At 44.5% G+C, this 144179-nt stretch overlaps 1 protein-coding gene across 2 annotated transcripts; it reads right to left on the minus strand.

Moving 5' to 3' along the window:
• Nucleotides 1–923: 923 nt before the first annotated feature.
• Nucleotides 924–71686, minus strand: COL1A2 (collagen type I alpha 2 chain). Of its 2 annotated transcripts, none has more exons than XM_083405315.1 (50): nucleotides 70755–71686; nucleotides 59001–59036; nucleotides 55778–55861; nucleotides 55317–55373; nucleotides 49580–49624; nucleotides 48997–49050; nucleotides 48459–48512; nucleotides 47747–47800; nucleotides 46197–46250; nucleotides 44611–44664; nucleotides 42153–42197; nucleotides 41585–41638; nucleotides 41431–41475; nucleotides 39216–39269; nucleotides 37708–37806; nucleotides 37453–37497; nucleotides 37246–37344; nucleotides 35795–35848; nucleotides 35558–35665; nucleotides 33343–33396; nucleotides 33131–33229; nucleotides 32187–32240; nucleotides 30859–30957; nucleotides 29885–29938; nucleotides 29436–29489; nucleotides 29110–29163; nucleotides 27695–27748; nucleotides 26683–26727; nucleotides 25613–25711; nucleotides 23191–23298; nucleotides 22031–22084; nucleotides 21535–21588; nucleotides 18690–18743; nucleotides 18515–18568; nucleotides 18310–18417; nucleotides 16373–16426; nucleotides 16221–16274; nucleotides 15032–15193; nucleotides 13414–13521; nucleotides 11646–11753; nucleotides 10350–10403; nucleotides 9997–10104; nucleotides 8126–8179; nucleotides 7230–7337; nucleotides 6438–6491; nucleotides 6191–6298; nucleotides 4493–4739; nucleotides 3552–3742; nucleotides 2632–2874; nucleotides 924–1375 (listed from the first exon to the last, which is right to left on the minus strand). In XM_083405315.1, the coding sequence occupies exons 1-50, from the start codon at nucleotides 70851–70853 to the stop codon at nucleotides 1229–1231; spliced, it is 4092 nt and encodes a 1363-aa protein (XP_083261441.1). In that variant the 5' UTR covers nucleotides 70854–71686; the 3' UTR covers nucleotides 924–1228. The 2 variants fall into 2 exon arrangements, with proteins under 2 accessions (XP_083261441.1, XP_083261442.1); XM_083405316.1 differs by lacking the exon at nucleotides 70755–71686 and adding an exon at nucleotides 60083–60170.
• Nucleotides 71687–144179: the final 72493 nt, after the last annotated feature.

The following is a 144179-nucleotide window of genomic DNA, read 5'->3' on the forward strand; positions in this document are numbered from 1 at the left end:
CTCTTTCTAAAATAGATTGACGGACTTGATTGGGAAAGTGCTTTGTTTTACAGAATCAGAGCATATCAAAGATATATAAAAACAAGACAGACATTGGCTTATATGTATAGTTTGTTGGAAAGGGTATTAATTGGTGTTTAGTATATAGCAAGCAGTGGCCTATTCATTGTAATGAAGTTAGTAGTCTTTAGCATATTCAACCATCAGATGAACCAGAAAAACCAAAACACAGGGGGTTAGGTGTAGTCAAAACACATCAGAAGCACATCTGAATCTTGCTAACTTTGTACATTTTAATAGGGAAGAATCATGAGTTGGCAAGTAAACATTAGATGTGAAAATATCTCTTGAGGCATTTAAGCAAGGAACTTTACTCATTCAGTGGTTTCTTTTGGAACAGTGGACATGCTTTATTTCAATTTTTTTCACAATTTATTTAAACATCTCACATATACAAAATAGGTACAATTTGTTTTTGAGAAATGATGATTCCTTTTCTGCCCATTGTAGAGGATGAAAATGAGATTTAAAAGAACGGACACCTGATGTGGGAGAAGAGAATGGGGATGGGGTGGGAGAGAAACGACCCACATGCTTAGTCTGGGGGTGAGATGGGATAGTCTGACTTTATTCCGAGACAGATTCCAAAGAAACAATACAACTTAATACAGAAAAGTGGTGTGTTTTTTCTTTTCTTTTCTTATCCAAATGACTCTAGCACCATTAAAGTTCAAGTATTGGTTATATACTCTATAAGACTGAATCAGCACCTTTCACTTACGCACGGGACCAAAAGCACCTCAGATCATATGTATAAGAATGTGGATCACACTTGGCTTAGAAGTGTATGAGGTAGTTCAAACCTTTGGAAGTTGTGGTTTTAAACTTCCTCTGTGGAAGATAGTCAAAGGCCACAAGTGGTGCAGACTTTCAGGATTTTTTTATTTGGTTTTTGTTTTTTTGGTTTCGTTTTTTTACACAAAGGCTGACATTTTCCACAACAAGGTGACAAAATCTTGGGAAAAAAACACCTTCTGATTCCTTTTTGGGGCTGTATTAAATTGCATTGCACAACGTTCCAACAAATCCTTCTCCTCTTTCGCCCAGATTTTAAGCTAGTAGATGAACTGAAGAAATGGAAGGAGTCAGCTTTCAGTATAAAAGAAGAAATGGCAAAGAGAGAATACTTTTTTTTTTTTGGTTTTGTTTTAAGTTAGTTTTAGTTCATTCATTTGAAACAGACTGGGCCAATGTCGATACTGAATTCTTGATCAGGGCCACCAATGTCCAAAGGTGCAATGTCAAGGATGGGCAAGCGAGATGGCTTGTTTGTTCTGTATTCAATAATTGTTGAGCCCCATTTGTTCGTCTTTCTCTGCAAGATAGCAATAGCAAATAGTAGTCAGAACAGTTATTCAGGCACTGACTGATCACTGATTGATCAATAGGAGTTTTGCTTCACTTCCCTGCTACATACACCCACTAGTCCAACCCTCCGGCACATTTCACATCATCTAACATGCCAGGGGCCTCCTATCTCCATCCCATCACTTCTATTTCCCCTTCTCCTTTGCAGCACCACTGCCCAATTCTTGAACTAACACCACTCATACTCTCATGACATTTGCTTTTCAATCTGATGCCTGTACACTGGTGCTTTAGTAACAGCATTTTGTATGGGAGAGATGCACTCCAAACAGGCACTTTCAGCTTTTCTGTGAGTGCCTGCCATGTGTTCAAAGTTTTGCAAAAGACGTATTTCCTGTTCACATTTTGTGAAAAATTGCCTCTGTGTGTGCAGCAAGCACTACAGTCTAATGGGGGGTTTTATTGTAGAAAAGGCAGGGCAGGGACGAGATGGGTAGCACTGTACCAGTTAAACAGAGTTATTCCACAGGTCAACTAATTTATAGTCTTCGCTCTCCAGGAGTGCTAATTTTCCAAGGCCCATGTAACTGATACATGGTGGCTCTAAGTCAAGCTTTTCTTATAAATTATGTCTCTGACTACTGGGAATACACAGGTAGGGTGTGAAGCACCAATGGCAGTTTGCATGGATATTTGACTCCAGATATTTGACTCCTCTGTCACTAGCCAATGGCATAGCCAGCATGGCCCATGGTCAGGGTTGACATGGGTCGCAGAGCTTTACAGGCCGAGGAAGCCAGCGTTTGTCCACAGACAGTTTTTCCGGGTCATGTGGCCAACATGACTAAGCCGCTTCTGGCGAACCAGAGCAGCGCATGGAAACGCCATTTACCTTCCCACTGGAGCGGTACCTATTTATCTACTTGCACTTTGACGTGCTTTCGAACTGCTAGGTTGACAGGAGCAGGGACTGAGCAACGGGAGCCCACCCCGTTGCGGGGATTTGAACCGCCGACCTTCTGATAGGCAAGCCTTAGGCTCTGTGGTTTAACCCACAGCGCCACCCTTGTCCCTTGGTGTTACAATAGGGAGAGATTTTAGTAGTGCCTTTCACAGGTGCTTGAAAAAGCTGAAGACTTACCTTGCATAAACAAAAGAACCCTTAACGACTCCCTATTCTAACAAGTACATTAAGTGACCTGGCTCTGTAGGAGGGCAGTAATACTCAAAGATATTGATAAGCAGGAAGAAACTGGTACTTACAGAGCAGCCATCTTCAAGAACATCATACGTGAACCTGCTGTTGCCTTCAGCTCGGAGTTCGACATCGTTGGATCCCTGCACTAACAGAGCGCTCTTCCGGCTGCCTGTTTCTGCATCCATGTAAGCGATGCTGTTCTTGCAGTGGTAAGTGATGTTCTGGGAAGCATGGTTAGCCAGTAGTCGCATGAAGGCAAGTTGGGTGGCCATGTCCTTGGTGGTTACACCTTCCTCGTTGTACTCAAACTAAAAACGGAAGGGAGGGGGAAAGCTTCAGTCAAAAATCACACGCATATTATGAAATACATTTTGCACATAAGTTAACTTGGAACACCTTGGCCTCTGAAGGGCAAGGCAATTGGGGGGTGGGGCGGAGTACCACCAGCATTTGAGAAGAAATCGTCAAAACTAAGTTTTGTCCAAGGCCACTGGGAAGCTCACTGGCCAAAGAAGGAGCAGCAGCAGCAGCAGCAGCAGCAGCAGCAGCAGCAGCAGCAGGGCGTTTGTTTCCTCACCCCACTCAATCCCTATCCATGGCGATAATTCATAATGCTAAATGGAAGTTTGAGATTCAGAGGTGGTAGTCTTGGGGTGGGAAACCTGTGCAACTCCAGATGTCACTGGACTGAAACTTCCATAATCTCCAGATAGTCGCTATGGCTGGGGGACAATGAAGGATTGGAGTCCAGTGGGTCTGGAGGGTCACAAACTCCCTGTATCAAAATGCACCCTCTGTTGGAAGCAACATGTGGGAATAGATGGTTTGCTGGTCTGATCCAGCCGGGGAGCCCTTCTTATGAACAGGGTTAATGTATCTGTTGTGTGGATTAAAAAAGAATCAGCAGGGTTTTTGCCTTCCTTACTAGAATGTTTTTGGCCTTAGAGAACACATTTATCATAATGGATGCAGTATGGAAACTCACCTGAGTACCGCCATTCATCATTTCTCCAAACCAAACGTGTTTCTTTTCGGCAGGGTTCTTGCTGGTGTACCAGTTCTTAGCTGGGAAGCTTCCTGGATTGGCATGGATGCAAGTCTCACCAGTGGAGAAGTCACAATAAACTCTAATGGCATCCATGGTGCAGCCTTGGTTAGGATCGATCCAGTAGAAGCCTATCGTTTTAAAAAGCAACAGTAAGCCCATCTTCATGTTAAATACTCACACTGCTGCAGCCATAGGAACAGTACAAGTACGGACAATACAGAAACCTTAAATCCCCCCCTTTTAAAAATCACTTACATGTAACTAATGGTTATTGTTTAAATCTAGTTGTACCATTTATTAACTTGTTGATGTGAAGGGCTAAAAGTGGAGAGGAATTAGGTGTGGGTTTGGAACAGAAAGGAGGCGGAGATCCAGTAGTTTTAAATAAAAAGCCATAACCCCTGATATGGGCTTATTTGGGGGCTGGGGCTGGCTGTGTTGATAAATACAATTCCTGCAGTCTACAAGGAGAGATTTTATTATGCAGATGGAAAAGTTTGATCCTCCATCTGTTCTTAGCCCAACACAGCTGAGAGTTATGTGAGAGCAACAAAGACAGTCTAATGCAGGGGTAACCAACAGGATGCTCTGTAGATGCTGTCAGCCTACAACTCCCATCAGCCTCAGCCAGCACAGTCAATAGCTAGGGATGATGGGAATTGTTGTCCATCAACATCTGGAGGGCACAAACTTGGCTGTTCCTGGTCTAGTAGTTTGTCCACCTGCCTCTCCCTGCTACTACCAAAAGGTTTCCCAGACAAAAGGAAGAATGGCAGCTGCATGGACAAATGACACACACAGATTTCCATTGGCCACCCACCCACGAGTGCATTACATGGTCAGCAAGCCACTGGGTCAAGCATCTAGCACTAACATACCACTGGTCCATTCTGGGTGGCTGAGTCTTAAGTCACGGCAGGTGCGGGCTGGGTTCTTCCTGGAGCCTTCTGGGTTCAGGAGGGTCTCGACTTGGTTGTTCAATGATTTCAGGGTGACATCAACTTCAACGTCCTTGGGTCTAAGAGATGGCTGATCTGCCCGGTAGTATTCTGCATCATAGCCAATTTCGTATCCACCACCATTGGGACCAGGTGGGCCAGGGTGGCCAGGTGGGCCTGGTGGACCCTAAAAATGTTCAGAAATGAACATGCCTTTGTTTAAATCAAGTTCACTCGATTGTGCAGGAAGTCCAACCCCTTCTCCCCACGAAGAGCCTAAACACAGTGCAAGGTGCATCAAATGGTTCCTCTGGGGCCTATTATAAAAGTGGCCCATGTTCATTAACCCTAGTGATGAGGCAGTGGATGCTGGACACCAATCATGTAGTCTTAATGAAGCACTTACTAAGCAGAGAGTGTGGACTCTTTGCCTGGTTCAACATGACCGCTGTCTTGCAAGAATGAGGTCAAATGTAATATGAACACCAGACGATGGCCAAACAATGTTCCACATTAATTGAGTTTCTTCTACTTATGTTGCATTTTGAAAATTTAATGACTGGGAATGCAGCAGATAGTGGAGAAGAGGTTTGCTGCTGCCCCCCCCCCCCAAATCATAACTAAAAATCTGATCAGGCTTCTAACTTGTGCAAGGGACCTATGTGAGGACATCAGGGTCCCCTGATGCAGACATTTGCCCTCTAATATGTGAAGGGTGGCAGGGATTGGCCAAGTGACGTGACAGAGGGAGTGGAGATGGCAGGCACGTCCCTGCTCTTCCTCACATGTCTGGTAACTGTATAATGCCCAATTAGGGCTAGAAAGTAAAATAAAAGGGGAGCCATTTTATTTCAAGCATTTACAGGGCAATCTTACATCTGTTTACTCAGAAGCAAGTCCCATTGTGTTCAGTGGGGCTCACTCTCATGCAGCATGCGTCTGGAATTGTAGAACTTAAGAAAATAACATTTTCTTTTTTATTATTGGTTAAATTTCTATACCGCTTTTCATCTGAGGATCACAGGGCAGTTTGTAATAATAATAAATAATAATAATAATAATAAGAAGAAGAAGAAGAAGAAGAAGAAGAAGAAAATAAAAACAGCTTGGAAACAAACCCCCCCAATAAATTAAAAATAAAAACCCAATAAAGTTTCGCAAACTAAATGCACTAATAACACATTTGCTTGGAGGTTTTGGTTTGGGTTTTTTTAACATTAAAGTGGCATATACATTTTATGAAATAGAATAAAGAAACACTGTCCTATGCAGGTTTGGCCAGACGTAAGCTTGACTGCATTCTTTGGGGCTTCCTCCCAGGAAAACTGCATAGGGTTGCAACTCAAGCCTGTAATCCTGTGTCCCGGGGGTAGCCATTCAGTTGATGTGGGACTCCAGCTTGCATCAGCCTCAGCCCATGTGGCAATAATTGGGGGGGGGGGGGGGGAATGGAAGCTGTAGTTCAACATTATCCGGAGGGCCCCACATTGGCTACTCCTGCTATACACGCTTACCTGGGAGTTATCCCTACTGAATGCGGTGGGACTTCCTTCTGAGCAAACATGGAAAGCCGGGTGCCACTTGTGTTAAAATTGATGGTTTCAGCCCCATACCCTCAGCATCCAGTTTCATACTTACGGAAGGTCCTTGGCTACCCTGAGAGCCACGCACACCAGCAGGTCCAACAGGTCCAGGAAGACCGTTGCGGCCATCTTTGCCAGGAGGACCAGAAGGACCTGCAGGGCCCTGAAGGAAGCAAGCAAAGAAACACCCGCAGATTAGTACACCACCAAAGCAATGAAATGTAGAAATATATAATCACTTTTTACAAACAACAACAACAAGACTGTTCAATATCCCACACAAAGGGAGAGTGTTCACATACCCTTGGGCCAGCAGGTCCAGTAGCACCAGGTGAACCTTGGTCTCCATGATGACCCTGTTGAAAGGAGAGAGGTTTTTTAAAACATGATTTACTCCTGTATTAACCTGTTTCCATGCAGAATATTCATCCTTGCACAAATGGCAAATTCACGGTGGGGAGGGAATATAATGGAGGGCTTATTTTGATTCTCAAAATCTGTTTTTGTTTGAAACAAATAGGGCAGGGGTGCAGAAGGTAAGGAAACCTTGAGATGTTATTGAACCAACTCCCACCAGTCCCAGCCAGCCCAGGTTGTGGTCAGGGGGGATGGAAGTCGGAGGCTGAGGACTTCTGAAGGACGACTGGTTCGCTGTCCTTATAACAGGATGTCCAGTCCCATCCCTGAGAAACAGGAAGTGATAATGACGACAAACATGCCATTGAGCATATATGGTCTCTCGCCCCCCTCACTGAATAACCACCGCCTGCCCCCATGTATCTGGGCACTGGGGCAGGATTTCTAGATGGGCTTCAGTCATACACAACGTCTCTGCTTCTGAACATTAATTGCTGGCCTAATGGAAAGGAAATGCCAACAACTCTACAGAGAGCTGCTGCCAGTCTGAGTCGTCGATGTTGATCTCACTCCTTCTAGTGTGAAAAGGTAACACCACAGCTCCTTCACACAGACTAATCCCGAAGGGCCTTAGAACGTGCTACCAATGATGCAGGGACCTGTGAATGTGCTGATTATCAGGGAGGCTATATTATTTCTGTTGCTGTTTCGCCCCATTGTTCGGGCAACACACTTACAGCAATGCCAGGCAGACCCTGAAGTCCATTGTGTCCCTTGAAGCCAGGTGCGCCTCTGGGTCCCTTGTCACCAGGACCACCTTTCTCACCACGTGGACCTGCTGGGCCCTGTGGAGGGCACAAAAAGGCAAAAGTGAAAAACAGAATCTTTGCAGGGAGCTTTCTACCTGCAGAGTTTGCTTAGACACACACAAGTACGTTTGCTTTTGGAACATTTTCACATCTAGAAAGCAGATTTACCTCTGTTTAAAAACCATTCTGCTGAGCAAGGACTGCGGCTCAAAATGTCTCAGGGTCCCTCTCCTTTTTGCCAATCTGTTACTCTACCACTGATCTGGTCTAAGTAGGAACAGCCTGAGTCCTCGCTTGGGACCAGTGCTATTTTTCTAGAAAAAGAGGTGCTGGAACTCACCATGAATGCCTCCCTTGTTCTCTTAGAATGGTAATGGTGCCCACCTGAGAGGTGCTGGAACTGAGTTCTGGTGAGTTCCAGCTAAAGAAAAGCCCTGCTTGGGACTAGAAAGTTTCCTAAGCATTGGTTTTTGCTTATATCCAGCCTTAAGTCGTATAGCAGGTTGTGTCCATTTTGATGAGCCTGCATCTCAAAATTACTACACTCAACGCTTGCTTTCTCTTTGTCCTCAAAGGGCTCACAAGTCAATCACATAAGGAATGGGAGTTAGGCTAGGTACCCCACCATTGCAATCTTAAAACCTTTCAACCAAAGGGAAAGACTACTACCATATTCTAAACTTCCTACTCATGCCAAAATTTCCCCATGATCTATACAACCCTGTGACTTGATTTCCAGAACCCAGATCTCCATTCCTGTCCTCATCATGGGACTTCTTACCAAAAGGACATAATTACAGAAGCGAAACAAAATCCGAACTTACAGCAAGACCTCTTGCACCAGCAGGACCAGCAGGACCAGCAATTCCAGCGGGACCCTGAAATGGTGACAAAGCACAGTTAGAGAAACTGCTCACTGTAGATTGTGATGACAAAGCTCCCTTTCCTTGACCAACAAAGGAATGACCCAAGGGTGGCTCAATACATTCATAATACGGACAAGAACAGGAAGCACAAGTGATTCACACTTCATGTCCTCTATGTTTCTTTTGGCCACAATGCCCAAAGTGTGACTTTAGGTAGTTTTTGTCCCTTCCTTCATTGGAAGCACATGCTAAGGGAAGAGCTGGGATAGTTCAGTGCATTATCAAATGCACTGAACTGTAAGTTCAAGTCACTTGCACTTCATAGCAAATGGCTGCTGGAATGAAAGAGCATGCATGGCATTTTCAGAAGGCCCTGTTTTGGGAGGTCTGGTTACAAAGGGACTTCTGTTTCAAGGGAGCCAAAAAGTGTAACCGTACAGAGAACTAATGTCACAGCGAGGAGTGATGTGGCAGCTCACAGCCGCTTGACAACAGGTTGTCTTCATTCATTGGAGATGAAATGGGAAGCGCACTGGTACCACATCAATGAGAATCAAGAAGGAATACTGTGATCCCCGCTGCTTTCTTTTACAATGAATTGGCAGTAGTGGAATGTTCAGCAATACAGTGTAGGGCTTGGCCATAGTTTACAGGATGGTACTAGCCATTATGCCACGTTTTGGGTAGTGTAGGGCTCCCAAGCAAATAGTGGGCACCCACCATGCAGAAAACAGGGATGGAAGAACAGCACCACCCTACTATTCACTAAGCTTCAGGGTTAACACCTGTAATTCCCTTCCTCATCACAACACAGAAGTGCAAGGGCCAGATTTTAGGTCTGAGAAAAGCTGGAAGATGGAAGTCTTATTGATACAAGGAACAGAATACTCTTCTTATTGAACAGGATATAAGGGGAAAATACTAGATGGGATGAATGGTAGTTAGGGGAATTGTGCATGTGTAGACTGATGAGAGGGTGTGCTTTAGGGATCAGGCATTGAATGTAGACCAAAATATCATCATCATCAACGATAACGTTTCTCACGCTTTGGTAAGCCTTCAGGGCTCACAGCAGTAACAAAATTATCCCTCCATCTAATAGCAAACTCAGCTGGTGATCAACAACAGAACAGCAATCCAAATGGGGCCACTGAGAAAAGGAAGGTGCTGGTTTGTACAAAAATATTTAAGATGCACCCTCACTATAAAAACCCGGCTTAATAAGGACTGAGCATGCTCAGTGGCCACACAATTCTAAGTACCCACTGGAAGCAGGTGCAATGGAGTACCCTAGAAGACAGCATGGCTGGTCAACACTGGACAGGAGCAGTCCACACTGTGACGTTCTGCAGTAAATCCTACTTGCCTGGTATCTAACACCCAACCCATTCAATAAGCAGTTAAGTCTACTACAAAACTACAACAGGTCAACTAAATGCATAGAATCCCACCCCTTCCTAAAGGTTTTGGCCAAGCTTCTCAATGCCACCAGGTAGACTGCCTGTAGGGCTTCTCAGCGCGGGAGGCACCCATTGGTGGTGTAGCGGTTACAGTGTCAGACTAGGACATGTGAGACCAGGGTTCAAATCCTCACTAGGAAACGAAGCTCATTGACCTTGGGCCAGTCGCTGCCTCTCAGCCTTACCTACCTCACAGGGTTGCTGTGGGCATTAAACAAGGAAAAGGGGAAATCATGCATACTACCCTTGAGCACCTTGGAGGAAAAAGGTGCAATCAATAAACATGTCTTGGGGACCGAGCCTTTTGAATGCAGCCCTGATAGATTACACCTGACTTTTGATTTCATGAAATGGATAGAAGTCACATACAGGTTCGCCACGATTTCCAGGTTTGCCAGCAGGGCCAACAGAGCCATGGGGGCCAGGGGCACCGAGAGCACCAGCGGGGCCAGGGTTGCCAGGAGCACCACGTTCACCCTGGAAAGATGAAGGCAAAGGACAAATGGAAGACCTTCAATTTTTTTTATTTGCATTTTTAATACAGAGACAGAAAAGCAACACATCCCACCCGCCCTTCCGCCCACCCCCCAGTTGTACAACTTTCATATCAATCTCGACATACAACTAAATACCTGGAGACTTCCCTAAATGGAAGTCCAAAGGCATGAGCTTGTAGCAAGCACAGGCTCACTTCTGCCTAGAGAAGGGGGAAACGCGATTACCTTGTAACCAGGAGCACCATCACGGCCTGGAGCACCATCGTTCCCTGGATTTCCCTGTGAAGAAAAATATAATCTTAACATCACACACGACATGGAAAAAAAGCTTTACTGACAGGGGAATGACAGCGTGTTCTGTACCTCCCTCCTGCCCCCCAGCTCCAAACCACAGAACAGGTCCAAGTGGAATAATCTGCCACACTTTATTCTTCCATTGTGACCATTTCTCCCCTAATTACTCATTTCAGAGGGATGGATTTAGTTTATTTCTATATTTCTACACTTCTAGATTGATCCATTTTTTTGTACTCTACTTATGCATTTTATTTTATTACAGCTTTATTTCATCAGACCAAAAGTAATGGAATGTTCTGAGAACTGTGTGATTTTAATGGAAATATTATTCCCCCCCCCCTTCTTATCTTTTCATGTTATCATTTCTTCCTCACTGTGTACATGAAGGTAAAAAAAAAACCAAAAAACGGTAAAGGACCCCTGGACGGTTAAGTCCCATCAAAAGGAGACTACGGGGTGTGGTGCTCATCTCACTTTTCAGGCTGAGGGAGCCACATTCTCAATGGGCAAGTTTGGATAATCATATATTGGCTTAATAAACTACCTTATAAGTGAGCCTTTTGGCCACACATGAAGCCCATTCACTCTTCCCTTAGTGGCAAGAGGGGGAAAAAGATGATTATATATCACCCAGAAAACTTCATTCCTGATTGTACAGATCAGGAAATATGGCTAACATCTAAGGAACAAGACATCATATTAAGCCAATTTCAAACCATGGCTGAATATACTATCTTGCTCTAAAGCTGCTAACTGTAATTTTCAAGCCTACATGAAATGGGAAATTATAGTCAATGGAAGATTTCCTGGTTTGTTTTCTCACTCGCACAAAGGGAGGAACAAAATGGCCAAGTGTATAGTTCAGACCTCAGTTTATTAAGCTGAGACATGATTATCTGTATATGGTCACTGTGAGGTTTCCTACAATGGCAGCTAGTGGAGCCTGGGGATGCATCACTTTATAGGATCAAGTGCATTGCTGTCAACGACTTCCAAAGCACACTTCAACATGCAAAGTACATTACATCTGCTATCCTATTCATTGATCCCACTTCCATTTCACTGAATTAAAAAATTAATCACAAACAAACAAAAACCTTCATGTGAAAGAAAAGCAGCTGTGTTAAATAACCTTCAAATGTGATTTTAAATGCTGCTGAAAATTTAGAACTCCACCTTCCCCACCTCTATTTCCCCCACTTATGACCCAAAAGGTATACTTACATCACGTCCAGCTTCGCCCTGGGCACCATTCACACCAGGGGAACCCACGGGACCAGATGGGCCACGGGCACCTGGGGGACCAGCAATACCAAGGGGTCCAGGCTCACCCTAAAAACAATAGCAGGGATACATTTCATTGCTGTTCGTATACTTAACTAGCAAAATATTCAATACATCCTATTTGCCATTCATTATTTGACTACTATATATGCTTGATGCTCTACAGCAGGGGTGGAAGAATCTTTTTAGCCTATGGTTACCAGATGTCCCCGTTTCCTGGGGACAGTCCCCAGATTTACAAATCTGCCCTCGGACAAAATCCCCAGAATGTCCCCAGATTTCATTTAATGTCCCCGGATTTATATTTTAAGCATTGTAGATTTATTAGTAGGGAATGAATGTTGCGTGACTGGTTCAACAGCACAAGACACATCATATGGGGACTTCCGGCGAGGCAAAATGGCGGGTGCCACAGCAGCGAGCAGCTCCTAAAGCCAGCCAGGGCAACTGCGCCACCAGGCTGGCTCTGGGCTGCTGAGACTGCCACTGCTGCCACCACTGCCGAGGGGGAACTGGGGACGCCCCGTACGTCAACTGGGGGAACCGCTGACATCAAGTCGGGAGTGAGAGCACCCAGCCACCTGGCCGACTGCCCAGGGGCATCCCGGGGCCAGGAAAACCCTGGCGGCGACACGGGAGAAGGAGGAGAGGAGAAGAAGAAGGAAGAGAAAGAGGAAGGAGAAAAAAGAGGGGAGCCCCAACCTTGCCGCACTGCTGCCACCGCTGAGGAAGAGAGGTAGGAGAGCACCGGGAGGGCAAGGACAGGTGGCCGAGCCCAGGCCCAACCCGAGCCTACTCCATGGCTGCTAGAGCTCCAAGAGAGCAGGCCGGGGCCCAGAGGAGATCACAGAAGAGAAAATATTATTTCTTATTTTTTAAAAAACCAACTTTTTAAAAAATAACTTTTTGTCTGTCTTAAAAAAAAAGTGTCCCTAGATTCCTTGGAAAAAATCTGGTAACCTTATTTTATCCCAGAATGTTATCTCCTTACCCACCAGCCGCTGGTAAGCCAAGTTTGATGTCACAATGATGTTAGGTGAGGGGTTTTTTTTGCCTGTAGGGGTCTCCAAAAGCCCCTTTCAAAGTGCTATTTAGCACAGTACTTTGAAATGGGCTTTGCAGGTACTACTGGTCAGCAGTGCCTGCAAACTCCCTTTTCACCTGAGCCAGGTATTTACCTGCCCAACACCAGACATCCTATAGGATGTTCTACACCGCAGCTCAACAGAAAGCAGCTCTTGCTCATGATACATGTGCAGACTAAACTTCTGAGTCTGTTCCGGCTATGGCGGTGCAAGCAAGAGTTTCCACTGCCAAGGCAAAAACGTGATTGGTTGAACAGCTGACAGGGCAGGACCATATAACTGGTTCCCACTTGCCAAGCAGCAGCCAATCCCGGACCTTCCTTCAGGGAATTTCTGGTACATGTCCTGCCAGAATGGTACAGTCACCCTCAGGAGGCAGCTAGCTTGAGGGCATCAGGTGAACTCCCACACCAGCATTGGTACCCAATGGCACATCCTATGAAACAGTGCCACAACGCACTTGTAGGAGCAAGCCATGAGACAGAAGCACACAACTCCAAAGGAGCAACTTTACACTGTGTTTCTCCTCCAGGTTAAAAAAACTAAGAGTTCAGCATTGAATTCTAATTCCAGACAAAGCATATCTGCCACCTAGCTGAAGACTTGGCAAAGATGGTACTCACAAGTGATCCAGCAATGCCTGGGAGACCACGTTCTCCTCTGCTGCCAGGAATACCAAGGATACCAGGAGCTCCAAGAAGACCTTGAGGACCAGGGGAACCAGGGGCACCCTACACAAAGAAAAGAGCAGAATAAAATTTTCAGATCCTATTTGCAGACTAGCAAACTTCCAATTTGTAACATAAATGAAACTGGTTCTTCCCGTCTCCTTTGGAAACTTAATTTCATCTCAGATGTGCACGTATCTCTTCTGATGTACTCAGATTAAGGTTATCCAGCCTTCTTAAAGACAAATCAGGCAGCCTGTATCCTTGCCTTGAAATCCTTATTCTGTTTCAGATCATCTTGTTTAAGTTTGGGAATGGGACCGCATGGCAATGCCAGAATAAGCCTAATGGCCTCAACAGCAAATCAAATTAAAACATATTCATTATTTGCCACTTGCAGGGCCAATGAAAGCAGCAGAAAGTTGCCACACCTGGAGAATGCAGTTGCCACACCTGGAGAATGACTAGCAATTCTCAGTGGTGGTGTAGGCCAATGACATCATTGATCCATGGTGGATTATGCTAGCCATTCTCCAGGGGCAGCACCTAGAACCAGCAGCCCCCCCCCCCCCCCGTCTATCAAGTGATGCCCTTTGCTAACAGGCACTGATTCCTTCCTTAAATTGTCCAAATAAGGCTATTGACCTTATGGTTGTGAATTCAGCCAACGGCTACAAAGATTTAGCTTAGAATTTGCTGAGACCAATTTATATGCACATCAATACTTTTGTACTATTTGATGCAAGGACAGATATTTTCAAAGTATTCACTTAAATGCATTTTTTCTTTTTTTAGACTAGTCACAAGAGATTTGGGGGTGTGAGCCACATCATCATCCGGTGCAATGGGCAATCCATTGTGTCCAAACATTTTGTGGAATTCTTGCCCTGGCTACCATGGAAGGTTGAAAGTCCACACAATGCACAGAATTCTGGAGCCCTAAATATTGAAAATCAAGATTATATATATCCTTGACTTCATCCTGCTACTTAAGGATGGGCTCGTATAAATAAAACAACTTCAAATAAATAAAGGTTGAATAGGACCTTGCTGAAAGCAGTCCTACTGAGAGCAGCAAAGCTCATGAAGAAAGTGACATATTCCCCTGGAGTAAAAAAAAGAAGCAGAACTCAGAGAAGCCATGTCACTCCAATCCAGCAGAAGACCTGAATGGTACTGATGCATTGGTTTATGTCTGCATGTACTTAAAAGGGACATTCCTATATGCTTTGAAGAACACACACTCATGGGCTGTGTTGGCTGATGTCTGTATTTCTGAGAAATACAGCAAGAATGACTAACACAGCCTTGGCCAACCTGGTGCCTCTCTCCAGCTGTTATGGACTGAACTTCCATAAGCCCCAGGCAGCATCGCTGTGCTGGCTGAGGACTGATGGGAGTTGTAGTTCTGGAGGGCATCAGGTTGGTGAAGGCAGGCCTAAGAACTGGTATTCAGGCATGACTGATCTGAACCGTTTTTAATTCTGAATTTTACCTTGCTGAACAATGGGTAATAATGATGATAATGAAAATGATGAAAAGGAAGGAAAATGAATTATTTGTAATAACTTACAGCAGCACCACTTTCTCCACTTGGACCTTTCTCTCCACTGAATCCAGGTGGCCCAACAATACCAGGTTCACCAGCACGGCCAACTGGACCAGTGTCACCACGTTGGCCTCTGATACCTTCTTTGCCAGCTGGGCCAGGAGGGCCAGGGGGACCAGTGATACCCTAGGGATAAAGTAGACAGGTAAATAAATGCCCATGGTTACATTGCTGGTGTAACCAGTTCACAGAGAGCAAAATATTAAACCAGATAGCAAAGAACTGCCAAAAATTCTTGGTGATAAACAAGACAACAACAACACCACAACAACGACTAATCTTGGTGGTGGTGATTTTAACCATGCAGGATTACAACAAGCTTGCTCCTGAGGATCACATGGAATCAATGGACTCCTTTCGTAGAGGTTTCTATATACAGGGGACACTTTCCACAGCGACTTGTCCAGTTGAGGAATTCCAGGAGCTCTGCCATAGAAACTTTACACATGGTGCAGGATTCTGGAGCATGTTCTATCCAAGGATCAGTGGGATATGATATGCAAATGTGTACAAGAGAACTCCAGGAGCACACTTCAAATGAAAGCAAGTGTTAGGGAGGACAGGACGGGACAATATGGAGTAAAGAGTGAGGAGGGATGCTTACATCCCCCACCCCCGTAACTTTACAGGAAGCTGGTTAATCCAGCCTCTCTCCAGCCAAATGTTTAGGCAATATTTTTGTGAGAGAAAAGTAGTATGCAAATTTGTGGGTGGAAAAGCAATTTCAAGGAGGGGGATTTCAGATGAAAAGAGGCTGTTGGGGAAGGGTCAAGCAGCCTCCCACCCAAATTCCCTTCTTCTAGTGCTGCATTGAGTAAAGGAGAGAGGAGTTTTCTTAGTCACATTCATTCATATGCACTGTATAGATAACCCTTCTGTTAAACCAGGGTTTTGGGAAGGCCTGTTGAGCCTAATTGTCACCGTGTCATGTACTCAATGGCTGCATATTTGCTGGAGAAGGTTGGTAGTGATGGATAACTTTCACAGAAGCTTGCCCACTACTTCAGATCTTTTCGAACAACTGTTGACCAGGTTCCAAAGAACCCCAGTTATCCAGGCTCGTTCTTTACAAAGAGGAATTAGAAGCACCAGACCCTGTATGTCTTCTACCTTGTTTAAATTTACAGATGGAGTGTTCTCAATGGCTACTTACAGCGGGGCCAGGGGGTCCGGATCTTCCAGCAGCACCAGGGAAACCAGTGACACCCTGTTGGGGGGAAAAAGATCAATGAAGAGATCAGGACTTACAAGGACCAGTAGGAGGGTGGATGTAGGAGCATTAACATAATAAGTTTTTACACTTACAGGTGGACCAGAATCACCACGACCTCCAGTGGGACCAGCAGGGCCAACGGGACCCTATATACAAGAAGAAAGAGTAGGAAAAATGATGATAAGTAGAGTACTGCAAAGTTCTACCTGTCAAATATTGGCTTGATCATGATTGGAGTTAAAAATTAATGAAAGCTATGCTACTGACTTATTGAAAGGAGGATCAGACACTATTTCATACTCTAATGCAGGCATGGGGAACCCTGTGGCCCTCCCAGTGATGCTGGTGTTGGGACTCCAATGGCCAATGTGGTGGGATGATGATGGGATTTGTAGTCCAGCAACACACCACTACTTTGTAACAGTAGTCATAACGTGGACAAGACGCCATCCCAAAGTTGCTAACTTGGTTTTGAAGAGTGTTGACATTACCACTACCTCGTACATGAGATAATTTTTCTAAGAACAGTGGTGGTTCATATACTACCAACCACAGGCAGAAAAATTAACATACGAGTTACAGTGATCAATCAGTTGTTGTTGGCACCCATCTGTCTCGAGAGACAATGGAGGAGTGTGCCATTGGGGGTAAAGTCAAACTGTTGGGAAGTTACAGCGCCTGCTGTGGCTGTAGAAACCAATATGGGAGAGACATGTTTTGTTGCAGCTGGGACAGATGAAGGCAGCTGGTTTCGCTGCACCATGGCATTTCTTCTTTCTGCACTCCTCCCAGCGGTCATTTCAGTTCAGTCATTTCACTCATATACTCTTCAAAGTACTACTCTTCATTCAATGAATTGATAATGCTTATGATAATTGGATTATCAGTGATATACCAGGAGTGCTAGTACAGTGGTACCTCTGGTTACATACTTAATTTGTTCCGGAGGTCCGTTCTTAACCTGAAACTGTTCTTAACCTGAAGCACCACTTTAGCTAATGGGGCCTCCCGCTGCGGCCGTGCCACCGCCATGTGATTTCTGTTCTCATCCTGAAGCAAAGTTCTTAACCCGAGGTACTATTTCTGGGTTAGCGGAGTCTGTAACCTGAAGTATATGTAACCTGAAGCGTATGCAACCCTAAGTACCACTGTAAAGATAAAGGGACCCCTGACCATTAGGTCCAGTCATGGCCGACTCTGGGGTTGCGGCACTCATCTCGCTTTACTGGCCGAGGGAGCTGGCGTACAGCTTCCGGGTCATGTGGCCGGCATGACTAAGCCGCTTCTGTCGAACCAGAGCAGTGCACGGAAATGCCGTTTACCTTCCCGCCAGAGTGGTACCTATTTATCTACTTGCATTTTGACGTGCTTTCGAACTGCTAGGTTGGCAGGAGCAGGGACCGAGCAACAGGAGCTCACCCTGTCGTGGGGATTCGAACCGCCGACTTTCTGATCAGCAAGTCCTAGGCTCTGTGGTTTAACCCACAGCACCACCCGTGCATGTCAAAACTCCTCTGGAAATACTGTATATACACAATCTACCCAGAAAGATGGCCACTTGTATTGGTTCCTTACCACCAATCTATAGCATTTATATATTAACTCTTTGAAAATAGCTTATAGGGAAGGAGTAAGGACCAAGTAGTTGCTGCTGGAATACAAGTCCCACCATTCCTGACCACTGGCCATGCTGGCAGGAGTTGATTGGAGCTGGAGTTCATCAACATCTGGAAGGCCACAGATTCCACACCCCTGCAAGGTTTACCTAAATCTGAATTCCTCCAAATGTAGTGCAGAAGGCAATCCAGAATTTCATCCTTTTGGGAATGGCATGCTTTGTTCCTGCTCTTTGGGAAAGATCCTAGGCACTTCACAAATCAGCCTAACAGTAATTCTAGATTTGAACCATACAAGCATCTGCTTCACAGCTATGCAATGGGTTTATGGATGTAGCACTATGAAATCCAAAGAGACTACACAGTTTGATCAGAAGGTGAGGAGAGTTTAATATAAAATTCATTTGACTTACAGAGGGGCCAGAGTTGCCAACAGACCCGACAGCACCTTGTGGGCCTTGTTCTCCTTTAGGTCCTCTCTGTCCTCTTTCACCTTTAGCACCGGTCTGACCAGCTGCACCCTTAAAAAGTCAAGAGGGGAGAAATGTTACTCAAAATACATTATAGCCCCAAACTATTAAAAATCACGTGAAAGCCAATCTTTCCCTTCATACTTACAGGAGGGCCGGCAAATCCAGGAGGACCAGCAGGGCCAACCTCACCACGTTCACCCTATGGTAGGGGAGGAGAACCAAAACACATCCCAGTGAGAAAAGCTAATCACCATTTCATATCAAAGCTTCCGAGAACCTGTTCGTATCACACTTTTAAAAGAAATTATTCCACTACTTACAGAACTTCCACGAGGACCAGCAGGGCCAGCGGGGCCAGCGGAACCGGCTTCGCCCTAAAACAAACACACAAAGGATTCATGTTGCTAGGATATGCACCAGGCCGTCTTCTACTGCAACTCCATGGCTGAAGGAAGAAGCATCTACCCAACAGCCTCTTGGTGATCCACTGATGCAACTCAAACCATCAGGTGCCACAGGCAAGAGAGCAGGTGCATTGCAGCAGGGTGCCTTCAGAACAAATTGATCCCAATGGCTTGGGCATAAGAGCCACAAACAAGGGTTTAATCCATCCATCCATCCATCCATCCATCCATCCATCCATCCCAAGGCACTTTTGGCTAGTTTGCCATATTTCATTTGCCATATTTCATTTGCCATTTGGATATGAGGCAGAAAGGTAAGTTAAACTCATTGGTGTTCTATTTAGGCCCTGTAAAAATGTGTTCTGTCCCCTTAAATTACAGCCCAGACTCCTCATTGCCTCTAAGACAAAGATAGTGAGAAGGGTGTGTAAATAACAATAACAGAGTAGGCGCAATGCCATCTTTTAAAATGTAATCCTTTCCCTCCAACATTTTTTTAGCCATGCTTAACTTCTTTTCAATCAAATAATGGCCATGAATTCAAAGTGCCATGTTAAGGATGTGCAAGCGTTCTTTGCACTGAAGGCTCCTATGCCATGACAAAATGGTAGTTGTTTGCTTGTGATCTTGGTGTCGGGGGAAGCTGCTGTTTGAAAAATGTAAGCCAAATAAAATCTCTCTGGGGGCACCGTATGGAACCAGTTAGACCATTCATTTCCAGTCATTGGTCTTGACCCCAGATCTTAACAGATATAAAACCATACAGACACAGGTAAAAAGCCAGGTAGCCATGCAGCCTACAGTTATCACCCAAGAAGGGGAAAAAATAAAATAAAATCATGAAAAGTACAGTTCGAGCCTTAAATTTTAAGTGTGTTCAAGCAATTGTCCTTATAAGCCTCCGCCTGAAATGGCATGAGAGCAAGGAGCCCCAAATGGCCACCGTTGGGGGGGGGGGAGAGACAGGATGTCCTGTTTTTTTCCAGGGCAGTTGACACGTATATTTTACTAGGGATGTAGGGATGTTCCTTCAACCATTTCATTTCCTGGGGAATATTTACATTTTTAGGGTGTTTTCTGAATTATTCTTATTCTTATTCTTATTTAGTTATATCCTGCCTTTTCCCCAAACTGGGACTCAAGGCAGCTTACAGATGAAATAGAAAAAGCTAAAAACATAGAAAAGATAATCATTAAAAAGCAACTAAACACTAACAGAATTAAAACTAGATGGACAGATCTATTAAAAACATAGATAACAACAACAATAAAAACAGCACAGCACCAGCGCCTTCCTTAAAAACAGTCAGTTCCTAAAAGCCTGTTGGAATAGGAAGGTATTCACCTGCTGATGGAATGACAACAAGGAGGGAGCCAGTCTAATTTCTATAGAAAAGTCTGAGAGCATAAATAGGGATTAATCTAAAGCCAGGGTGTTCACCCTGTTGCCTTCAAGATGTTGCAGAACTGCAACTCCCATCAGCCTCAGCCAGCACAGCCAGGGATAGATAATAGGAGCTGTAGTTCAGCAATATCTGGAGGTTCCCCATCCCTGATCAATGATTTAGGCTGCAATCCTATACCCACTTATCTGGGAGCAAGACCCACTGAACTCGGTGTAGACGTGTGCAGGATTGCAGTGTTAGAGTTGAGTTAATTGGGCCTAGTGCAAGAATGGGGAACCAGTGGCCCTCCAGATATTTTTGGACTACAGATCCCATAATCTCTGACCATGATGGTTCAGGTTGATGGGAGTTGGAGTCCAAGAACATCTGGAGGGCCACAGGTTCTCCATCCCTGGCTTAGCAGATAGCATATTTGGCGGAGGCAAGGAAAAAATGGATTCAAATCTTCGCTCAACCTTCGGCTGACTGTGTTCTTATGGGCATGCCATTTATGCTCATTTCTCCATCTGTAAAATGGGACTATTAATAACCACAGATGGTGAATAAGATAATTACTAGGAGGCTCTTTGGACAGGAAGAAATGTTATAGGAATAAGCAGTGCTTTTTTCTGGGGGGTGCGTAGGGGTACATATACCCCTAAACATTTTGTGAATCTTTGTACTTTTGTCCATTTACTGTATTTATTTTTCCAGATTTGAACTATAAAGTGGTGATTTTCTTGAGTCAAAATGAGAGTACCCCTAAACATTTTTTTTTTAGAAAAAAAGCACAGGGAATAAGGAAAAAATAGGATAAGACCCAATGTGTAGGACTGCACTGTAGGTCTTGTTTTAACTTTCTCTGTTGTATGTAACTTTTCCCTACCACTAAGATATTTTAAAATATAAAGCGGATTATAAATGCTTTCACACAAACGAACATCTTGATATTTTCCCCATTGTGCTTTATTTGGATGCTGTAACATTGGAGGAGTGAATCTCAACCATGAGAAGCTGCCTTATACCACTAGCTCAATACTGTCCACATTGACAGCCAGGAGATAGTTCAGTCGGTAGAGCATGAGATTCTGGATCTCAGGGCCATGGGTTCGAGCCCCACATTGCCCAAAAGATCCCTGCACCGCAGGGGGTTGGACTGGATGACCCTCGTGGTCCCTTTCGACTCTACAATTGTATGATTCTGATCCAGGAATTCTGTGATCCAGGGTTTCAAGCAGGAGTCTTTCTCTAGCCCTACCTGGAGACGCATTGAACCTGGGACTTTTACATGCAAAACACATGCTATACCACTGAGCAATGGCTGCTTCCCATACTAAATGCAAGCCTGCTAAGCATCCGAAAAGTCTGCCACTTACTCTTTCGCCAGTACTTCCAGCAGGGCCAGGAGCACCAACTGCACCAGGAATACCCTGAAAAAAATCAAGCAGAATTACAGGTTTGAATCTAGGGTGCTTTTTCTCCCCATGTTAAACCCACACCAGAAGAAAATTATCCAAGCTATGGATAAATTGCACAAATGAAAAAACGACACATTTAGTTTTTGTTTTTTAAAAAGGTTTTGTATTGTTTTCAGGTTTTTTGGTTTTTTAATCCAGCATCAGAAATCAAAGTAATAGTTGTCCAGAAAAGTTGCATTAACTTCCTTAATAATACCAGTGACATATTTTCAAGATCTTCAGTGATCTAAACTTACTTCAGGCTAATATCACCGAAGGTTAAGGGTCTGGGTGCAGAATTAATGGGCTATGTATTGGGACCTAAATCCAATTATTTTTCTCTCCCCCTCTTGATTACTAAAAGGACTGAATGCTTGGCTCCTAGGAAATAAAGCAATTTAAGAAGTATACTTACCCGTGAACCATCTCTTCCTGAAGTTCCGGCTTCTCCTCTGAAGCCTGTTGGACCCTGAAATGAAGCAGGATGCAGCATGAATTCTGAGCCTCACTGTCTAATTCAGAGGCTTTCAACCTTTTTGAGTCCATGGCTCCCTTAACCAACTACATTCTTTCTGTGGCACCCCTCTGGGGCTCAGGATCCCAGTTATGTCACCCTTTGCCTGCAGAGCCGGCAGCCCCTCACCCTTTTTCAAACACTCTCTGTTGTGGAGTGTTCCCTTAGCCCTCTCCCCTCTCCTTGGGAGTCCTCTATTATTTCCTTATTTTCATTTTTCATGTCTGTTGCGTCTTTATTTTCTCCCCCTTTGCAACTACCAATGCTCTGGGTTGCCAGTGGAGATAAAAATCCTCTTAGTTGTGTCTTCTGCAGATGGGAAAAAACACCCCTATTTTCCTCCATTTTTACTGAATCCATAAACCAGACATTTCTAATATCAATGTCTGGAAAAGAAATGGGATCCATACTAACAAGAGAGTTGAAGGTTACAAACACCTCCCAAAACACCTCCCAGTGAACTCAGTTCATCAAATAATTATTGCTAGCTCCCTCAAGATCATCTAATATTTTTTATTTTAAAAATCATGAATAACATTATGAAATGAATTTTAAATGTAGTCAGCAGAAGGCATGCTTTTGTAGACAGGAATGGAAGTGTTTAGCACTTGCCATTACCATATTTCCCACTAAGCCAATTACTTGCAGATGCCTATGATGTAGCGTCCCTGGAAAACACAGTCTCACTCACATATGTACTCAGCTTTGAGTCTTGATAAACTAAACCAGAATAACAACAAATTAATTGACAGAATTAAACTTGCGGATCACTTATTACACAGAAGTTTTCCAAGTGACTTGCCGCATATGATTCTAAGCCAGGAAAACTGAGCCTAAGACTTCCTACTCCAGCACAAGTGCTTAAAATGGGGTCTCTTGATTACTCTAGCTACTCAGGGACCGAACCTGGGGTCATCAGCTTACAAAGCATGGGCAGTACCAGTGAGTAGCCACAGCCTTTCCCCACTGAGGAAGACCTTGCAATTAAACTACACCAGGGGCGACTTTGCGAATGTGATGAATTGTTGCTCAGCAATCAGCTTGCCTCTTATTGGCCTTACCTTTTCGCCTTTGCCTCCTGGGACGCCAGCAATACCTCTCTCGCCAGGCATTCCACTGGGACCAGCAGGGCCTGGGGTACCAGCAGCACCAGCGGCACCAGGTTCGCCCTAGGAGAGCAGGAAAAGAAAGATTCAATCTTCAAGAGCTCTAGGGGGAAATGAGCCACATGCTTCACTGTGTTGCTTGCAAATAGCTATTTGTTAGTATTCTGAAAGGTACTGCATTTCTGAATATCGCTGGGGGGAAAATACTCTCTGCAGTAGCTGCCCAGGTGTGGAGGTGATGTTTCTTATCACGTGACATTCAAATGATCCATTCTCCAAACATGCAGGTAAAAGCAGCTGAATACATCCTAAGCAAAAATGTCTGGTTTGGGATAGGTCTAATTAAAATGGATCGATTCGGAGGATGTCTTCTGGGTGTTCAAAATTAACCCGATATGAGATTGACTTCATTATCATCTTGGCAGCATCAAGGGATGCCAGGAACCATGTGAATTATATTTCCCAAGGGTTGTATCTAACTAAGCTATACTCACCATTGAAATTGATGGGCCTAAGCTGGTCATGCCCTTTGTTTTTATTGGGTCTTCTCTGAATAGGAATAACCCCAGAATAGCTCAGTCAGTAGAGCACGAGACTCTTCATCTCAAACCCCACATTGGGTGAAAGATTTCTGCATTGCAGAGGGTTGGACTAGATTACCCTCATGCTCCCTACCAACTATGATTCTAAGAAATCTATGAAACACTGGATACAGACATGTGCTTTCTGTCATCCCTGCAGCGACATCTAGGGCTTGAAACCTGATAGCCAACTAGCAATACTTTTCTAGAGACCCCTGTGTACTGCTACCACCCCTCAATTTGATTAAGGGGTAGAGAAACCAAAAATAGATCCATTACAGGTTGACCAGGACTCCAGATCCAGAATCAACGGGCAGGGTGGAAATTTGCAGAAATCAATCACAGAGCATCCCTGTACATGTCTGGACTCTGCCTCATCACGAATGCTGCAGTGAAAAGTATCATCCTAACAGGGGCGTAGGAAAGAGCGGGGGCGGGGGGGGGGGCGGTCCACCCCAGGTGCCATCATGGAGTGGGGTGATAAATTAGCAAGGAACAATTACTGCCCTACTAGGGCGGTTCATAAAAAACTTTTTTAAAAAAATGCCTGCTCCAAAGGTCATATCTTACTACACTAGGGATTATATACTACATATGAAATTTCATGCATATCAGTTAATATCTTGACCCTCCTCCACAAAAATAGCTGTTTACTTGGCCGTTTTCCTTTGTCATGAAGGCTGAACTTTCAACAAAGCCTTTGCTAGATTCTTTTCGGGCACCTGCTAAAAGCTTTCTTCTTTAGGCAAGCATACCTAGATGCTTAGGAAGTTGAAGTAATTTTCATCTTAATATTTTAGCTTGATTTTTTCTTGATTTTACTACTGTGGTTTTTTGTTTTGTTTTGGTAAACCACTTTGCAGGTTTTTAAAAATATTTTTTATTAAATAAATAAACAATAAATATGAATAAAATAACACAAGCCAAAACACAATCCATCCTGTAGATTTAAGTATCTGTCCATTGTTGCCTACTTGTTATCAGAGGCTCAGAATCCACATTCCTTTGTAAGAAAATATGAAATAACAAAACTATTTTTGCAGGCAAAACACACACACACAAAATGTGTGTGGGGGTGACAAGAATTTTCTGCACCTCTACATCCTAAAGCCAGAACTAGTAAGTATATATGAAGCTGCAACTATGCCACAAAAGTAGAAGAAAAGGAAGGCTCAATCTCTGATCTAGACAAAGCCACATGACTGACAAGCTCCAGATACATAATGAGGATTCCAGGCCATGTTCATCTAACAGCATCCTACACAACCCCTACGCAACAACCTCATTTGAAATTTAAGAGGGTGTTCTAAAGCACCTATTAATGCCAAATAAAAAGCTGCTACTTGGTCAACAGCAGGCTTGTTGACAAGCTCTTGAGTTTGCCTCTGGTGGGTTCTCTGTATCACAAATGCCCTTTCTAGAACAAGGGTGGTGAGCACCTAGCCCTTTAGATGTTGAATTACAACTCCCTTTATGCCTTGCTGGCTGGGACTGGTGGAAGCTGCAGTCCAGCAACATCTGGAGGCCTGCAAGGTTGTTCATTCCTCTTTTAACAGTTACACTTCTGACAACAATGACTTATACCTAAGCCAAAAATACCCCTATGTGACCACTGCACCCTTCACCGATAATGCAAAATCTTAAAGGCAGCAAAGCAGCAGACTGTTGACATGCTACACACACCAGGCACACATGTATATGGGAGGTTTCCATCAAGCTCCGGCTAAGCGCTTGCATCAAGGAGATGACACTGCCCTCCCCAGGATTTCAGAAAAATAGCACCCTTTTTGCCTTACCTTGTTACCATCAGTTCCTGGTGGGCCGGATGGGCCACGGCTTCCAATGGAGCCTACAGGACCTACAGCACCACTTTGACCTGGAAGACCACGCTCACCCTGGAGGAAGCAGATGGGCAAGAAGTTAATTGGAATCCGGAGGCCTTGAATTTTGTTAGCAAGCTTAGCATTTAGCACTGAAACCTGGAAGATGTTAGTGGTACCACTATTTTTTGCTTCTTCGCTCATACATAGCTGATGAATGGGATCTAGGCTTAAGGGCAGGCCTTGCTCTTCTGCAGGAGTCCTGCATCTAAACAAGAACTCAGAGTGCTGCTCTCTAGATGCAGACGCATTATTGACAGCCCAGTTCCAAAGACACCGGGACAGAAGGAAGTCCCATTGGTTTCCATGGGACTTACTTCTGAGCCAGAGTTCTTAGGAGACTATTCCTTTACTTGGCTTTATCTCTCAGTCCAGAATTCAGTTCCTCCCTGTCAATATAAGGACGTCAACTTGCAACTCTGCATATCCTATGCAGTTTATGTATGCATGCTATATTCATGCAATATTTTGCAATTTGATAATGCGCTATGCATGCCATACATGCATATATAAATTATACTGGACACTGAACACATTAACAACACTTAACAGATGCAGCATTAACCGTATTATCTCATTATGTGTGTTGCTGTCCTCTGTAAAAATCTTCAGAAGGTGAAAATGTGATTTAGTGTATTATAGGCAGAAGACTAGAAACGGCAGCCTTTCCCCTTGGGAAATCTTCCACAATGGAGATGAGGCATAGGAACCCAAGAAGCTGCCTTATACAGAGTTAAGCCATTTATCTCAGCAGTGTCTACTCCGACTGGGAGCAAACCTCCAGGGTTTCAGACATGGGTCTTCCCCAGCCCTATGTGGGATTGCACCTATGAAATTCTGCATGCAGAGCATGTGTGTTACCAAACAGAAACCCACCCCAATAGCAGTGGTTATTCAAGGGTATGCTGAACGAATCTTTCTTAGGTTCAAAGGCAGGTATTGCAGACTTTAGGAACAAAGCAAAGCACAGTGAAAAATAAACTTACTCTTGGACCAGCAGGACCAGCAGGACCGAAATCACCATGAAGACCCTATGCACAAAAGAGAGAAAGAGAGAGACAGGTTACGCTTAACTTTGAATGTATTTTCCTTACTGTCATTTTAAGAATTATTATAGCTACCGACTGAGGTTATTTCAATCCAGTGAGATAAAAAAGGAGACGCACATTTTGATCTCAAAACTGTGGTGCAGCAGAACGTAGGGCTCAAGCCACAAGAGAGAATTTGACTCTGTTGTTGTCTTCCTTCTCGTTCTCTCTCGCAGGCTGGCAGACAACCTCACAGGGTTGTTGTGAGGATGAAGAAGAGACCAGCCATGCACACCACCTTTGGAGTAATGGCGGGATAAAAAAACCCGACCGATGACCAATAAAGAAGACATATATTTTAAATCTGTGTGTATTCTCAGGAAGGGGAGGGGGAGGGAACCTACCAGTTTAACCGATTAAGTGGCCATATTTCTAAGGGTAAAATGTGGTTGTTGTTTGGTTTGTTTTTTTACAAGAGTGTTTTCCATGCTGCACACTGTGTTATCCATATTCACAAGCCAAAAACAAAGGAGCCAAGAATGTCCAGTTGGCTTGAGCAACACAGGGCAGGTACACTGAATCAAATTAACTCCCCCCTCGGTTTGAGAGGGGAATGCCAGACAAACCATGCCGAAATATTCCTACGGTGTGCTGTAAGCACTGACCATGCTGCCTTAGGGAAAATGTAAAGGGCCATTGCTAGAACCACAGTGCAGCTACTGCTTGTCCCTACAGAGACACAAGGGAGCCAGAGACGTTCCCTCATGCCTCTTTAGAGGAAACATGCCAACCTGTTTCTCTCCCGGCCACATTGAACACCTGCGTATGACAGATGGACAGCAGGATTTCTCTCACTGCGGTTAGACAGGCACAGACTTTCTCTCTGTTACCCTACCAAGATTTGGGGCACTGCATTTGTGTGGTTCAGAAAAAGACACATCTTATCCATAAATGTATTGTGTTCAATTACCCTTTCGCCTGGTTTGCCAGCTTCACCAACTGGGCCTGAGGGACCTGGAAGACCCTAAAATGAAAAGAAACAGATGGCAATAATCAACAATTCCACAATCCTTTCGTGTATTATGAAAAGTTACAGGTGAGCCTGTGCTAAAGTATTAGTAAACACAGTCTAAAATGTGAGGGCTCTTACGTCTCACAGGCTTTGTTCAAGACACAGGAACACAGGACACTGACTTCCTGTCAGAGCGTTGGTCTTTTTAGCTCAGTATTGTCCACATTTATACTGGCAAAAGCTCTCCCAGGTTTCAGGCAGGGGACATTCCCAGTCCCATCTGCAGATGCTGGGGACTGAACACAGGATATTCTGTATAGGCAACCTCCCGTTTACGAGGGGATTTATGTTGCAAGGCACCCGTGTGTTTAAGTAAAATCGTATGTGTTGAAAGCACAGTTGAAAAAGCCTGCAAACATCCTCCAAACCCTCCTTGCTCAAACCACAGGCCTCAAAGGTCCTGCGGTTGCACTTGCAAAGGCTTGTGGGATTGCTAGTTGCTGTTTTTACGCCATTTTGCCATTTCCGCACTCTTTCAGGGCTGTTTTTGCCCCTTTGTGTCCCACTTCTGGGTTCCTCTGCACAGTCATGCATGCCTTGAACACACATAAATGGGGAGTTGCCTGTAGAAAATCCACATGGACTGAAACATCTATGGATTACTATTGCTGTTCTCTGCCCAAACCAACTTATTATTGTAATTTGAGTGGCAAGCCTCAGATCTTAAAACAGCTCTTCCCTTCACTGAAGTGCATTATACAGATTTTCAGGATGACTTGCTTATATGAAAACCAAGCCATGTGCAAGACAACTCCTTGCAAGACCACATAAAAAGATTCTTAAGAAAGATGTGGCTTAAATCAATTCAAATTATCTACCACTCCTGTTTTCGTACACTAAACACATTTATACTCTGTGCCTTGTGCACTATATAATCCAAGACATACTGAAATGCTTCTGATCATTTGTTCTTAGCACAGTTTCCAACTGCAAACAGTGCAAAATCTGTGTTAGCATTAGCTAGTAAGAAAGACCATATTTGTTTAAGGAGAGCAAGGGATGCAAATTTTGGCCTCTGATCCTGACCAGGACACCAAGGGCCACTGAGAGGCTGCCTCCCAGGAGCATCACTGGAATGGGGAGAGCAACATGATCCCACCTATCAGCCACTGAAGGAGCAGCTGCTCCAATCCTTGCTTTCCTCATCCCTTCCCATTCCTTTTTCCTTTTCTGCTGTGTTTATTAGATTGTGAACTTGTGCACAGAGACCCTCTTATGTTTTAATGTGTGTACAGTGCTTAAAATGTTTCTGGCACTTGTTAAATAATAATATTTGTATTATCATCATCCTAACCACCACCACCACCACTTACTTGGAAGCCAGGAGCACCAGCTGGGCCAGTTTCACCTTTAGCACCAGGGTTGCCCTAGAGGAATTAAAAGACAGAATAAAAATAAGTATCCAATGCCTTTGGAGTGGAAGCATGGCTACACAGCTCCCCCCCGCCCCCGACTTTTTTTCCTGTATTAAAATCAAGGAAGTTCAATCACCACAATGAAATAGGCAACTGTCCCCCTGCAAAGCTACGCAAAGAAAGGCACATGGAGATCAGTGCCCTCCATTGAAGTTAATGGGCAGACACAGGTAGTGGAACTCTGTGTTTGTGTCATAGGTTAACAATGATGATCATGTACTTACAACAACACCAATTGGACCTTGAGCACCGTTATTTCCCTCGGGACCAGGAGCACCCTACAATAACAGAGAGATGAGTTACGTAAGATATGGACAATATACACCATGTTTATTATTTCCCGAAAAATAAAATGGCACCACCTTAGCTGACTATTTAATGGATTGAGTGTTCCCTCCCTGAGATGTAATCCAATGACTTTGAACATTGCTACCATGTAGAAGCTAACTTATGGCACGTGTACACATACACAGGCACACAAACACATTCCTTGCTTGCACACATGGTAGAGTTGCTCCACAAAACAAACAACTGTTTCATTTGCCTTAAAAATGGAAGAGAATAGACAGGTAGACAGGTAGTATAGCCCTCCCTTAGAGGTTGGCAATTCCTGTACAGATCCTGCTCTCTTAACTAAGGCATGTTCATTGGGACATAAGATAGCTGCACATACCCGTTGGCCAGCAACACCAACATGGCCTCTGTCACCAGGTTTGCCAGGCTCACCCTATGGCAGAAAGAAAAGAACATGAAAACAAGATTAGAACAAACATCAACTACGCTCAAGTTCCTTTATTTGGGCTGATGCACCTCCTCTATTTCCGAAAACCCACCTGTGCTCTCTGAGACTGGAGTCAGTGCCAGGGGGGCAGCATAAATGGGTACCTGTTGAGGTCCCTACCCTGGCCAATGAGAATTAGATCTGCTGCCCCTCCTACTTATGGTTCCCACCTGTTTGCTCACAAATCCCCTGTCCCAGAGGGAAAATGCCTAGTGATGGCAGGATGCATGAGAAGAAGCAGTTCTCTCCCCAGGAAGCCAGCAGGGCCTCCACTAAGGGCATTGAGCCTAAGGACCTCCCCCCCCCCCGACCCCAAACCTGGGCAGGGCATAGATATGGACTGTAACCTTACACTAGCACTGTAGTGCCATCACTCTGGTATTTGTTGCTGGGATAGGTAAAGGTAAAGGGACGCTTGACCATTAGGTCCAGTCGTGACCAACTCTGGGGTTGCGGCGCTCATCTCACTCTATAGGCTGAGGGAGCTGGCGTACAGCTTCCTGTTCATGTGGCCAGCATGACTAAGCCACTTCTGGCGAACCAGAGCAGCACACGGAAACGCCGTTTATCTTTCCGTCGGAGCAGTACCTATTTATCTACTTGCACTTTGACGTGCTTTTGAACTGCTAGGTTGGCAGGAGCACGGACCGAGCAACGGGAGCTCACCCCATCGCGGGGATTCGAACCTCCGACCTTCTGATTGGCAAGCTCTAGACTCTGTGGTTTAACCCACAGCGCCACCCGCATCCCTTTGTTGCTGGGATACCAGAAAGATTAACATGAGGACACAAAGTTGGCGTTGCAGACAATTTCTCATGCTACCAGGCTGTTATATGGTGGTCCCCCCCAAGCTCCATTGCACTTACATTGGGACCTTTAGGTCCTGGGAATCCAATGATGCCAGGTTCACCTCTTGGACCAGCGGGACCAATTGGGCCAGGTCTACCATCAGCACCAGCCAGACCCTAGAGGAGGGAAACAAACCACATTGATTTTATCCTAGGTATATTGCTTGACCTCCACTGAGAGCAGCACACTTCCAATGAAGACATTATATCTATATTGCATATCAATACATTACATATCAACATCATGATGCTGTAGACTATATTATACCTATGCTATAGATGCTATATTACATATCAATATCACGATGCAACCTAGCCTCTAGACTCACCCTCTTTTTCTTCCCAGATCTACAACAGGCTTCCTCAGCCTGATGTTATTGGGTTACCAACTCCCAAGACCATTGGCCATGTTGGCTGTGGATGATGGGAGTTGTAGTCCAACAACATCTGGAAGACACCTGACCTGGTTGAGGAAAGCTGGAAAGGGAGAAGTTCTGCTGCAGGCCTGTGTTCAGAGGCCTGTCTGGAAGCTTCTGCGAAACCATTTTAATAAACCAGCACCTGTGCAGAGCCTGAATCAATAGACAAGGTTCAACAGACACCGCAGTGATGATTTCCTAAACTGGCCTGTACTTGGGCCTGGGATGGCAGAATGGCTTTGAACACGGGAATGTCCCAGGCTCAGACTCCGGGCTCACCAATGACCTCTTGAGAAAATTGCTCAGGGACTTGCAGGATGCTGATGACAGTGCACCTGGGAGAGGGGACCAGTGAACTGTACCAGCCAGGAGGCAACAGTCGGAGGCAGGGGATGCTTCAGAGCAGGAGGGTGGAGCACAGGATGGGTTGGAAGAAGCGAAGGAAGAGGCAGGTTGGGCAAGTGAGGGGCTGTGTGTGCTGCCCCACCCTCTCTTGCACCACTGCCTCCCAGAACCAGGAGGCGATTGAAGAGGGAAGATCAGAGACAACTTCTAGGCAGATGTAGTCTCAGGCTGTGTGGACACAGCCTGTCAAGCAAGGCACATAAACTGGTAGAGAGGGTGTGCCCCCTTGTTGCTGCAACTGCTCCATAGATCACAGACCAGGGAATAGTTGCCTGGACTGTAGACTGGTGTGTGTGGGTATCTGGAATGATAGAAATTACTAAGTGTTCACTTTTGACAATATTGTGTTAGCGATCTACTATGTGCATTCCTTTGCCTAGGGAGCACCGTGACACCAGGCTAAACAGGATACAAATGTTATAGAACACAGCTGTGGACACTACTTATATGTCTATAACTGTTAACTAAAATCTACATTTTTTAAAAATGATATATTTGTAGGGTAAAGTGTGAGCTACTTACAGGAAGACCTTCTTTGCCAGCAGGGCCTGGGCTTCCAGATTGACCAGGGAGACCCTAAAAAGCACAGACGTTTCATCTTAGTAGCATCTTTGGAGCTTATTTCAAACAGGAATGTAAGAATTCCTCCTCCCTCCCTCTTTCAGACACCCACCACTTAAATATATGCACAAATATAATATAAAGGATTGTTGCTATTAGGGATAGAGGAGAGTTTGGTCTGGCCTGCATTTTTAAGTGAATGGGCCTCATTTTCAACCCAGCAATGTGGATCAGATTGTAATTATCTTCCAATTTAGCACTTCTCCAAATTTTGTCTTTTTGGCTCAAAAAATGTATTGAAATGCTTGTTTTAGGATAAAATGTGCCCTGCCAGGTTCACCTCGTGGACCACCTGGACTTTTAAAACAGATTAATGGAGAAATGGGCTGGAATTGATTTATCAATGAACACGACAGAAATTGATGCAGACTGGAAGTAGTAACAAGCAATTGACAGATCAGTCTATCTACCAATTAAATTCATGTTTACTGGGAAATGTCCATATTGAACTCATTGGGATTTCCTCCCAAATCACAGTGCAATCTTACACATGTTTAGTAAGCAGGTATGTATAGGGCTGCACATTACCTAAGCTCATTGTGCTTAACCCCAGGTAAGTTAGGATATGGGTGCAACCCAAATATCCACTGCAGCCTTGGTCTCATATCTGTATAATGGGAATACAAATAATCTCACAACATGGTTGTGAGAGTTGAATATAGTGCTGAATATAAAGTTCTCATAACCAAACATTACTAACCATCACCATAAGTCATACTGCATTTTTTAAATGGACCATTTTTAAAATGCAAGCATTACTGGAGGTGAAATGGAAACCCTCTATTTATTTGGATGCTGCTGCCTTGCAACGTCACACGATCCTCATCCTCGCCCTTGATACTTACTCTTGCACCCATGAGACCAGGTTCACCGGGGCGTCCAGAATCACCATTGGGACCTTTAGCACCAGCAGCACCAGTAGCACCACGATTACCAACAGCTCCCTACAGAGGAGAAACGAACCCACAACCAGCTCCAATGAGAGGGAGCAACAGCGGCAAGAAGAACATCTCTTCAAAAGAAAGAAAAGAAGCAACAGAAGGAGAAGGTAGCTTACCATCACACCAGCTCTGCCATCAGCTCCAGGGAGACCACGAGATCCAGGAACACCCTATGAAGGAAAAGAACACACAAATATCTGGTCAGAAAAAAGAGAGAGTTTTAGCCAACAGGCAAAGGCAGGGCTTGCTACAGCTAAGGATTTTCAAAGGAATGCTTGGCATTTGTGATGGGGTCTCCTGAGAAAGCGACTTTTCCTTCGCTTAATAAAAATAGTTGAACTGGGCACACACGCACCCAATGGCTGGAGTGAAGTCAAAATGGGATGGTATCCCAGGGGCTTTTGCTGCCTTTATGTCCCCTTCCCCCTGTTCCATGCACTGAAACTGACCAGACCAGAAGCCGAGTTTTATTTCAATCTTGGCAACGAGACACCAAGTTCCACAACACCTGAAGGCATCAGGTATATTCTGATTGGCACTTGCAGCTCTGACCTCCAACACCTCACCCTCCCCAGCACCCACTGCGTAAGGTGACTGCCTCACCCTGCCCAATGATAGGGCCAGTCCATGAGAGAGATTCCAGTGGTCTTTAGAGGCTGCTGTAGAGCCCAATAAAGAGAATGGCAAGCTCTCAAGTGGAATGGCAGGAACCATTTCTAAAAGGCCAATACAGCTCTGGGAACCAGCAGGGTTGAATTTATAGTGGCAGATGAAAACTGATAAAGCAGACCAGGTGCAAAACAACCTGGGACAGCCTTGTGGATATTATGAGGCTACCTTCACTACCTGACATTATCCTGCAATGACCATAATGTGTGCTGCCGGGAACAGTATCAAAGCGCTGTCATCAGTGAGCTTGTAGACTGCGAAAATGAGCTAACCACCAAGGCCTTCAGGACTTTTACAATGCACTGCAACCCAGGCCCACAGGACAAAAGGAATGGTTTATCCCAATGGGGGGAAATCAGGACCAATTCACCCATTCGATTTAGCCACTAGAGGAAGCATTCCTGCTAAGTGATCTCTTATGCCTCAGCATCCATGGAAAAATAATTTGTGAACATGTGCATGCAAATTGCTGCTTCTTCCAGTGCTAGATCTGGAGATTGGAAATATGCAGCTTTGGCAAGGAACAGTTTTTCCTGTATAACACAGTATGTTTCCACTGCTATGCAGGCAAGGAGATCACACACGGGTCCAATGGCTAGAAAATACAATGTGCAGCTAAGCTGTCATTGTCACAAGAGTTGGTTCTAGATCTGTGCCAGATTCTGAGCCCAGCCCCCAAAGGAACAACTGAACAGAGTTTGAGCAAAATTCAGCATGTCATGAGAAGCGCTGATTATTTTGCAAAAATTAGCCCTACTGTGTCCCCAATGCACCAAGTTCTAAAGAAGCAAAAAGCCCTTTGACACAGTTTTAATTGTACAATCATATATTCTCAATGTACATGTAGAATCATTGTTCATTGTCCTTATTTACTACTGCTTCTGCTACTACACGTTGGCAGCTAGTGATTTATTTATTTTTACAAAATCCACAATTACTTTGAAAATATTTCAGGACGTTGGCTATCTAGCTGAGATGCCGCAGCTGATCTCTTGCTTAAGGCTAAAAGAATGGCCTTTGTCAGAGCAGGCCCTCTGGTAGCCCAGCACTGACTACAACATTGCAGAGAGACTGGGGTCTCAGGTAGTGCCTTCTCCTAGCCCAGCTACTTGGAATACTTTAACTGGAACCTTAGGTCCTCTACAGACCCAGGATGTGCTGCCTCCATCAAGCCATGACCTGCCCACGTATGCACATACATTGGAACATTGTCTGGTATAGACAAGAATGCCCCTCCAAGCACAGGTAGGTGTGGTCATGTTAATCCCACAGGAATTTAGGAAGCCACCTTATATACCAGGTCAAACTATCTGTCTGCCACCCCCAGTTCTATCTACTCTGACCAGCAACAGCAGCTCTCTAGGATCTCAAGCAGTGGAAGGTCTTCCACCTGTTACCTGATCCTTTCACTGGAGATGTTCTGGATGGAAAATGGGGCCTTCTGCATGAAGAATTAACATGTATATTCAGCCCAGTACCAATTATACTTCAGTTGGTAGAGCATGAGACTCTTGATCTCAGAGCTGTGGGTTCAAGCACCACGCTTGGAAAATATTCCTGCATGGCAGTGGGCGTCCCTTCCAACTCCATGTTCTACCTCTGTGGATTTCCCTGGTGTTTTCTATTAGGTTGGGTTTTCGTTTCCTTTTGTAGCACACTTACTCTTAAACCTGCAGATCCAGGTGCCCCAGTCGAGCCAGGCTCGCCGTTGGAACCCCTCTTGCCTTCCTCACCACTTGGGCCAGCAGGGCCAGCAGGGCCGGAAGCACCCTGTCGGGTAGGAAAGAGAGCAAAACAAGCCACCATTTTGAGAAACAGGCTGCATGATGGGGAGAAAACAGAACCAACAGTGATTTCCACCAAATAGATAGCAGTGCTTCATGCAGTAAAGATACTCACAGGCTCTCCCTTGTTACCGGTCTCTCCCTTGGATCCAGCGGGGCCAGGTTCACCCTAGAGTCAAACAGAACAAGAGATCCCAACAGTGAACACTATGAATTTACACACACCTTTGTTTTTCTTCTTCTGAACATCTGGGCTGCAAAGTTATCCAAGCAACTAAGAACTGCAGCAAAACAGCCTAGCAGCAGCATCTCCCGCAACGATACTCCCCAAACAAGTCTGTACATGCCCACTCAAGAGTTGGTTCCTACTTAAATCAATGGGTTCTCCCCCCCCCCCACCTTACAGGTAACCAGATAAAGGATTGCAGCTTCAGTCATCCAAATTGGGCTGTTCCTAGCCCAGATTTGTGCTTGAATTATTGGGGGAGGGGGATGAAACCCATATGTCTCACTCCCCAAATTATCCCATTACCCTGTAGCCTTACAAACAGTAGCTGGCACATAATGTAAGAAGGCCAAGCCTGTCTCCCTTGCCCTGCTCCTGTTCATCTGAGCACCGGCTTGGATGGTGTGTTTATTGGAGGAAGGGAATAATCAATGCAGTACAATAGGGGAATAAGCTCTGTCTACTTCTATGTTAATATGAAGTTACTAATTCACATCTGACTTAAGTCATGGACGAACTTTGTGGCTCCAGTATTCTCCCCAATATTGGTCTCCCTTACAGAGCTGCTGTAAGGATTGCCACTGTAAGAACAATTCTTTCATTGGAAAAGTTGACATAAAAGACAGAATCTGCAACAATGGCTGTCGTTGGCATTAGACATTAACAGCTTGGTGCAAAACTGCACTAGACCAGCAGAAGGCAATATAACCCCAGACGTTTTACATTATCAGACACCGCTTCACACTTGGTTGGATATTAACCATGTAGCAATGGTGCCAAATGTTCTAGCAAGGGCATCGGGCAACTATGTGCCAGCCAGGGCAGCCTAAAGTCAGAGCAAGCCCAGATGCTGGCAGGCATGACCAGCATCCTAAGTACAAAGGCAACTCAGACACTAAAACAATGCCCTGCTGACCTTTGTGGAAGCCACATATCCCCCCTGGGGACTGTGGAATTGGAGGGAAGCACTTGCTGGCCTCTGCCACTGGACAGGAGACCAAGGATCACTGGGGAGGCTGCATTGCCTGCCCCCGTCTCCCAGAAAGAACATCATGGCTATGAGAGGACCAACCTGGCTTATCGGCCAGATAAGGAGCAGCTTTAGGGGATGGGTTGTTCCCTCCCTCCAGTTCCTGGGGCTGGAGAGCAGAGGAACAAAGGCTGCTGGGTTGTGCATGTGTTTATTAGTGTGTAGCTGCACAATGGGTGATTTGGGAGATACCTGCCGTTTGTAAGCTGCTTTGATCATCACTTGAGTGAAAGGCAGGCCATGCATCATCAAAAACACAGGACCCATAAATTGCAAAAAGGAGGCATATACAGTAGATAGCATCACTTACAGCAAGTCCTCTAGCTCCAGAAGCACCAGCGGAGCCAGCAGCGCCAATCATACCACGGGGACCAGGCAGGCCAGGAGCACCAGCTGGACCGGGAAGACCCTGCCCAGAAAGGAGAGAGAAGGAGGAGAACACATGTCAGAATTCTCCTCTGTAGCGCCACAGAAGCTTTTCCTATGGGACAATCCAGTTTGAGGCCTGCATACTTACAGCTGCGCCTTTAGCACCATTAATGCCGTTGTTACCAGGGTTACCCTAAGAGAGAGAAAAGGATAATGTTAGGGTTTAAATATATATGATCGCCTGCTCATGTTATCTAGGCATATTGGTTTAGGGGTTTTTGTGTGTGTGTGCAAACTGCTTAGATGTTTCTTTATGCCCAAGCGACATATATAAACAAAATAACTCAAAAGCAGATGCAAGGAACCACATTCATTGGTAGCAGAAGCTTCAAGGGTAACTTACTGGAGGGCCAACAGGACCGGAAGCACCAGGGAGTCCAACCTCACCACGAGGGCCAGCAGGACCAGAGGGACCCGTGTTGCCAGCAGAACCAACTTCACCCTGTTTGGGAAGAGAGGATGTGTGTGGTGAGCGCTGAGTGTTCGGTGTATGGTTCATTTCAGCACTTATTAAACCTATACTACTCTAATCAGGCTCAAAACAAAAATAAAACAAAGATAACATCCCCTGTGTGGCTGTCTCTGTTAAGATGAGCACTAGATAGTACAGTAATCATGACCCAATTGCGGCAAATAGTTCAGCAAAAGAGAAGATATGCTAGCCCTGTTGTTGCTATTATTATTATTTATTTTACAATCCTTACATTTGAGTTTGGATCATGTGATGCATTGCATCGAGGTGGATTTACGGCAGGGTGAGTAGTGCAGCCAAGAAGGGTGCCTTCTCAAAGCCTGGCAAGCACTTGCCCTGCTTTGGAAAGGAGGTGTTAGGGCTCTGACAGCGCCCTGGAGTCCTCCTGCCTCCTTACAAAAGCAGGGGAAGTGCCTACCAGGCTTTGGGAAGGAGGTGGAAGGGCTCTAGGGCCCTGCCAGAGCCTCACACCTCCTCCCCAAAGCTCAGCTTAAGCCTGTGCCCTCGCACAGGACGGCCTATTACCAAGGTCTGCCCCTGTGTGCTGGCATATGCAGGCTTTTGTGGATCTACAACATCCATATGAAGAGATCATATGCTGTGCCAGTGCCACAACATTAGACTTCCTGACAGAAAAGCAAGTGCTTTATCTTTCTCTCTAGCTAGGTGCACAATTTCGTTACTGCCCATCTTTGCCTGGCTATTACAAACCGACCCAATCATCATGACCACTAGGAACTATCTCAACAAGAAATAATTTCATCTGCAATTTCCGCACATGCCATTAATTTTTCTTGCTTACAGGAGGGCAAATGCAGTTATGCAAATCTATCCTAAGTGAACAGCTAACCACTGATCCCCCCCCCCAATGGTTTGGGGAAAAACATCACCAAATATCTCCCCTAATGCAAGATGTGTATTTTGGGCATAGGGACAGAACCAGTTCTGTCTCTCTGCTCTTTGGTCCAGCAAAGCCTTACATGAGCTGAAAGGTGTGAGGAGACGATTTTCACAAATCCCCTCCTTTGCCCTCCACACTGCTTACCAGAGGATGCCCTAGCTCTCTGGAGCAGGGGGCTGCAGATTGAAGGAGGAATTGGCAAAAGACAACCTTTCCTCCTTTTCACTAACGCATGCTGACTTGTGACCGTGGAGGGACACTACTAGATACAGCCCACTGTGTGGAACAAACCAAATAGCATTACACTTTTGCATTTCTACTGCTATTTGATTAGTTTAAAGAAAACTACAAATGGTCGCTGTGAATGTTTGTAGGTGGGAACAACCTGTATTCTTCTCATTGTACAGCTAAAGCATTGCTTGGCTTGAAAACATTTCGTTGAGCATCTGTGCCTGAGGGGGCAGAATATATATCATACCTTGGCTCCGGGAGCACCTGAGAATCCTGGAGCTCCAGCAGCACCCATGGGACCCTGTGAAAATAAAGAAAGAGGAAATCCTTCAAGATCTGCAGGTGCAAATAGTAGGCTGAGAAGGAGACAAAGGAAAGAGGCCAGGCCATAGGAATCAATGACCAGGATACATCTCACGGGATCCTGAAGCAACAAAGTGGATTGCCTACATGACAACAGACTTGAGTCCTAGAACAAGGTTTGAATCCGATCTTAGAGCCAAACGCATTAAAATGTCTCCTTGGGTTTTTGCACGCCAGTGCCCCCAAAGCAGGCCTGCAAAACATGGGACCCCTGTCAGGTTTTCCCAGCCCAGGGAGATGGCAAAGGCAGGAGGTTTCATCACACTCAGTTCTGACGTTTTAATCAGAACGCGGCATTTCCATCATTCCCTTTATATCTGATGTTCAGGCATAAGTGCTGCTGCTTATGTAGCCAAAACAGTACCATATCTGCACACAATGGAGGAGAATCAGCAGGGGGAGATCTTGAGGTCTGCAGAAGTACCTCCAACTCACCCCCTAACACCAAAAATACAACAACCAGGAAAAAGACCCTGTGTAGGAGGAGGAGAAAAAAATCCATTGAGGACTGAGCATGTTCACTGGACACAAAATGCCAAGAAAGGGGATATGGCTCAATACGTAGCTTGCTATGCCCATCATAAGAGGTGCCAGGGCATCACCGCTGACATTACAAGCATTGTGTCTGGGCAAATGCGCCTCTGTGTGTGCATGGCTCTAGAAACAAGAATGCCTTGTGCCTCTGTTTGGCCTCCCCTGAGCTAAGAACCATTTAAAAACCTTTAAGGTAGAATAAAGGTTGCCCTTGCAAGGATGTATTTTGCTGCTTCTCTGTTTAACATGCTTGCCTGGCTGTTATGATAAACAAGCACCCACTTTCTAGATGTTTCATTTAAAGGGGGGATGACAGGGGCCCAACACTGCATTAGTTACAAAACGAGAGAGCGCAATTTTTAGCATCGCTTGCAAAAGTGCAACAGAGTGTGTTAAAAAATTGAGGTGCTGTATATCCAGCCTTAGAGCAATGTACTAATCCCACTGGCAGTAACTGACCTATTCCTTACTGAGTTGGCCAGGAGGCAATGTGATTGGTTCGCTGCCTAGACTAGACACTGGATATTCCAGGATATAAAGCAGGGATGTGAAACGGATGTCACACAGACCCCTGTGGACATCTTTCTCCTGTGGTCAATCTCCAAATTCCCAAGGGCAGGGGCACTTGGAGTAATAAAGCCTCATGTTCCATTTTTGAATCAGCCAGTTTGCCCCCTTACCAGAGGCAGGAATGCTTGAAGAATTCAGAATCTGTGAATTCTTATGCAAACTGACCTGTTTCACACCTCCTGGACTAATGTGTGGCTCAGAAATGCAAACATCCTTTGGATTTTTCACATTTCTGCAAATTTCATAATACAATTCTGAGTTCAAAAAATGTATCCCAATGTGTTTATTAAACATTTTCATTTTAGCATGACATATGCTTGGGAAAGTGTACATTGAGATAAAGTATGCACTTCAATACAGTGGTTTTAAAAAATGGCAGATTAATCTGGAAGTGGGATGGAACAGACTTATTGAATGAACACATGCAAAATTGGCATGGAGCAGAAATAACACTGATTAATTCATCGCTTCCTAAGAGTAGCTGCTTTATAAGCAGTGTACAAGGCATATCTTTCTATCTCAGCTACTAAGCACCATCAGAAAACTGATGAGGAAAAGGGATCTTCAGGTATATATATATTTAACTACAGAGCCTGGATTCCCATTAGTCAGGCTGCTGAAGAGGACCAATAATGTCACTATCTGTGCGGGGAGAGCTCCCACAGCTTGTATGCGGCTTGGGCTGGCCAAATCCAGCCATCACTGCGAAAGCAGTCAGTCCAAAACACTGGATTTCAGTCTTGAGCTGAAAAGTCTGTGGAAGCACCCTGAGAATACTACTACGATTTTGGTCAGCTCTTTGATGCCTATCTGGAAATGCCAGATGTTTGTTTTTGAAACAGAAGGAAAGAAAGAAAAGATTTCCTTTTGTGCAACCGATAAAGGGCAGAGAGAAAGACAGGAGACCATCACACAGCGAAATCCCGGTGACTGGCGGGTCACAGTGTGTGTCGTTCATCAGGACAGAATGATAGAACATTAAAGTTTGGACTTACAGCGGGACCAGTGGGACCGTTACTTCCATCACTGCCACGAGCCCCCTAAAAGAAAACAAAGGTTCTCATTACATCTTAAATTCCTGGTACAAAATTGAAGAATCCAAAAGAAAGAAAATGGAAGCCACGTTGTACAGGTAGGGGAGTCACTTACAACTGCGCCAGGAGCGCCGACTCTTCCCCTTTCACCAGGGAGACCACGAGCACCCTGAAAGCAAAGGACACGCAAATCATCACCAAATATTTCTTTACTTCATTTAATAAATTTCTACAGCACCCTTCATCAGAGGATCACAGGGTGGTTTATGATATAGAAACTCAAAAATTCATAACGTTGTTTAACAAACAAAAACAATACCTAGCACAATATCATTTTCTTTCTAGTACTAGTAGTAGTAATAATAAGCTGCAGTGCAATATGAAGTATAGTCTAGTATAGCTTCAGTCTTTTCTCCGTTTCCACAATAGGGTGCAATGCTCCTGATTCAAGTTATGCATGCTCAACTCAGATTTAATTCAGTGGGATTGGCACACACCCAAGTGAGCAAAGGGCTGCAGATTTACTGCTGCCCTCAACACAGTTAAGTCATATATTCTAATCAAATAGCATCATTTCTATTAAACACTGAGAATTCCATGAAAGCAACTAGCAAACTTTAACAAATGATAACAGGATTTTTGATGACTTAATATTGTGTAAGTCACAGAGAGAAAATACTTACAGGTTGTCCGGGAGTACCATTTTCACCAGGGGCACCAGGTTCGCCCTGCGAATGACAAAGATTCTCCATTTAATCCATGGTTTAGGTTGTCCTTTCCTTGCAAGTCTTATTACTGACATAGCAAAAGATGCACTCAGAACGTTTACACTTCTGGCATTTAAATTAGCGCACAAAAGTTCATACAAAGTAAAGCCTCTTATCAGCTTAGTGATCTAGTTAGCAAAGAGGGCTTGTAGAAGAGGGGTAGAACAAATGTTGGCTGTAGCCCAGATAAAACGCGCGAAAGTAAAGGAAAAAGCTAACTGTGTGACAATCTTATGCCCCATTAATTTCATTGGAGCTGAAGTGTGACTCTTGGGACTGAGATAAACATGCTTTGCTAAAGGCAGCCACCACAATTGCATGCATGTGTCTGGACAGGTTGATCTATAAAGGTCTCATATACCATGAAGCTAACAGATGCACAGATTTCAGCCAAAGAAACTCTACTGGTATCTGCCAAAGTTGATACAGGCTGATGCAACAGGACCTGGGAAAAGGTCTAGCTTTTCTATCCGGGCTTTTGCACTCCCTCTCCTGCCATATGGTCACAAGGAAAGGCTTTGTACATTTTCTCTTCCAATTTCAACTAACCAGCTGAGGGCCACATGTGAAACTGAACCCAGTATTAACTGTAACTATGGTTTGTTGAGACAAACCAGCTTCATAACCCATAGCCTAAACTCAAATGGTTTCAAACAAGCCACAGTTAACATCAGCCACAGTTTCAACACAGCAAGCGATGGCTAATCGAAAACGGAAGCGAAAGCTTCCAAAAAGCCTCCTTGTGTCCGTACTAGAGGAGGAGGGAAGAGGGGGAAGATTAAGCTAAGCTTCTTCCTGACCCTCCCTGAGCCTGGGTCTTCATTTAGCTAGAAGGCCAACCCATCTCCTTGTGATCAGTACAGGAGGCCCCATCCCATTGCTTTGGGACCAATGGAGCAACTTGTATTTTTCTTAGCTTTCTGTTTCCATAGTTTTTTTGACTGAGAGTGGTGTTATCTACCCAGCTGCATTTCAAAGGGCCGTTTGGTTTGCTGGCTCCACCTCTGAGCTAACATGAAAACAGAAATTTGACAAAGGAATATCTGAGATTCCCAGCTGTAAAGCAAGTTTAAAAGCTCTCGTTTCCCACATATCCCATTTTGATACTTGCACATTTAAGTCTCAAGGACACCTACTAGCTTCAGTTCACTACAATAATGAAAGGAGAGGCCTGTCAGTGCAAGCCAATTCCATATGAGACATGCATTTGCTGGCTTGCCTCAACACATGATTCTCGCTATTTCTGATGTCCAGGCTGTGAGCACCATTTCTTTTGTAGGAAAAATGGCAGCAAGCATAGTCTAGAGGGAGGAGCAGCAGGCTTGGCAGAACACCAGGGTTTGCGGAAGTAAAGTCCACCCCCCGAAGGGGGAAACCCCCCCCTAAATTAGTCCAATACTAATGGAACATAGGAAGCTTGTAACAAATCAGACCATTGCTCCAGCTAGCTCAGTGTTATCTACATTGACCGGCTAAGGCTCTCCAGCAGGGTATCTCCCCAGCCCCACCTGCCAGATGCTGGGGAATAAACCTGGGGCCTTCTTATGCCAAGCAGATGCTCTGGCACTGAGCTATGGCGCCTCCCTAAGCAAAGCAGGCTCAATGACCACAGATGCTGAACTACTGCTAGGAGAAGCCTGTATTATTACATTTGTGTGCTGCCCATAAACTAAGAAATGGAAAAATGGAGGAGGAAGGAGAAATGGAATGACAGAAATCAGGAATAGCAGCATTCCACACTATTAACGTTTACTGCAGCTCCCGCTGTTTTTTATTTACATATGTATTTATTGGGATTTCTAGTATACCACACACAAAAGGAGAAAACAATAAACCTGCAGGTACTAGAATTCCACCCTTGTCCTACATGCACACACAGAGTTCATGAGCAACTCAGGCAGTGGCAGGGGCAAGTTCAAACTAGCCACATGGTTTAGGGGATTGGTGAGTTCAAAGTTTCTTATAGATGGAGGCTCCTACTGGCAATCCCGAGTGTCGGAGTCAGAACCAGAAGTGCAGAGTTCTTCCACCTCCTTGGATCCCCAGATGTTGTCAGACTCCAACTCCCATCAGCCCCAGCCAGCTTAACCAAAGGTTGAGGAAGGCTGCTTAGAGCAAGCTGGCTATTTATTTCATCTTGCTCCCATGCTAGAATTTGGACCTGTGAGACTTTCCGTTGTGTCCATGTATCTCAAGGGCTTAGTACCAAATTGCTGTTGTCCTTCATTTATAGCATAGGCTGATTTTTCTTAGAAGGATAAAAGCCTACGAGAACAAAACATGCACGCAGGAAATAAAACAGAAGGGCTGCCATGCACTCTGTGCTCTTGCTGGAATACCCATGTAACGTATATTAAAATTAAGTCATTTTTACCTTGTTACCGGGAGCACCAGGTTCTCCTTTCCGACCATCCAAACCGTTGTGTCCCTATGTTGGAAGAAGAAACACCGATGGGTAAAGTGGCCCCCCTAGTCCCCCCTTTTAAGGAAACCATTTCTTTATCACGCAGTGGTTGAAACACAACTCTAGCATTGCTCTGCATTTACCATATTGGTTCCCCCACTTGAAGAGGATCATCGTCAGTTAAGGAGGGACACAGTTGTCCTTCCTTAACATGGTTTGGTTCTGGTCTGCATCAGACCCAAACTTTGACAGCCCTCTTCAGTTCGTATGTTTTTTAGCTTTATAGATGACTATTACTGCTTTTCATTATTTATATAGTGCCTTCAACATGCATATGCTTTGCAGAATACAAAAGGGACATCTTCCTCAAAAACCTAAAATTTGATACAGAGTGAAAAAACAGAGGAGGGGGAAAGTGGAAACAGGCAGGGACAGTGCAAGACTTGGGGAGAAATGGTGCCAACGATGGCCTAACCAGAGCAGGGCCTAGCCCTGCTTGTGGCAATGACAGCCTGTCACTGTTGCTTCTTCTGCCACTGCTTTCTCTGTCACCATTCACTACCCTCCACCAGGCCCAGAGACATGCTTCAGTGGTGGAAAGGTGCTTTTAAATGGGAGAAAACTTGGCTCCCATCCATGGTGGCCAGCTGCCATCTTAGATTACCCAGAAAGCAATGCTCTAGGCCCCATACCTATGAAATCTATTTCATAGTTCTGTAGTCCTACCTAGATAATATTTCAGAGACCTATGCATTGGACGTTACACTTTGGATAATTAAAAAATGCGAGTGTCCACCGGGGATGGGAGTTGAGCTTGGCTCCCGTACAAAACCAGCACTGCTGCCTGCCACTGACAAACATCTGAGAGTCTGGCAGGGAGGGCAGTGAAGGATGGTATGACTAGGCTAGTGGGCAGGTGCCCTTGACCAGTGCCCAATGTGGCCAACATTTGGCGCCAGGCCTGGAAACAGGGAAGCAACACACAGTTGTTTAGGGAAATGCCTTTTTTCTAAAGGAGAAAAAAACTGGCCTTTCTCAAGACAGTTAGAAAGGGCCACAGTAAACTAGGGGAATGTGGCAGACTAGGTGAACAGTGGCCATTGGCTGTTTTGATGAAGCAGTTACTACCACTTCCTTCGGGTGGAGATGGAAAGTGGTATACGGGCTTCTTTTTGGTCTGCACTTTAATACTTAAAACTACACTTTAAAGTGCCGATTGTACATTCAAAATTTTGTCAATGACATATCACAGATGCATGCAGGATTTGGGGCTAAACACCCATTGCCATTCAAATGGCGTGTGCTTGCTGCATCATGTGATCAATAATGTGGGGCAGGGCTTACCTGCCCCCACCCTCAAAAATATATTTTATTCAAGTTGGCACCCGTGATGAAGACAGAAGCTTTCTTTATTGCCACCTTGGCAAACAAGCCTTAGGCTTCTGTCTAAGACCAGTAGTTGCACAGAATAACACACAGCACATGCTCTGAGCATACCACAGGTGTATTAACTGTCACCACCCTTAATTTTGTTCCTGTTTCAGTCAAATGCTCACCCTTATTCCTTTGAAACCAGGCAGACCAGCAGTTCCAGGAAAGCCACGAGTACCCTGGGAGGGAAAATGAGAGAGAAGGCTTAACATCTCAAATAAAAGCTGCTAGACAAAGTACTTGGGTGCAATATGTTAGTCCCAGCCACCAAAGTGAGCTGCTTGCAAGTCTCATTGCTACAGTCGCTGATCCCTCTACGCACTGCTTTTGCCTTTGGGTCAGGAAGCTGGCATGACACATAAGCCTATGAAGCTGTCCAGACTCATACAGAGTCAGACTATTTGTGCATACGGTCTACTCTGAGCAGCAGTGCTCCTTAAGCAGAGAGCCTTTCCCATATGCTACTGACTGTTTTTAGCTGAAGATGTTGGGGATCGAACCTGAGACCTTCAGCATGCAAAGCACACCTTCTGTCATTGTGCTCTAGCCCCTCCTTTGTCTTTACCGGAGGGGGGGGGGGAGGTTATTTAGTCCAAGGGCTCCTGGTTGCTGATCGCTAGTATAAAATGTTCCAAATTCTGTTCATTTTATAGACTTATATGCCACACAATAAGCAAAGTATCTCAGGAGTGAACACGGCCCATCCATAAAATTGCACAGAAGTACTTAATATCAGTGATCGATGCAGAAAGATGGAAAGACACAGCCCTATCCACTATAAAAGAATGGCTGATAAAACTATTGGACTTGGCTGAGATGGCAAAATTGAATTAGAGAAAAATAATTTACTGACATTTGTTAAGGATTGGAAATTTCCTATGGACTTTTTGCATGAAAGAGAAAATGATCTTAACACCTGGTTTATAGAAGATAGAATGGTTGGATCTTAAGGAATGAATGTCATATCATATGTAGCTGCAGGACAGAAAACCAGAAGTTATTTTATTTTTCTTCTTCTTTATCTTTCTTTAGTTTCTTCTCTCCCCCCCCCCCATTTTCTCTTTCTTTAGGTTTCTCCTTTTCTTGTCTTTTCTTCCTTCTGACTTTGCTCTCTAACAGATTAAGTAGCTGTTTAATTTCAGTATATTATATTTTAAAAATACTTGGATATGTATTTTTGTATACCTTTGAATAAGTACCAATAATGTTTTTTAAAAAATATTGGTATGCATTATCACATCAGATAATTTACTTGTTTAAACCGAAGGGCCTTAAACTGGAATTTGAAACAAATTTTTATTATTTTTTATTTATATTATTTTATTCTTATTTATTGAATTTATATAGCACCCTATACCCAGAGGTACTGTTAATGCTTGTTTAATAGTAATAGTCTAGAGTTCCATAGCTTAGGAACAGATACACTATTACCATATTCCTTGTAGAATAAAAGTGAACATCATGTGGCAACCTTCATAGTGCTGCTCTCTAGCTAGATGTTAAGATCCAGGAGGAGTAAATAGCTAGAATCTCTGCCTTGGCGGGAGGGTGGCATTGTACGTACACTAAAACTACTGGTAAGGAGCGGTGGCTGGTAATTTAATTTCCTATCCTGCAGTTATGCAAGCAGATTTAATCAGCAGATTAAACAGGCAACAGAAAACACAAAACTCACCTGAGGTCCAGGAACACCCCTCTCACCAGGTCGTCCAGGTTTTCCAGGATGACCCTAATGAAACATTAGACGAGATGACTGAAATCTTTTGTGTGCAAAAGCAAGTGAGCTGCACATATTTAACACATCTATGCAAGGTATAAAAAAAATAATAACTTAAAAACTGACTAAACATGCAGCACCTTTCCCTCAGGAGACATAATGTCACATTTGAAGGCTATATTTCCTCCGATATTTTTAGGACAAGAACTTATGATGGAGGTGGTATTTAAGGTACTTATATTAAAGGGTAAGTCCTACTGAAATCAGAAGGGACTTACTTCCACTCTGGGATTGCACTGCACATTTCTTAATTTCACAAAATGCAGATTTTTTTGGAGATACTTTTCAGAAACAGAACAGTTGGGAAATCCAGCTTTTTTAAAAAACCGAACTGCTTCTGGGTTGCAGAATCCATTAAAATATCCTTAAAACTTTTAATACACTACAACGCAGTGGTGGCATTCCAGTGGAATTTAGGAAACATGTTTGAGCAATCAAAACACATGGAAATGGAGCTTTCGTACCAGAAGTGATGGTTACAAGAGTGTTGGTGGGGATGGAACACAGAGGGCAGTCCAGAACAAATGCTGATAACCAATGTTTGGAAAAGGAAATAGCTCCTACTGTTTCCCCCTCCCCCACCAAAATCCCAGTTCATATGAATACTTACATCTTCACCAGGCTTTCCAGGAGGACCCATTGGACCACGAGCACCTTGGGGACCCTAGTGATGGGGGGAAAAAGGTTCATTTGAAACAAAACAATAGTTCTTTCATGCTACATATGATCTAGTGACTTGACTAAGCCAGAGTTCTAGATCTGAATTCTTTAATCCAAGCTTGGGGTGGGCGGCTCTTTTATTTATGGCTTCTGCGTTTCAAAACAAATCAGAAGACTTGGTGTTTGGTCTGATATCAGCTCCCCCAGCGGTCTCAAAGAGTTGCAGAAATCTAAAGCCTACCTGTCTAGCAAAAACCCTTTGTCTCCCCTCAAGCTCTTTATGTTTTCCCACTCTGCTTTGAGGAAACCAAGCAGGCGTGGGCTCTAGCAGAATCAGAACTCGTTTCTTGCTTCTCCCACCCTTGCTAGCTTGCAAAGGAATCTCAGATAATAGGCCCAAACTTCAATCTGGGGGAAGGGCTACATTGCAAATGGGTATTTCAGAATTCCTGTCATTCTCAGAATAGAATAAAAAGGGTTCCACTTACTGTTTGACCAGGTTCACCGGGTTCACCAGCATGTCCCGCGTGGCCTGGAGAGCCCTAGAAGCAAGCAAGGTGGGTGACAAAAAACATTTTATACGGTTTTGAAAGTTACGTGTGGGAAAAGCAAGTACTATTCTAGCAATGGGGGTGTTTGGAGAAGAGAACTGGGCAGGGAAGCAGAGTGAGATTTGGGGAGTTATAGGCTGTGATTCAGGCAAATGCTGGGGTCCTTCAACCCAGACCAGTCTAGACCAGACCAGGTAGACCAGTGGTAACATGGAGAGATACCAGGCAAACACATTGTGTGTTTTGGGCCTTCTGGGCAAGAACACGAAGATGCAAACTGGGAAGGGAGCCAGGAAACACTGAAATGAGAAAGGTCATGGCTCCTCAGTTTGTAAACTGAGAACTATATCAGGGTAATGACAACAGCAGTCCTGGACCTGTCAATATAGGGCACCTCTTATACATGTGGGGTTACCCGCTTAGGGTCTAGTCAAGGCAAAACGTGTGTAACTGATGCTTTCTGCATGTGTATCAAACATATCTCTCTTCCTACTAATGGCTGTGTTCCAAATATACTTACAGGGGGTCCAGTTACTCCAGGAGGGCCTCTGGGTCCCATTATACCCTGGGAAAAGTTAAAGAAATAGTTAATATACTGCAATAGTAAAATGATGGTCCAGCTAGTGGTTTCGGTATCACTTAGGCTGCAATCCTGAGCCACACTTACTTGGGACTAAGTACGATTAAACGCAATGGGCTTACTTTTAAGGAGACATGCAAAGGACATTTTAGGCACTGTTAATCATTTGCCTGAAATCAAGATTAAACCACAGAGCAAAAAAATTGATAATAATATTATAATAGTCTTAGATTATATTAGTAGCATAGCATCATAAAGTCAAAGCTGTATTTTCCTGTGTTTATCTATTGCTAGCATAGTACTAGTACTAGCACTAATTGAAATTTGCCTCTCATCCTTACATTAGCATATGTAATTTGCCTTAAATGCTATAGATATTGTACAACCTTCCCCAACCATGTGTCTTCCAGATGTTTTAGACTACAAAGCCCATAAGTCCCAGCCAGCATTGGCCAATGGTCAGGGATGATGGGAGTTGTGGTCCAAAAGATATGGAGGGCACCAGCAGATGTGGGAAGGCTAATATAGTACATATGAACAGACTCCTATTCAAACAAGGGAAAGAATTAAAATTTGAGCTTTAGCTTGCCTGAAACGTCTCAGAAAAAAATTATTCATCTACTGCTTTATTATATTTGCCTGCTTTTACGTTTTTATGATTTTTCATTATATTTAACTTCTCTTTTAGGATTGTCAATCTTTGATTTTAGAAATTGTGGAACCTGAGCTGCATCAGATTCAGAGGCGGGGAGGTGGATTCCGGTGGATTCCAAGAGATTCAGGGATTCAAATAACATATCTGGTTTCCCTTTGATGTTTGGGTCTGACGGCCATTTTGTAATTTATTGTGGTTTGGGGTTTTCCTAATGTCAATACTTTGATCTTGTGATGGGTGTGTGTGTGAAATGTAACACACACACACACACACTGTGGTGATGTCTGGAATTCTAATGAATCTCTTTGGAAATTAGATGGCATATACTTAAAAAATAATAATAAACAACAGTGATAACTCCCCCATGGGGCAGGCCTGGTAGGCTGTCCTGCCCTTCCATTCTAGCATGTAGCAGAGAAGTCATGCAAAGAGGTGGGTGGTTAAGAGCTCAAAGCTCCTGATGCCACCCACCTGCTCCTGTTTCTTGTGGTTTTCCCACCTCCAGCTGTGCGGAGCCTTAGGAGGACATGTATAGAGGAATCACACATTGGTGCATTTCCCATCATCACCCAAAAGATTTTGACAACTAGCCCAAATGGCTGCTTTTGACACTAAGTCCTGCCAACTGGCCCAGATGGGTTTTCAAAATGTCACTGTGTCAGATCATTCCCCCTTGATCTGCATTCTCACTAGCTAGATCTTTATGAATAAGAATATAGAGGAATTTTCTGAGTCCCTAAATATGCCCATAGTCCTAGCTACAAATAAAGAGAGCAGGAAGAGGAGCTGCCAACCTTTGTTTTATTCCAAGACCGATTTTAATTAGCCTCAATGATCAAACCGCTTACTCTACAATAATTTCAAGCAGATCCCTGTTGTCTAGGAAGGACTCCAAGCAGGTGTCTCCCTATAATCTTCCCACCACTTGCACAAAAATATGTTCAGAGAAAAATCAGTGGCTATTCCTTGAGCATAGGTGGCACAAGCTGATGGATAATGGATTGACGATCTCTTCCCAATATGGATGTTTAAATGTTTTCTGCAAGGTTAGGCCTTTTTTAATCACTTTGATGGTTGAAGCATCTCTGTGTGCATACAGGAGAGCAGCACTCTCCATTAAAGTGATCAAGAAAGACCTTGTGGCCATGAGAGCTCTATATGTACCTTGAAGTTCTCAAGGCAACAAGAAGCCACAAGATCAGGGATCAAGAGATTACATGGAGCCTTAAATCAGAAGTATCATTGGAATAGCAGAACGGGGCCAGGATTATGCAGGAGAACATCAAAGCACCTGAACATAAAATTACTCATATGTTCTCCATAATATATGATCACTGCCCTCTTAATAGCTACCATTAGCTTTAATATACTTTTTAATTTTCTCTAAGCATTTCTCTCTAAGCTTATCATTGAAGGATACTGCAACTTGCTATAAGTGTCTCTAAAACATTGTTCTTTCCCATTTCTTCCACTGCTCTGCAAACAGTGGAAGATAACTTCAGGAAAAGGGTCTTGGAACCAGCTGTATGGCTGTGCCATTCCAAATTCTTCCAAACGTTGGGCACTGTGCTCATACAGCAGGAGGGAAGCAAACTGTGGCCCTCTAGATGTTGTTGGACTCACATCAGCCCCAAACAACATGGCTAACGGTGAAGGAGCTGTAGTTCAATAATATTTGGAAGGCCACAGGTTGCCCAACCCTGAGGTAGAGCAGGATAGGCATTCTCCCAACATGCAACAGAAGGGTGAGGAGTGAGAGCTACAATGCATACTGGTGATATCAATGTGCTGGCTTCTGTGTTTTGGCTGGAGGAGGTGACTTCTCAGCAGTAAAAATATGTGTGCAGCAGTGGTGGATTGGCAGCTGCGCCCTCTTGGCAAAGCTGCGCTTGCCACAGTGGGGATGGGGCAGAGTGGCAACAGTGCTGTGCTTGTTTGGATTGTGAAAGGACAAAATGGCAGAGTGATCAGGGCAGCTTTGGCTGGGTGGCGGTGGCAGTGACTCCACAGGTGCACACAAACTTGTGCTCTCGCCACCAATTCAGAGCTCTGCTGAGCTCGCCGCCATCTTGCCCCGTCCTGGCAAGCACAGTCCTGTTGCCACTCTGACCCCTCATACATGCTGTTGCTGCATATACGGAAGGAGACAAAAAAATGTGAGGGCTGCCACCCTTGGGAAGCTGGAAGAGTCATAAACAAGTATGAGGGTGAATTGAGAAGACTAGAAGCTATGAGCTCCCTTCTTGGAGGCTCACCACATGGCAACCACAACAACATAGGGAGGCAGCAGAGAGATGGGAATAGCGGGCTCCCTAGACGATTATAGGTGCCAAATGGTAAACTCAGATGTGGCTATCACATGGTTCCAAGTAACTGGTCAACCTGCCCTGAGGCGTTATGTCTTGTGGCAATACTGTCTCTGGAGGTTTAGGGCCCTGAAGGAAAATACCCTCAATGGAGCCTCCCTTATGTGGAAAGAGGTGGCAAATGCACCCTGAGATTTTTTTCAATTGTGCCTAATATTCCTAGACTGCACAAAGCGGAAATGGCAGAACTGTTTGAACAGTTGGTCTTGAGGCACTGTCCAACCAGTTTTACCAGCCTCTGGAACCAGCCCTGTCCTACAATGCTACTGGGATCTTTTTCACAGTCCACCTGAGTCAGGTTTGACCTTTGTGACTTCTTAAAAGAAGTTGCCCCATTTGTTTCCGCCATGTTGCAACCTTGTGCTTATATGTTATATTTGTGTGTGTGTGTGTGTGTGTGTGTGTGTAAAAAACAACAACACAATATCCTCCCTCTTTCTAAGGTAAGAAAGGAAATTGCAATATCAGAAATGGTACTCTAGACAACTTCAGCATTCTCTGGAAGTGATGATAGGAACCACCAGCCCCTTGCATTTCCTCTTCCCCTCCTTCTTGAGTGAAGGGGGGGGGGGGACGCATATTGGCCTAAAGAAGCGACAGAATGAGCATCTCTCCATGCAAGCTGTATAAATAATCTCTCCTCAGACCAGACATGGGAGCATGAGGAATGGAAGCATACTCCTCATGCCTTGTCAATGCTTCGAGAGAAAATCTGAAGTGGTCTACGGTTTCCAGGAATTCAGATACTAAATGCAAAAATATTGTGTATATATTAGCATTTTGATTCAAATGAATGATGGCAGTTCATTCTGGGCCTTTCAATTTTTGTTTTTTACTTGTAGTGAAACCAAGTTCCTTCATGACTAATTTTTTTTAATACCATAGTCAGTTCACATTTTATATAATCCAAAACACATCCATTTGGAAATAAATCTAATTCTATCTGGGCAATCCCATGCATCTTTACCCTTGGAAACAGGTTCTTAGTCTACTTTCAGTTGGCAGGGCCTTTTTAGTGGCAGGCCTGCTCTTCCCCAGGGCAAAAGCTATGACCTTGTCACTTCTGTTTTTAAAGAAGGCATGTTTCCTTCAGCCTGTGTTTGATGAATGTGCTATGCTGGAACTGTTTAGGAGCTGATGGTTTATAACTTTAATTATTTTTATTTAATAATAATAATAATAAATTTTTATTTATATCCCGCCCTCCCCAGCCCCAGTATCTTTAGAAGTTTTAAAATTCACTTTGTGAGAGCAGTGTGCCCCAAAAGCCATGCCAGAATTAAAAAAAATTCCCACTATGTTCAGTGGAGCTTACTTTCTAGGAAATATATTAGAGCCAAACTACACACAATGTTTAATACATAGTTTGCCCATGAGTGCAAACTGCCAGGGCACAGGATCCACTCTGCATGGGCACCCAAATGTGTGTGTGGAGGACAGTAGGGGCTTTAAAAGTTTGCCCCGCACAATGGGTCCCAGTCTGAATCAGGAAACCACACCTGCAGCTTGCATTGCCGGGGGAAATCTCCCATTCACTTCAATTGTAGTTTTTATCTTTATGCAAATTGCAAGTGTGGAGGTCCCAATCCAGATCGGGACCACATCTAAAAAAACCCCCAAAACCCTACACACACACCACATGCCAAGGTCCCAATTCAGACCAGGTCCCTCCCCCTTCTCCTTGCTGTCCATGTTTTTTGGAGGGGATGGGGATGCTGGCACTGAAGCACAAGTTACAAAACATCATGCATATTTTGCCCATTTAACCTATTGTTTGTATTATAGCTGACGTCTTGCAAAGCATGGCTCCTAACTGTGCAGGTGATGGTTTTTGTTTTGTTAAAAACTGTTATAACCATGGAGCATGAGACGACTTGACCATTTTTGACTATCATTAATTCAGCAAACCTGACTGCAGTGTTTTTCCCTTGGACATAAACACCATCAAAATCAAATCAATGAGGTGAGCTTCTAATCACTGGAACTCAGGTACTAAGCTCCTTTGCTTGAAACCAAGTTCAATGGGCCAACTTCCAATTAACTGGGCTTGTTAGTGCTGATGGCTCTAGCCTGTCTTGCCAGGTGGGCAAGAATCACAGGTGAAGAAATTAAGTGGCCAAGCCCAGCGCCAATCACCACGCATTACATCTGGCAGCCCATGTTGGGACAGAGCTGCATGGGTGGGTGGGTATTACTTCCCTTCCAGCTCTTGTCTCATGAGAAGGCCAGCAATGTAGTGGTCTTCTGGCCCCAGTCACTGGATTCTATCAGAATCTGTGTTGGAACCAAAGGAACACTGGATAGCTGACCTACCTTCCTTGGAAGTGACCTGGGTAGGGTGCAAAACTCTCCCCCAGTATGGGCTTTCTCCATTCATGAAGCACACTGGATGCAGGAATAGTGGGATCCCATGCATTTTCTGAACATGCATGGCTTGCAAGGGATGACAATGCTAGATGCCTGGCTGGGAGCTACAGTGGGCCATATAATGCTGCTATATGGTCTGCAGGTCAGTTACACAGCAGAGACACAATGTGAGGAGATTTCTGTGAGCAGGCTGTTCCTGGGGGATTCTCTGTCACCATCAGTGGCAAGACACACCAGCACAATTTGAATTTGTGCATGTACCTGTGCGAGAAAGGAAGCATTTGCTTACCATAGGTCCGGGGCCAGGATCAGCTGCTTTGGACATGTCATATTGAGCAGCAAAGTTCTGTAGGAGTTAAAAAGAGGAAAGAAAATAAAGAAGAGCTGGATCAGAATTTAAATAACATACTCTAATCCAAAATGAAAATGAATGCAGGGTAACAAATTTGCATTCCTCTATCTCAAGTCCTTCATGCTTGTTTTTAAAACAACAACAACAACATCATGAATAAGAGGTTGAGTGAAGGGAGACAGAAGAAATCAAAGTAAAATGGGAAAAGTTCCTTCCTTCCGTAAATGTTTCTGTATCTTCAAGGATGTTCCTACCTATGGATCTCAACAGTATTTCTATACATGCCTGAGAAGATACAGCTAAAGATAATGGTCCCTGCCTTTGACGTGACAGGCCTTTTATGATGCTTCAAGACATCACCAATCAATTTCAGTAAAATAAAACATTGGGTGCCTTACTCCGCCAAGACCAGGAGGACCAGGGGGGCCTGGGGGGCCTGGCGGACCATCTTCACCATCTCTGCCTGGTGGACCTGGTGGACCCTATGGGAAAAAATGCACGACGTTAAGTTATAAAAATATATAAATAGCTACTGAAGATTTCAAAGCAGTGACGTCATTTAAAGTACAAATATATGAGTCTGCACAATCGAAACAGCTGGTGCTTCTGTACTTTACAATGTGGAAACCACTTAAATGTGTCACTGTTGCTTTCAGACAACTAGAAGATTTAGTTGTGTGATCCTATGCATGTACGTATATTCATATTTGCAGGCAGGCGAGAAGAGAATTGCAGCCTTAAAGGCCTTAACATAGGAATGAGGAACCTGAAGCTCTCCTTAGCTTGGCAAACGTTAAAGCAGTTTTATTGCTTGTTGTGTTGAGGGATAATAAATCCCGTCATGGCTGACCATTGACCATGAAGGCTGGAGTCGATGGGAGTTCGGAGTCCAGCAACATCTGGAGAGCTACAGCTTTCTCATCATGGGCACAACATGTGGAAAAGGTTGAGCACCTTAACATTTTGTCAGCATATTAATGCTAGGACTTACTGGGTGACAGTCAACTAAGTTTTACTCAAGGAGGTCCATTAAAATTAATGAATATAGGTGAGGTCCATTAATTTCAATGGATCTACTCTGAGAAAAATTTAGCAGAATACCACCCACTCACATTTTGTTATGTCTTTAAAAACGTCATTGGTGCATTGATATGAGGCTTGATAAGGATTCTAGCCACACATTGTTAGAGAAGGTTCTCCCTTATGAGCTATCATACAAAGATTGTGCTAGGGAAGACCTTGCCACGCTAGGATAATTATACCGTAGTAACCTTTTAACTGCCTTTAAATGAGTACATGTTCTAACTCCATGTTATCTGCTGTCTGGCTTTGGAGAGGTCCAAACAAGTTAATTACTTTCCTGATTTCACTTAACTGTTGCTTGCGCCCCATTTGGTTGAGCAAGTGTGTTTGCAAAGACAATAATCTTGATGATTTTCATATATAAGAGTGGAGACTAATTTGTTTGCACAAGCCTTTACTCTAAGACTGATGTTCTTAAATGGTATAAATCTCAGCAGAACAAACAGTCATGTTAATTCCCATTACAGTGGTGCCTCGCAAGACGAAAAGAATCCGTTCCGCGAGTCTCTTCGTCTTGCGGTTTTTTTCGTCTTGCGAAGCAAGCCCATTAGCGGATTAGCGCTATTAGTGCTATTAGTGGTTTAGCGGCTATTAGCGGCTATTAAAGGCTTAAGGGATTAGCGGATTAGCTGCTAAAAGGCTATTAGTGGCTATTAAAGGCTTAAGGGATTAGCGGATTAGCTGCTAAAAGGCTATTAGCGGCTTAGATCAGCTGTTAAGCAGTTTAGGGGCTTGGGAAAAAGGGGGGAAGGGGAAAAAAACCCCAGGAATCGCAAGACATTTTCGTCTTGCGAAGCAAGCCCATAGCAAATTCATTTTGCGAAGCACCTCCAAAACGGAAAACCCTTTCGTCTAGCGGGTTTTCCGTCTTGCGAGGCATTCGTCTTGCGGGGCACCACTGTAGTTGAGTAATATAGTTCCAGATTATATTAATTGAATGAAAAGAAACCTATCAAAGCATTATAACTCAATGCACTCTCTGTTTCATGGTTTTTCAGCCATCCCATTTTGCTACAACTGCCAAAGATTGCACTTATCAATTCTGTGCTAATCAAAACACTACAAATTCTGTGTTTAGCTGTGGGTAAAAAGGTCAATTTTTACTAAGCCTATTCAGAGTCTAAGGGTATTATTCCAAATAACAAGCAGCATTCCAAATATCACTGATGTGATTTAAATAATTGTTTGGGTTTAAACATGCTAAATATTGAACAGCAACCATTACTTCATTCTAAGCTACTACTGAGGGAAGAACAAATCTTGAAGCAATTCTTGGAGGCCCAATTTTTGGCAGGGATGCTGTCAGGGAAAGACTTTGAGGGCAAAAATCCAGGGCCCCACTGAGAAGAGAAGGACCACCTTCCCTGACATATTAGGGGTCAATTAGCACATTTTTAAGTGAAAGAAGCAAGACACTTTAGGGAGCCCCTCCTCCCTGTAAGACTATTAAATCCAGAATCTAAAGCTACTTAATTGCACAAGCAATAAGTACAGTAATATATTACCAAATTGCCCTCATAGTGCTTCACATTTTTCAAGGTAGCAAACACATGTTTTCCAATTAATTTGTTCATGGGGCGGGGTGGGGGGAGTAATAGGATCAACTCTGGCTCCCTGACACATTGTCAACTTCATTTGCTACACGCGCGCGCGCGCACACACACACACACGTAAAGTGGACTCTGGTTACTGAGCAACTGCACCTCTGAGGCCTCAGCCATGCACATTCCTTGACCTCTGTGTCAGAAATCCCACAGGCAATTCCAACCCTACGGATCCATCTCTGAACGCAACCTGCTTTCCCCCTCTTCCTTCCTCTGAACCCTGAAGAAGCATTGCGCCCAATATTACAGGGAGGGGAAATCAGGTCGCATCACCTGTGCAATGAATGAGTTAAAAGGTTCTTCAGAGATCCTTGTGAGGGAATCGGAGAGGAAAAACAGCACTGCTGTGTCAGACAATGTGCTTGCATCAATGGACAAGCAGCGGGCAGGGGAATAAGCATAGGAGAGCTCTCAGGATTGTGGCCTCAATTTCCATTCTTGATTTTCTAAGGTTCTGACTCAAGTGATTTTGCTGGTGGATGTTATTTATTCACATAGGAATTCCAGAGCCATGAGCCTCTGCTAATCATACTGTGGTTTTATGATTGCTTTTTTGAAAACCTGTTACCTGCAAATCAGTCTCAAGACACTTCAATGGGAATAATAACCAATTCAGCCCTTTGCAATGGAGCTTTTGAGGCATTCAGTAACACTCTGTCCAAATTCTGGCCTTACCGAAAGCTACACAGCCCTCCTGACCCTTTCCAAATAGTGCCCATAGCACTTTCCCCCCAAATAGATGTGTTCAGTTGTACACAGTGCAGCCTCATTTATATGAATTTTCTCAGAAGATGCACACAAAAATAGCCATAACTCTGAACAAGGGTTGGTGGGGTGGTACCACAGGTTTTTCGCTTTGGACCATGCTCTTCCTTATTCACCAGGGCATGATTTAGATATAACAAGCAAAATGAACATAATCATGCTTCTTTACCCTATCTCCTCGTGGCCCTTTTTCTCCTCTGGGCCCCTGAAAAAGAACAACATCAACAAAAATGTAAATGAGTGTTTCAAGCAATCGTTTTACGTGCAGATACCTATGGTGTTAAAAAGAACTGTCTGCTGATGAAAACAGCAAAACTAGAGCATAGGTAGAACTGAAAGGAATAGCTATTCAGAGATGGAACACACTCTTGCTTTCAATGAAAACCAAGAGGACAAATATGCATAAATAAAAATGTAGTATTTATTAGTTCTTCATTAAGTGACAAGCATTCATTTATTTTCACGTTTGAGCTGCAATCCTATTCCAACTTTCCTCAGAGGAAATCCAAATGGAGCTTATGCTTGAGTAGGATTGTGCTGCTAATCTCCAAACCAAACGGGTATATTCCTCACAAATATTTAGTAATTTGCAACATGATCTGACATCCATAAAATCAGACAGTCTCAAGAAGAAGGCTGACTATTTTTCCTGTGCATACCAGATCAGCTTTCATGCTGATAAAAATATGGCTTCAACCCACTTACACATAAATCCTAAACACAGCAGCTAAAGCCGCAAAAATTCAGTTAAATTTACTGAGCTGTATCCAAGTCTTACTCTTGAGTAGGCCTGCAGAAATCAATAGAAGCTACTAATTTAGGTCCATTCATTTCTAGGGGACTACTCTGAATAAAACTTAATTGGATTTTCAGCTAAGATTCACAGTTACTTTGGAGTAAGCCCCAGGGAATTTAGTGCAATTAGCATCCAAATAGAGATATATAAGAAAAACTGCCAGTGTATTACTAAGCATCTCAGCTGTGTTCAAAAGCAAATTCACCTGAAATTAATAGCATTTACTCCGAAGTTCAGGTTTGCACTTTGGATTTTCCTGACAGTAAAAAGGACCTCAACTCAGAGGTAAGCCCCACTAACTTCAAAAGGCCTTTCTACCACAAAATGAGGTATTAGATTGCAGCCTTTCAAAAATTCTATTTTCAGCATTTCTTGGTTCTTTAAAACTGTAGCAGATACCCAGGAACAGAGTACAGCTCCGTAATTCTGAAGAAAATCCCTTAAAATGTGCTTACCTTCCGTCCTTCCGTTTCCTAGAAAGGAATGAATATGAAGTTAGAAGAAATCTAACGTTAGCAATATTTCACGGTAAGTGCTAGACTCAGCCAAGTTATTTTAAGGCAGAGCAAATTAAACAATCGGTGGAGGGTAGGGAAAGAGTTATGCTACATCATGCAAACACAATATTAAAAAGTCATACCTGAATTCATCCATGCTTTACGGGTGCAAAGATGTCTTTAACAGTTCTCTGGCTTTAAAATAGAGTTATGAATCTCCAGAATAGCTGGGCATGCAAGACCCTTCTGGCTACTGTGCAATATCCTCTTAATCTTACATTCACCTATGAAGGTAGCCTTTTAACAAGAAGGACGGCCCACTAGGAAACTAGGGGTGGGCACAAATCTGGGCATTCCTAATGATGCTAATCTGCAGTAGTATTGCCCATGCACATCTTGGCAGCTGCAGTTAGTAAGTGGCCATTCAGGGGGGTGGAGGTAGGGAGATAATAAAATAGCCCACTCTTGTCCATTTTATTTTGAAAGGAATGATACTGACCTCATTTACATCTGGAGGGGGAAACAAAAAAACGAAACAAAAAATTGGTTAATGTTTAAGAATCAAAACAGTCTGCATGTGAAGCAATGCACTGTATTTTTCCGTGTATAAGATGCCCCCATGTATAAGACGCCCCCTATTTTTGGGGACTCCAAATTGAGAAAATGGGGGAGATTGTATCCGTGTATAAGACCACCCACAATTCTGAGCATCATTTTTTAATTAAAAAAAACCTAGTCTTATACACACGGTAGTTGTGATTTCAAAGACGAATGGCAGGAAATGTAAACATGAAATGGCATTTTTTAAAGTGGATGACATTCTGTTTTTTTTTTTTTTTTTATAATATATTTATTGAAGTTTTCAAATAAAGCATATATTAGATAAGCACAACTTGTCATTGTCCATTTAACATCTCTCAATTGTTACATGGGACTCCCCCACACCTCCCGCATACACTTACATCATTATTAAATTAATTTCAAACAAATTATCATTTAACTCATCTTAATTAATAATCTTAATTTGGTTTGACATATAATTCAGCCTTAAATCTAATTTAATGGTAGACAATTATCTGCACTGGCATCCAATTCAACACTCAGCCAAATTACAATATTTTTGTAAATAAATCTTAAATTCCCTCCAATCTTCTTCCATCCTTTCTTCTCCCTGGTCTCGAATTCTGCCGGTCATCTCGGCTAATTGCATATAGTCCATCAGTTGCATCTGCCATTCTTCCACAGTGGGTAGCTCCTGAGTTTTCCAATTCTTGGCAATTAATATTCTTGCTGCTGTTGTTGCGTACATAAAGAATGTTCTGTCCTTTTTTAACACACTCTGGCCGACAATACCCAGGAGAAAGGCCTCTGGTTTCTTAGTAAAGGTGTATTTAAACACCTTTTTTAATTCATTATATATCTTCTCCCAAAAGGCCTTCACTCTAGGGCAGGTCCACCAGAGGTGAAAAAATGTTCCTTCATTTTCCTTACATTTCCAACATTTGCTATCAGACGAATGGTATATTTTAGCCAGTTTAACAGGGGTCATGTACCATCTATACATCATTTTCATCACATTTTCCTTCAACGCATTACATGCAGTGAAGTTCAGCCCAGAGGTCCACAACCTTTCCCAATCTTCAAACATAATATTATACCCAATATCCTGCGCCCATTTTATCATTGTTGATTTTACCATTTCGTCATGTGTGTTCCATTTCAGCAGCAAGTTATACATTCTTGAAAGTACCTTAGTCTTAGGTTCTAACAGTTCAGTTTCTAACTTTGACTTTTCCACTTGGAATCCTAGCTTTTTGTCATTTTTAAACACTTCTTTAATCTGAGCATATTGTAACCAGTCTCGCACTTTGTCTCTCATCTTTTCTAAACTCTGCAATTTCCAGTTGTCACCATCCTTTTCTATTATCTCCCAATATTTTGGCCAGTTGGCCTCCATATTGGCTCTTTTCCAAGCCTTAGCCTCCAGGGGTGACAGCCACCTCGGAGTTTTATTCTCCAGTAAGTCTTTATATTTTGTCCAGACATTAAAAACTGATTTTCTGACAATATGGTTCTTGAAGGCCTTATTTATCTTAGCTTTATCATACCATAGATATGCATGCCATCCAAACGCATTATTAAAACCTTCCAAATCCAAGACATCCGTATCTTCAAGAAGTAACCAATCTTTTAACCAGCAGAAAGCTGCAGCTTCATAATACAACCTTAAATCTGGCAGGGCAAAGCCCCCTCTTTCTTTCGCATCTGTTAATATTTTAAATTTGATTCTGGGCTTTTTGCCCTGCCAGACAAATTTAGAAATATCTTTCTGCCACTTCCGAAAGCACTCTGTCTTGTCTACAATCTGCAGTGTCTGAAACAAAAATAACATTTTTGGCAATACATTCATCTTGATGGCAGCTATTCGGCCTAACAAAGAAAGATTTAGTCTTGACCAACTATCCAAGTCTCTCTTAATCTCTGACCAACATTTTTCATAATTATCTTTAAATAAACTCAGATTTTTTGCTGTTATGTTTACCCCTAGGTATTTAACTTTTTTAACCACATTTAGTTCTGTCTCTTTCTGAAGCTGTTCCAACTCAGTATCTGTCAAGTTTTTCCCCAAAACTTTAGTTTTTTGCTTGTTTAACTTAAATCCTGCCACTCGACCAAAGTTTTGAATCAGTTGTAGTACTCTTTTCAAACTAGACTCCGGCTCCTGTAATGTCAGAACTAGGTCATCTGCAAAAGCTTTAAGTTTATATTGTTTCGCTCCGACCTGAATCCCTTCCACCAACCGGTCCCCCCTAATCATATTCAGGAGCACTTCCAGAACCGAAATAAACAGTAATGGGGAAATCGGGCAGCCTTGTCGTGTACCTTTTTCAATTTTAAACTCTTCTGTAACCACATTGTTAACTATCAGTTTAGCCTTTTGTTCTGAATATATTGCCTCAATCCCGTTCTCAAACCCCCGTCCCACTCCCATTTCTTTTAAATTCCCCTTCATAAATTTCCAAGATATGTTGTCGAAGGCTTTCTCCGCGTCTATAAAAATTAAAACTGCTTTAGTGTTTATGTTTGTTTGTAAAAGTTCCAATATGTCTATAATGTTCCTCGTGTTAGTAAACATATGTCTGCCCGGGAGAAAGCCTGCCTGGTCTTTATGGATTATCTCACTTAAAACTTTCTTAAATCTTCGTGCCAAAACATCTGCAAATATTTTGTAATCCACATTTAAAAGGGAGATGGGACGGTAGTTCTTGAGTTGTGTCTTTTCAGTTTCTGACTTTGGAATCAATGTGATAAATGCTTCTTTCCACGATTCAGGCGCCTTCTTCCCCTCCATTATTTCATTACTGACCTCCAACAAAGGTTGTATCAAATAATCCTTCAATGTCTTATAGTAGTTAGAGGTCAGTCCATCTGGCCCTGGTGATTTGCCCTGTTTCAGACTCTGGATGGCCTGTTCAATCTCTTGTCGTGTTATTTTGCCATTCAAAATTATTCTATTTTCTTCTGACAGCTTTGCTAATCCATTTCTCTCCAAAAATTGTGTAATCTCTATTTCATCTTGTGGCCCTTGAGTGTATAACTTTTTAAAATACCTCTGGAAGCACTTTCTAATCTCTCCCGGGTTCTGAATGTTCCTTCCTTCAACCTCTAAGTTTGTTACTGTATTTAGTCTTTGTCTCCTTTTCAACTGCCAGGCTAGCAGTTTCCCACATTTATTTGCCGATTCAAAAGTTTTTTGTTTCATTGTTTTAATCTTCCATTCTATTTCCTGATTTATCAGTTTGGAATATTGTGCCTGATAAAGTTTAATTTCTCTCAGAATCGGTTGGGACTTCGGGTTAGATCTTAACTTCTTCTCCAACTCTTTGATACTTTCCAGAATTTTATCTTTCTTTTCATTTTGCAGTCTTTTCTTTAAAGAATTCTGTTGAATCAAGAACCCTCTCATCACAGCTTTACTTGCATCCCAGATAGTTCTTTTTTCCACCGTAGTGTTCAAATTAATCTCAAAATAGTCCTTTAAAGTTTTTTGGGCCTTCTTTACAATTCTTTGGTCTCTAAACAGGCCATCATTCATCTTCCATCTAAAGGAGCCGGTTGGGATCAATGTCATATCCATTCTCAAGGCGTTATGGTCGGAGCATGTTTTAGGGCAGATTTTCACCTTCCTCACCTTAGGTGCCAGACTTCTAGTTATCCATATTTGGTCGATTCGTGTCCAAGTCAGTTGAGCTTCAGAAAAGAATGTTCCTTCTCTTCCCAAGGGGTTTCTGACTCTCCAGATGTCAACCCAGTCCATATTGTCAGTCATTTCAAAAAAGGTCTTAGGTAGTCTTCCCTCTTTAGTAATGTTCTGGTTCTGTGACTTATCCATATTTGTTGATGCGACCCCGTTCATGTCCCCCATCATGATGACGTTGTTGTAATCCAGATAATCCAGCATAGTCTCGTGCAACTTCTTATAAAAATCCGATTTACCTTCATTTGGAGCATAAATTCCTAATATCAAAATTTTTTCTCCTTGATACTGTACTTCTATTGCGAGGATTCTTCCACTTTCATCTTTAAAAAGAAATTTTGGTGAAAGGCTCTCTTTTGCATAGATCACTACACCTCTCTTTTTAACTGTATCCGATGATATAAATTCTTGACCAAGCCTTTTATTTATTAACACCTTTCTATGGAGCCTAATCACATGTGTTTCTTGTAAGCATATAATGTCCAATTGTTCCTTTTTTAAAATATGAAAAATTTTAAACCTTTTTTCAGGACTGTTACAGCCATTTATGTTCCAGCTCAAAAGCTGCAGAGACATCCTGGATAGGTCTGGTTATTCTTTCTGGGGTGGTACCTTGTTCTCCGGTCCTTGAGGATCCGAGGGGGCGGGCTCCCCTGGAAGTTCTGGCGCTGGCAATCCAAGTCCTTTGTGGAGGTCTTCTCCGTGTGCTCCCAAAAACTTGTCTCTATCTTCCACTGTTTTGATTTTGATCTTTCTCCCTCTGTAGGTAAAGGATAATCCTTGTGGAAACTCCCACCTGAAGATAATTGCGTTGCTTCTCAACAGTCTTGCCAATTCCGTGTAGTTAGATCTAAGGTCCAGCAACTGCTTAGGAATGTCCTTGTAGATTTCAATTCTCTTGCCCAAAATGTCTAGTGACTTTTCGTAGTGCAGGCCCAAAATCTTGTCCCTTTCCTCCTTTGATCTCAGTGTTATCAAACAATCTCTGGGCTTCTCTGTCCTTCTGACTCTGCCAAGCCTGAAAGCAGATACGATTTTAAAGTCTTTTTCCTCTAACTTCCAAAACTTGGCAAATTCCTTAGTTAGAAATTCAATAAAATTATCTTCTTCCACCTCTGGTATTGACCGTATCCTCAAGTTGGTCTCCCTGTTTCGCAGTTCTGTCATCGAAAAGTAAATCTGATGTTCTCCAACTTGTTTGCTGAGTGGTCTTACTTCTTTCTCAAGTTCTTCCAGTCTTTGACTAGTATCTTCAGCCAGTTTACGATTTTCACCTACAGCCTCCTTTAATTCTCCAATAGACTGGGCATTCTGTGCAACTTGTCCAGTCAGCTTATTCAAGCTTTCTGTGTTCTGTTCAATTTTAGCTGTATGCAAATCAGCCTTCTTGTCCAGAGCCTCCAGTTTCTCCAAAATTTTCTCCAAGACAGAGCTACTTGTCCCTGAAGCCATATCTCCCAGGTGCAGCTCCTCTGTCTCACCCTCCCCTGCCTGTATTAGGGAGGCCGCCTCTATGTCTGGAGGCAAAGTGGAAGGCAAGGCCGGCACAGAAGATCTACGCTGTGAGGCTGCAGATAAAGTTAGAGTTGTTTGTTTGGTCCTTCCTCTTCTCCTTGCGCCACTCATTCCAAAGTTATCTGTAATCCAAGGTCAATCCAAGTTGTTCCCATGAGAAAGCAGAGTCCCAGATACAATAGTCAAACAGAGGCCGGGAAAGGGAAAGTAAAACAAAGTCACTGCTGTAAATCCAAAATCCTCTAGAGGGAGCTTAATACGTCTTCAGGGAAAAGATCAAATCCAATACGTCTTCAGGGAAAAGATCAAATCCAAGTTAAACTTATAAATTTAAATCCATGTCCATCGCCTCCACAATGTATTATTTTTAGCAGAGTAAAACTTAAAGCAAAACAGTGTTTCTTACAGTGCCTTGACTGCAACAGTTTCAAAGTATCCAGTTCCAACTCAGAATGTTTCAAAACCTGAATTCAATGTATCCAAAGTTGCAAACTGGTGTTCATCCAGGCAGCTCCAGCACCAGAGATTCTTATTTATTTTGTAATCCACTGGTACCACAGAAGAAGGATATCAATGCACCCCCAATATGACCAGCAAAAGTCAATAGCTCAAAGTCTTTCACTCAGAAAACTGCTTTAACAGGGTGCCAGCATTTAGTTAACGCATAACTTTTTGTCTCCACTCCTCCTGCTCTTTGCTTAAAGTTCAGTATAGCGGGAGATGGGCTTCCTGCTTATCCTCACTCCGTTTTCAGCCAGATTTCAACTTTTTTAAAAAAGTTTTAAAAGTTTCAGAAAATTCTCAAAAAGTTTCAGAAAGTTGACAAAAGTTTCAGAAAGTTTTCAATGTCCAAATTTACTCACGGGTTGTAGTTTCCAAAGTTCAGAAAAGTTGCAGGAAGAAAGGACAGCGCTGACCGGCCACAGCAACGCGGCTTCACTTCGCTGTTTGCGCAACGACCCACAGCGCCGCTACCCCCTCCGCGATCCGGAGCCCCTTACGGGGTCCCTTCAGCGTTTTGGGGGCTGCTTCTGGCGCCCGCCGGGTCCCGAGACCACAGGCTTCTGCCACCTGTGGTTTTCCTGAATGGGTCTCCGCTTCGCCGTAGCGGACGACCCGTTTACAGCGAAGCTCCCTTCTCCTTACTCGGAGAAGGCAGCCATTACCGGTCGCGCCGCCTCCGGAAGAGCAAAGTGGATGACATTCTGATCGCCGCAACACACCTCTGACAGAAGGAGGGCCTGTCCAGCTTGGAAAGGCTTTTTTCTGACCCCAAGGCTTGAATGGATATATTTAAAAAAGGTTTTATAAGAACCAGAACTTGGTTTTACAGGGCCATGGGTGAAACGCTCAACGTGCCATGGGGATTTTTCTTGCCCCCACTGATGTCTGTTACACACACCAAAGAAATGTGACCCCAGAAGGAGAGGGCCTCTTGCAGAGCAAGATCTCGTAGGATGTGAGATGAAGGGAAACAGACAAAACCCTCCCAAGCACGCACAAATGTGCTTTCTGCTGATGTAAGAGGCTCTGTGGACCACACAGCATTTCCCCTTGAAAATGCTTGAAACGGCAGCTTTTGAAAGTGTGCAGGTGCTATAGAAAGCCCAAAGCAGTGAGTTTAGCTTTTGAACTTGAGATGATTCAAGCTGAGGTCATCCATATTCTTGTAAATAACATTAACCTAAACTTGGGACCCACTATTCCTTCACATCGTTTCAGATTATGGGAAGTCCTTGAACAGGATTATGCTGAAGATTTGTATAGGATTTTCTGGAATTCAGAAGTTAAGTTAGCAAAAATCCCCTCTCTTTCACGCTATTTAGGCTACAGTCCTAAATCCACATACCAAAGAGTAAGCCCCGCTGTGCTGATTGGGATTCGGTTCTGAGAAGGCATGTCTGGGATGGCACTGTTATTCTGCTAAACTTTAAGCCAGGAAATAACCATACTTTGAAATATCTTTACGGGTGGAATCCCAGGATCTGACAAAGCCAGGCTACTTAGGTCTGTATACTCAAGGGGAATTCGGCCTTACATTATTGTATGTATTATTATTATTATTATTACATTTATGTCCCATCTTTCAGTCAGTCTGCACATATGCATTCATGTGCCATGGAGGAATTTTGAGTGACAGGTTGGAAAAGCTGCTCACCCAGAGAGAATTGTTGCATGATCAGAGTAGCTAAATGCAAAAGTTTGCTTATGGCATAGAGTGCACTATGCTATTCTCTGGAGGTCAAGTCCAATTGTGTTCAATGAACACAACGTTTAGGATGGCAGCTCTAAATGTATATCTTAGACCAATGGTTGGATGAGAAACCTTGACTATCTCTTCTTAATATCTCAAGGAAATAATCGTTGTTTAAACATTTTAAGAGTAACGTCGGTACAGAATAACAAAGTTGATACTGATATGAATGGGGATTCTGATAGGAAACTGGATTAGGGTGAAAATCACTTATTTTGTAATTCTCAAAAGCATTTTGATAATGGTTCCTATAGGAAGATGAAATAAAGTTAGACATTCCTTTTGACATGGTACTGGAACTTGTAAACGGAACTTGCTAGGAAGTGGGGTGGGCTTATTGATGGATTAGCTCCCACATTTTGGGAGAGTATCTCTAAATGTTAAGTGGGTTGGGGAACCCATTCTTTCTCATTGCCACTAGAGGGAGAGGCAAATCTGAATATAGTTGCGGCTGTAGGATTGGTAAAGAGCTGAATGCAACTGTAAATACAGCAGTGTTCCTAAATTACGGTACTTTTGGCGAATGCTCAGTCATTAATTGCACTAACCCTAGAAGGACCCCTGTCTGCCAACTTATTTCATTGAATCCAGTTACATATTGGGTAGCAGGGCCAATGCTTTTGTTCAGTGGTGTAGCGTGGGTTGTCAGCACCCGGGGCAAGGCAAGTAATTTGCGCGCCCCCCCCCCGCTGCACTGTCCCTCCCCCAGATAGTCCCTCGCTCTCTCTCCGCACCGCACGCCTGGCACCCTCCCCTCCACAGTGGGCGGCGACCCGGCGGCTCGGATCGGATTCGCACAGCCAGCACTGCAGTGAGAGAGAGTGAGTGAGCCAGGTAGGGGCAGAGAGCTGCGAGTGCGAGCGCGCCCCCCCCCAGATGTTGTGCCCGGTGCGGCCGGCCCCCCCTGCACCCCCATGCTATGCCACTGCTTTTGTTATAGGGCAGCATTTGCCATATGCAATGTACATATGGCAATGTACAACAGGCGTTTCTGATGCATGGATGTGCTGCACGAGTCAGTGTGAAGGCTGTACCTTGCACATATTTAAACCACAGAGAACTGGTATGATAGTGATGTTTGGGCTGGACAGTTTCCATTTCTGCAGCATGAAAAGTTCTGAGTTAAACAGAACTCTTTTTGTCAGTCAGATATAATGCTAAAGATTGCCTGCTCTGTGCCAAACGATTATCACTAGTGTGGCGCACTTGTTAGCAAGTCTGGCTAGAGTATGGAAAGCCCAAGTTTAAATCGATACTCAGGTTGTGAAACAAATTGTGGCCTTGGGGAAAGGGCCACCTCTCAGCTGAGCCTACCTCACAGGGTTCTTGTGAGGGTAAAACACCGCTCTGATCTTACATTGGGGTACCAATGCAATAGATATCTATTTGATGGGACTAACCTGGCAACAGCTGTCTGCGCCAAGTTTCACTATTTAAAATTATTCACATGGAGGCCTACAGATAATCTAAGGTAATAGAATTTACGTGAATTACCTGACAAGTGTGGAAATCATAAAAATAGATGAATTTTCTGGGGAGAAACTTTCTATTTCTCGTCTACCAGAAGAGGTCGCTAGAGCTTTTTAAAAAGGGTATGTTTGGAGGATGTCTGGAATATCCATTTCGTCATATTTGTTTCTCAAACGAAAAGGTCAGGAATCGTACACTTTTCCTGGTTTGCTGTAGTTTTCTAAAAGCTTGTCTCCTTCCCGGAATTAATAAGAGCAAAACATTCTTGAGCAAATCGCGACAGAATTTCTGCTCTCTCTCCAGGAGTAACTAAATTGTGCACTCCAGGGGTAACTAAATTGTCTCATAAATATCAACATATCTTTAAAAGCGCTTGGTGGTCTATCTGGACTCCACACGCTCCACGTCGGGTCCTCTGCGCTACCGCCTCGTTCCCTCTAGAGGGCGCATTATGAGCATCCGTAAAACGCTGCACAAAGCTCGTGTACAACGCCCTAAAAAGGACTGTTCTCAAAGACTTTGGGGGAATCTGTTGTTTTCTGAAATCCCTTGATAAATCGGGGCAATAACCCGCCCCCAGCCCCAAACCACTAGAAGTTCTCCAAGGACGCGATGCTGATAAATTTAGGAGTTCTGGATTTATCAGTGTCATGCATTGCTTCTCCAACCCCAATTTTGCTTTTCTCTTAAAATGGGGGGCGGGTGGAGTATGGGGAGGGGGAGAGAGAGGTGCGTGGGTGTGTGGGAGAAAAGACTGCTTGGCTTCTTGCCAGGACCTCTCCACATGAGCCAAGGAGGGCTGGGAGGGGGCGAGTTTAAGCAAACTATGAAGAACTCTCATCCCTTCACTCCGTCTTATGGAAATAAGAGACAGCTCTTTTGCCAGCTGGAGTCAATGCAAACTACGATTCCCCCCCAAACTCAGTCTAACTGGATGGGGCTTCCCGGGGGGGGTAGAGTTATAGTGGGCAGCAGTTTCTCAGGCTTTGGAGCATACCCAGATCTGCACGAAAACTTGTCCTTGCAGCTCCCGGAGAAAGGAAGCATTCGACGGCAGGGCAACATTCCTTAGGACGAAGTTAGGAGAGGATTCCGCCGCCTCCGCCGCCCAAATCCCTCTCTCCCCACCAAACCCTGCTCCAAACAATCTGAAGGCACTTACATTGACTGGTTGCTAGGCATGAAGTTACTGCGAGCAGCAACAAAATCCGTGTATCCACAAAGCTGAGCATGTCTACTGTCTAGACATGCAGACTCCTTGTGTTTCAGAGTCCCCGGGTCGGTGGTGAGCTAGAACTTTAGGGACGCAGGCATACAGTCGTGGTGGCGAGTAACTCCAAACTTAGCAGAAACCTGCTGCCCGGGATGCTAAAATAATAAAGCCCTCGACGGCCCTATTTATACGGCGAGGGGGTTCCTCGCGCTGGCCGAGCCGTAGAACGCGCCGCAGCCAATGGGAGAGCCCGCCGTGCTCGGCGGAGGGGCGGGCCAGGCTGCGAGGAGCCCGGGCCTGCGTCACGTGACGTGTTTTTTTCTTTCTTCTTCTCATTCCCAACCTGTCCCCGCGTTTTGGCAGAGCTGCTGTTGGACGGGGCGGGGAGAGGGAAATCTGGAAGCGAGGAAGGGAGAGAAGAGGAAGGCGCGAGGGGGAGGGAGGAGGGGTGAAAGAGGTGGGGTGCTGGGAGGGAGGCAGGCAGGAGCTGGGGATGCTAAATTGGTTCCATTCTTTTTGAGGACGTGGACACTTTGAGGCTTTATAAAGGAAAATCTGACTGGCTGCCTGGATTCTTTTTCTTCCTCCCCCCCCCGCCCGTCCCTCACACCCCACTTATCCACCCCTCCCCCTTTTCTTTTGTGGCTTGCGCGCCTGGGAGGCTTTAGGCGTCGCAGGGCGAGGCTTTCAAAGCGGGAGCTGTCCAGGTCCTGCCATCGAGGTAAAGGAGGCGAGAGCAGGCAGAAGGACACGCCGACGGGGAAGCATCGGGAACCTGGAGCGACCAGGAGGCTCCCTTGGTTTTGACACCCAGCCACCCACCCCTCCGCCCCGCAGATCGCGCTGTGCTCTGGGGAAGGGACGTGGCTCCGCGGTGGGGCGCCTGCCTTGCGCGGGAGGGTCCCAGCATCGTTCTAGCGTTTCCAGACGCTCCGCCTGAAATCCTGGAGAGCCGCTGCCGGTCCGTGTAGACGCTACTGAGCCAGGTGGAGCCCATGCTCCGATATGGCACTTTCCCCTATGTGACTGACGCCTCAGAAAGCAGAGCGAGCCAAAACAAAAACAAAACTCCCCCCGACTTCCTTTCCGGGCGACCCCATCCCTCGCTTACTCTGGAGCAGTCCTCTGGAATGGGGCTACTCTGGAGTAAATGAGCTTTGGGTTGCAGGTGGGAAAGGGGGGAGCTGTTTGACCCCCTCTGAACCTGCGTGGTGAGACCACAGGCAGCCCGTCGGAGGAAGACGAAACACACAGCCCTCATCTTGCCCAGACTTTTTGCCTCCCCAACCCTATAGACTAGGGCAGTGCCGCGTAAAGCAGCTCCAGAATCGCCCCAAGATGAGGTATAACCCCCCGCTTTCACTTTGGGGGATGAGCTTCCCACCTCCTTGACAGCCACAAACATCTCTATCTCTATATACAAGCGCAACAAGTTCTCCCAACGTTCTTCTCTGTGAATCCCATTGGTTTCGCTGGCTGTCCTCTCTGGCTGCGTTGATGCTCAATTCCCCTTTCCTGGATAAGGCCCTGGACGGACGCCCCGTTGAAGAAGAGTACTAGCAGTCGTCCATTGCCACCCCCACACCTGCCAACAAAAAGCCCTAATCTCGTTTAGCTTCAACCGAAAGAGAGCGAGAGACGGGGTAGGTGTTGCTCTATGCTCCCATTTTACAGACAAGGAACCTGAGGCTGAGAAACATTGCAGTGTAAGGAGCTGCTCTGCCGGGACTGCATCGCCCCCCGCCGCCCCCCAACCTCCACAAGGAGAAGGGGGGCTTGCCAGAGTCTAGCAGGCCCCTTCCTTTCTCCCACAGTCCTTTGCTCAGCCCCATTGGTTCCTAAAGAGACCTTGCTTCCAGGAAAGCATGCTTAGGATTTCAAGTCAACCTTGGAGTGCGGGGAGGGGGGGGGGCGATTCGGCGGGGTGTCGCCGCCCATCGTCCCATCCGCGGCTGTCCTGATTTTCCCAGCTTTTCCCCTTCCCCCTTCCCCCTTCCCCCTTCCCCTTCTCTTCTGCGGTGGCTGACGTGGTCACTCCTTCTTGCCAAGCCTGCTTCCATCTTCGGGGTGGGGGGGAGGTGGTGTCTCTTCTTTCTCGTCCCTCCTTCGGAGCGGCAACCGCTTTGGCATGTCAAAGGTGGGGGAGATGGCCGAGCCACCTCAAGGAAAAGCCAGACCTGGAGAGATTTCCCTTCCCCAAGATCCTGACGCAGGAGCCTATCCCAGCTCCTTCTCTGCGCCTCCACCCCGCCCACCAGCACCAAAAGGATGGAGGGGGGGGGGGGGGAGAGAGAGAGAGAGAGAGAGAAAGGAGCCTGCAGGCTGAAGTTCCTCCCCTCTTTTTTTGTTGCGAGGCAAAAGGAATTCTTGCCGGGTCCCACCAGCCAGCAGCAACAAGTTAAGAGACTTAGAAGCAGCTGGAGCAGCTGGAAGGTGGGGAATGGGATTCCCCGATCACATCAGAGTTTAGTCTTGGGACCTGAGAAGCAATGGCAAAGGTGAGAGTGTTCCTGAGCATGTGCAGAGCAGCAGAGACTGCCCCACCAATGCCAGCCAACCCCACACCTGCTTGCCTGCCTTCTTGCTTGCTTGCAGCAATCAGTCCAGAGGCACAGCTGTCAACGTTTCCCTTTTTTAAAGGGAAATTCCCTTATTCCAAATAGGATTCCTCGCAAGAAAAGGGAAAAGTTGACAACAATGTCCAGAGGCTGGCCCTGCCTGCCAGCTGCCTCCTCCCTGGTCTCCATGACTGGCCATATCCATAATATGTTCAAAACGCTGTGATACCACTTTGACAGTCATTGCACCAGTCCTGAAGAATTCTGCAGTTTGTCAAGGGTGCTGGGGGGTTGTGAGGAGACCCCCTATTCCCCTCACAGTCCTCAGGTGGGTTTCACAGCTAATCCCTCTTACCTAGAGACTCCGGGAACTGGAGCTCTGTGAGGGGAAGGGGGGGCGGTTTTCTGAAAACTCTCAGCACCCATGACAAACAGATTTTTGGGGGAGGCTGGCTTTAATGCATGGTGCGGCAGAAATCACAACCTGAGTTCGAGTTCTTCCTCCAGTCGGAGCCAGGACACTTGTTGATAAACCCAGAGAGCCACTACCAGTCAGTGTAGAAAGGAATGAACTAGGTGGAGCCATGCTCTGGCATACGACGACGACGACGAAGAAGAAGAAGAAGAAGAAGAAGAAGAAGAGTTTGGATTTGATATCCCACCTTTCACTCCCTTTAAGGAGTCTCAAAGTGGCTAACATTCTCCTTTCCCTTCCTCCCCCACAACAAACACTCTGTGAGGTGAGTGGGGCTGAGAGACTTCAGAGAAGTGTGACTGGCCCAAGGTCACCCAGCAGCTGCATGTGGAGGAGCGGAGACTCGAACCCGGTTCCCCAGATTACGAGACTACCACTCTTAACCACTACACCACACTGGCTCTCACAATATATTTGTTGCACGCCACCCCAGTCTCAGAGCCATGTGCAATTCCTGCGATCCCAGTTGTCCCGGGTTTCAGTTTTCTTTGAACGAGGGACAGTTCATTTACACATATATACAATGGTACCTCTGGATGCGAATGGGATCCGTTCTGGAGCCCCGTTCACATCCTGAAGCGAACACAACCCGCATCTGCGTGTGCGCGGGTCGCGATTCGCTGCTTCTGCGCATGTGTATGTGCATGTGTATGCGCGAGTGTATGTGCGAGTGTATGTGCATGTGTCGCCGCGGAGCACAACCCGAAAATGCTCAACCTGAAGCAAATTTAACCCAAGGTATGACTGTACAACCTGAGCCTACGACTGAGGAGCTCACAGAACTAACAGCCCAGAAGGCATTGCTTCTCCCATCATCACAACCTTGGAATCAAATGGAAATCAAACATCTGTCACGGATGCTTTAGCTGAGATTCCTGAATTGTACTAGATGAGTCTTGGGGTCACTTCCAACTCTACAATTCTATGATTCTATGGCTCCCACCCTCTTGTTCCTGCCTGTGTCCAGCCTGGCTCTCACATCACCACTTTCTTTCTGACTCCCAGTCAGGTGAGGCCCACCTGTTTGCCTTCTGGAACAGAGCAACCTTCTTACTTAGGCCCATTAACTCCCCAGGAAGTTGGCCTGGCTACTTCAATAATTGAATCCCCATTAGAATTATAAGGCACTCAGGCAATATACCAACCAATTCCCAAAACTCACAACAATATATCTATAAGGCAGCTTCCTATGTTCCTTTGCTTCCCAGAGCTGCTTCATGAGGCAAAGGGCAAGATGGCACCCACACCATTCCGTATATCAAAGCTGACCCAAATGCTAGCTGGATCTTCCTTCTGTATGGGCAACAGACCCACACCTGAAGGCAGAAGGCTAACTTAGTGGGTGGAGGGCAGGCCACATAGTGGTATACACAGCTCTCTTATCCACCTCATCACTGTGCCTGCCCCACCCCAGAACCTGCCACCCGAGCCACCTGCTTCACTTTGCCCAATGGCAGGGCCGGACTGCCCTGGCTGTTCCCTTCCTTGTTTCAGTCCAAAAAAAGCAAATTAACTTCCTGATTAACTTTTCACACAGTTGCAACAGGGACATACCTGTAAAGTATCAACTTTCTTACATAGTTTGCTGAACTTTTCTGCTAAGTTTTCTTTCTCATTTCTTTTCTCTTGTCCTGTTTTCAAACATTAGTAACAAGAGGGAGATCTTCCTTCCTCTGAAGCCCTACTCACCTAGGTTTATTAAAGCTGTTCCAGAATAAAATAGCATGCAATTTGCTCAGTAGGGGAAAGACCCTCAGTAGCTTTTGAGATTAAATTCCACTTAATTTCCTTCCTGTGCAATAAACCATGCACTGCTCTGAACACCGTCTATGACATGTCCTTACCTGCATCACCACTTGGGCTTCAAACAGTAGCAGTGCATTTTGCAAAAGCATGAGAATGAGCTACTTTGTCTTCCAGTTACCTGATAATTAATTGGTCTAATTGGGAATGGCTGCTCTCTTCTTTTCTTTTAACACTTCATAATTTTTTATTGATTTTTTATTGATCATAAACTACTTATACATACAAAAATAGACATTATTCAAACACTATTTGATCTAGATTATATATGCAAACCAAGTTGCAGCATTAAAACATAACATAATCACACCAACAGAAGTATAGTACATTTTTATCACACTTTACAGCAATAAAAAAATCTACGTATTTCTGGAAAGAGAAACTTATTCTCTGCATAGGAAGCTGCCTTATATCAGGTCAAACCAGACACCTAAAAGACAACAGGGAGGACACAAGGTGCACATCCCTAGGTGCACAATGCTAGCACCACCACCAAGAAGACCCTAGTTCATCTGGCCACCCATTGCCATGGAATGCACAATCACAGCATCACAGCATTGGTCAAGCCCTCTGTTTGAGGCAGGAAATCCAGCACACTGGCATCTTCAGTCAGTGGCTGTCCAGCCTCTGCTTGATAGGCAGAGCCCCACCACCCCTCTAGGAAGCTGATTTCATTGCTGAATGGCTCCTGGCATCAATATATTTCTCCTAACGCTCAACCAAAATCTACCCTGCTGTAGCTTAAACTCATTGGATCTGGTCCTGACCTCTGGAATACCAGTGAACAAGTCTTTGCCCTCTGCTCCTTAGCTGTCAACGTTTCCCTTTTTTAAAGGGGAATTCCCTTATTCCGAATAGGATTCCTTGCAAGAAAAGGGAAAATTTGACAGCTATGCTCTGCTCCCCCACAGAATCAAAGAGTGAGCTGCGAAAGGACTTTTTAAAAACTCTGTAGAGCAGAACAGACACCCAATTTTTCACATCACTTGCTTATTCACTCCTACAACTGGGTGTGCCCAATTTACCTTTGAATTCATGTTTCCTTGTGCATGTATGCACACACACAAAAGGATCGAGCCCCAGCCAATGCTTCTTGTACTTTAGCAAGCAAATACTAAAAATAATATCAGTATGTGGATGCTACTGTCCTTTAAACTCGGTGTATGTGAGAAACCATGACTCTAAGCCAGACTTCGCTTGCTTGCCTAGGACCGGGCTGAGCGTCCTTATAAGGGTCTACCTGTAGAGAAAAGAAATGGAGAATTGCAGCAGGGCCTGCATGTCTCAGCATGCAAGGGAGTTTGGCCTTTTTTCTTTGCGATGGGTATGGATAGGCTATGCTTTCCGCAGCTGCTTCCAGGCCCATAACTTACACTGGAAAGTAGTTGATGCTGTCACATTCCAGATGATTTTAAAGACTGAGCTGGCTAAGCTGAACTTTTGTTGGCTACCTTTGCAGACTCTCATATTTCCCTGCTCCCTCCCAGCTGCTGGCAGCAAAAACCAGACTCCTTCTACCACTAATGCAAGAGCTGCTCCCTATAGGTGTGTTGATGGTTGTCCATGCAGACTAAGATTTAATACAGCAACTCACTGAGGGTGGCTCCCATGCAGGACAATCACATTTCCACGTCCCTGACAGTATTCTAATATAAACTGGCTGTTGGTGAAACCGGTGAACCTGGAAGGGATATTATGGGAGGAATTACTTTCTAGGTTCCAGTGTTTACATCAAATCTCTCATAGGAGCAGAGGAAGCTGCCTTAGATTGAGTAAGACTATTGGTCTATCTAGCTCAGCATTGTCTACAATGGTGCTCCAGATTTCACGCTGAAGCCTCTCCTAGTCCTCCCTGGGATCTTCTGCATACAAAGGAGACATTCTGCCAATGAGCTATGGGCCTGGACTTATACAGAGTAAGGCTCACATGTTTTGCTGCTGGGGTGGCAGAGTCTTCACACAAAGGATTTACCGCATAGTGAATACCACATTTGGGTAAACATCTGAAAAGCTCTTACGGCAAGGGCAGGGTGAACTGCTTGAGGAATGTGTCATACGACCAATTTGGGACTCTTGAAATTGTCATTCTCTGTGTTGGCGTAGGGATCTCCTCAGCATCCAGTTATTGCTGTGATTCCCAGTCTTTGGAAGAAAACCTTACTAATCCCAAGATGACCTGATGACTTTTCTCCTAGGTATGGCGTGTTGCGGCCACTGGGAAAATCTGGCACCCAATGTAGGTTTTGATATGTGTGATGCATACCCCAGAATTAAGTAGGGCAATCTTTCTTGATCTGGTGCCCTTCAGATGTTCAGAACTACAATTCCCATCAAACTCAGCTGGTACGTAATAAGTTGGTCCTCCAGTGCTGTCTACAGTCACCATTCTTTCCTTCCCAGGAAAGACATATTGGCATCTGAGGCAAACCACAAAATGGTACCCACCTCCTTGCCAGGAAGAAGGGATCCGAGTGAAGATCTACAGCAGGAGCAAGGGGGAATCAAATCCACCTTACCTGGGTTGAAGAAGATGGGAAAAAAGATTGCTGCTTCTGCAGTATGTTATGGTATCTCCTTATATCCTGTAAGATGAAGCAGGTGGTCATAGGATCAGATTTGTGCATGAACTAAGTTATATCCCAGATAGAAAATGGAAGAAGTTAAGTGACCAGAAGATAATCTCTGCATAAACTCTGAAGTTCAATTTTGCCAAGTCAGTGACATTTCTGAATTTGCTACATATTGGAACCCAAGCAAAACTGGTACGCAAGAAGATTTAACTTGCAGAAAACTCAAATGTAGATAAATTTCCATTTTCCTCTTTGTGAGTTTAGAAAGCTGATTACAAAAAAAAAAAGACTGAAAGGGAGGAAACGTTTCTGAAAGAATTCACCCAAAGTGTAAAGGCTGACCACAAGAATTCCAGTTGCTAACGAAGTCTAACACCGTAGAACGAAAAAACTCACTGAACTCAGCAAAGCCCCTTTGGAGAGAGGGCAATCTGTTTTTAAAATGAGGTGAAGTCAGATCTCCATGTCCACATGCTAGGAAATGTACTGCTACCTTTCCTCATAGGGCAATTGGCTGCTCTTATTCTGAAACTTTCCAACAAAATCCTTCTGAAAGTGAGGGAACTAGAACTGTACACTGTATTCCAAAGGCTGCCACACCCTAGATTTGTATCACGGCATTATGATATTGGCAGTGCTATCTTCAATCCCTTTCCCAATGATTCCTAGCATAGAATTTGCCATTTTCACAGGTGCTGCACACTGAATCGACACCTTCATCAAGCAATCCACCACAACCCCAAGGTCTCATTCCTGGTCAGCCACTGCCAGTTTCAGACTTCATAAGCGGGTATGTGAAATTAAAGTTTTGTTGTTGTTGTTGTTTTGCCCCAACGTGCATCACTTTACACTTGCTTCCATTGAACCAAATTACTTGTTACCACCATTGCCAACTTCCATCTTTGTTACACACACACCCTGTCCAATGGCACCCTTCAGGTGGGCTATTTGATACATTTCCCTTTAAGGCCAGCCCCGGATTCAGCCTGGTGCGTAAGCTGCTGTCTTTGGCTTGGTCTACATACACAACAACATGAGGTGATAGAATGGACAGTACCATTTCATGTGCTCGATGCAGGATGCCATTTTTGAATGCTGCCTCATGCAAAGCCAAACCAAACAAACAAAAAACACCCCTTTTCTTTAGTCAATAATTAGCACATTAGAGAGAAAGGTTCTGGACTAGCCCTCTCACTGCTATGCTGATTTTCTTTGCAGATAAATTTGTGCATATATGGAACATTGGTGATGTAATCCCCCACCTGTAGTCTGAAATGGTAAAGTCCATTCTACTAACTCGGGGCTCTCATTCAGCTGTATGTGTGTAGTAAGCCTTTCCCTGTGTGTGGAGTCCCTTTGGACCATTGGTGCTACACACTCAGTGTGGTGAAGGGCCAGTCACAACTCCGTCCTGTATGCTAAGATAGCTTGCAAAGGAGCATCGAGTCATTTATTCATTTTATGTGCATGCTGCGTTTCCACCCACAAAAACCAGTCTCAAAATGGCCTGCAACAAAGAAAAATGGAAAGCATTTCAAACAAAACCAATTTCATAACAACATAGCCAAACAATAAAATAACAATTTCATAATAATAGCATAGCACAACAGTAACAAGGCAACAATTTCACAACATAGCAAAACAAGAGCAAATACAACAACACACAAAACCCTACATTTCAATACTATAAATATAACAAGATTACATGAGCAACATGCAGCATATGATAGCAAAAATAAGAATGGAGCGTCAGTTTCACCTTAGTCCTAGAAACCCTCCCTCGCATGATATTGCTCACAGTCCCTCTCCTGCAGCCACTAGCAAGGCTTCTAAGGCTAAGGGGTGAGGCAGTTGGTTCATAGATGCTACTGTTAGGCCTGTCAGTCGCGTGAAGGGTGAATCACACTGTTTGCTGCAGCGTGAAATGCACATTAAGCTTGTGAAATATACTCGGTGTAAATATCATAGCAATTTATTACTTGGGACAGTGTTCACGGTTATAGTGGCTAGGAGGACAATTACTACACCCACATCAAGCATAGTGCTTCTTTGCATAAATTTATCACCCGTGGATAAGTGGCTCTCCATGGTTCATAAAACAACTCAGCTGGACAGAGTCATTATGGACACGTGTTATGAGGGAGTGGGTGCAAACCGGACGATAGGAGGGTGTCGAATGCTAAGCGGGTGCCCAAATCCATTGCAGCCCAAGCAATTCAAAGCCTGTAAGTAGACCCTTGCAGAGTTATAGGAAAATCCTTGGGCTCACTTGGATTGTCAAACAAAGACACCAGCTAAGAATATAGGAGCAAAAGAGCAGCCTGTAGGCTTGATCTTTATTGTTGCAACAACACTTCAAACAACCAAATGGAAGAGGCAGGAAGAAGCCCCAAACAAAGGATGGCTCCCCTCTTTATAAGTTTCCTAAACTACCCATAACACCCTTAGTAAAACATCACACATGCAGCATAACCATGTCACAAATTGGAAGGGGTTTTCTGACAGAAACCTGAGTATCAGCTTTGCCCCCCTTCCTTCCTTGACCTCCACCTCACACCCACTAAGTAATACAAAGATAAGTACAGTGGTACCTCGGGTTACATACGCTTCAGGTTACAGACTCCACTAACCCAAAAATAGTACCTCAGGTTAAGAACTTTGCTTCAGGGTGAGAACAGAAATCGTGCTCTGGCGGCATGGCAGCAGCAGGAGGCCCCATTAGCTAAAGTGGTGCTTCAGGTTAAGAACAGTTTCAGGTTAAGAACAGACCTCCGGAACGAATTAAGTACTTAACCAGAGGTACCACTGTATTTACATGTTTCCCAGCCAAGTTAATCACACCCTTTTGTCTTGACCTGGGTTTGCTCTTGTTTCCAGAATGGCTACCTGCCTGGCACCCAGGTGTCAGGATGCCAGAAATTATCACCCAAGCAGAGGGGCTGCTGAGTACGTGGGCTCACGCTTTCAGGATCATGGCTGCCCTCACTCATGTCCCAAGCTTGCCCCTTGGTAGCCATTTCCTTCCTGAACAGAACAACATTGGAATGGCTTAAATCTGACACTGGAGTGATTTTATATGAATTTCTGAAGGTTTTCCTCTACAAGGGAAAGTGAATACTATGTAACCTTGAACAAGATGCAGTAGCAAAACTGTGGTGGGTTTTATGGGGATATTTACAAAATTGAAAGGTGCCAGTCTGGGGCACAGTCTGGGTGTGTGTGTGTGTGCAGTGTCCCATTTAACTGGTAACAGCAGAAACGAATCTGGAAGAATCTACGAACTGCATGATACAGTAAGCCAAAGAGAAGTTTAGGAGCATGTTTGGTGAGGCAGAAGCATCCTCCCAACACTGCTGTTTACCTGAATGGGACTGGGGTAGTGGCAAGGTTGAGGCTATGCTGGTGGAAGTAACCCCTCCCCACCAATTTGGCGCTCCTGCTGCTGCACCTATATTGCCCTGATCTTGCTACCAAAGCATAACTTTGGCAACTTTGGGGTAGTTGGCCGGCTGATGAGTTTGCCAGAGAGAAAGAAGCTGGTGGTGTTAATACCTGTCCTTATTTCTGTGAGGTGTTGGAAAGTGATACAAAGGAAAGGGGGGAGAGAGGGAGGAAAGAAAGAAAGAAAGAAAGAAAGAAAGAAAGAAAGAAAGAAAGAAAGAAAGTTCCTGTTCAGGGAAATCAAGTCTCTTTGGCATCTGAAGCGACTCCTAGTTACGAAGGCAAAAAAGCAAGATGGGTGTGTGTGTGTGTGTTAATGATTACAACAAAATTAAAGACCAACAATCCCGTTTTTAAAGTCTCATCCAAGTCACAGGATGGGCACACCTGGATTAAGAGATTAAAGGTCTCTTGCTTCCTGGGCTAACAAAGGAAGGTAAAAATTAACAGCAACTAAGTTACTTCTAGGTTGTGGACTTAATTTTCCAATTAAACAAGCCGTTTCAGAGGAAGCAGAAAGGGAACAAGCTGGAAACAATGGGCATACCACAGAGGTGCTGACAGTGTGCGTTAGGCAGGCGCTATGTCTTCCACCTGCATTTTGGTTATGGTGCAGGCTGCTCCTATAGGCCTTTCCAGAACCATAATTCCAGCTTCCATGTCATCCCTTGCAAAGCCGCTTTGCATCAAAACTAGTAAGTTGATCTCATAACACATCTCTTGACAATCCTGAATTTTCACAATGCTTGATAAAGTTGCATGCAAATAGGATTGCCCAAAGAGATGGTGTCAGCTTTTTCCTGACTAGGTGGAAATTCTAGGACCAGGTCCTTTAAAAAAAAACAAGAATCCCTTTCTTTGCAGGAAGGAAGAACACATGCACAGTATGGGTGCCCTTTGCAATATCTAACTACTTATATACAAGATAAACACCCGGGAAGCAGGCAATGCAAGCTGTTATCAAAACTGTGGTTTCATACCCTCCACCTACCCCCAGCAAACATGGCGGCTGTTTTCAGTCCAGCTAAAACAAAGCTTCCTGTTCAACTTTCTGGTTTCTTTTCTGCCTGGTAAAATATTGTTCTGGAGTTAGACTGCCTGCCAGGATGCCCCCACTTCATTTGCTTCTATTGAGGAAAGGACGAGTGATTAAACCTGATTATTCACAAGCAATCCCATTAACACACAGGACACACCCACTCCAGAGACTTAAATGCTCTTGTGGCACTTCTACAGTCACAGGGAATCCTGGGAACTGTGGCTTCTCATAGTAGCTCTGTGAGGTTAAGCACCCTTAATAAACTACAGTTCCCGGGATTTTCTATGTTGGTGAAAGTAGGACAACAGTGCTTTAAACGTACGGTGTGGATGTGACAATAGTTAGGGTTTTTTGGGGGGAAGGGGCCAAATTGTTGCAAAATCTATTTTTAAAGTTTTAAAGGAAATTTGGCAAAATCTAGACTTACGGTGTCCGGATTTTCCTGGACATTTCAGCAATTTCCACCTGCACGCTATGACAGATGGCCGGATCCCTGCTAAGTCTGGGAAATTCTGGATGTATGGCAACCCTACAATAGTTATGTAACTGAGGAGAGTACAGCAGTGTTCGGGTCCTTTTTGTGGGCTCCCCATAAAGCATGTACAGTGGTACCTCGGGTTATAGACGCTTCAGGTTACAGACGCCGCTAACCCAGAAATAGTACCTCGGGTTAAGAACTTTGCTTCAGGATGAGAACAGAAATCACGCGGCAGTGGCATGGCAGCAACGGGAGGCTAAAGTGGTACCTCAGGTTAAGAACAGTTTCAGGTTAAGAACGGACCTCTGGAATGAATTAAGTTCTTAACCCGAGGTACCACTGTAGTCTCTCCCCTGGGAGAACAGGATGCTGGACTAAATATTTCTAAGAAACATACAGAATCCCTTTTGCAACATGGATGTTTCCTCTTTTGCTCTTTAAGTCTTCACATACCAAAAGCAAACCAAGCCCTCTCTGGCCTTTGTTTCATTGTGCCCTGGGAAGCTGCCATTTTGTGGGCTGCCTTGATGCACTGCAGCTGGCCTGGGACATGCATTTCTTTCAATCCCCAGAAGCTATTTCCTGCTGCAACTCTTTCTCCCTCCCTTATACCTCATTCTCCCTCTTGGTCTGCAGCTTCTTCCTGACTCCAGCCCTTAAGCAAATAATGTTTCTTTACAGTGTCTGAATGAGGGAATAATGAATAAATATAGGATAAATCTCTCCTCGAAACCTGCCTTTTCCTTGAAGCCATTGGCACGACTTATTAGATGATGCCCTCCAGATGTTGTTTGACTACAGCTTCGAACAGAGGCAGTCAACATAGGCAGTGGTCAGGGATGATGGGAATTGTAGGCCCATAAAAATACAAGGTGTAAAAATACACCTTGGCTACCTCTCCTATAATGTAATTAAGTATGGCCATACCCGCACCATAAATTGAAAACACTCTTTTATCTCTTTAACAGTCATAGCTTCCCTCAAAGAATCCTGGGAACTATGGTTTGTTAAGGGTGCTTAGAGTTGTTAGGAGACTCCAATCCCCCTCACAGAGGCTACAATCCCTAGAGTGGTTTAACAATCAAACTCTCTTCCCGGAAATCATATCTCTAAGGAAAATAAGGGTCCCCTAATAACTCTCAGATTCCTCAATAACTGGGGAATCAGCAGCCCTCCCAGTGGCATAGCGTGGGGGGTGCAGGGGGGGGCCGGCGCAACATCTGGGGGTTAGGGTTAGGGGGCGCAAATCCACAGGTTAGGGGGCGCAAATCCACGGGTTAGGGGGCGCAAATTACTTGCCTTGCCCCGGGTGCTGACAACCCACGCTACGCCACTGAGCCCTCCAGATGATGCTGGACTTTAACTCCCATCAACCCCACCCCCACCTAGCATGGGTAGTGGTCAGGGATGATGGGACTTGTAGTCCAAAATTGTCCGGAGGGCCACAGGTTTCCCATTCTGCTCTAAAACACTTCATGTGCTAAAGGAAAGGTTTGAAATTAGGATATAGATTTTGTCAATATTAAAAATTTGATAAAGAGTAAGAGGAACTTTCTTTGAAGCTGTTATTTTACAAAATAATTTTATTCTTTCATCATTCCACTGAGAGTGAATTTGCTGTGTGTATGCCATGTATGTGAGATATATATATCTCAAGAAGAAAAGGCCACAGAAAGCCACACCCTTAGGCCAGCATAATAGCTATTTAGCTTGCACTGAAATTTATCTGAGTCATGGATTTTAACCAAACACATTTTAAAAACCCTAAATATATCTATGTTTTTCCAAGGCTAGAACAGGATAGGATGGTAATATGGTCTTAGCCTGGGATCTGCACTTGGCCGTACCCTTTTATTTAAAGCAAAAATATCAACAAAGCCTTCATTTTAAGCTTCTGTAGAGGTATGTTTGTGGTAGTTTAATTGTTTGCTCTGAAGGTCTTGGATGTGATTATTCCCGGCCAAGTTTAGTGAACAATCTCTGCCGGAATGGGGCTGGATAAAGTATTGTGCTCAGCCTGCTACTGTCACTCTTTTCGGGTGGGATTCCATCAAATACCAGCAGATTCAGGATGCAAAATTATAGGTGACTGGGATAGCAAAAGAAATTATAGGTGAATGGAAAGTGTAAGATAGTTTGCTTTGACACAACTGAAAGTAGAGAACAGGAGAATTTTGATATGGTTGTGAACCCACCTAACCGAATTCACACTTTCTGAAATTCATGAATGGAAGCAAAACTCTCATTTCAAAATCCAGACTTCTCTGAATTTTGTGCTGCAAGTCTCCAAAAGAGTAATGCATACAAAAACACATATATTAGGAGAAAGTAGGCATTGAAATGCACATATTAGTGAAAACAACATAAAATGCATCGTTTTAGGCAGCATCGTTTGCAAAATGTGTATATTGGGCAAAATGGCAAAGTGTGTGTTTTCAGACATATTTGCACTGAAAGGGTTTTTTTTTTTTTTTAAAAAAAAACAGCACAAAAGATAAATTGATGCAGAAATGTGAAGAACTGAAGTTAAGTTTAGAAAAATGAGAAAGCGATAGAAACTAGAATTGACTGATTTGCCCATCCCTATCTGAAAACGCTCTCTGTGCTTCTTTACAAGATCAATTTATTCTGGGAGAATAAACATGAACACCAGTTGCCAACAAGATAGATGCCATTAGAGTAACTCTAATTTTATTGGGGCCATCCCCAGGTAATACAGTTCCACCTGCCAAATCCATACCAGATATCAGTGCCGTGGGTGCCAGTCACAAAATGGCTGCTGTAGGGTGCTTGGCATGACACGAAATGGCTGCCACACCTAAAAGAGCAGAAAAAGACAGTTTGACCGCCCAATGGCATGTTTAAGGGGGCATGTCCAATGCAAGAGAAGCTGAGGCAGCAGAAACAGGAACTGAGCAGGAAGAACAAACAGTCCCTGTGTATTTTTTAGATGGCGTTTACTGAGACCATTTGCAGGTGCCATAGGAGATGGGCACACTAGCATCTGTGGTTGTCACATTGGTAACCCCCAAGTTAGGGCATTTCACTGCACACAGATACTCTTAAATCTAGGAATTAAGCATGCATTACTCTTTCAGCCTTCAGCATCCATGTTTCGGCCAGAGCCACCAGAGCGCTGTCTTACGAATTTCATTTTGCCATTGACCTACATAAGAGGTGGAATTCCTCTCACAGACATTTCTGGGTGGGGCCTACAGAAGTTCAGCGAAGGCAGTTAAGAAGCAAGTGTGCCAGAGCAAAACGGTGCGTGGCAAAAGCCTTTGCGGCTTCTTTTTCCTCAGTGAGCATGTGCTTCCATTCTGGGATGGCTCAGGCGAGCCACGTCTGCTCAGGGCGGGCTTTGCAGAAGCCTTGGCTTGGCTGGCTCCCAGGCACTCAGCTATGTGGCACTATTGCTACTGTTGCAGGAAAAAACAACAACCAACAATCTAGGATTACGTTTTCCTTCTAACTCACCAAGCGTAGACCTGCACGCAGGAACTGCAATTCGTATTTATGAGCCCCAAAGCCGATTGCTAAAGAGTTACGTTTCCCCCACTGGTCCAAGTCTGAAAAACTTTGCAGCGTTGCACATGAAGGTATAAAGAGGGCTGGAGGCTGGCAGATTGGGCTGTGATACGCAAAAGCTAAATGTTCCCAGAGTAATATGGGGGTTTATCCTTCCCCGCCCCCCTCAGCTATGTGCTGGTTCCAGTTTCTTCTAGCAGTTTTTTCCGTCTGGCATGAAAAACGAACTTCTGGCTTTTTTCAAATGCTACAGCTATGGAGCTGCGGCTACGTTTTCCCCCAGGGTGTGGAAAGCAGCTGAGATAGAGAATACAAGTTGCTGCCTTGCTGTTTCATTTTGCCCTGTAGAGGAAAGCTCCAGAGGAACAGTACACAGATTGGGGAAACAATGCAGGGAACGGGGTTAAAAAAGCACAAGCACAACCAGGGCTGTCTTAAGCATATGTGGTGCCAGGATGCAAATATCCGCCCGGCGCTCCCCCCCCCCCAGTTGCCCAGTCCCAGGCGCGCAGGAGGGTGGAGCCAACTGGCGACCTCAGCGTCTCCCTGGCTTGGTGGCCCTGAACTCGTGGCGCAGAGCCGCCCACAGCAAAAGAGCTGCTGTGGTGCTCCAACTGACGGGCAGGCTCTTCCCCAGAATCAACTCTCAGGCCCTGCACTCTTGGCCTGGTGCTCCGAGAGCCTGGCGCCTGGGTGCCTTGCACCCCTAGCCCCTATGGGTAAGACGGCCCTGAACACAACTCCCCAGCTACTACTGCCCTGATCAATATTATTCTTCATTTAAAAGAAAAATGTTGGAGAGTCAGGATATGTTCCACCCCCTACATTTAAAGCACTTTTGTACCACTTTCATAGTCATGGAGAATCCCGAGAACTGTAATTTGTTAAGGGTGCTGACCATGTTGCCCTCAACCCAAGATTTTGTATGTTTATGAGAAAATACAAACATGTAAAAAGCACAAGAGAAGCCTGCTGGATCAGGCCAGCAGCCCATGTAGTCTAGCATTCTGTTCTCACAATGACCAACCAGATGTCCTATGGGAAGTTCTCAAGAAGGATCTGGGCAACAGCAGTTACATGATGATGGTTGCATCCATGGCTTACTATTATCCCAGCAAATCCATCTGTACACCACTACCTGGAAGCCCTGCTAACCTTGAGGCCTGAACATTGTTAAACCGGAAATATTAATTTATGTAGTTTGTAATTTTGCTTGTTCACCGTATGATGGAACTGTTAAGTTGCATATTGGTCCTGGGCGTGCATGTCACTTGCACTTCCAGTTTTCTCTCCCTCCCCAGCACACCTGAAATGGGTAGGCAAACTAAGACCCGGGGGCCAGATCCAGCCCAATCACCTTCTAAATCCGGCCCATAGACGGTCCGGGAATCAGCATGTTTTTACTTGAGTAGAATGTGTGCTTTTATTTAAAATGCATCTCTGGGTTATTTGTGGGGCATAGGAATTCGTTCTTTTTCTTTCTTTCCAAAATATAGTCCGGCCCCCCACAAGGTCTGAGGGACAGTGGACCGGCCCCCTGCTGAAAATGTTTGCTGACCCCTGCCTGAAACCATTGTCATTACTGAAATCAATGGATTCTAGTCATGGCGTAACTCTTGTTGTTGCTGATACTGTGGTTCTAGAAGAACTGTAGGACCATCATCATGGAGACGGATTGCCATAATGCATTGACTGGAAGCTCAGGTAACATTTGTTCAAATACAGATGTATGTAGAAAATGGCAAAGCTACATCTGTTCTCAGTACTCTGGTTTGCTGGTGAAAGTCAGGTCAGACACCCATCCAATTTATGCAGTTGCACTGAACTTGGGCTCAGTAAAACAACAAGGCCTTGGGAGATCTGGCCCTTTAAAAAAGTTACAGTGCCTTGCAGGCAAGTGCTGCTTTTTGGATAGATGCCAGAGTGAGGTATAACTTAAAGCAGGAACAGATGTTCACCATTGCAGCTTGGCTGCAAAGCATATATGTTTCTAACACATCTATTGCTGCCCTCAAGGTTGGAGGAGACACACACAGACACCCCACAAATGCACCAAAAGAAGTTGATCCTTCCACTTAGCAGGCTCCGAGTCCTGAGAAAGATTTTTCCATGTCTGTCATTTTGTCGTTCTCTGTTTAAGCTATAACTGCATTTTTGCCTTTGAATTGTTTGCTGGTCCCCCCCTGCCTTCCTGGCTAAGCATTATGGGAACGCACTCTTAAGTGATTGCAAATGTTTCTGCTATAATCGTTTCCATTAAATAAGCTAAATAGAACCTTATTTAAAATCTAACTAACAGCTCCGCAGGAAAAGCAATGGACGATGCAAACTGGGCAGGGGGACGGAGACAAAACACTGTAGAAATCTCCCCTCCTCTTTCTTCATGCAGGTATGGTTGAGAAAGCCTGGAGAGCTGAGGCTCTAGATGGAAGAGAAGCTGAAAAAACTGACAGCGTGGAGCAGGAACTTTTTTTTTAGTGCTCTGCGGTTTTGGAATGCTGACCAAGAGCAAAATGACGTTTCCAGAAAAAACAGTGTCTCGGGCCAAGCCAAGCAAGATACTTAAAGCGACCAAAGCAAAGCAAGAGCCCGCTAACAGTTCATAGCAAGAGACTGTGTTTTCTTTTCCAGCCTTCTACATTAGGAAACTGTGTCTGGAGGATGCAGGAGAGAGGAAAATCAGAATAAACACTTTGCCGAGACTTCTTTGGACATCTGGACAACACGGGATATCAAAGGGAGATGTGCTGTTTTATCTTTGTAGAGGATTATTATTTCTTATGACAGAGAATGGGGAACCTCAGGCTGGGGATTGAAATGGGGCCCTCCACACCTCTCTGCCTGCCCCCCCAACTCTTCCAGGCAATACCAATCACTGGCCCTGCTATGCATCCTTGAGTGTTTTTATCAAGTCGGAATGGATGCTTGGATGGTGCATTAGGGCTAATGGGACTCTGCCACACCAGTCTCAGTTTGTCCTCAGCTGGCCCTCACCTGCCTGCCTGCCTACTTGCAACTAGCTTCTTTGCCTGCCAGCTTCCTCCTCCTTAATCTCAATCTTGCCCTTGTTGAATTGGACAAAACTAGAATTTGTTGGCTCAGCCTGTCATTGGTTTTGGATCCACTTTCCATGGGTCTCTCTGCATCTGCCCTACCAGTTGCAATTGCCACCAGCCACCATTAATGAATGTGTGTGTGTGTAGAAACTAGCCTCCTGTACAGAGGTAAAATTCACCTTAGTTGCTGTGCCCACCATTGGCATGCGACCCCTGAAAGGTTTCCCAGAATGGAAAGTGGTCCTTTGGATTGAAAAAAAGGTTCCCCACCCCTGCGTTACAAGAATGGATTGTCCTTTAGATAGGGTGGTCACCAACACATCACTGAAAAAGGTGAAACACATCACTAAAGGACAAGAAGGCACAGATCTGCAAAAAAGTTGCATATCCTTACATATACACATAGTCACAAATTTGGTATCATTTGCTCTAATAAAAGTACAACATATCCTGCCATCTTTATCTTTGAACCTTCAAATAGATGACTCCTTCAAATGCCCCCTGCAAAGTCTTATCTTTAGGTTGCTAAATCATGCCTGTATTTCTGTACACACCCTTCTTTAGCCCTCCCATGTGTTGTGTTTTTTAACACCTGTAGTTAGTAAATAGCAAAGCATGCATGCATGTTATGTTAATGTCTAAAGCGCAGCATTCTTAACTTTAGATATTTAAAAACAATGCAATCAAATGGAGGACTCAACTTGGCTTGTGTTACCAGGATAGGAAGTTAAACTGCTGTCCCACTGAGTCTGCTTTGACGAGCAGTAATTCTAAAAGATTTTAGAGACATCCCTCTCCTAGGTCTTCTACCTAAGGCCCAATAATATGTTAAGCAGGAGATCCAGGACTGTTTTACACTGATATGTTGGTGGTAATGTCTGCATTATGAATTAAATAGATGGCCCACCACCCCTTTAAGAGAAACAGCTAGGACCCAGGAGGCCAGTTCCTGGAGAGCTGACTCAGAGGTGTCGTCTGGCTGGAGGAATTCCTCTTCTACTGTGCTTCATCAAGAAGAATGCTTGATTTTCCCTTTGCTTGTGGTGTGTTCATACATGAACAGCAGAAGAAAAAACAGTAGCAGGGGTCACCAATTTGTGCAGGACATTGACAGAGGAAGCAGGGAGCAAAAAGCACCTTGGGGTATTTTGTATGGTGGAAATGTGTGTGTATATGAGAAGGGGAGCAGCATTCGCATGGAATAAGAGGCGAAGTCTTCTTCTGGATCAGGAAATGGTTAAGTAACAGAGAGGAGTAATGAATGGAAAGAGTAGGATATAGAAAGTGGAGTCCCCCAAATATCAGCACTGGGTAAAAGGTAAAGGGTCCCCTGCCCGTACGGGCCAGTCGTGACCGACTCTGGGGTTGCGTGCTCATCTCGCTCTAGAGGCCATGAGCCGGCGCCGTCCTCAGACACTTCCGGGTCACGTGGCCAGCGTGACGAAGCTGCAACTGGCAAGCCAGCACCAGCACAGCGCACGGGAACGCCGTTTACCTTCCTGCTATAAAGCGGTCCCTATTTATCTACTTGCACTTTGACGTGCTTTCGAACTGCTAGGTGGGCAGGAGCTGGGACCGAACGACGGGAGCTCACCCCACCGCGGGGATTCGAACCGCCGACCATACAATTGGCAAGTCCTATGCACTGAGGTTTTACCCATCAGCACTGGGACCTGTGTTCATAAACTTCTTCATAAACAATCTAGAGTTGGGAGCAGTGGAAGTGCCCAGTTTTGCTGATTATACTAAGTTATTAAGCAAGCAAGCAAGCAAGCAAGCAAGCAAGCAAGCAAGCAAGCAATTCTGAAGAACTACAAAAGCAGCTCTCCAAACTGAGTAAATGGGCATTAGAAATGCAATTCTATGTGTAAAGTGCTGCACGTTGGGGCAAAGAGTCTTGATTTCACACAGACGCTCATGGGGTCTGAACTTGATAGTGATTGATCAGGGATGAGACCTTTGGGCTGTTGTGGATAGCTTGATGAAGATGTCGCCCCAGTGTGCAGTCGCTGTTTGTTTGTTTTTTAAAATACAACTGGCAAGTGTTATTTGCATGCTAGGGATCTTTGCAGCAGAACTACAGTTCCTGTAGTTTCATAGGAACTATCAGTTAAATCACTGATAATCTGTAGCTCTGGGAAAGGGGTTGCTTAACAGTTCTTAGCACCCTTAGCAAACGACACTTCCCAAAACTCCTAGGGAAGTTTAAACTCCATAGACTGTGGTGCTTTCAACATACGGTGTGAATGTGACCTAGGTTTTGCCTGCATCTGGTTCTTGATTCCCCATCCCACAGCACACCTGAGGCATGCCCTTAGTACGGCCCCCCAAAACATTTCTGATTATATGTGCCTATATATAAACTGTTTAGGAGCCATTTACGCAAGCCTTCAGCACCGTATCAGTTCATTGTTTCAAACAACTGTGGCTGATCTGGGCTTCTTCATCTTTCAGGAAGTGAAGGGGGAAAGTACATCCCAGTCACAGTAGTTCTTCTGAGCACCAGGAGGTTAAATGCATTCATTTTTACCTTCCTAGAGCAGCCCTCCATATGCTGGCGGAGATACCAAAATATAAATCCCACCTCCTCTTTCCCCACCCGCCGTGTGTTGCTGTTCAGCCACAGAAGTCCTCATCACGTGGTACAGCTGGAATTTAAGCAAAGCCCTTTTTTCATTAGCCTGGAAAGAGCTGCCAGCTGAATGCCGCGGTCTGAACGAAATACTTCAGCTTATAAACAAAACCATATGGAAAGAATGATCACATCACAGCCAGTCTCATCCCACCCCCCACCCCCTCAGTCCTAGGAGGTGTGTTTCATTTTCCTGCCGTGGAAGTCTTAACTATGCTATTTCTTAGACACACAATCCTAAAAGTTCGGAAAGCAGGAAGCTGCTTGATCCCAAGTCAGAAACATTTGGTCCATCTAGCTCAGCTAATGTTGTCTTGGTAGACAATGTTTATTAAATTAATCAAATGCTAAATAAATAAGAAAAGTTTGGAAGATATTGGGGAACAGGAAGGGGGGAAATGGGGGCAGAATGGTAGCCGGGTGGGAGCAGTAAGGCAGCAACTTCAAGCAATGTCCTGTGAGCAGGGATGGTAGGATCCGCCAATTTTGGTTCTCTCCATCTCTCATTTTCCAGGTCACATTTTGTAGCAATTTGTGATTTTAAAAAAACACAACCTCATGGAAATTCATCAGCATTTTAGTGCTATTTTCTCTTAATTAACACATTTTTATATGCAATTTTGACTAACACACACATATTTGCAAGCAGCTTTCACTAATACAATGTGTGTGGTAACTTCTGATGTGTATGCTAAGACCCTGGAGTTGGGAAAGATTGAGGGCACAAGGAGAAGGGGATGACAGAGGACGAGATGGTTGGACAGTGTTCTCGAAGCTACGAACATGAGTTTGACCAAACTGCGGGAGGCAGTGGAAGACAGGAGTGCCTGGAGTGCTCTGGTCCAGGGGGTAACGAAGAGTCGGACACGACTAAACGACTAAACAACAAATGCCAACTTCACTAATACGTATATTAATTATTGCATTAAAAATGCAATATATGCATTTTTGTAAACATTGGTTGGAGAATTGCATTGCAAAATTCAGATCAGTTGAAATCTCAAATGATAGCTGCGTTTCAGCTCTACATCTTATTTACATCCGCAGGTGAGGCAGTGGATATGCTGAACCATTGTCTTGCCTCAGTTATGGACTGGATGAGAGCCAGGAAACTGAAGCTCAATCCAGATCAGACTGGGGCACTGTTAGTGGGCGGTTCGTTAGACTGGATGGATGGGAAGTTGACTGCTCTTGATAAGGTTACATTCCTTCTGAAAGAGCGGGTACCCCTGGATCCTTTGCTGTCGCATGAGGCTAAGGTGGCTTTCCATCAGTTTCGGTTGGTAGCCCAGCTGCACCCTATCCGGACAGGAATAGCCTAACTTCAGTTGTCTCTGCTCTGGTAAACTCTAGGTTAGACTACTGCAATGCATTATATGTAGGGTTGCTCCTGAAGACATTTTGTTTCAGCTGGTGCAGAATTCAGTAGCCAGGTTGCAAGGGCAAGACAGTTTGAGCATATTACACTGATCCTGGCCCAGCTGCACTGGCTGCTCAATTCAATGTGTTGTTGTTTTTACTTATAAAGCCTTAAGTGGCTCAGGACTGTAATATCTCAAGGATCACCTGTCCCCATTTGAACTGACCCAGATCCTGCAATCTTCATCTGAGGCCCACCTTTGTGAGAGATCCAGAGGGCAGCAACACAAGAACGGGTCCTTTTTGTGGTGGCTCCCCACTTGTGGAATGCTCTCCTCAGGGAGGCTCACCCGGCATCTTCATACCACATCTTTAGGCACTTGGCAAAAACATTACTTTTCTTCCAGGCCTTTGGCTAATTAAACAATCTATGGCCTTTAAAATCGGGGGGGACTACCTTGGGTTAAGAACTTTGCTTCAGGATGAGAACAGAAATTGTGCATCAGCGGCACGGCGGCAGCTGGAGGCCCCAGTGGCTAAAGTGGTACCTCAGGTTAAGAACAGTTTCAGGTTAAGAACAGACCTCCAGAACGAATTAAGTTCTTAACCCGAGGTACCACTGTGTAGAAATTTAACAAACAAACAAATATTGTTTCGGAAAGTGTGAATTTGATAGATTTGGCTCAAAGTGCACATTGAATTGAATTTCTCCTTTATTCCCTACCTAGGAATAACCACCCACTGAATGCTGTGGTATCCTACTTCTGTGTAAACATGTATAGGGTTGTGTTGCAAAGGTTTTGAAAGGAAAAAGAGACTATCCAAATCAGAATCTATCAATCAATTTCCTAACCGCAGACAGCTTTAAGTACACATTTCACTTAAGGTTTGATAGTCTTTAAATATCTGGAGGTAAATAAATACCACACGGACGGTTGGTTTCCAGGAAAAACACTGCCAGCCTAAGTAAGATGTTTATACAGCAAGCCTTTCAAAGTAGACCCTCATTTACAAGGAAACCTGCTGCCACGGTCTATTGGGATATTCATTATACAGTCAAATATTGACCTAACAAACACGATATTTTCTCAGTTATGGCATCTAGATCCTTCAGTTGCAAACCAGAAATGAAGACTGACATTAAGGTATTTCTACTAATGTTTCATTACAGTACACAACAATTGCACAGCTGTCATGTACTGTAATGGAACTTTAGTGTGTACAACTGTACAATGTGGACAACTTGCCCTGGCATTTATGAGATATCTTGCAGTTAGGAATTGTGAAGTGGGTGGGGGAATTTGGCTCCCTTTGCATTTTAATATGAACCTATCTAATTCACAATTACCCAAACATCAAATCCTTCAACATTTGCACTTCTCTGAATTTTGTGAAGCAGTTCTCCAACAAAATATATACTTACAAAAATACATATATGGGAGGAAATGAAGACCGCTGCTGCTGATCCCTAGGGATTATTTGTGCGTAGGAATAACTGGGCCCAGGTTGCTTCTGTCATCAGGTCCCACCTACAAGAATGAAAGACTTGCACGTCTGTTAATAAATTAGGAAAAATTGCCACACATCTGCCTGATTTCAGATTTGTGGAAGCAAGATGCGGAATGAAAAGCAAGTCAGATTTTCTGGCCGTCAGATAGCTACACCCTCTGCTTTCTAAACCTTCTGTCAACGTTGACACCAGGCATTCAGGCTGTATTCAAATGATTCTCCACATAGTATTCCGTCTTCCCCTTCCCCCTGAGTGGGGAGAAATTTGAAGCTTCTCCTTCTCATTAACAGTTGCATCCGAACATGGGAAACTATGGTTTGAGCAAATGATGGTTTGTCACATTCAGGTGCAACGGCAAAGTATGGTTAGCTGGCTAACTGGGGTGTGTGTGTTCAAACCTCCTCTCCTTCAAGCATTGGGGAAGGGCACAGGGAGTGATGAGAACATGGCACTGTGATCACTCCTTGCCTTCAGAATTAACTATCAGTCCCCCTTTCCATGGAGCTCTGGGAATTGTAGTTCTGGGAGGGGAATATCGGTAACAGAATTTAGAGACGGAAGGAGGATCATTTTGTCCATCCCCCTGCCATGTGGATCTTCTGACAACATCCTTTACAAACTACAGTTCCCAGGATTCTTTGGGGGAAAGGCATGACTATTTAACGCAGGCATGTCCAAAGTCCATTTCGGGGGCCTAATTCGGCCCCTGTGGGAGTTTATTTCCTGGGGTAAAAGGGGTAAAATCTTAAAAAAATGCCAACAACTTCAATCCTAAAAAAAGGTCAACAACTTTAGTTGGCCCTTTGGTCGGCCCTCACGGCCCTTTGCTTCATCCAATCTGGCCCTCTTTGAAAAAAGTATGATACTGCTTTATATGGAGGATGGGGCCTCTTTCTCTCCCCCCCCATACATACATACATACATACATACATATTTACATACACATATGGCTATGTGGGACGCTGGTGGCGCTGTGGGTTAAAGCCTCAGCGCCTAGGGCTTGCCGATTGAAAGGTCGGCGGTTCGAATCCCCGCGGCGGGGTGCGCTCCCGTTGTTCGGTCCCAGCGCCTGCCAACCTAGCAGTTCGAAAGCACTCCCGGGTGCAAGTAGATAAATAGGGACCGCTTACCAGCGGGAAGGTAAACGGCGTTTCCGTGTGCAGCTCTGGCTCGCCAGAGTAGTGATGTCACGCTGGCCACGTGACCCGGAAGTGTCTCCGGACAGCGCTGGCCCCCGGCCTCTTGAGTGAGATGGGCGCACAACCCTAGAGTCTGTCAAGACTGGCCCGTACGGGCAGGGGTACCTTTACCTTTATGGCTATATATCTGTGAGGTATTATATCTAATCTAGACCAAAGAAGTGAAGAAAACATAGTTGTATTGCTATGCTGTGACAGTGTGATCTAGCATTATTTTAAAATCTCCTCGTTGCAAAGATTCCAAGTTTTGCTGATGTGGCATTAGGAATTCCAAGTCCTGGGTGTTTTATTTTCTAGCTTGTGGAACTGAAGGTATTCCTGGTGACTCCGCCTCTTCTCTTTCAGAACTGGATGCTTCAACACGTGGCAGCTGACTGCATCACTGCTATGAAGCATAAGCGCTCTTCGCCTTCTTTCCTTCCTTCCCTTTCCAGAGGATTTCTAACCACGATTCCAAACGAAGAAGATGTAGAAAAACAACTGGGTGCAACAAATACTTCTTCAAATTGCAAGCGCAGAGATATGGGCTGTCCCAGGCACATTTTTAGAATAGATGAACAACAATGATAAATTAGGAATTATCTGTTACACTCTCTCATCTATCCGGAACTAAAGCATAACCATTTCTTATTACGCCCTAAACAATAACTGCAAGCATTTGTACCATTTAATATAAAAGCTAAAACAGTTATCCCCTCTCTTTATTCTCCCCCTCTGTCTTTTGAAACGGAGATGGCTGATTCTCTGGGTGGAAGCTAGGGAGGGGGAATAAACCCATTTCTCTGCAAAATGTTTCTTAGGGCTTGAGCTTCTGAAGATAATGTAGAAAAGAAGTCACAAAAATATCTCACATTGAAAATAACTGATCTGTAGAAAGGACTTTATGGCCTGACCTGAAAATAGAGGATGTGTTTGTATTTTGTAACCCCAGACATTTTTTAAAAAATAAAACCAACTAAAAAAATACTTTAAAATAATATTTACTTTGAAATATTTACTCAAAGCTAGGTTAGGTCCTTTAATTCTGAAGACAAGATTTATTGATTTGAAGCAAGATAAGGTACTTTACGTACCTTATCCGGCTTCGAATAAATACATCTAGTCTGCAGAACCCTCCCCCCACCTCAACGGATTTTATGATTTATTTTCCACGTCATCTTCAGAAGCTCAAATCCTAGGAAGCTTTTATGCGAAGAGCCAGGGTTCCCCCCACCTCCCTAACTTCCACCCATCAGGTCATCTTACATTCAAAATGAAGCAGTTGCATCTTACACATAGGCAGACATTTTGCCATGTTTTTTTTTTCCAAGGGGGGGAGAGAAAAGGCTGCATTTTTATATTCCAACCCCCAACCCAGGGACTGGGCTTAAAGAAACCGGCAGTGGGGGGAGTTACACCCCAATGTGATGTATGACTCTTGAAGAGGACATCTTCAGTTGGGTTAGTACTGGAGATCTATTAAGGAAAGGGATTAATGTAAGCATATAAAAAATGTAAAGCATCCCTGACAGTTAATTCCACTTGCGAATGACTCTGGGGTTGCGGCGCTCATCTCGCTTTACAGGCCAAGGGAGCCAGCGTTTGTTCCCAGACAGTTTTTCCGGGTCATGTGGCCAGCATGACTAAGCAGCTTCTAGTGGAACCAGAGAAGCGCAGGGAAATGCTGTTTACCTTCCCACTGGAGTGGTACCTATTTATCTACTTGCACTTTGACGTGCTTTCGATACGATACGATACGATACGATACGATATCTTTATTGTCATTGTCCCTTGTGGAACAATGAAATTGAAAAACTACATAAAACTACATAAAAACTACATAAAACATTCAAAAACCCCTAAAAACTCTAAACCCCCATTTTAAAATACACTATACTACATAGACCCCTTATGCTGCATTTAGAACCAGAATTGCATTAGTGTAGAAACTGTTTTTCAGTAAATGTTCAGATTTTAAGAAGTAGGAGGAGGGGACTTGGCCTTTTCTTTGCTGCAATACAAATGCAGTATGTGGCAGTCTTCTAATTTAAAACCTGGGCTAGTTCTCAAAGCTGTGCAGTTGAAGTTCTCATCTGGAAAACATATGCAGAGTTAGACGGGGAGCAGGGAGAGGCATGAGCTTGGAAGCGTTTGCTCACACTAAGATAAAAGGAATCTCATGTAGGAATCCTGCCAGATTAGAATGGGCTCCTTTCGCATTGTGACGTGTCAAGGAGATGGAATTCAGAATGTATACTAATGCTCCTACAGAGGAACAAATACACTTGAGTTGAATTCAAACTTTTGCCTGCATTGTTTGCCACAATCCAGCTTTACATCAAGTGGGGGTGGAGGCACTGGAGTGAATTTATCCTCTGAAGATTTGGTCAGAATGGAGAAAGAAGTTTGTAAAACAATTAGAAAAATGTAAAGGAGGCTAAAGGGTATTTGTCACTAATCTTTCTAAGGCACACTTACCTGGGAGTAAGCCCCATTGGGCTTTGAAATAAACATAGCACTGCATGACATTAAATACATTTTTAAATAAATTTATTCATGTAAACTTGGATTCCTACAAATGTCATGCACAATCACAATGGACAGTGACAGGCATTCCAAACTAGGATATGAAGTATGACAATGTTGTTGTCTTTCTTAAAGCAGCATTTTATTTCTCCGAAGCAGGGTCTGTTGAAGTAAGCCATCTCTTAATTTATAGCATGGCCAACGGCAGATGCATATTGCTTCGCCCCCATTTCTTGATCCTCTTCTGGGCTGAGAGAATATTTGAGCCTTCCTGAACAGTGAATACTTAGCATAACTTCTGAGAGTTCCCAAAGACCGAGATCTAGAACTCGTCCTCTTCTCACAAAAGAGGAATTGTGTGCCTATCACGGAAGAGGTGGAATTGTGGGAGGGATAAGTTATTCCCTAGGCTGCCACAAGGAGACAGAGGAAGAGTTTCCACTGATTCAGAGAATCTTAATACTTTCTCCCATCAAGGCTTACTGAGTTAAGAAAACTATTATTCAAACTTCTCCAAGGTTAAAAGAGCTGGCATTCAGAAAGGTCATGGTGTGGACTGTACCACACATAGGTCTGCACCACCTTAAAATATATGGGTGGAGGTCATTGAAAGCACTTCCACATTACCAATTTCCTGCAGAGGTGGATTTAGGGCAGCACGAGTGGTTCTGTATAAGTGACTGGCAAACTATGTAAGCGTTTGGCTATGAAACACTGCTCAAAGCTCCAATAGTAGCTGGTAAATGCCGGTTACCATAGCACAATATCTATGCAAGATTGTCACATTGCAAGTATCTAACAATGCATTCAATGTGTCAAAATTTACAACTAAATATTCTTGGTAGTGGTGTGTTTTGTGAAAATTCAGAATCCATTTTTTTTTAGAGGAGAATCTTGAAGAAGATGGGGTTGGAGTGGTTGGATTTGAATGGAGGGAAAGGACCATGTGGACCGTCGTGTGTATTAAAATCAATGAAACAAATATCTCACCCATGTCAGGAGATGAGAGTCCCATTGACTTCCTGGCACCATTGAATTATATACTTGAAACAGTATACAGACCTCATTGCCTGTTTCTTGGCCTCCATCTATGGACATAAACTGGGGAGAGGCCTACCTCATATTATACTTCTGGAACCATGGCAACATAAAATAACAAATTCTTGTCCATATGTCATGTAAGTGAAGGTCAGGTTTAGATGAAGTGTTGACTGATCTCAATTTATTTCAAGATGATTATATTATACTGTGGAAAGAGATTAAAAAAGAGTTGGAGATTTGGGGAAGGATGAAACTTTCCCCATTAGGTAGAATCTCAGCCATCAAAATGAATGTATTGCCTAAAGATTTGTTTTTATTTCAATCGATCCCAATCACTAACAAGTTAAGTTGCTTTAAGGAATGGAAAAAAGATATTTCTAGATTCGTCTGGCAGAGGGAAAAGCCTAGAGTTGAACATAAAATTTTGATAGACACTAAAGTAAGAGGAGGCTTTGCCCTTCAATTGTATTATGAGGCGGCTTGTTTGTGTTGGCTAAAGGAATGGATTGTACTGAAAAACATGCACACTCTAGATTTGGAAGGCTGGCATGCTTATCTCTGGTATGATATTAAATTTGGCTGGCATGCTTGTCTCTGATATGGGAAAACTAAACTACATAAGAGTTTTATGAATTCCTGTTAGGAGGAATTTGTATGAGCCTGGAAGAAATACAAAAACTTGCTGGAAAAGAAAACACCCCTATGGTTATTGCCAACTGAAGCAATTACAATCAAGAGAATCAATATGGATAGACAGTGGGCGACCTACAGAGTTTTGCTGGACTTCTCAGGGAGTGAACCCAGATTGAAACCAATGGAAGAACTAAGGAGCCAAGTTACTGATTGGTTACGGTATTATCAATTATATGATATGTTTAAACCGGATAAGAAAAAATGTTTTTTGGACCAAAGCTAACAATTTGGAAGAGAGTTATTGCAGAATAAGAAAAAACCTTTGTCTAACATGTATAAGCTATTATTGGAATGGTAAACGAAAGACGAGCTGGTTAAAGCCTCAGTGACCCACTAGGCAATTGATATAGGGTATGATATAGAACTAAACCTCTGGAAGAAACTCTGGAAGAAAGATCTGAAATTTACTTTATGCTACACGTTGAAAGAGAACTACATGAAAATGATTGATAGATGGTATCTAACCCCAAATAGACTAGCTAAGATGTATAAAGCGGAATTGGATTTGTGTTGGAAATTTAAAGAACTGGAAGGAACTTTTTTCCATATGTGATGGGCATGCAAAAAATTAAAGAATGTTGGGAAATGATATATAATGAGATAAAAAAAAATGTTTAAAGCAACCCCCCCCCCCAAACCAGAGACATTCCTGCAAGGAATGGTTCAGATAGAGGTACCCAGGTGTCAAAAAAACTTATTTACGTATGCAACAACAGCAGTTCATATCTTGTTAGCCGAAAAATGGAAGGTGAGGGAGGTCCCTAGCAAGGAGGATTGGCAATTTAAGATGATAGAATATGCAGAGTTAGCAGGTCTAACAAGTAGACTAAGAGAGCAAGAAGAAGCGGCATTTAAAGAGGAGTGGAAAATTTTCGCTGAATATGTAGAAAATAATTATGTACAGTTGAAAGTGCTGACAATAGTAAGGTAAATTAAACAGTATAACACATTTAAAAGGGGTGTAAGATGGGAGAATGAATTAGATGGATATACAAAAATACGCAGGAATGGTGGGCAAATTAAAAGAATCTAGGAAGGGGAGGGAAGGGAGAAGTTGAATGGATGGCTATAATGGAAGGTGTTTGTTTTGAAATGTAAAATTCGAAAATGTAACCAAAAATATTATTAAAAATAGTTTAGATTAAGAGGAGGCAATAGGTTCTCCATCTATTCTATCATAATGGTTTTCCCTTTATGTATGTGTATGTTTCAGATTACTTTTCACAAAGAGTTGAGCTACTATAATAGAAAACACTTGTGATCAGCAGTAGTCAGACAGGCTTTGTATGCTCGCTAACGATGATTTTATTTAGCTGATGAAAACATGGTTTCTTTATCAGCTAAACGACTGAGAGTTAAAAGAGCAAAGGATAACCTTGCTGTGTTTGTCTGATTTACCCACTAATTTTATTCCTCAAGTGATAGTTGCTTCTGCCTGAGAATCTATCCGTATGGGATTAAATCGATGCATTTTTATGACCTTAATGGGATCTGGTCGATGCTCTTATTTACTGATTATGAAAAAGCATACCCTGCGGGATATTGTAACAGAGGCATTTACTTATCTTCAAGAATACTCTGCTAACCATCTCTCTCTCTCCTCTCTCTCTCTCTCTCAGCTGACTGCAGAATATTCCAATCAGTCTGCCCTGCTGGAATGACTTGTCATCTTCAGTGGTTTATGGTTTCCCTCATCTGGAGTTGTTCATCCTCTTTATATGGGTCTTTCCTTCCTCGCTGCCTCCCCACAGGCTGACTTGGTCTTTATTGAAAGCTATTTGGTGATAACTGGAAAGAGAGAGCCCTCTATAGAGTAAAGAAAATAATATATTGATATTTTGCTATTGCTTGTACTTTTATTGGTTTCTATGTAAAATGTGTACAGGGTTAAATTATATTAAGCAATATAATTTTAAACAAATAATATTATTTTACAGAACGCCTGTAGCCACCTCCCTATAAGGCATCAGCGTTTACTGGAGTAGGTGAAATAAGGTTTAGTTGTAAACTAGCTCTATTGCATCTACTAGAGCAGGGGTGGCCAAACTTGACCCTCCAGCTGTTTTGGGACTACCATTCCCATCATCCCTGACCACTGGTCCTGTTAGCTAGGGATGATGGGAGTTGTAGTCCCAAAACAGCTGGAGGGATGAGTTTGGCTACCACTGTACTAGAGCTTTGCTTGAGGCCTTAAAGGGAGGTACCTGCAGATTTGTTGTTCATCGAGCTATTCCTCAGGACGTACATTACCTTTATTCTGAAAATTCATAAGCCTTCTATAATTGGAAAGGGCTTTAAGAGTAACGTTCAAAATAATAAGGTTAAACAGTCCCTCCTTGTCTGCAAGACAAGGAGATAAGTAACTAGGTAACCGTTAGAAGACACCTGAAGGCAGCCCTGCATAGGGAAGTTTTTTAATGTTTAATGTTTTATTATGTTTTAATATATGTTGGAAGCTGCTGAGAGTGGCTGGGGCAAGTCAGTCAGATGGGCAGGGTATAAATAATAAAATTGTTGTTGTTGTTCTTATGGAATAGGGCACTCCTATTTTCATCGGAGAAATGTTGGAGGGTATGGAGAAAGTCCCATGAACTGGATGTGATTCTTTGGTGCATATATGATTTGCCTGCTAAGAAGGAAATTTGCATGGTTTTCTTTCTTTCCCCCGTGTGACGAAACCCCCTAACACATCGTCATAAACACTCAGAAAAGTAGACGGCAGCCATTTTGTTCCTCCAGCTCATCACATACTTATGTAACCAGAGTCATGTCTGCTTTGTGTTAGAAAAGAGGAGGAGGCACAAAGTATGTTGTTTCTTCTTTTTTTCAGAGCTCCGAGATCCAGAGTTTGTCTGGAACCTAAGCCAAAACAACAGCATAAAAGGAATGCAGCTGGCAATCATTAAGGAAAACTAGCCGCGGACTATGATTAAAACAAGATGGAATTCCTCATTTTTCTTTTTTTAAAAAAAGGCAATATTTGAGCCAATTGAGAGCTACTTCAAACAAAAATAGGAGGATTCAGCTTATGAATATGCATGAAAGAAAAAAAATCCCTGCCTTTTATTGCCTCACAAAGCAATCTCAGCTACCTGTACACTTCCTTCCTCCTTCCTTAATAAGACCACTTCACATCTCATTCCCTGCACTATTGGACTTTTGCTTTATCTTCCTTGCTCCCTTGTATTTTTCTATAGCAGGAATAAGAAGCCTGTGGCTTTCCAGTTGTTGCTGGACACCAACTCCCATCAGCCCCAGTCAATACGACCAGGGGCCAGGGCTGATGGGAGTTGTGGTCCAACAACATCCGGAAGCCAACGAGTGCTCCACCCTGTGCCCTATAGCAGCTGCTTCCAGACAGTCATTATTTTGTAAGTGGGATTCAATCACATACTGGCAAATACATATGGCTCAATTAAAGTGCTTTTGGTGCCCTTAAAAAAATAAATCAATTTTTTTGCAGCAAGGAAAATGATGCCATGAAAAGTGTTGGCTGACAATTGCTTGACGCAACGTTGTACAACCTCCCCACAAATCAGAACAGATGCTCAACATCCAAGTTGTCTGGAAGTGACGATCGACTATTGGATCACCTTGGCTGGAATCCTATACATCCTATACCCGAGAATAAGCCCCAGTGAACACAGTGGGACTTTCTTTTGAGAAAACACACAGGGATTGCCTTGAATATTGCTTAGGTTACAGCTAAAACACATGCTAGTGTTTAGTTGCTACAGAAAGGTAACAGCGCTTCAGTCTAACATTAAAAAGGAAAGGCAGCTAAAAGGAATCTTACTTCAAGCCACTAATTTTTGAGAGTGAGCCCATTCATTAGCAAAAAGAAGGTCTTGGGATGCTGTGAACAGTTAGCTAAATCGTGAGGTTGGTTCATCTAACTGCTTGCTTGTCATGATCCTCACTCTTCTTTTAGAAGACGATAAAACTCTTTGGTGCCAAATTTAAAATGCTTAAGATCATGCAAAGGAAATTTGAGGTTGTAGATAACATTCACATATAATTTCTGGAGTGCTATTAGTGTTTATATTTGTTACTTACCCATCACCTTAGGGTTCCAGGGGAGGTTACAGTGGTACCTCAGGTTACAGACTCTGCTAACCCAGAAATAGAACCTTGGGTTAAGAACTTTGCTTCAGGATGAGAACAGAAACCGCGCGGCAGTGGTGGGAGGCCCCATAAGCTAAAGTGGTACCTCAGGTTAAGAACAGTTTCAGGTTAAGAATGGAACTCCATAATGAATTAAGTTCTTAACCCGAGGTACCACTGTACATCAAAAAAAGATAATACAATATGGCAAAACAAGTAAAAGACACCCTCAATTGTTTGCTGCTATCTCAAATGTTACATGGGGTACAGATTTCAATATCAGTGTGATTAAAGTCACACATTTCTAATTTACTGGCCCCATCAATTAATATAAGTGTTTACATTTACTTACATTGCATACCTCATTTGCCATTTTGTTGCTGATTCACCCTGTTTGGACACATTGTTTTGGATCTCTTCACAGAAATAGTTAACTTGGATTTTTACCATCCCAAATCATTTGGTGTCTCCTGCAAACTGCTCAAATCATTTATGGAAATGTTAAAATAGCATACACCTTCCTTCCACTGTGAAAACTAACCATTGTCTCCTCTTCTTTCCTTCCTGGTTTTTGACCTGCTACTAATCCATAAGAGTAACCATCCTCTTATTCCATGACTGCTAAATCTACTCAGGTGCCTTTCATGAAGGACTTTGTAAATAAGATACCAGATCACCTATATCTACAGGCTTACTGACATTCTCAACCTTGGTAAGCAAGACTTCCCTTTGTGAAAGCTATGCTGACTCTTCCTTAAGAATTACAGTGGTACCTCGGATTACATACGCTTCAGGTTACATACGCTTCAGGTTACAGACTCCGCTAACCCAGAAATAGTGCTTCAGATTAAGAACTTTGCTTCAGGATGAGAACAGAAATCATGCTCCGGCGGCGGTGCGGCAGCAGCAGGAGGCCCCATTAGCTAAAGTGGTGCTTCAGATTAAGAACAGTTTCAGGTTAAGTACGGACGTCCGGAACAAATTAAGTACTTAACCCAAGGTACCACTGTACTATGTTATGTTCCTACCTACATCATACATTTAAAGCACCGTACACCATTTTAACAGTCATGGCTTCTCCCAAAGAACCTTGGGAATTGTAGTTTGTTAAGGGCGCTGGGAATAAAAACTCTGGGAGGAATCTGTTCACAAAAAGAGTGTGCTCTTTTATTGGGACAATTTTGCAGTGTAGGATAATGAAAACCTTTGATTTGCATGGAATAGTTCACATTTGATAAACACTTTGGTTTGATGAAGTGTCCTCCTGAGTAATCTATAAACTTGCATACACATACCCAAATGCAACTACAATAAAATATATCACATTTGTCTTAAATATTGTGTGTCTGTGTGCAAACAATTCCTGGAACCAGAATAGCAATTATATCAAATTGTCACTGATTTTTTAAATCCATTCTCTTCTCTGACTTGGTACCTTTAAGCCCATCATTCCTTTACTTTCTATCCTGCCAATTAAACCCTCCCCCCCAACCTTTCTTTTTTGACCCATTCTATGCACTTTAATAGCTCATGAGAAGTATATTCAGTTCCCTGTTACACCGTACAAAGGTAGGTTCTTCTGAATACACTTTATAAATGCTGCAACCGGCCAGTTATGGCTTGTTGACTTCCTATTCCAATTTCCACCCTACCATTTGTTAACTAAGCTTCCATTTTCAGATTTCCAAAGACAGTTTCAAAAGTCCATGCTATTCCTTTAATTATGGTTTGAAGCAGAGGCACACACACATTCCACAAAACCAACCATTACCTTGGAACATGTGATTAGAGAGTGAAATGAAGAGGCCTGCTTCATTTGTCCAAAACCACAAAAAGTAAGTTGACAAAGCAATGATGCTCAATATAGATCAATGAAAGTTGCGCTCTCTCTCTCTCTCTCTCTCTCTCTCTCTCTATCTCTCTCCAGTGGAACTCAGCACTGATCTGCACAGCTGGATGCACATTCAGATAAGTATTTTCAAATAAGAAGAAGTTCTGCCTACACAGGTCACATTGGCACAGACCAACAACTCCTGTGAGATCAAAGAATGAAAATCAAATAACCAGGAGATTTGACTTGACTTCCTGTCTGCTTGAGTGGGGATCAAAAGCTTTGGTGCATTGGTTACTCAGGACAGATTTGAGATCCTGTTGAATCAACAGTCTCCCTACCTGAGCTTACAGAGGTGGTCTCCAATGCAGTGTTGGGATTTAAATACCCAAGCATTTAAAGTAGAACCAGGAGCTTAGTGGACTGCCACCCGCTGTACAAACTAAGTTGATCTTAAATATCTTCTGAGGTAACCCTACTGGTTCCATGACTGGTAGATTGTCACTTGGTGACAAGGCCTTCTTGGAGACAGTGCCCATCCTCAGGGATGCCCTCTGTCAGATAACTTATGAGATGGAAACAGTAATGATATTTAAATGCCTCGTAAAAACTTATTCATTTACCAAAGTTTTCCTGGAATCTCACACTTCACTATTTAATCCTCTGTTTTATGTACTGCTCAGTTTGTGAGACGTAGTTTTGTTTTAATCTAGTTTATAGGAAAATGGCATAATCCCCCCCCCATTGTGTTTATGTAAACCACCTAGAGTTTTTGAAGTTTATTTTAAGGGGTATGCAATGTGTGTGTGTGTGTTTAAAAAAACAAAATCCTTTGTGCATATGCAAAAAAGGATTAGGAAGCATTGCCACTTGGTATGTCCACTCCACCCCCAGCTTCTGTGTGGGATCATTAAAACCTGCATAGACAGTTGTGATTGATACACACTGGAACTCAGAGAGCAGAGGTAGGAAGACCAATAGCCAAAGTCAAAGTCAATGAGAGGCAGAGCCAACTCATTTTAGTTTTGTGCCCATCCTCCTCCTTGCTGTGTTCTACAAAGGCAACACAGGCCCTATGGAGGAAAAAACTGAGCTCCAGGGCTGCTTCCTGAGGTCTCCAGCAACTGCTACTCAGAAGCATCTAACCATGGAGGCTAGTAGTAACCATCATGGCTAGTAGCCATTGATAGCCTACAGAAACTAATAACCTTGAAAAGAGCTGACCTTTGGGATGACATATTGTCTCTGACCACATCATTAGGGACACTCATTGGGACAAGAGAGACTAACCTCTGCATCTCGTGGCTGACAGTGTCCGTGTAAGATGTTTGCCAATGATCCACTATGCAAAGACTTCTTACCTTATGTTCTACCGCTTTGTATCTATAGGAAAAAGAATCAACCAAAAACACTTAGCCTTCAAATTGCCTAGGTTTCCTTCTGAGTAGTGCTGGTACCGTTAATTATAACATAAGAACCTCTTATTACACTGCCGCTTTCATACTATAAACTAACCTCAGTATGTTTAGTCTCCAAGGAGGGTTATACAGGAATGTGGACACTATTTAAAGCAAATTTCGGAGCACTTACTCAAACAGACAACATTGAGTTAAGCCACATTAGACCTACTGCACCGGCCACGGGTTAACTCTTAAGTTGTGCATAGCTTCTGGTTTTTTTTCAAAGACTTGAAGGCAATACAATAGGGGTATCAGTGCTTGCAACAGCTCTTCTTTTCAAAATCCCACTATGGCGATGGGTTAAAAAAGGGTTTTTGATGTACTATGCAAACATGGATACTTGTTTGACCAGAGATAATAATGGAACAAAATTTAAAAATGAACTAGGAATGGTGGGGTGGAAGGCTGGAGCGAGAGTTAATGACAGGCAGGACAAAGGCAACAAGATTTGATAGTGCACATCATTACTTCAAGGACTGTCTCTTTCCATATGAACTGACCTGGACCCTAAGAACATCTTCCAATGATCATCTTTCTGAGCACAATTCAAAGTGTTGGTGCTGACCTTTAAAGCCCTAAATGGCCTCTGTCCAGTATATCTGAAGAGCGTCTTCACCCCCATCATTCTACCTGGACACCGAGGTCCACTGCCGAGGGCCTTCTGGTGGTTCCCTCACTGCAAGAAGCCAAGTTACAGGGAACCAGGCAGAGGGCCTTCTTGGTAGTGGCACCCGCCCTGTGGAATGCCCTTATACCAGATGTCAAAGAGAACAACAACAATCTCTGAAGGCAGCCCTGTTTAGGGAAGCTTTTAATGTTTGATGGATTACTGTATTTTAATATTTTGTTGGAAGATGCCCAGAGTGGCTGGGGAAGCCCAGCCAGATGGGCAGGGTATAAACAAACAAACAAACAAACAAACAAGCAAACAAACATCATCATTATCATCTTCTGAGGCCCTTCTTAGTGTGTCTCCTCCACTAGAGGTTCAGAGGGTGGCAGCACAAGAATAGGCCTTCTCTGCAGTGGCTCCCTGCCTGTGGAATGCTCTCTCCAGGGAGGCTCGCCTGGCGCCGTCATTGTACACCCTTAGGCACTAGGCAAAAATGTTCCTCTTTAACCAGACCTTTGGCTGATTGGCATCAAATGACCTTTTTAAATGTGTTTGGGGGAGGGGACGTTTATTTGGTTGTTCTTGTTTTTATTATGTATTTTGTGTGTTTATATTGTGATTTTACGTTGTAACTGTCCTGAGACCTGCGGTTATAGGGTGGTATACAAATTTAATAAATAAAAATAAATAAATAAAATAACATATACATTCAGGGTGATTCCAGTTCTCTGAGTTCTAGTCTTTTTTGGTAAGCAAAATGGAACTATCTATGCAGAAGCTGATGGTATCAGCAGGTTCAGAGGAATCCCAAGTACAAAACAGAAGTACAAAAAATTAATGTGGGCGGGAGGGTGAGAGAAGAACCTAAAGGATTTGAGAACCCAAACTAGGCGAATGAGGACTGCACGGGCTCAGTGACGGTGGAATGCTAGCTGAATGTTTATGGGGAAGGAGAAAGGAATGGAACCAGGAGGTCTCCATTCTGCAACATTTTGTTTCAGGACCGACTTGTGGCTATCAAATCCTTATCAGTAACAGTGATAAGCAGTATTTCCGGCTACATATAGCTCAGCCCCAGAAGCAGCTGGAACTGCTCAAAGGATTTTAGAAAATTTGGGGAGGAAAGGGGAGGGGAAAACACCAATATTTAAACACACACACTTTGCTCTGTTAATCCATGGCATGCACTTGATGCGGTGGGCTGACTTTCTGCAGCACATTTTCTTTGCAGTTTTATAAGAAACTAATCAAATTCATATGTCGTCTGTGAGGTGAGCAAATTGTTCCATGAATGCAGTGCTGTGAATGGACTCATGCATTGGTTGAAGTGAGGAAGCTACAGGGTTGCTGATCTGGTTTTCTCCTCTGTTACCAGTGAAGGGAAGTGAGGAACAGTACAACAATATTGATAAATCAAAAATACACCAGCCTAGCACTGACAGTGTATTCTTCCCCATCCCCAGTGTATGTTTTAATTCAGGGTCAGCGTTATGCATAAATGATAAATGATTTTTTTCTTTCTTTCTAACGGACAGAACTGAATCAAGATTAGCATCCGTAGAAGGGCTAAATGAAATTTGAAAACGGCAGACGTTTGGGTGGGTGGGGGAGATTGTGTGGCTGACAGTAATACCAGTCATTTAGGATGAAAAACTCGGATGAACAGCTATAGTGCAAATTCTGAATTCTAAATAAAGGTCTCCTAAATGATATAGTCAAGAGTTCCAGCTGAGAGCTAGGCCACAGTTAACCAGGCCTACACTGCTACGAATAGCAATTACCATAAACCATAAAGTTATATTATGTTAAATTGTAGTGTTTATCATCGTGCCATATACACAGTGCACATTTGGCTAAAGAGACGTCGCATTTCCCTTCTTTCTTACAGCCATTCTCTCAATCCGGGAGGGGTTCGTATAAGATTCAACGTCAGGTCTTAGTTCTACAATTCCCATTTCCGTCTGGAATGCACGGGGGCACAAGAGATGGTTGAAATGAAGGTAGTGGAAGCCCTTGAGGTGGTGCTCCTAATAATAATTTATTATTTGCACCCCGCCCATCTGGCTGGGCTTCCCCAGCCACTCTGGGCGACTTCCAACAAAATATTAAAATACAGTAATCCATCAAACATTAAAAGCTTTCCTAAACAGGGCTGCCTTCAGATGTCTTCTAAAAGTCTGGTAGTTTTTGTTCTCTTTGACATCTGGTGGGAGTGCATTTCACAGGGTGGGTGCCACTACTGAGAAGGCCCTCTGCCTGGTTCCCTGTAGTGCTTCTTGCAGTGAGGCACCCTGCTTGTTCTGTTCTACCGCTGGTGGAGAAGTGGCACCAATTTCAGGCAAGGTTTCTGGCGAGATCTCGGTGAATTCACATGAGATCTGATGGAGTGCCAGAAAGTGGCACAATCTCACATGAAATTGGTGCAGGCTCCAGGGCAGATGGCACTGGTAGCAACAGCAGCAGAGCAGGATTGCATTTCCTGTTTTGCAGCTGGCCATCCCTGGGTCAAGGTCACATTCCAGCCAGGCCAAAATATTCCAGGAAGATGTGAAGCAGGGAGACTAGAGGATGTGGCCTAGGAGAGAGGATGCAATCTTTAGAGAGTCCTAAGAGCCAGATAGAGTAGTTTGGTGGGTCACTTTTGGCCCCCTGGGCCTGAGGATCCCCACCTGTGAGATAAGGGGCCAGTACCCATTTCCTGAAAAAGATAGTCCTTGCTTTCTGCTGAGCTAGCTAGGCTGACCAGCATGAGATCCATAGGTGACCGGCAGCTGTTTTATAAAATACATGAAATGTGATTTGGATTGTCACTCCTGAAATTGCAAGACAGTAAATCAATATTGACATCTACCACCTATGGCATTTTTTAACATATATATAATACCTCCAAAATACCTTGGTTACTGGTTTTATTGTAAATTTTACCCTGCATTTTATGGTATGTTGATTTTTATGTAAAGTTATTAAAGGTCAAGCTATAAAAATGATAAAATGATAGTAGTCTTTTTCCCCCCTGCCGCTGTTGCTTATTCAGAAAACTGCCTCCGTGTTCCTTCTGCAAGTTCCTTAGCAAAATGACACCAACTATTTGAGTGTGTGTGTGTGTGTGTGAGAGAGAGAGAGAGAGAGAGAGAGAGAGAGAATTGTCTCTGGCAAGCTACAGCAGACCAAAAGAAATGTAGATCATATTATGCCACATGGACTCATTCTGAGTCATATCAGACTCTCGTTTTGAAAGAGTTAACGTGTTTCTCATCTGGGTATTCTTACAATTCAGGAACTGCAGCTGTACTGCAAGGCCTGCAAAATGCATTAGATTCCTTTTGCTTTTGGAGGAGAGATGGATTTTCATAGAATAAGAAAATTGGGGCACGTCTTCCCTTGCCTTGCATTTGAATTCCGTTTGTGATCCCTGCTAAACTTTAGCCGTTGCATTAAGCCCCTATTGGAAAGATCTTCACTGTTTCCCCTTCTTTTGAGAGCAGGACTCAACACTGACTCAATATTTCGAGCCAAAATACTCACCCAGTTAGCTTTCTGGGAATCTCACCAACCAGAATCCAAATCTGTGTTGGAGGTGTGTGATTCTTTGCAAATGAGCAGAGGGGTGAAAAACTTATTAACCAAACAGAATTCCCCTCCTACCGAATCCTTCTTTAAAAAGCACCTCTGAACAAAATATTATTGAAATAATTTCAGTTTCTTCTGAAAACTGATCTGCTTCTTCATAGCAATGAATAGAGAAATTGTTATTAATCAGTAAGGTCACTTCCAGATGGTCAGTACTTTGTCGGGTGGGGTGAGTGTTCAAGTGCTTACCTGAAATGTAAATTTGTGGAATTAAACTGGATTATAGCGTTCTGTCACTACAAACCCACTTTTAAAAAATGGACTTTTGTGGTTGGGAAATGCACTGAAAAGGCTGGTATAATGATCAGTTGGTAGGAAGGTGCATAACCTCTGTTCAACGAAATCAGGCTGAATTCAGGATGAATGCTCATTGTCATATGACCTCCTCACATGCAAATCCATATGAATGTTGATTAAAGACAGTTTTGTGCTAGCGTGTTGGGATGAAAGCCCAATAAATAGGTTGTTAGGGGGAAGGGTACCAGTAAGAAACCTTTAGGTGGTGATGTCAGCACATTTTTGTACCGACCAGAGGAAGGAGGGAACTGTATCTCACCAAATTATAGCAGAAGCTGACAAATACAGCCTCTCACTTTCCATTTAGATTCCCCTCTCTTTTTCTTTCTAGAGTTGAGGCCTGTTGTGTCTGCACCTGGATGCAATAATGATACTCATTCCTCATTAATAGGAGAGCAATGCTCCCTACATGTTAGTGTGGTGTATTGAACTGTAGACTTTGGCTTGGTGACATCCTGGGTTCGAATTCCCACTCATCCATGGAGCTCACTGCCATTGAAATCATGTTGGTCTTTCTAGTTTTATTATAACCAGGATGCGTCACATTTACACTAGATTTCTATGCATTATGGATACAACCTCTGCTTCCTGTTCCCAATTTTGCCAAGTTTAAGTAGCAGAGACTTTGCCTAAACTGCTCTGTGGGTAGGGCTGCCACATGTCCAGATTTCTCCAGACATTACCAGGATTTCAAAGGCGGAATTGACGTCCGAGGGGAATTTCCAAAAGGCGGCACTTTGTCCTGGATCTTAGGCAAGTCAATAGAAAAATTGCGGGTTTTTGGCATTTGATTGTGTCTGCCTGTTCATAATGCTGTTTTCATACTTAACCCACAGATAGAGTTGCCATATTTCAAAAAGTAAAAGCCAGGTAACGTAAAGGTAAAGGGACCCCTGACCATTAGGTCCAGTCGTGACTGACTCTGGGGTTGCGGCGCTCATCTCGCTTTATTGGCCGAGGGAGCCGGTGTACAGCTTCCGGGTCATGTGGCCAGCATGACTGAGCCACTTCTGGCGAACCAGAGCAGCACACGGAAACGCCGTTTACCTTCCTGCCGGAGCAGTACCTATTTATCTACTTGCACTTTGACGTGCTTTCGAACTGCTAGGTTGGCAGGAGCAGGGACCGAGCAACCGGAGCTCACCCTGTCGCGGGGATTCGAACCGCTGATCTTCTGATCGGCAAGCCCTAGGCTCTGTGGTTTAACCCACAGCGCAACCCACGTCCCACTTTTTTTGTTTACTTACTTGAAATTAGCCCTGTCATCACTGCTGTCTTTGAAATCTGGACGTATGGCAACCCTATTCATTCATTGCATTCCTTGAAATAAAGTTCATTTTCAGATGAAGAGAAGTATTTTCTTTTTACTTCTCCATATACATATATTGTTCATGAGAAACAAAACGTAATAAAGAAACACACAGGATGTACCAGCTGCTGAACCAGTCCAGCTCACTATGACATAATGTCAGGCAAGACATTTCAATTCTCACATTGGTTGCAGACCTTGATGTCTCAAATTTCAGTGGTACAGTTTTTCAATTGATCCAGGACAAAGCATCACCTTTTGGAAATTCCCCCTGGATGTCAATTCCACATTTGAAATCCCGGTAACGTCCAGGAAAATCTGGACATATGGCAGCCATAGGATAAGATCATGCAACTAGGGCCCCATCTGCACTATACGTATCATGCCACTGTAAACAGACATGGCTCCCCCCCCCAAATAATCCTGGGAACTGTAGTTTGCTAAGGGGGGTGAGAGTTGTTTGGAGATCCCTATTCCCACTGTTCCCAGAGTTCCCTGTGAAAAGGGGGTTGATTGTTTAAACCAATCTGGGAACGGCAGCTCTGCGAGGGGCATAGGGGTCTCCTTACAATACTTACCACCATTTATAAGCCACAGTTCCCAGGATGCTTTGCAATCAGTCATGCCTGTTTAAAGTAGTACGATGATGCTTTAAATGTATACCTCCGGGTATAGGGCGGTATATAAAATAACAAAATAATAATAATAGTGCATTTGGGTATCCAGACCTGAGTGAAAGGGTTTTTTGGGGGGGGCTTTATTAGGGCCCCCAATCTCACTCCTCTCTGCATTTACAGTGAGGAATGATTGCTGAGGAATGATTTCAATAAAAGGTTAATATGAGAGAAAACCGCCATTTTAAAGTGCATCATATATATATATATATATGGATATACTAATTCCACACAGGGTAATCAGATGCCGGGTTTAAGGAAGGCTGTGAAGAAATCCACAGAAGAAGCGGAATATGCTTTATAAACCAGAGGACAAAATGCAAAGGGGGTGGGGGAGGGGAGAAGCAAGAGAGTGGGAGAGAGAGAGCAAGTAATAGAGAAAACAGACAAAGAAACTGTGAGGGAGAGAGGAAGGGAAGGAATAAAGTTGAGAGGCCAATATTGGGGGAGGATAGCTCCTTTACACAGTTGGTGAAATCATCTCCCTCTAAAGGCCTTTCGGCACAATCACACGGAGAAAGCCACAAGTGCATCATCCAATGGCATTGTTCAGTGACAACAGCGCATCCTGCTATGTGCATGTACTGTATCTGAGGGGGAGATACCATTGAAAGTGGGGGGGTCATCATGCTGTAGATTCATTTATTTTGAAAAGTCTGACTAGATGTGTTCACCCACAGGCAGAAATTCTATTCTGAGGCACCAGGAGGGCACCATGCATGCACAGCTCTTGACGCCCCCTGGTGTGGTTTTCTTTTTTTTGGGGGGGGGGTAGGTGGAGCCCTGGAAAGTTCCTGTTTCGACCCCTCCATGTTGTCCCATTCCAAAAGCAATATTCACTGTCAAGGATCTTAGTCACATTTCCTCATAGACAAATATATGGCATCCACCAAAGTGGGAAAGTGGAGTTTTTCTAGCGCAAAATTGCAGCCTCTCCAGAGGCAGTACTTGTGTTTCTGCTGATCTCAGGGAGAGAAAGAATTACAAAACTTTTAGAAGACATCTGAAGGCAGCCCTGTTGAGGGAACTTTTTAACGGATGACTGTCACAATCTGGTTTACTACTCGGCTTAATCAGGGGCGTAGGAAGGGGGGCGGTGGGGGCGGACAGCCCCAGGTGCCCTCACTGAGGGGGGTGACATTCAGCACACTGCCCGCAACTCCCAAGCCTACCCCGAGCCGTCAGGGTTAGGGGGGAGCTGTGCTGCTTTGCTGGTGGCATTCCCCCCTCCCCCCTTCGTTTTGACAGCTTGGGGGAGGCTTGGGAGTCGTGGGCAGGCGGTGCGCCGAATTTCTGCCATATGTGGCTTGCTCCGTCCCCGTGAGCAGCTCGCTCCACCCCTGGCTGTAGGGCGTGTGTGCCACTCTTAGCACCCGAGCGGCGATCCCACACTTAGGAGGGCACCCTCCATGCCACACACCCCTTGGGAGCACGCCCGCCTTGGGCAGCACAGGCATATGCTCCGCCGCTGGGCTTAATTGGGCAGCAAGCAGACTCCTTCGGTTTTCAAGCAGTTTACAGCAATTACACTCTGAGCCCTTCCCAGCTACTGGCTCCTTTTCAATACATTGAGGCGTCTGGAGTATGACTCCTCCTCCAACAGGATATCTTCCAGGATCCCTCCCCTTCCGCTTCTTTGACTGACACCTTTCTTTGACCCTCGTTAGCCTACGAACACAGGGAGATTCATATCGACTTCCTGCCCCTTCCTCTGATGAATTCCTCCCCTTCCTGGTTGTTACCAGAGACTTCTTATCAGTATCTGGGCTTCTCGCCAGCCCTAGTACACTTCCCAGAGAATTTCTCTCTTCTTCGACAGAAGAAAAAGAGCGAGGTTGAGAGGAGCTACCTTCAAACTTCTGGGAAGGAAGGAAAAATACCTTGCTGTCTCTTGGAAGATCCCTTTCTCTGGCAATCTCTAGTTCACTGTCCCCTTCATCACACCCATCGTTGCTCTGGGGAGCCATATCTCTGACAATGACGTTTTATTATGTTTTTATATTCTGCTGGAAGCCGACCAGAGTGGCTGGGGAAACCCAACCAGATGGGCGGAGTAAAAACAGTAAAATGTAATAATAATAATAATAATAATAATAATAATAATAATAATAATAATCATATCTATTACATTACAATCTGACCAGTGCAGAATGACACTGGTTATACGCTTGGCATAATTTTATCCTCTCTCCTGATCATAGTTATTTCTAGCAATGCACTGACAGTAATAACTGCAATTAGAAAGTAGGCGCAATAAGATAAATCCATTGGTGTTCAATTAGCATTAGTAAATACGCATGAGGTCAGAATTCATGAACTCCTAGTCATCTATATAGAGTTCCCTAAAACCTGTTCTTTTAAGAGACTTCTCACAGAGCTACAAGAATTGTAGGCCCCTAACAGCTCTCGGTGTATCCAATGAACTACAATTCCCAGGATTCTTTGCCAGAAACCGTGGCTGTTAACATGATACAATAGCAGTCTAAATGTATGGTGAGAATGTTGCCCAGATTCCAGGGTCACGAAAGCATTTGTATGGGACAATTCTTTTTCCCACTGAGGCCATTAATCCTATGCAGGACCTTGTAGGCTACCTAATCTAACTCTTTCCTCAGTGCAGGAAATCCAGAGCTTGAGCACCATCAACAGCAGATGGCTGAAGACCTCTAGCAAGGGAGAGTCCATGGCTAATTGGTCCCACTGTTGAGTTGCTCTTAGTGAAGAGATGGAGTTCAGTGGTACAGCATCTGCTTTGCATACAGAAAGTCTCAAGTTCATTTCCCAGCATCTCTAGCTAGGGCTGGGGGAGACCCCCATACAACCCCTGGAGAGCCACTGCCCACCAATGCAGGCAGTATTTAGCTAGCTGGACTCAGTATAAGGCAATAATCGCCTGTGTTCCTAAGAACTTTCTCCCAATAATAGAATCAAATGTAATTTACCCCACATGTAAGTAAAGCCCATTAACCCCCATGCCCTAGGTCAACAGAGAACATGCCTATGCCTCCTCCTTTATCTCCCAAGACAGATGGATGCCAACCAACAAGGAACGCCTCGTGGACTTTCTTGCTATGAAAAGATTTCCTTGTGGTTTTCAATGTTGAAAAGGACTCAGCCACGTAGACTGAGTCGGAGGAGCTGGGGGTTGCGGGGCAAGTGTTTAAAGCCCAATCTCTTGGCTGGAGTACAGTTCACATCCCTTTTAAGGAAAGGAAACGCTGGCAAGTTGGATGAAGTAGAGAGAATCTGGTGTCGTTTTTCAGCTGTTGCAACGAAAGGGGGTGTAAGCAAGCATGGAATGACAGATACTGTAAGCAAGCAGCTCACACACCCAGTGAATCCAACGCAGAAGGGGCAACGGGATTTGTATAAAATATGGATTCTGTTCACACCCAGTTCCCCCCTCCACGTCTTCTTCCCATGGCCACAGATTCTTCTGAGTGCCTCTTTACCCAATTCTCCTTCCCGCTTTGCCTCTGAAAAAGCAAAGTATTTCTCTACCATTTTTGCTCTTCCTTTCCACTCCCTCTCTCCCCCTATAGCTGACCCACATAGCTTTAACAGACCATAGTTCTGGTTTTGCCAGCGAGAAGCCAGTCATCAAGAAGCTGCCATAAGGTTTTCATTAAGACACCTTTTTTTGGAGTTTAATGGGAGGGGAAGTTTTTAAAGTGACAGTAAGAAGTCTACCAACCCAGATCCCTTTTGAAAAGACAACTGGATTTAACCAAGAAAGGAGCACCTGCAATTCCACCTAAATTAAAAGTTGAGATGATTCACCATGCTGCTTTATGCAAACCTCATAAGGGTGGGGGATTTTTTTTCTTCAAGGCTGAAGATTGTTAAACCAACTGACAATGAAATACACACACGTCTTTTAATTTTGGGGAGCACATTCACACATGAGACCCATTCCCTCACTCCCAAGCCATTCTGGTCTCCATTTCCATCCAGGAATGGGGAAGAAAATGGATTCTGGCTGCATTTAAAAGCCAACCCACCTAATTTGCACTTTCTGAAACAATATGCAAACCGAGATACAGCTGTCCTTTGAAATGTGCACTTCTCTGAATTTTGCAATGCAGTTCTCCAGCCAAGAAACATGTCAAAAATGCATATACTAAGGTAAAGTGTGCATAGAAATGTATATATCAGTGATAATAACATACAGAGAAAACCACTGGGGGTAGCCAATGTGGTGTAATAATAATAATAATAATAATAATAATAATAATAATTCATTATTTATACCCTACCCATCTGGTTGTTATCCAGATGTTGCTGGACTCCAACTCCCATCAGCCCCAGCCAGTATGGTCAGTGGTCAGGGATGGTGGGAGTTGTAGTCCAACAACATCAGGAGAGCACCACGTTGGCTACCTCTGTCTTATACCATTGCTGGGAGCCTTACTCCGCATACTGTGTGCTGCTTGGGGTGGCCAAGTGTCTACTTCACAGAGGACGGTCCTCTATTTGAAGGGCTGTCCGAGGGCACTCCTCTGTTTGAAAGAGTCCTCTGTTGAAAGGGCTGCACAATTTAAGTCCAGTTTAAAGATAAAGAAGCATAAGAAGGAAGATGTCACCCACAAACAGGATCTGAAAAGGAGACTGGGTAGGTAGACACTCAGAGCATCTCGTCACACTCTTCCTGCTCTCGTATTTCTATTGAAATTATAGTCCTTGATTCGCATCTAAATGTATACACATAAATTAGAATGCAAATCTTATGTAAATCAATGTCTTCTTTCCCTGGTGAAGTGTTTCCTGGGACGGTATTTTGGCAATGCATAAATGCCCCCTCTCCACAGCAGCTTCTAGGACCGGAGACAAGAGAAAAGTCCATCTGCCTGAACTCTCGACAATGAATCGAATCCCAAGCCTCTTGGTTATATTTTTAACTCTCTCCTTTTCATCTTATAACCTCACTTGGGTAAATCAAACCGCCCCATATTACAGGGTGTATCCAACTTCAGCAGAACCCTGAAGCCAATTGTTTTGAAAGCAATTTTCCAAAGAGGACTGCCTCGCTTCCCTTGAAGAGAGGGAGAATGCCACGTCAATCTCTGGTTTTAAATGCTGAGAAAAACCCTCTCATTGCTTTTGCAGCTCTTTATGTGGTTCTGGGTGGTAACTTCCTCCTGGAGGTTTCTCCCCACCCACCCCCACGTCTGCAGAGCCTTCCATAATTGTACATCACCGTTATGCAGAGAAAAAAATGCCTCTGAAAAGCCAAAAATGAACCACAGGGACCACCTAGTGTTCTTTATGCTGTACTTTCCACACACAAAATATGCAAGGCAATTTGAAAATAAGGGTCTTGTGTTTCTTTCAGACAATACTCCGCTGGGGTGTGTGTGTGTGGAAATGAGTGCTACAAACTGACGCTGTATATACTCTCCCCCCTCCAGTATTATCTGTGTCAATGCTGACCTACGTAACACTGATCTATAGTTTTGCCCAAGCAGCACACAAGTGGGGGGGGGGGGACGAGATGGAGCATAAACATCAGCACCCTGAAAATCTTAGCGAGACAGAGGAAAGTATACCGTGGTACCTTGGTTCTCAACTGCCTTGGCATTTGAAGAACTTGGAACCCAATCACTGCAAGCCCAGAAGTAAGTGTTCCGGTTTGCAAACTTTTTCGGAAGCTGAACGTGCTCCGTTTTGAGTGTTACGTTTCTGATTTGAGTGTTACGCTGAGGTCTGTCTGTCTTTGCTATTTATTTTGCGTTTTTGCGGCTTTTTGCATGACTGTGTGGAACCCAGTTCAGCTACTGATTGATTGATTGTGTGACTGCAGGATGTTGTTTATTGCTTTCGTTTTATGGATCAATGGTCTTGTTAGATAGTAAAATTCACATTAAATTGCAATTTTAGGGGTTGGTTTTAAAAGTCTGGAATGGATAGATCCATTTTGCATTACTTTCTATGGGAAAGCGCGTCTTGGTTTTGGAACGGACTTCCGGAACAGATTAAGTTTGAGAAACAAGGTGGCACAGTATTGAGACGCACCATTGGTCCACTGAGTTCACATATTGTGAACACTGTCAGGGACTCACCAGGATTTTAGACAGGACGATTTCCAAGCCCTGTTTGGAGATGCTGCAGACTGAACCTGAAAACCTTCCTCTTGCACCACACTGAGCTACAGCCCCTTCCACGAAAATTTGGTGCAAAAATGAGCAAGGCTGGTGCTAAAGGATTCTCTGGCTTGTGGTTCCTTGACATGTGCAAAAGATGTGTGTCCTTTAGCATGTAACTGTGGCACGTTTCAGATTCCCTGAAGATAGGTGGTGACCTTGAATCTGAAGGGCAAAGGGCAGAGATGCCTTTTGCAGGATCATCTGCATCAGGGCTGGGAACCTGTGGGCCTTCAGGTGTCGCTGAACTCCACCTCTCATCACCACTGGCCATTGGCTCTGAGGCTGATGGGAGCTGGAGGTCCACAGGGTCCTCACCCTTGCCTGAGAGGTGATGATGAACTTTGGCTGATTAGGGCATCTACGTATGCTCTGTCTCCAACTGTGCTCAACCTTCCTGTTTGTAAATAAAGATGGATACTGCAAAATGGTAATCAGCGTAAACACAGCTTCAGTAAGAAAGATATGAAAAGGAGATGACAGAGAGGGATGTCGCTGGCAACGATTCACAAGACGAAATGTCCCAAGGCTCTCTCCTCCCTTCTTTCCTCTTTAGTCCCTTCCCAGAAATGCGCCTGAAGGAGCTTTCCAAACTTTGAACATGCAGAAACCTGCTCACAGTGCGAAGAAAATAAATTCAGATTTGCTCTCAATCTAAGCAACGGGTATGTATGCTCCAGGGCAAATCGTATGCACATAGCGAGTTCACCCTTTCAGCAGTCCCTCATACCAGAAGGGGGAGAAAACCCAGAGTGTGTGATCCAGTCAAAATGCTTCATTTTAATGGGAGAGTTAAGGATGCAAAATCTAAAAGAACCGATAGATAGACCACACATTCAGAGTTATCATTAGCTGTTTTTAAAATGACATTATCTGACATGAAGAAAAATTTGCCAATTTGCTTTCCACACCACAAGTCCTTGTGTAAATGTATCAGCATCTTAGTGCAAAATTCTCCATAGATACACAATTTTGTATGCAATTTTGCTTTATGTAATACATTTCTGTATGCTATTTTCAGTTATCTTTGTGTTTATATGCACACTTTACCTTAGGATATGCATGTTTGTACACAGAATTCGGCTGGAGAGCTCCATTGCAAAATTCAGGGAGATACAAATTTCAAAGGATGGCTGTACAGTGTTACCTCGGGTTAAGAACTTGATTTGCTATGGAGGTCCGTTCTTAACCTGAAACTGTTATTAACCTGAGGTACCACTTTAGCTAATGGGGCCTCCCGCTGCTGCCGCGCCACCTCTGCATGATTTCTGTTCTCATCCTGAAGCAAAGAGCCAGTGTGGTGTAGTGGTTAAGAGCGGTAGTCTTGTAATCTGGGGGACCGGGTTTGCGTCTCCGCTCCTCCACATGCAGCTGCTGGGTGACCTTGGGCCAGTCACACTTCTTTGAAGTCTCTCAGCCCCACTCACCTCACAGAGTGTTTGTTGTGGGGGAGGAAGGGAAAGGAGAATGTTAGCCGCTTTGAGACTCCTGAAGGGGAGTGAAAGGCGGGATATCAAATCCAAACTCCTCTTCTTCTTCTTCTTCTTCTTCTTCTTCTTCTTCTTCTTCTTCCGAGGTACTATTTCTGGGTTAGCAGAGTCTGTAAGCTGAAGCATCTGTAACCCGAGGTACCACTATACTTCAGTTTGCTTATTGTTTCAGAAAGTGTGAATTAGGTGGTGTCAGGGGTTCAGGAGCAGAGGCACAGGAGAGGGAGGAAATGGAGAGCGAGGGGGAGGAGTCCGAAGGAAATGTCAGCGATGACAGCGGTCCGAGGTCTCTGAGTCTTTCCAGCGAATCGGAAGATTCACAGAAAGGGGCTCCCATGGTCAGGGCAAGGGGGGTGCCTAGGGGGACACCCCAGGAAGAAGGGGCCAGAGGGGACTCAGAGAGCAGCAGTTGGAAATCAGGACCAGCGTCCACACCAGAGTGCAGTAGGGGGGAGGAGTCCCAGGCATCGGGATCAGGCGGCGCGCTGCCAGCGGGAGGACATGAGGCAGGACTGGCCACGCCTCCATCGGGGAGCGAGGAAACGGTCGAGAGGAAGGTTGAAGGCTGGGCGCGCGCGCCAAGTTCAAATGTACAGGAGGGCGGCGCAGTTGGCAGCCCGGATAGGGAGCCAGGTCCCAAAGCCCGCCGAAGAGAGAGGGAGGAGTCAGGGGGGTCAACGTCTGCGTCGGAAGAATCCAGGAAGGAAGGGACCCCGGGGGGTAGCAGGACCCAGAGGAGAAAGGAGAGACGGAAGAGGTGGAGTAAAGCTAGAGTCTTAAACTGGTGTACAGGGGGCGGAGATTCAGATGGAGCTTCGCCGGTCTAAACCCTAGACGTAGAGCTGGGGCGCTCCGGTTTGAAAATGGAAACTGTACTTCAATAAAGACTTTTGTACATTACTACCGGCTAGCGTTGGTCCTCTGTGAGCTGGGACCTGGAGCCAGCTCTGACAGGTGGATTCACTTTTAAATGTGGATTGAACTGATTCCCCTCCCCCCTTCCATCCGTAGATTGAAGTGGAGACATGGATAGCTTTTGAAAGGGGAATGGGTCTCACATGTGACTCTGGAGAACTGCATTGCCTGATTCATAGAAATGCAAATGTATGTGTTTTGGTTCACATGCTGTTTTGAAAAAGGCAACTTAGGTAAATGCAAACGGAATCAAATTTATCCCCCATTCCTAGTCATGAATATATTATGCTGCAAATTGAATATACTTCTACTTTAATATGCCCATGTTTTCTCCCTAGCTACAATACAGAGATCAGTAAAAAATATTTAAGGGTATTATACATGCTGCAGTTGCCTGCCACACCACATGGTGTCTATATTGTCACAGGAAAAAACAAAACAAAAGAGAGATTTAGATTATAATCATTGTCCAGAGAATCTGCTTTTCGAAACCTTTTTTTGCCACCCACTATCAACTGGGAAGGGCACCTGTGGTGCATCACACATGAATGTTATTATTACATATGTATATGTGAATATTCTTTGGTCTCATCTGTTCAGTTTTTGTTTTTATTTTAAACCACCTCCTTTCATACTAGGAGCACCGTAGTTATGCCTGGGATCTGGATTAAGCTTCAATTTATTAGTCTGTATCTAGCCCATGGCCACTTTCCCAAATCCCACTAGTGAGGGGGACCTTATCTTTCGTTCTGCTGGTATCTCACAAGAAGCTGCCATATGCTTGCTTTGACTGTTCGTCCATCTTGCCTAGTACTATATCAGGGGTCAGCAACCTTTTTCAGCCGTGGGCCGGTCCACCGTCCCTCAGACCATGTGGTGGGCCGGACTATATTTTTTTTCTTGGGGGGGGGATGAACAAATTCCTATGCCCCACAAATAACCCAGAGATGCATTTTAAATAAAAGGACAATTCTACTCATGTAAAAACACGCTGATTCCCGGACTGTCCACGGGCCGGATTTAGAAGGTGATTGGGCCCCCAGGCCTTAGGTTGCCTACCCCTGTATTCTATGATCTTTGCAAGGCAGTTCTCTAGGAACTGGAATATGTACAAAAAAATGCACAGCCTAGGGGAAAATATGCATTAAAAGGGACATATCAACCAATCTGACATACAAAAGTGTGTGTGTGTGTGGGGGGGATCCTTTGCAAAATTGTGTCAGTTAGGGAAAATTCCATGCAAATGTATATGTTAGGGAGAAAATTGCACTAAAATGCTGGCAAATTTTCACGAGGACTTGAAAGGAAAGTGAAAACTGATGTAGAAATTTGGAGAGCCAAACCTGAGACTGGAAAAAATGAGAAACCAAAACTGACAGATTTGCCTATCCCTGCTCCTAAAACTTTTTTTTTTAAGCCTAAGGATGCTGTAGAGTGGGTTTCCTGGATCCCTGTGTATGCCTGAAACGGGATGCTTCCCCCCCCCCTTTAGATGGTCTGTGTCTGCCTGTTCCCTGGTATATCTCAGAGACACTGCGTAAGTGAAAAGTGCCTCACTCTGTGCCTTCTGTGCCCGTCCCTGGCACGGAAAGATCCCTAAGCTTAGCTGATGTCATGACCCCCTAATCTAACTATAAACTTCCCATGTTTATTACCACAGACTAGAAGAATGTTAAGTGCACTCTGTATAATCCCTGCGTAAGACACCCCTATCTATCTTAGGTAGTTATCTCTGGTTGTTATGTTCTGTGCTCTCTCTCTCTGATGCGTATGTTCTATGTATGTAATATGTTCAATGCCTGAACGTTGTACCCACGTTGTTCACGCTGTTGGCTGCATCCAATCAGCAGCCACCATAGATGGGGCAATTGAGCCCAATAATACAATAAAAGGGACACTCCTAGCCTCCTGCTACGAGATGCCTCCCGGATGATATCCCACCACGTCGTCTGTCGTTTATTCAACCCAACAGGATGCAATCCTAACTACTTGCCAGGACCAGCTGAGCTGAATAGCGCAGCAGAAGCAGCTTTGCACCTGAAGCCCTGTCACCCATGCGGACCAGAGTCAAGTGGGAGAGTAATTGCCTTGAGACTCTGATTAGTCCCATCATTGGTACCTGAACTGGGTTAACTTGGGTTAGAATCCAGTGGAGTCTTGGCCAACCCAGCTTCCCTTTGCCTCCAAAGCATCCTGATTCATGGACTACTGCCTACATGGACAGTACAAGTGGTTGTTTTCGCCTGCCCTTTCTGCGGGTGCAGCGGGGTCCATTGGGCTGGCAGGGTGGAATGGAGGGGCATGTTTGCCATATCCAAAGCAGCTCAGGGGTTTAGGTTGGCTTTGCCCAACACTTTAAAAGGTTCCCACTTGGAGCCAAAAGGGGGGGGGGACCATCATCTGGGGAGCAATTCCAGAGACAAGGTGCCACAACAGACCCTGTTACCTGTCACTGCCAACTTCACATCCAAAGTTGGAGGGAGGGAAGTTGATGCAAGTCATCTGGCTTTGTTCTTAGCTTCTGGACTGGAACTTTGTCATCTCAAGAGAAGAACCTAACCTGTTAGGAGTGTTTGATATGTTCTCTCTGAAGGAGGAGGGAGGGAGCACTCCAAGACTTATTTACAGAGGTGTTTCAATACAGGTACACTTATATGTTAAGTCTACACTTGACACCCTTGCTTCAGTGCTTATCAAAGTAATCACACCATGAAGAGCTGCCGTTAGATGGTCTTCAGATCCCTTCCCGCTAATTAACATCATTCCACCCATTGTTTAACTTAATTACAGAGCTTCTCCCAGCAACATTTCTGACCATATTTAATATGTTAGCATGGAAATAATGAGTCTTGCAGCACAAATGTTGGAGGAAACCCATGGCCTTCTCTTCACAGCCATGAGTCATTTGAAACAACAATAATAAAAAACCCTCCAAGCACTGATCTGTCTAGAGGGACACTGTTTCTTCACACAGTGCACAAGGTCTCAAGAAAAGAGGGCATGACTTACTTGTGAGATCTCTTCTCTCCCAATGCAGCAAGGGAAGTTCTTTAGAGAAGTGCATTTTTTTCTCTTAAAAAAGGAGAGAATGATAATGAGGAAAGCAGGGGTTGCAGGGAAGAGTATACAGAAGGGTATATGCGTTGATATCCTACACCTGTTTATGCACAGTCCAGTTTACTTTTAATCTGGACCAGGCATGGGAAAGCCATGGGCCTGGTTAGCCCTGGTATAGGTCCCAGCATAGAACCCAACTCCTAGGAGCCAAGGTCCCATCACCTCCGCAATAAAATATTTGAGGGGACAGCCTCCCCACCCCCCAAGTAGATGGGCATTGCCATCCAAATGGTGTATGTGCATCACACCTTGTGATTGATTATGTGGGGCGATTGATTACTTGCCACCCCCCCATATTGTATTCAAGTTGGCACCCCTGGGTTCCGGTTTGGCCTGCTGAGCCATTTCCCGCAAACCACATCCACCTTCCACAATCTGGAAGCAGTTAGAGCCATAGCTGGCAACCAACAATTGGGTGCCTTAAAGTTTAGGTTAGATTCCTGCAGGTGGTTGCATGAGGACCCTTTGGCTGGTACCCATAGGGCAGGCATAGGCAAACTCGGGCCTCCAGATGTTTTGGGACTACAGTTCCCATCATCTCTGACCACTGGTCCTGTTAGCTAGGGATGATGGGAGTTGTAGTCCCAAAACATCTGGAGGGCTGAGTTTGCCTATGCCTGCCATAGGGTTGCTAGACCTCCTGGTCTGGCCTGAAGTTTCCTGGTTTGCCTGGACCTGCTCCCTTGCCCCCTGATCTTTCTTTCTCTTTTTTTGGGGGGGGGGGATCAGGCCCCCTCAATGTTCAGAGGGTGCTGTGCGTGACAGCAGGACATTGTGCCACGTTGTGGGCGTGACATCAGGATGTTGTGTTGGGCCCCCTCAATCGTCCAGAGAAGCTGGCCCCTCTGTCTCTCTTACGCATGTGCATATTTTTAGGCTGTACCTCCTGGAGGTTTTGAAGTGGTGAACAGCCTGTTTCTGCACTTAAGCCCACTAATCAGAGTTAGCACAGGACCTGTGTCAGGGGTTAGCATTGTTGAATATCTGCCACAGGGACCCTGCTCCTGACCCCCGAATCCCTTTGGCCCTCATCCTTCTGGTACCTGTTCATCTGCCCTCTTCAAACATGCAAGTAGTGACAAAAGCAAAGAGGGACAACTTCTCTGTGTGGGTGAGTATCTTCTGCCTTTCACTTTTGGGCAGTGATATCCAGAGGAGAGGCCAAGCAAAGGAGCAATGATGTCAGTGACAAGTGATGAAAGTGACAATGAAACCGGTCTAAAGTCTCCCCGCTTGCATTAGAAATAAATTAATCTGGAGCCAAAACTCAATTAGCATTAGTATAAGGCTGAAAGAAAAATCCAGGTTTGGGCAATAATTGCCCAAATAGGTCTTAGGTCTTCTTCTTCTTCTTCTTCTTCTTCTTCTTCTTCGGTGATCACTCATAGCCGAGTAAGATTGTCTTCCATGAACACAGTTTTAACAGTGAGTCTGTAAGTGACTGTGGAGGCCAATTCTGGATCCACACGTCCTTCCACAGTGGGGACATAGGTTTATGGGCGGGAATTGATTACAGTGAGGGTTTGCCCAGCGTGCCTTCCTCTTAGCACATTTCTCCCTTTCATCTTGAGTTCAAGCGTCTTCAAAGCTCATGACATCTTTGGTAAAGGCTGTTCTCCAATTGGAGCGTTCGAAGGCCAGGGTTTCCCAGTTGTTGGTGTTTACACCACATTTTTAAAGATTTGCCTTGAGAGAGTCTTTGAACCTCTTTTGTTGACCACCAGCATTACGCTTTCCATTTTTAAGTTTGGAATAGAGTAGTTGCTTTGGAAGACGATAATCAGGCATCCAAACAACACGACCAGTCCAACGAAGTTGATGTTGAAGAAACATTGTTTCAACGCTGGTGATCTTTGCTTCTTCCAGTACACTGGCATTAATTCACCTGTCTTCCCAAGTGATGTGTAAAAATTTTCAGAGACAGCATTGATGGAATCTTTTAAGGAGTTGGAGGTGGCATTTATAAGTGGTCCATGTTTCACAAGTGTGACTCTGTAGACCAATTTGTTGGGAATCACAAGTGGAGAGAGTGAAATTGTGCTCAAGCAGGAGTCCCATGGACATCTGCTGGCCACTGTGAGAACAGGATGCCAGACTAGATGAACCTTTGATCCGATTTAGCAAGGCTCACCTACTTGTATCTTAAGACACATACATTTCATATTGAAGAAGTGGAAGAACAGCACCCTCTCGTGGTAGCATGCATCCCACAATTTAAGATGATCTCAGTTCTTATCTGTACATTGACATCATTTTGTTAAAATAAAAACCGAGTGTGCTTTGACAGACCACTCCCTGATAGTCATTTCTAACCCTCTTGTATCTGCAAACATCAAGACATGGGGCTCAGGTATTATTTATAATCTCGCTGGGGTCACGCTGGAGCATAAAGAACAAGGAGACACCTCGGTCTGTCATAGCTGTTAAAATGCAACACTTGTCAGGGGGTTGTGTGTGCACAGTCCTAACATATGTCCAGGGGAAGTGTGTGTGTGTTTGTTTGTTTGTGTATGTGTATGTGTGTGTTCATGATCTTGACTGATCCCTTCTCCATTGACGCTGTTGCTGTCCAACGTAACAAAGAGCACTCCAAAGTCCTCGGAAAAATACACGCATGCACACTCAGCACACATATACTGACCACAGATCCACAGCAATGCCTGATCTCAGATGGAGATGGCAAGCAGACAGGGACCACTAGCCAGAAAGAAAAGTGCAGATGGGTAGAAAACGGCTGCTCTTTAGGACCTCAGAGATTCCTGGTGTCTGAACAACCTGCTCATCAATCACAACTCTGACTTCATTCATTAGCTTAAAACACTGTACAATGGGAACAGCCAGGCTGGCTCATTTCACAGAAATCATAGGAGGGAGCCCACATTTTGCTTCAGAACTTTCTTTCTAGAAAGGTTAGAGACTTACGTTAAAACAAAAAACCTTACAGTCTGGGGCCACCTCTTGGTAGATCCCCAGAGCTCCTGGCACTGCCTCCAGGTGTTTTAAACTATGACTGCCATCTATAATGCTCTTCAACATTCTGTTAGGAGTAACTCCTCAAAAGCTGCTACTGCTTAAAGAAAAGGGTCAGTGGCATCTTTAATTTTGAGGGGGGCAGGGAATCCTGTTTATTATGTGTGGGAACCATAGGTGCTGATTTCCCCCCTGTGGAGACAAAATCAGGCTATTGGTACTTAAAATTCACATTGCATGAATCTCCGTGATTTAAAAAAAAGTTATTCATGTTTCAAAAAGGCTGACAAGTTAATTGCACACTTCAGGCTGCAGCATCCTTGAAAGTCCCAATTAAACAGACATCCTTCTTTTCAGCGGTTACGTTGCCAGGGGTGCTGCGAGGGGTTGATTTCGGATGACTGAACTGCTTCACATTTTTCATCTGGAGGATTTGGAGCTCATCCCGTTTTTCAGCAATAAATCATAACCTCTCACTTCCCAGGTCTCCAATGTGACCACGGACCTCACATTAAAATATAAATGTGCATACTTAATGTGGAGGGTCCTCTAGTCATTAATTCTAGGACTATCCACAGAAGTGGAGAGAGCAGATACTGGTTCAGCAAAGGGCAGCAGCGTTTGGTAATAGGAAATTTGCAGTATGTGCTGTGCTAGGTCTTTATCTGACCTCCTTTTTCAAAATACAACACCCTCCCCCAAAACTCTGTTATTTATCTGGTTAGTTTCTGCATTCTTGAAGGGCTCAGTTCCTTAAATGCAGGGACTAAATGTGGCATAATAAAGCAGAATGATGTGTGGGCCATCCAGTCTAAATCCACCACCAATGCGCTATTGTTGTGTCAATTGTGAGGTTGAATCCTGACAAGACAGAAGTACTGTTTTGGGGGGACAGGGGGCAGGCAGGTGCGGAGGACTCCCTGGTCTTGAATGGGGTAACTGTGCCAGTGAAGGACCAGGTGCACAGCCTGGGAGGCATTTTGGACTCACAGCTGCCCATGGAGGCGCAGGTCAATTCTTTATCCAGGGCAGCTGTCTACCAACTCCACCTGGTACGCAGGCTGAGACCCTACCTGCCCGCAGACTGTCTCACCAGAGTGGTGCATGCTCTGGTTATCTTCTGCTTGGACTACTGCAATGCGCTCAGTGGGGCTACCAGAATGTGGCAGTTAGACTAGTGACTGACTGGCTGCTGAGACCACATAACACTGGTCCTGAAAGACCTACATTAGATCCCAGTACGTTTCCCAGCACAATTCAAAGTGTTGGTACTGACCTTTAAAGCCCTAAACGGCCTCGGCCCAGTAGACCTGAAGGAGCGTCTACACCCCCATCGTTCAGTCTGGACACTGAGGTTCAGTTCTGAGGCCTTTTTGGCTGTTCCCTCACTGCAAGAAGTGAGGTTAAAGGGAACCAGGCAGAGGGCCTTCTTGGTAGTGGCACCTGTGGAACACCCTCCCATCAGATATCAAGGAAATAAACCAGCTGACTTTTAGAAGACATCTGAAGGCAGCCCTGTTTAGGGAAGTTTTTAATGTTCGATGTTTTATCGTGTTTTTAATATTCTGTTGGGATCTGCCCAGAGTGGCTGGGGAAACCCAGCCAGATGGGTGGGGTATAAATAATGAATTATTATATTATATTATATTATATTATATTATATTATATTATATTATATTATATTATATTATATTTATATTATATTATTATTATAATATCATTATAATATTATAATGTTGCAGAATGCACCTGCAAAACCAAAATCAAATACCAGTCTACAGGGTTTCAAAAACCATTTTGTGCTCTAGCCACATCCACAAAATGTCTGACTGTGTCTGTGGCTGTACACCCTTTGCCAATGGTCCTCCTCGTGACAGAATGGTTTCTATAGTTAGGATAAAGATTGTGGTAGGGTTTCCTTCCACCTGCTACAAGCTTGTCTCACAAAAGGCCTTTGCTTATCCTATAATGCAAAGGTGGCAGTAAAAGGCTCTCACGCCTTGTTACTGAGTGTCGCAGCCCTGACGCTGTGCTTAATTTTCTGAGAAAAATCCAACAGGTTTGAAAAAGCTCTGCTGTGCTCTGTTCACGTATCATTCAATTGCTATAGCCAGTGCTTTGTATGAGACAGGACAAGTAAGGGTGACCAAGGGTCCTGCTATAAAGAAAACAATCCTCTTGTTCAAAGCGCTTTCAGAGCCAGCCCTATCGTTAGGCAGACTGAGGCAGCCTGCCCAGGCAGATGATCTGGAGCGATGTGGAAGCACAACATATTGTGAGCAATTTAATCTATTATTGTTGTATTATTTTATTGCCCTGCATGCAAAGAGAGGCTCTGGTGAATTGGACGAACGAGACCAATAGTGGGTCCAATGGTCAAGAAGCTGGTTTCTGCATGTGCTGTAGAGGGAATGTTCCTAATGTTCTACTGGTTTTCCATAGCTGCAAATACAAATTAACTCTGACCATGTGCCTGAGTTCTTCAACAGGCCAAGAGGTGGCAGCATTGAACCAGGCTGCATCTTAGTCCCAGGGTAAAGAAATACCTTCTCTTGTATGTTTGCAGGCAAATACGTCCGTGCCACTGTGCCAATATCATTCAAATATTAATCATCCAAGCGCCTTTGTAATGTCAATATCTCTGCACCTGAGCCAGGATTGCAAGTATGCATTCAAATAAGGACGGCTGTACAGTGGGGTGGCCAAATTATTTCATTAGCCACATATAACAACTTCAGGGCAGCTCCAGAAAGTGAATAAAATATAATTTAATCACATTTCATTAAGGGCATGTGCATGAAATAGAGACATTTACTTTTCCCATCATTGATCACAGGCTAAATATAAGAAAGTGGCAGTAATGCAGCATCCTGTTGCTGCTGCTGCCCCTCGGGACTGATAGTTTCCCCTTTGCCCAAGAGGACCAGCTTCCACTGGCAAGGTCTCAGTCCTCCTTGACAACTGGCTAAGAATGGCACTCAGGGATGACCAAAAGAGCAGTAGCCTGGCTGTTGGCTCAAACCATTAGTGGTAGGGTGCCCAGGTGGACAAGAGAAGAGCAGTTTTCCACTATTAGTAGCTGGGTAGAAGCTTCTTGGGATGCGGGTGGCGCTGTGGGTTAAACCACAGAGCCTAGGACTTGCCGATCAGAAGGTCGGCGGTTCAAATCCCCGCAATGGGATGAGCTCCCGTTGCTCGGTCCCTGCTCCTGCCAACCTAGCAGTTCGAAAGCACGTCAAAGTGCAAGTAGATAAATAGGTACCACTCTGGTAGGAAGGTAAACAGTGTTTCCATGCGCTGCTCTGGTTCGCCAGAAGCAGCTTAGTCATTCTGGCCACATGACCCGGAAGCTGTACACCGGCTCCCTTGGCTACTAAAGCGAGATGAGCCCTTCTTGGATTCCTGGAGAGCCACTGCTAGCCAGTGCAGACAATACTGAGCTAAATGGACAAATGTCCTGACTCGATATAAGGTAGCTTCCTGTTTTCCTATGTAGCTATTCTATAATTTTCTTTTAAATTGATATTGTTGTTTTTGGTGCATGCTTTCATGGAAGCTGCTTTGAGGTCTGCGTGACGTATTGGCACAGAAAAATCATAAATTAATAAAATCAATGTCCAGCCTACGTGTTAGGGTCATCTACGAATCAGCTCTCAGGCACACAGCTTATATAATGTGTTCTGCACTTTCCGATCTCAGGTCTTTTACTGGTGAACTTCTGTAAATAACTGGGAGGTTTTATCCAATAAAACATAAAATGATCTGATCCATTTCATGTCTCTGTTTAAGCAGATAAAGCCATTTCATGCAACAATTGCCTTCATTATTATTATTTTTTACAGTGCATTGCAGAGTTTAAATAAAAGCAGTGCATCTGATTGTTGTTTTTTAAAATTACATGCAGAGTATACCGTAGATGCATAAATGGGTTACTATTCACAGGTTTCCTAGCAACAAATATAATACATGCAGCAAGTAGTATGTGAGGCTGGTATGTTCATTTTTTGGGAGGGAGGAACCTCTATAAATAGGAATGAGTCAATGTATCTGCAAGGTTAGGGGGTCACTTGGTAATTATAATGCCTGCAATGAGTGAAAATCGGCATTCTAAGCAGCCCAGTAAGAAAACAGAAGACCCACCTATTTCAGCATCCTGTTTTCACAGTGGTCAGTCAGATACCTCTGGGAAGCCTGCAAACAGGACCTGAGAACAACCACACTGTGATTCCCAGCATACAGCCTCCAAGGGTGGAGGGGGAACATAGCTATTGTGTCTAGTAGCTGTTGATAGCTCTTATCATCCATAAATTTGTCTCATCCTCTCTTAAAGCCATCAAGGAAGGTAAGGAAGAGGATGTGGAAAGGGCAGAAGTTGCTTCCGTCCGTTAAAAGTGTGTCACGGGCCTTGGAGCAGGACTCCAGCAAAGAGCTCCAGGTGAATTACCTGCCATGCCGCTGGATTCTGACACCTGTGAACTGGATAGAGAGACAGTAAGAAAACGCCAATGGGAGAAATAATTGCATGCCATATAATTAGCTGTGTAAATAAAAAAATAAAAAATATGGTTTCTTAGAGCCAAGGCCTGAAGGTAAGCTGTAGATCATGAATTAAAATGGATTAACCGCCTCTTTCAGCGGGTTTGGGAAGGCTCCCTCACAGAGAGAAGCATTCACCACCCTGCGAAGCCCATTGCCCAGCCCTTCCCCGCTAGCTTTTATAAGCCAGGATGGGTAAGGATCAAGGAGACAGGTGGTTGGTTTCACTCGTCCAAGCAGCCTGTCCATATCTTCGGAGGTAACAGATTGGAGTTGATCCCATGCAACCTGAGAGGCAGGGACAGGAGCTGCAGGCACTCGCAGCAGGGGAGTCCTCCTGGGCATAAGTAAACACTGGCAATTCCCCCTCATGTTTCCATTGTCTTCCAGAATTCAACACCCCTAAACCTTGGTCTATCTAGGTCACTATTGTGGCGCTGTGGTCTAAACCACCAAGCCTCTTGGGCTTGCCGATAGGAAGGTTGGCAGTTCAAATTCCCATGACAGTGTGAGCTCCCGTTGCTCTGTCCCAGCTCCTGCTAGCCTAGCAGTTTGAAAGCACACCAATGCAAGTAGATAAATAGGTACTGCTGTGGCGGGAAGGTAGACGGTGTTTCCGTGCACTCTGGTTTCTGTCACGGTGTCCCGTTGTGCCAGAAGCTGTTTAGTCATGCTGTCCACATGACCCGGAAAGCTGTCTGTGGACAAAAGCTGGCTCCCTTGGCCTGATGAGCACTGCAACCTCATAGTTGCCTTTGACTGGACTTAACTGTCCAGGCGTCCTTTACCTTTTTTAAATATACTGACTAGGAGCCTCTCTTCAGAGCTTCAGACAGGGAGACTCTCCCAGTCCCGGCCGAGGATACTCTGGATTGCACAGAGGGCCCTCTGCAGACAAAACAGATGATCTGCCCCTGATCTATGGCCCTTCCCAATGATAACCCTGCACTAGGAAAGCTAGCATGTTGGTGGTGGTGCTTGAGTTTTCTATATGACCTGGATTTATTTTTGCTTTTTTCAAACATGAAACGAAGCAGCTAAAAGATACATAACTATTGTGCAAGAACGTGAATCATGAAGGTCTATGCTGCTTCACTAGAATGAACTTGACTTGCTGCCACACTATGCTTGGGAATTATTGTGTGTGTTTGCAATGTGTTGACTGAGTTCAGCCTCTCTTACATTTTGGAGTTGTTTTTAATGAAGCAGATTCATCACCCAACCCTCTGTTATTTTTGGCAGCGTGGCATTTCTTTCTTCTTGACTTTCTTGAGCAGAGCGCATTCTTGAAATCATCATTACTGCCGATAAGGAACTGAAGAGTCAAGCACAACAGTCACACAGAATCCCGGCTTAAACAAGGCAAACACACACAAATGCTACCAGTTCACTGAAGCGAGAGAGAGAAACATAGGAAGACAGTTCCTGCTTTTCAGGGACTGGTGAATGCAGGTAGCATGGAAACTGAACCAAAGATGATGATGATGTTATATTTTGTTGGGCAACTTCCAACAAAATGTTAAAACAAAACAAAAACCCTCAGACATGAAACACCTCCCTGTACAAGGCTGCATTCAGATGTCTTCTAAAAATCAGAGAGATGTTTATTTCCTTGACATCTGACAAGAGGGCGTTCCACAGGGTGGTCGCAGCTCCCAAGAAGGTCCTCTGCCTGGTTCCCTGTAACATCACTTCTTGCAATGAGGGACTGCCAGAAGGCCTTTGGAGCTGGACCTCAGTGTCCGGGTTGAATGCTGGATCAAATCCGCATACGAGTCTTATGGATATAAGGCAGCTGAAACAATTAAGGAGAAACAGCAAGTCATAGAAATGCTGGAAAGCGGATGTCTGGCAGCAAGCCAGCTATTAGGTCTGATAACTGAATCAGAAGTGCCCTGCGCAGGCAGGAGATTCAGAAAAAGCAATCAGCGCTTGAACAGCTTCTCAGGCGGCCTTAATGAAGCCATTTGAGCAAAAGGAAATCTGTGAATGGTGGAGGCTGCTGCTACTGAAACAACACTTTTATAATGACAATGGTGCTAATTTAGGGTGCAATCCACCTCCCATTGACCTGAATGGCAAAAGGCCTATGGAACAAATTGCAACCAGGGATATAGAAGTGCTCTTGTGAAAGGGCAGGAAGTGAAGGGAGCTGTGCAGGAGTCCTATTGGAGAGGGAATGCGGTGGCTTAGGAATAAGCCTATTGTGACCTGTAAATGGGGTACTTTGATACCATCAACCATAACATCCTTCTGGACCATCTAGAGGGGCTGGGAGCCAGGGGCACTGTTATACAGTGGTTCCGCTCCTTCCTCCTGGGCCGTGTCCAGAAAGTGGTGGTGGGGGATGAGTGTTCAGACCCCTGGGCCCTCACTTGTGGGGTGCCTCAGGGTTCCGTCCTCTCCCCCATGCTTTTCAACATCTACATGCAGCCACTGGGAGAGATCATCAGGGGGTTTGGACTGGGTGTCCATCAATATGCAGATGACACCCAGCTCTACCTCTCTTTCAAATCAGAACCAGTGAAAGCGGTGAAGATCCTGTGTGAGTGCCTAGAGGCGGTTGGAGGATGGATGGCAGCTAATGGATTGAGGTTGAATCCTGACAAGACAGAAGTACTGTTCTTGGGGGACAGGGGGCAGGCGGGTGTGGAGGACTCCCTGGCCCTGAATGGGGTAACTGTGCCCCTGAAGGACCATGTGCGCAGCCTGGGAGTCATTTTGGACTCACAGCTGTTCATGGAGGTGCAGGTCAATTCTGTATCCAGAGCACCTGTCTACCAGCTCCACCTGGTACGCAGGCTGAGACCCTACCTGCCCGCAGACTATGTCGCCAGAGAGGTGCATGCTCTAGTTATCTCCCGCTTGGACTACTGCAATGCACTCTACCTTTGAAGGTGACCTGGAAACTACAACTAATCCAGAATGCGGCAGTGAGACTGGTGACTGGGGGCAGCCGCCAAGACCATATAACACCAGTCTTGAAAGACCTACATTGGTTCCCAGTACGTTTCCGAGCACAATTCAAAGAGTTGGTGTTGACCTTTAAAGCCCTAAATGGCTTCGGCCCAGTATACCTGAAGGAGAGTCTCCACCCCCATCATTCTGCCCGGATGCTGAGGTCCAGCACCAAGGGCAAAGCTACAGGGAACCAGCACCGAGAAGCAAAGCTACAGGGAACCAGGCAGAGGGCCTTCTTGGTAGTGGCGCCCACCCTGCGGAATGTCCTCCCATCAGATATCAAAGTGATAAACAACTACCTGACATTTAGAAGACATCTGAAAGTATTTTTAATCTTTGTTGGAAGCCACCCAGAGTGGCTGGGAAAACAGAGTGGGCAGGGTACAAATAATAAATTACAGTGATACCTCAGGTTAAGTACTGAATTTGTTCCAGAGGTCCGTTCTTAACCTGAAACTGTTCTTAACCTGAAGCACCACTTTAGCTAATGGGGCCTCCCGCTGCTGCCGCGCCACCGGAGCACAATTTCTGTTCTCATCCTGAAGCAAAGTTCTTAACCCGAGGTACTATTTCTGGGTTAGCGGAGTCTGTAACCTGAAGCGTTTGTAACCTGAAGTGTATGTAACCCGAGATACCACTGTATTATTAAAATGTCACACATTAAAAATTTCCCTAAACAGGGCTACATATCAAGTGAGATTACTGTATATCAATATGGAAAAGCTCAGTACAGTACGGTGACTGGTATCAGCTCTCCAGAATTTCAGATGGGCTTCATTCTCGTCTGGACTTGAACCCGGGGCCATTTGCATGCACAGCACACACTGCACCGGGAAGCTGTGAGCCTGTCCCAGAATGTTCTGCTCTGAATCAAGGAAACAGAGTAGAGGAATTGAACCCAGCCACACTGCCCATCAGCTAACATTGGCTGATTTGACGGGTTGGTGTGGTTCGGGGAAATGTCCTCGCAGGTCAAATTGGACTAAAATTGGTCTGGGGTTCAGAGGCTTCACACCACTGGCCTAGCTGTCGAGCCCTTTGTTGTTCTCTGTGTGTTTGGGTTACAGGTTATAGACAAACCTTGATAGATTCCTCAAATGCTGTTTTGTAGAGATCTTATCCGATGGCACTTTTCTTCCTAGGATGTTCCAATTACCACTTCAATAAAAGATAAAGGTTGTCTGCACAATCTCACCCATGTTTATAGCTGATCAGCGAAAGCTTGTTTCTCTTTTTTACTGCTTCTGGGAAAAAGCTCAGTCTGGAGAAAAAGAAGCAAAGTTATTACCCGGGTGAAGCGTGCATAGACACACTCCAAAGAGAGAAAGTCGTTTGAAGGCTTTGAGAAAGCAGGTGAAGAGTGCTAAAGGATTTCTAAAAGAATTTATATTACGAATTAATCTAATTTTTCGGCAGATCTAAGTTACATCCCTCTCCTCTCCATTAGTTTCTGGTTTTATATCAGCCAACAGCTCACCACCCACACAAGCGTAATAAAATATAGGAACCATTATCAGATTTCTTCAGGAGAACTGATTAAGAAATGTCATTTATCTTGTGTAAGCAACATGGATCTCCTCCTCCAATACCCCCTCCAACTGTTGCAGAGGAGTTGTGCCTTGATTGCATTTCAGTTATGCCCCTAGTCCAAGAGCGGGTAGGGATGTCAGAGAATTCTGATGCAAACGGCAGAAGAAACTGGTACTTATTCATCCCATGTCGAGTGGAAATCAATCCACTGACTATGATCGGCATTCATTGCCATTAATATATACTGCTATTTTTCTTTTAGAGATTTTAACATGCGGGGTGCAACATGCTCACCTGGAAATATATTTCGCCCCTTCAGTTTCCCTCCCCCAAAATGTTTCCAGTTGCCGTCACTGAATGTTACAGAATTGATTACGCCCTGTCCCATCTTTTGCACTGAGTTTCCTTTGCAGTGAAGAAAATAGGTCGTGATGAACTGGCAGAACAATGGGGAGGAGGCAGAAGATCCCAGTGAAGGGTATAGCCAGGACTGAGGATCCATGTGGATCCATGCTTTGTAACCACGTTTTTGCACCATTGCGGCCCCATGAAACAGTGGATGTGTTTTGTTTTTTGTGCAGGCTGTAGCCATGGGCATGCTATGTGATCTGATGGAGAATTTGGGGTGACCCAATGCAAAAATCCTGAGGATCCATTTGCTTTTACCTCCCCCCTCCCAGACAGCCTCCTTTATCTCTAGAGTCCCTTATCTCCCCTCCCGATCACTTGCTGATCAGCTGCTCAGCGGCTTAATAATAATAATAATAATAATAATAATAGCTCTCGCCCGGCGCAATTATTTAGGATAATCAGGTCTTTAACGTCCCTTGAGGGACAGCCAAATTTAAATAACAATTTGACACACAGCTGTGAGGCATTTGCGAGCTTTTTTGCGGAGAAGGTCTTGTTGCTCCGCCATGACCTCCCTGCCAATTTGGATACAATAAAGGAACTGGAGGCCCCTCGACTGTCCTCGGGTCCAGTATTGGACCACTTCAACCGGATATCCCCAGCCGATGTGGACAGACTCCTCCGAGCTGGAAAGCCCACCACCTGTCCTCTCGACCAGTGCCCGTCTTGGCTGATTAGAGCGTGTCCAGACGAGGTGCGGGCCCTCCTGGGGGATATCATCAATTTGTCCCTTGGCACGGGGACATTCCCAGGAGAATTGAAGGAGGCAGTGGTGCGCCCGCTCTTAAAGAAAACATCATTAGATCCTTTAGATCTATCCAATTACCGCCCAGTTTCGAATCTTCCGTTCCTGGGTAAGGTGATTGAGAGAGCGGTTGCTGAACAGCTTGGTGGGTTTCTGGATGAAACATCGGCTCTCGACCCATTCCAGTCCGGCTTCCGCGCTGGTCATGGGACCGAGACGGCTCTGGTTGCCCTAACAGATGATCTTCGTAGACAGCTGGATCGAGGTGGGTCGGGGCTGCTGATTCTTCTAGATCTGTCAGCAGCTTTTGACATGGTCGATCACGAGCTTCTGGACCACCGCCTTGCCGACGTGGGGATTCAGGGCACAGCCCTTCAATGGCTGCGCTCGTTTCTCTCTGGTCGGGGACAGAGGGTGGCGCTTAGGGGGGAATTGTCATCGCGCCACTCCTTGGTGTGTGGAGTACCTCAGGGTGCGATACTCTCCCCGATGCTTTTCAACATCTTTATGCGCCCCCTTGCCCAGCTTGTCCGGAGTTTTGGGCTGGGTTGCCATCAGTATGCTGATGACACCCAACTCTATCTGTTGATGGATGGCCATCCTGACTCGGCCCCAGACACACTGACCAGATGTCTGGAAGCTGTGGCTGGATGGCTACGTGGGAGCCGGTTGAAGTTAAATCCTTCGAAGACAGAGGTCCTGTGGCTGGGACGGGACGATATGGGATTGAGGGGGCAACTCCCATCTCTTGCGGGGGTGCAATTAGTGCCAGCACCGTCCGTTAAGAGTTTGGGTGTAATCTTCGACACCTCCCTTTCAATGGAGGCGCAGATTGCAGCTACAGCAAAGGCGGCATTTTTCCATCTCCGCCAAGCTAAGCAGTTGGCTCCTTACCTCTCTCGCCCTGACCTAGCCACTGTGATCCACGCGACGGTCACCTCCAGACTGGATTATTGTAACTCGCTCTACGTGGGGCTGCCCTTGAGACTGACCCAGAAACTCCAGCGGGTGCAGAATGCTGCAGCGAGACTCCTTACGGGGTCTTCGCTGCGAGATCACATTCACCCGGTGCTATACCAGCTGCACTGGCTCCCGGTGGAGTACAGGATCAGGTTTAAGGTGCTGGTTTTAACCTTTAAAGCCCTATACGGCCTAGGACCCTCGTACCTACGGGACCGCCTCTCCTGGTATGCCCCACAGAGAAACTTACGGTCTTCAAATAAAAACATCTTGAAGGTCCCAGGCCACAGAGAAGTTAGGCTGGCCTCAACTAGAGCCAGGGCTTTTTCGGCCGTGGCTCCGATCTGGTGGAACACTCTGTCACAAGAGACCAGGGCCCTGCGGGACTTAACATCTTTCCGCAGGGCCTGCAAGACAGAACTGTTCCACCAGGCCTTTGGCCAGGGCACAGCCTGACTCCCTCCATTGGCAATCTTCGCAGAGCTCTGGCCCAATGGTTGCCAGTGGCTTGAATTAATTAATTTTATAATGAATGATTTTAAAGTGTTGTTTGTGCTGTTTTACTGTTGTTAGCCGCCCTGAGCCCGGCTTCGGCTGGGGAGGGCGGGATATAAATAAAATTTATTAATAATAATAATAATAATAATAATAATAATAATAATAATAATAATTTATTATTTGTACCCCGCCCATCTGGCTGGGTTTCCCCAGACACTCTGGGCGGCTTCCATAGAAACCAAAAATACACTAAAATATCACAGATTAAAAACTTCCCTGAACAGGGCTGCCTTAAGATGTCTTCTGAATGTCAGGTAGTTATTTATCGCTTTGACATCTGATGGGAGGGCGTTCCACAGGGAGGGGGCCACTACCGAGAAGGCCCTTTGCCTGGTTCCCTGTAGCTTTGCTTCTCACAATGAGGGAACCACCAGAAGGCCCTCGGCTTTGTTTCAATACCCCCTTCCCTCTTTCTAAAAAAAAAAAAAAAGCACGATCTGCTTTTTGCCCCTGGGCAATTTGGCTCCAGGGACCACACATTCACTCCATAAGACGCACAGACACTTCCCCTTGCTTTTTAGGAGGATGAGTTTTGTGGAACCACATTATCTGGTGCTCTGACAGGCAAGGGATGTCCAGAGTGAGAAATTAACTATTTATTGTCAAAAGTCCACTTACAAGTTAGGAGAAGTTATGTCCTTCAGTCCTGTGTCTCTGTTACTCTGTGCACCTAATGAGGCAGTTGCAGCAACAAAGAGGTTCTGCCCTCTGACGTCAACTTATGTATCTCCCCCACCTTAGCTGCGCACAAGCAGTCGAAGACTATGCGTGTGTGTAACCTCTTTCTGCTCCTCCCACTTCAACCCTCTCCTGGTCCTGGGAGACAGTGAAGCAGGAGGAGGAGGTGTGTAAGCTCTTGACTCTACACCAGCCTGACCTATCTCTCCCTACTCGGGCACCTGTTCCTCACTCCCCAATCCTGCAGCTTCTCTTGCCTTTGACTCTCATCTTCTGGCTGCTGCAGGCTCCTACAGATCACTGATTCCTTCTTCCAAATCAGTCTCCAACCCTGCTTCTCCCAGTGCCTACACCTCAGTGTCCAGCCAGTCCCTGCCATGATGTCTGTGGGGGCACATTTTGCCCTTGGGCTTGAGGTTCCCCACTCGTGATCTGGAGAGTCCTACAAATATCAAAGCCCTTGTAAAGGGACCCCTGACCATTAGGTCCAGTCATGGCCAACTCTGGGGTTGCGGTGCTCATCTCGCTTTATTGGCCAAGGGAGCCAGCGTACAGCTTCCGGGTCATGTGGCCAGCATGAATAAGCCGCTTCTGGAGAACCAGAGCAGCGCACGGAAACGCCGTTTACCTTCCTGCGGAGCGGTACCTATTTATTTAATTGCACTTTGACGTGCTTTCGAACTGCTAGGTACCAGGAGCTGGGACAGAGCAATGGGAGCTCACCCCGTTGCGGGGATTCAAACTGGCGACCTTCTGATAGGCAAGACCTAGACTCTGTGGTTTAGACCACAGTGCCACCCTACCAAAGCCCTTGTACAAAACACTAAAGGCAAAGAGATTGTCATCCAAGCTGCAGCTCTCATAGGAAGCATTGCATTCAAACCATGGGGACCCCTCTTCAATTGCAGGGACCTCCGTACGCCCTGCCTTTCTACCATTTTGCTGCAAACATTCACTTTGTTAAAGAGCGGCTGCTGGGTGGCTGGGTTACATCTTGCTTTCTGCCCTAAGACAGATGCCGCCTTATACCAAGTCAGACTATTGGCCCATCGAGGCCAGTATGTCCTACACTGACTGGCAGCAGCGCTCCAGGGTTTCAGGCATGAGTATTTCTCAGCCCTCTGTGTGAGTGTGAGCTATGTGACCTCCATGCTGTTCACTGTTCAGAGTGTTCTGAAAAGGATGCTTCGTGTCACGTACCGTTGCACAGCCTCATCGTTCTATTGCAAGAAAAGAGCTGTTCTTCCATCTCATCGGCGGCTGAAAGTGTGGCTGGTCTGATGCTGTCGTTTCGTTGGTGGGACTAAAAGGTGCCCATGTAATTGTATTGCTCCTCTTTTTGTCTATTGTGCTCCACACAGCTGAGTCTAGGACACTCCGTTGTTGCAGATGGATGTCACTGAAATATTGCTCCGTCACATTTCTGTTGCCTGCTTAATCTTCCCCCCCTTTCTGGCTGTCACTTACTTGATTGACAAGTGTGCAAGAAAAGGGATTCAACTAGCTTTCAGCGATACAGGATTGACAGATTTTAGATGTCACCACATAATTCAATTTGGAATCCTTCGCCCCCTCTTGAGTATCCATATATGCCTTTAGATATTTGAAAAAGGGTTGGCAAGGCCCATTTTCTTAATTGTCTTTTTATGGCATAGAATGCAGTACAGGTTTTCTTCACTTGATTTGTCTCATGGGACTTTCATAAAATTCTTAAGTCATGCTTACGGTATATCCTTTGCAGCTTGTCAGCATCCTTCTTGAACTGAGAATCCCAGACATTATCTCAGTTCTCCAGATAAGGTATTAAGGCTATGGGTTGAACCAAACATTACTGTTACTCCCCAATATTTCAAATGATGACCATAATTTATTTGTAATATTACATTCTTGATTGGATCCATGTACCCATCTGACTTTTAGCTTGGTATGTTACCTCCCTGTCTCACAAATCAGGATCCCGTGGAGCACGTCCTCCAACCACAGCTCAGGAACTCACACAAAAGTCTCTTGTGCCCCCATAGTACAGATCAGAGACGGGTACCTGCAGATGCTATTGGATTACAACTTCCATCATCCCTCTGAGTGGGGCTGATGGGAGTTCAACAACATCTGGAAGACCACAGGTTCCCCATCCCTGCCATAGATCATTACTTATTTGTGGAGACATATTTTGTATTCCATATAGTCTAAGCATGGTGGTGCTGTGGTCTAAACCACTGAGCCTCTTGGGCTTGCCAATCAGAAGGTCGGCAGTTCGAATCCCCGCAACAGGGTGAGCTCCCGTTGCTCTGTCCCAGCTCCTGCCAACCCAACAGTTCGAAAGCACACCAGTTCAAGTAGCTAAATAGGTACCAATGTATTGGGAAGGTAAATGGCATTTCTGTGCACTCTGACTTCAGTCGCAGTGTTTCCGTTGTGCCAGAAGCGGTTTAGTCTTGCTGGCCACATTACCCGGAAAGCTGTATGTGGACAAATGCCGGCTCCCTCAACCTGAAAGCGAGATGAGTGCCACAACCCCATAGTTGCCTT

The sequence above is a fragment of the Podarcis tiliguerta genome (assembly GCF_965153285.1).
Source record: "Podarcis tiliguerta genome assembly, chromosome: 12".
NCBI lineage: Eukaryota > Metazoa > Chordata > Lepidosauria > Squamata > Lacertidae > Podarcis > Podarcis tiliguerta.

What these genes read in the sequence shown, in the direction of transcription:
- COL1A2 (XM_083405315.1), bottom strand. Translation starts at nt 70,853, where the DNA reads ATGCTCAGCTTTGTGGATACACGGATTTTGTTGCTGCTCGCAGTAACT. An exon ending in CTGGTTTCAAAGGAATAAGG is followed by an intron (nt 44,665 to 46,196) that starts GTGAGCATTTGA and finishes CTTCCAACATAG; the next exon opens with GGACACAACGGTTTGGATGG. An exon ending in CTGGTCCTGCTGGTCCAAGA is followed by an intron (nt 25,712 to 26,682) that starts GTAAGTTTATTT and finishes TGCTTCCTCCAG; the next exon opens with GGTGAGCGTGGTCTTCCAGG.